We start from the raw sequence: 110,526 nt of genomic DNA on the forward strand, positions 1-110,526 counted from the left end.
TGTAGTCCCAGCTACTCCGGAGGCCGAGGCAGGAGAATCACTTGGACCTGGGAGGCGGAGGTTGCAGTGAGCCCAGATCGCATCACTGCACTGCAGCCTGGCTACCGAGCGAGACTCCATCTCAAAAAAAAAAAGAAAAAAAGAAGAGAGGTTTGTTTGGCTCATGATTCTGCAGACTGTACAAGAAGCATGTCACTAGTATCTATGTCTGATAGGGGACTCAGGAAGGTTCTACTCATGTTGAAGGGTGAAGGGGAAGCAGGCATGTCACACGGTGAGAAAGTGAGCTAGAGAGATGCCAGGCTCTTTTAAACAACCAGCCCAGCTCTCACGTGACGTAATAGAACAAGAACTCACTAATTACCAACGGGAAGGCACCAAACCATTGAGGAGGGATTTGTCCTCATTACCCAAACACTTCCCACCGGGCCTCACCTTGAACGCTGGAGATCAAATTTTAACATGGTATTTGGTGGGGACAAACCCTATCAGCAGCTGCTTTTAATATTTAAAAAAATATTTTGAGAGAGGGCCCACAGACCCTCTGAAAGAAGCAGACTGCTCCTGCAGGACCCGGGGGACACCCCAAATACTGTGAGTGCCCCAACTGCGGAAGTGGGAAAGGGAGACCCTCCTTTCCGGAACACACACCCCCTACTGGAGAAGCTGAAGGTCTGCTTCCGGGAGATGCTCCCGACTTCACCTGGAGCTGAGTCAAGTTAGAGAACCGGACCAAGCGAAATACAGGGGCAGAGGAGGCAGCAGGGAGGCCCTGGGAGCTCTTTGAATCCCCAGGTAGCCTATTCCTGCCTGGCACCACTGGGATTCATCAGGAGGGAGGCCAGAGGAGCAGGAGGTAAAACCCTACCGGGAGAAGGACTTCCCTAGCTGAATTTTGTAACAATTTGAGTGGGGCGAGAAGCCTCCTGGCCGGAACTTGGGGGAGGATGCGGATCTGGCTTGCAGACTTCACAGGTGGGGGAAGAACTAAAGCCCTTTTCTTTCACAGGTGGGAGGCGGAAAGCCTCGGGCAAGTTTTCAAGCCCGTCCTCTGTCTGGAAACAGACTCAGAGGTGTTGCAGGGGACACGGTGGGAGTGAGACCAGCCCTTCGGTGTGCGTGGGATCTGGGGGAGGCCTGTGACTGCCGGCTTTCCCCTGCTTCTCTGACAACCTGCATGACTCAGCAGAGGCAGCCATAATCCTGGAGAGCCCCGGTTTAAGATCTCCAGGTGAAGTAGATTTTTATTGTAAGTAACTCCTGTACTTTTTAAGTTGTGAGACATGCATTCAAGGTTGAATTCTGAAATCATGTCTGAATTAACTTCACTGGAGTCTTCTGTTGCCCTTATAGAGTAGGGAATTCTCATAGTTCTGCTAGTAATTGTTTTTTGAGGGGGCAGGTGTGGTCTAACAAGGAAAGGCTAGAGAGCAATTAGGACCAAGGGAAAGACCTTGGGCCATGGAAGGTTGAGTTCTCTGAAAGTTTTAAAAATATAAATATGTATTTTTACTCTAGAGATGCGGTCTCACTAAGTTGTCCAGGCTGGTCTCAAGTAATCCTCCTGCCTTAGCCTCCCAAAGTTCTGGGATTACAGGAATGAGCCACCACACCTGGCCTCACCTCAGAACGTTTTGAAAATTTTAGTTTTGTCTGTTTGCTTGTTCAATCATTCTGCATGACTGGATATGGTGAGGATCATGTAATTTGGGGGACAGAGGAAGAACTCTTGGATTTTTTTGGATGACTTTACTGGTGCGATGAGTTCCCTGGTCACTTGACAGGGCAAGTAGAATTCCTCAGGAGGGGAAAATTTGTTCTAAGAGAACAAACAGTTGCAGCTGTGGGCTTCTTACGTGGAAAAGCTTCTAGTCAATAAGTGAACATAAAAACAATGGCCAGGGCATATTAATAACACTGACTTAGGAAGTTGAATAAAATATCTTTGCCAATAGAGAAAGAGTCCTGCTAGAGGTGGCTCTCTTCCTCGTTCTACCTTTATAACTTTTCCAGGATTCTGTTGTTGGCAGATATTCCAAGTAAGGAGTGAAGTTTCCCCACAAATGATGATGAAGGCATTGAGTCAGTATTTTCCCATGATGAAAAATTTTGTGAAGACTGAACTTCAGGTCAGGGACGAAGGAGAGCCCAAGTAGCCTTCTCAGTGTCTTCAAAGCCTATCTTTGGACTTTTTGGTGGGTAAAACATCCACCTTGTTTTCAATTAGCCTTTTCATCTTCAGGGGCCTTTAACTGAGATATTTTAATGTCCTCAAATAGAGGATAAATTGGCAAACTGAGTAGGTTTAATATCTGGTCTGATTACAGTGGGACTGGGACAGATTTATAAACTGCTACTTAGCATACTTATCAGCTGAGCTTCCCCTTGCCTTAGGGGTCTATTGCCCATATAAGCTTCTATCTTGAGTATGGCCAGCTCTTGTAATAATAAGGCCTCTAGGAGGTTACCCACATTTCCCATTTTAAACTAGTAGTCACAAATTCCCTGGCTTTCCACAACAGGTCAAAGTCATGTAATACCCTAAAAACATATCTGTTATCTGTGTTGATGTTAACTCTTTGATTCTTAGCTAAAGTGTAGGTTCTTGTGAGAGCCACAAATTATTCTATCTGATATAATTTGCACTGGGTAAAGCCTCATATGTTATGGGACTGTGGATATATGCAATGGCATATTCAGCCTGGAAACCTCTTTCTGAAGTCAGAGGTATGAACTATCAACAAAGAAAATGAGATCTGGATCTATAAGAGGTACTTCAGAAAGATCAGGACGGGGAAAGGTTAGAGCTTAGGTGGCTGAAATACAGTCATGGTGGTTGTACTTCAGTTGGGAGAGAAATGGTAACAAGGTTAAGATTTTGGTAATGGTGAATAGTAATGTGAGAAGGAGCAAACAAAAGGATCTCATAAGAGGTAAGGTTAGAGGTTGAAAAACGTTGGGGGTTCGCAGTCAGGACAAAGATGTGAACCACTTGGGCACAGAAGTGTGCGAAGTATGACCTAGCACAAAATCAACTGTGGCTTGAATCAAATTTGCTGTTGCCATGACAACTCAGAAGCAAGGAAGGAAGGCTTGAGCTATAGGGCCTAGCAAGAAGGTAAAATATCCAATGGGCCTCAGGCTCCTTTTGTATTTCTGAGACAGGACATCTAAAGTATGTTCTCTCTCATGAATGAATAGGCAGAAGGGCAAGGAGTAGTTGGGGAGTCCCAAGCTGGGGGAAGAGGAAAGGGAGGTTTTTAAAAGGATCCAATACTGTTATAGAGGTTAATTCTCGTTCTAGGGGTTCAGACAAGGAATCCACATTCTACAATAGCCAACCAGTCTGAGAAAGTCCAGGAGTTGTCTCATTGTTTTAGATAAAGTGTAATTAAGGATGCTTTTCATACATCTGGAGACAAAGTTTTTCCCTTACAGGAGATGTCATGTTTTAGAGAGTGAAACTGAAAATAGGAAAACTAAGGATAGTGAAATTATATTTTGTCTCTTGAAAACAATGTCCCTTTTAAGTCAGATCATCCAAAAGGTATCGAGTATCTGCCAATAAATTATCAAATGTACTGGAGCAAAGAAGGTGGACATCTACGTATTGCATGACGATGCAATTACAAAGGAAAACCAAATCCTTTAAATTTGCATTTTTAAAAATATTAAACATTTAGGTTCAGGGGTACATATGCAGGTTTGTTACGTAGGTAAATTTTGTGTCATAGAGGTTTGGTGTACAGATTATTTTGTCACCCAGGTGATAAGCAGGTTTCTTGATAGGTAGTTTGTTTTGATCCCCACTCTCCTCCCACCCTCCACCCTCAAGTACGCCTCAGTGTCTGTTGTTCCCTTCCTTGTGTCCAGTTATAAGTTAAAACACGTAGTCTTTAGTTTTCTGTTCCTGCATTAGTTCGCTTAGGATAATGGCCTCCAGCCCCATCCATGTTGCTGCAAAGGACATGACCTTTTTTTTAATGGCTATGTAGTATTCCATGATGTATACGTACCACATTTTCTTTATCCAGTCTACCATTGATGGACATTTAGGTTGATTCCATGTCTTTACTGTTACGAATAGTGCTAGGTGAACATATGTGTCCACGTGTCTTTGGGGCAAAACAATTTATGTTCCTTTGGGTATATACCCAATAATGGGATTTCTGGGCTAAATGGTAGTCCTGTTTTAAGTACTTTGAGAAAATGCCAAACTGTTTTCCCTAGTGGCTGAACTAATTTACGCTCCCACCAGCAGTATATAAGCATTTCCTTTTCTGTGCAACTTCTCCAGCGGCTGTTATTTTTTGCGGTTTTATTAATAGCCGTTCTGACTGGTATGAGATGGTACCTCAGTGTGGTTTTGATTTGCATTTGTCTGATGATTAGTGATGTTGAACTTTTTTTCATACGCCTTTTGGCCCTATGTATGTCTTCTTTTGAAAAGTGTCTGCTCATGTCCTTTGTCCACTTTTTAATGGAGTTGTTTTTTGCGTGTTAATTTGTTTAAGTTCTTTATAGAGTCTGGATATTAGACTTTTGCCAGATGCATAGTTTGCTAGGCCGTATGTTTACTGGGTTAATAGTTTGTGGGGTTTTTTTCTGTATAGAAGCGCTTTAGTTTAATTAGGTCAGTTTGTTAATTTTTGTTTTTGTTGCAATTGCTTTTGGTTTCTTCATCATGAAATCTCTGCCAGGTCGTATGTCCAGAATGGTATTTTTTAGGTTATTTTCCAGGATTTTTATGGTTTTAGGTTTTACATTTAAGTATTTAATCCATCTTGAGTTGATTTTTGTATATGATGAAAGGAAGGAGTCCAGTTTCAGTCTTCTGCATATGGCTAGCCAGTTATCTCAGCACCATTTATTGAATATGGAATCCTTTCCTCACTGCTTTTGTTGACTTTGTCAAAGGTCAGATGGTGTTGGTGTGTGACTTTATTTCTTGGCTCTCTATTCTGTTCCATTGGTCTGTGTGTCTGTTTTTGTACCAGAATCATGTTGTTTTGGTTACTGTAGACTCATAATATAGTTTGAAATTAAGTAATGTGATGTCTCCAGCTTTGTACTTTTCGATTAGGGTTACTTTGGCTATTCGGGCTATTTTTTTGTTTCATATGAATTTTAGAATAGTTTTTTGTAATTATGTGAAAAATTTCATTGGTAGTTAGATAGGAATAGCATTAAATCTGTAAATTGCTTTGGGGAATATGGTCATTTTAGCAATATTGATTTTTCCTATCCGTGAGCATGGAATGTTTTTCCATTTGTGTCATCTTGAATTTCTTTCAGTAGCGTTTGTAATTCTCATTATAGAGATGTCTCACTGCCCTGGTTAAGTATATTCCTATGTATTTATTTTTTGTGTGAGGCTGTTGTGAGTGGGATTACATTCTTGATTTGACTCTCAGCTTGAATGTTGTTGGTGTATAAAAATGCTTCTGATTTTCATACATTGATTTTGTATTCTGAAACTTTGCTAAAGTTGTTTATCAGATCTAGGAGCCTTGAGGCAGAGACTATTGGGCTTTCTAGGTATAGAATCATATTATCTGCAAACAGGGATAGTTTGACTTCCTGTCTTCTTATTTGCATGTCTTTTATTTTTTTTCTGTTGCCTGATTGCTCTGGCTAGGACTACCAGAAGTATGTTGAATAGGAGTAGCGAGAGAGGGCATCCTTATCTTTTTCTGGTTCTCAAAAGGAATGCTTCCAACTTTTACCCATTCAGTATGATGTTGGCTGTAGGTTTGCATAGATGGCTCTTATTATTTTGTGTTACGTTCCTTCAGTGCCTAGTTGGTTGAGGTTTTTAACATGAAGGGATGTTGAATTTTATTGAAGAGCCTTTTCTGCATCTATTGAGATAATCGTGTGGTTTTTGTCTTTAGTTCCGTTTATGTGATGAATCACATTTATTGATTTGCATATATTGAACCAACCTTGCATCCCATGGATAAAGCCTACTTGATTGTGGTGGGTTAGCTTTTTGATGTGATGATGAATTTGGATTGCCAGTAATCTGTTGAAAATTTTTGGATCTGTGTTCATCAAGGATGTTGGTCTGAAGTTTTCCTTTTTTGTGTGTCTCTGCCAGGTTTTGGTATCAGAATGAGTCTGCCTTCAAACAATAAGTGAGGGAAGAGTCCCTCCTTCTCAACTTTTTGGAAAAGTTTCAGTAGGTACCAGATCTTCTTTAGACATCTGGTAGAATTTGGCTGTGAATCCATCTGGTCCAGAGCTTTTCCTGGTAGGTAGGGATTTTTTTTTAATTATTACTAATTCAATTTTGGGACAAGGATTTCAATTTCTTACTGGTTCAATATTGGGAGGTTGTATGTTTCTAGAAATTTTATCCATTTCTTGTAGGTTTCTTAGTTTGTGTGCACTGGTGCTTATAATAGTCCGTGAGGGTTCTTTTTCCTTTGTATTTCTTTGGAGTCAGTGGTAAAGTCATTTCTGACATTTCTGATTGTGTTTACTTAGATCTCTCTTCTTCTTTATTCGTCTAGTTAGTGGTCTACCAATCTTATTTATTTTTTCAAGGAAACAATTTATGATTTTGTTCTTTTGTATGGTTTCCCAAGTCTCAACTCAGTTCATCTCTGATTTTGGTTATTTCTTATCTTCTGCTAGCTTTGGGATTGGTTTGCTCTTGTTTTTCTAATTCCTCTAGGTGTGATATTAGGTGGTTAATTTGAGATCTTTCTAGCTTTTTGATGTGAGGATTTAACTTTCTGCTTAATACTGCTTTGGGTATGTTTCAGAGATTCTGATAAGTTCTTTGTTTTTATTAGTTTTGAAGAATTTCTTGATACCTGCCTTAATTTCCTTGTTTACCCAGAAGTCATTCAGGAGCAGGTTGTTTAATTTCCATATAATTGTATGGTTTTGTGCAATCTTCTTTGTATTGATTTCTATTTTTATTGCCCTCTTGTCCTGGAGTGTGATTGGTAAGATTCAGTTTTTCTGAATTTGCTGAAAACCATTTTTATGGCCGATTATGTAGCCAATTTTAGAGTGTGTGCCATGTACAGATAAGAAGAATGTATATTCTATTGTTTTGGGGTGGAGAGTTCTGGAGATGTTGTTAAGTCCATTTGGTCAAGTGTTGAGTTCAGGTCCCAAATATCATTCTTAGTTTTCTGCCTCAGTGATCTGTCTAACACTGTCAGTGGAGGTATCGAAGTCTTCCCCTATTATTGTGTGGTTTTCTAAGTCTCTTTGTAGCTCTCTAAGAACTTGTTTTATGAATCTAGGTATTCCTATGTTGGGTGCATATGTATTTAGGATAGTTAATTCTTCTCGTTAAATTAAATCTTTTACCTTCTTTGTCATTTTTGACTTGTTGGTTTAAAGTCCATTTTGTCTGAAATTAGAATAGCAACCCTGCCTTTTTTGTTTTACATTTGCTTGGTAGATTTTTCTCCATCCCTTTACTTTGAACCTGTGGGTGTCACTGCATGTGAGATGGGTCTCTTGAAGACAGCAAATAGTTGGGTCTAGTTTTTTAACTCGCTACTCTGTGTCTTTTAAGTGGGGCATTTTGCACCTTTATATTCAAGGTTAATATTGATATGTGCAGTTTGATACTGTTATTGTGATATCAGCCGGTTACTATGCAGACTTGATTGTGTAGTTGCTTTATGGTGTCAATGGTCTATGTACTTAATGTGTTTTTTTGTGGTGGCTGGCAACAGTCTTTTGTTTCCATAGTTAGCACTCCCTTGAGGACCTCTTGTAAGGCAGGTCTGGTGGTAATGAATTCCCTTGGCATTTGCTGTCTGAAAAGGATCTTATTTCTCCTTTGCTTATGAAGCTTAGTTTGGCTGGATATGAAATTTCTCGGTTGGAATGTCTTTTCATTAAGAATGCTGAATATATGCCCCCTGTGCCTTCTGGCTTGTAGGGTTTCTGCTGGAAGGACTGCTGTTAAGCTGATGTGGTTCCCTTTGTAGGTGACTTGCTCCTTCTCTCTAGCTGCCTTTAATATTTTTTCTCTCATGTTGACCTTGAAAAATCTGATGACTATGTGTCTTGGGGATGGTTGTCCTGTACAGTATCTCACAGGGGTTCTCTGTATTTTCTGAATTTGAATGTCAGTCTCTCTACCATGGTTGGGGAAATTCTCATGGACAATACCCTCAAATATGTTTACCAAGTTGCTTGCTTTCTCTACCTCTCTTTCAGGGACACCAGTAAGTCATAGATTTTGTCTCTTTACATACTCCTATATTGCTCAGAGGTTTAAAATTTTTTTTATTTAATAAAATAGAGATGGGGTCTCGCTATGTTGCCTAGGCTGGCCTTGAACTCCTGGGCTCAAGTGATCCTTCTACCTTGGCCTCCCAACGTGCTGGGATTACAGGTGTGAGCCACCATGCCCAGCCTTCTTGGAGATCTTGTTTATTCTTTTTTATTCTTTTTTTTATTTTTGTCTGACTGAGTTGATTCAAAGAACTGGTCTTCAAGCCCTGAGATTCTTTCCTCCACTTGGTTTATTCTGCTGTAAATACTTGAAATTGCATTATGCAATTCTTATACAGAGTTTTCAGCTTTATCAGCTCATTTTGGTTCTTTTTTTAAATGGTTATTTCATCTTTCATCTCTTGTATCATTTTATTGGATTCCTTAAATTCAATTGATTGGGTTTTTTGTTTGGTGGTGGTGGTGGTGGTTGTTGTTGTTTTTGGAGACAGAATCTTGCTCTGTCACCCAGGCTGGAGTGCAGTGGTGCAATCTCGGCTCACTGCAACCTCCGCCTCCCACATTCAAGCAATTCTCTGCCTCAGCCTCCCAAGTAGCTGGGATTACAGGCATCTGCCACCATTCCTGGTGTGTGTGTGTGTGTGTGTGTGTGTGTGTGTGTGTGTGTAGTAGAGACAGGGTTTCACTATCTTGGCCAGGCTGGTCTTGTGACCTTGTGATCCACCAACCTCAGCCTCCCAAAGTGCTGGGATTACAGGCCTGAGCTACCGTGCCTGGGCTTGATTGGGTTTTGACTTTCTAATGAATCTCAATGATCTTCATTCCTATCCAGACTCTGAATTCTGTATCTTTCATTTCAGTCATTTCAGCCTAGTTAAGAACCCTTGCCAAAGAACTAGTGTGGTCATTTGAAGGTGAGAAGACATTTTGGCTTTTTGAGTTGCCAAAGTTCTTGAGCTGGTTGATTCTCATTTGTGTGGGCTGATGTTCCTTTGATCTTTGAAGTTGCTTTCCTTTGCATGGGGTTTTTTGAGTTTATATTCTTCGATGCCCTTGAGGGTTTGAGTGTGGTACAACATGGGTTCAGTCAACTGTCTTTGTTTAAAGTATTTCAGGGGGCCAAGCCTCAGTTTATCACTCCTGGTCTGCATGTTCTAACCCTGGGGGGCTAGTATTGGGCTCTAGCTTTGTTCTCTGGCCCTTCGAGGTTAGAAACTTGCTGCAATAAGAGGGGCTAAGGTGTTCCTGGCTCACTGGCCATAACACTCTGCTGGTTGGGTGCTGGCCAAAGTGCTTTGTTGTGGCAGTGGCAGTGGGATCCGTGCTTACATGTGTGTGCCAGCAGCCACAGCAGCACAGTAGGGTGCCTGCACATCAGCAGTGGCAGGGCACCAGTGGGGGTGGGGTGGCAGCATTCATGCATGCACTAGCGCTGGTGGTGATGGCATGGTGGGATATGCATGCGTCAGTGGGAACCAGGCACTAGTGGGGGTGGGGTGGTGGTGTCTATATGCGTGCTTGTGCTGGTGGTGATGGGGTAGCAGGGTGTGCACACATGTGCTGGCAGGGGAGGGGAGGTGAGATCTGCCCACACTCATACTGACAAAGCTGTGAGCATGGGCTGTGGGTGACTGTGTGCTGGAAAAGTGGTGGGAGGAGGCTGCAGTGGGGAGAGGCTGCAAGGTGGTTGATTGCACAACAGTGGAAACTGGCCTGCTGGAGCCAGAGTTAGGCATGGTGAGCAGGTGAAGGAATTATTATGACGGCCCTTGGAAGCACCCTGGTTTGGCATCTGAGTCTGTGCTGCAAGCAGATGCAGCAGGGCTGGAGCCCCAGGAGAGGCTGGTAAACAGGGGCACACTCAGATCAAACTGGTCCCATTCCATGGGCAAGACCTCCCTTCTCTGTCTAGGTCTGGCAGCCACCAAAGGCCAAAGCCACCTAGAGGAGCTTTCTTCCAGCTTCAGTTCAGGGTCTGCGTCTTCCCTCTGTCCACTCTCAATGCCTTCCCTCTGAAGGTCTGCTTGGAGTATGGCAGTCTTCCCTATGGTCTGGTGTCTCAGTGAGTGATGCTCTTCCTGGCTGCATCTAGTCAGCCATCATTGGCTCCTCTCTAAATTTGCATTTAATGTCTGGGAAAAAATAGGCTGTTAATCTTTGAGGCATAATAGTCCAAGTGTACCGCTAATTTCCCCAGGTGTGAAAATGAATAAATTTAAAAGCTGTTGGAACCCCAAAGAACACTTTTAAGCCTTGATAGAGATGTGACTGTGATCTGAGTTATGTATGGTCTCAGCTTCTGTTCTCAGATTATAATCATAGGTTAACTCGTTTTCTTATTTTTCTTGATCTGTTCAATGACTAGAGAGAATTAAATGATGGCAGGGACAAAAGCTTCCTGCCTTCTTAATTAATGACTGTTGTTGTAGATTAACTCCCCTTTATTGTCCTGATTTGCTTAGACAAGATGACAGAAAACCCACGATTATTACAGCCTTTGCAAAAAAAAATGTTAAATGTACTCTTACTCATAAGAAACACTGCATATAACTAATCAGATTTCTGTGACTATCTATGTGCAAACCCTGTATGAATAATGCAACCCTGCTAAAAACTCCTCTGTCTCTGCCTATCTAAACGAAATCTTAACTTCCCTGCTTCGGATTGCTGACTCTATTCCTTTGGAGTTGGGATTTCTGGGTGGGCCATCCTCACATTCTGTGTGTGAATGAACTCTCTTTAAACTAGACTCTGACTCTTTTAATTATTTTAGGTTGACATTTGATAACCTGCAGATGGGACCTGAAGTAAGCCTTCTGCAATCTTCACTGCTTTGCTGACATCTGGAGCTTTGGTACAGCACAAGTGGCTTTTACTTCTTTGACTTCATTGGACCTGGAGAGGGTCTCTGGCCTGGCTTCTCTCAGATTTTGAATCTCTCTGGTTTTGGCTGAGATTCAGACTTTATTGAAGCATCCTGATTCCACGCTCAAGAAAACTGAAATTGAAGCTTTACTTTTAAAAGTAGGAGTTTCATTTGTTATTTCTCTAGAGATTCTGTGGTTTGCAGATTTGTGCTTTCACATTCCTTTGAGGATAAGGTTTTGTTTTATTCCCAAAACTTTTCAGCCTTTTCCCTTGTTCAACTTTGGTGAAGGAGAAAGTGTTTCTCTTTGAAAAGAGGAAGCAAATCTTTGTGGCTCAAATTAAATTTGTGATTTTATATTTTCTAGGTTCTGAAGCTTGGTTCAGCTGACATAGCTAAACTCTTCTTGAGTGACCAGAATTTCCATTTCCACGGTCTTCGGTCACTTAAGAGAACTCAAATTATGGACTATTGTCCCTCCAAAATCAAGTCTTTCTCCCTAAGGAGAGATCCACCTTTAGAAACTCCAGCTGCACTCATGTATGAAACTTATGGTGCCACTTCTTGTCATTATTTAGAAAATGGTTGCACATAACTCATGAAAAACTAAAATTGCAATGGCCAAAGTGGGATACCTCAACTAATTTACCTGTGTGCTCAATAAGAAAAAGCTGGTTCTAGGATAAAACAGAATAGTTAGGAGAGTTCTTTTCAATGGTATTTAAAACATCCAAAAGAGATTTTAATAGAGTTACTTCTTTACAAAAGGAGAATAAAAAGTTACCTAAAACAATTTCCAAATTTAAAAAGACAGCTGAAATTTCTCCTCCTCCTCCCTCACCTCCTCCTTCTCTTTGTCCTTTATTACCTGGGCTACTTTACCTAGAACGACCTCTTCTTTCTCCTCCCCCTGCTTCTGCTCTGGTTCCATCCCTGGAACAGCCAGTGTCTGGTAGGGATTAACCTGCCCTAGTGTATCAGTCACGGTAGAACTTAAAGGTAGAATTAAGGAATTTCCTGATCCTCACTAGGACCCTGTGAGTCCTAGTCTTCTGGTTTTGCCAGAAAAATCGCAATTAAATATTTGAGCTTATGACCCTGGCTCTATTTTAAGATGAATAAAAATTACTTTAAATGGAGAACTAACACAAACTCTTATTAACAGACCTGGAATCACCTTATCTGTAATAAAGTCCACCTTATTACAAGGTCCCATTCCTTGAAGTAAACAAACAATTCAATCTGTAGTTGTCACAAATACTCTAAGAGACTTCTTAGAATTATTTAATACCTACATTTCTTTCTCCCCAAGAGGAAAATGTATTTAGAATTAGATGATAAAACTGAATTATTGGACATACTTTTGTCAACAATCCATATTGACATGGAAGACACTAAATTATTGAGTAGTAAAAAATTATAAAACCCACTAAATGTAGTACCTAATCAATCATGGTTAAAGTCTTCCACTGATTTTGGAAAATTTATCTTGCCTACCCCAATCAAAGTTCAATAGATTCATCAAAACCCCTTCCAAACCTTAAACAATACCCTCTAAGAACTGAAGCCCTAAAAGGTATAAAGCCTATAGTTTCAGATTATTTAAGAATAGGACTTGATTATTCCCTGTAACAGCCAATGTAATACTCCAGTCCTTCCTGTAAGGAAATCAAACGATAGAGGATGGAGGTTTGTACAGAATCTGACAGCAATTAAAAACATAGTCACTCTTTGACATCCAGAAGGGCCAAACTTCCATATGTTGTTGACTGACATCCCAACTGAACCTGAGTTCTTTTCTTTTTACTTTGAGACAGGGCCTTACTCTGTTGCCCAGGCTGGAGTGCAGTGTGATTATAGCTCACTGAGGCCTCAATCTCCTGGGCTCAAGCAGTTCTCCCGCCTCGGCCTCCTGTATAGCTGGGACTACAGGTGCGCACCACAACACTTGGCTACTTTTTGTATATTTTGTAGAGATGGGGTTATCCCCCTTGTTACCCAGGCTGGTCTTGAACTCCTGGGCTCAAGCCATCCACCTGCCTCGGCTTCCCAAATTGCTGGGACTACAGGCATGAGCCACCTCGCCGGCTGAAGCTGAGTTCTTTACTGTAATAGACTTATGTAGTACATTCTTTAATATTTCTGTAGATAAAAATAATCAATTTCTCTTCACCTTCACTTGGGAAGGAAGACAATACACATGAATAGTCATGCCTCAGGGATGAACTGAGAGCCCAGCTTACTTTTCACAAATATTAAAAGCAGATCTCCCAGATATTGACTTCTTGAAAATTCATTTTAATAAAATACACAGGCAATTTACTCCTCTGCTCAGAGGATAAGCAATTATTTCTTAAAAATGGGATTCACTTGTTACAACAATTAGACTCAAAGGGACACAAAGCTTCTAAAGAAAAACACCGCCTGTAATCCCAGCACTTTGGGAGGCCGAGGCGGGTGGATCATGAGGTCAGGAGATCGAGACCATCCTGGCTAACAAGGTGAAACCCCGTCTCTACTAAAAATACAAAAAAAAAATTAGCCGGGCGCGGTGGCGGGCGCCTGTAGTCCCAGCTACTCGGGAGGCTGAGGCAGGAGAATGGCGTGAACCCGGGAAGCGGAGCTTGCAGTGAGCCGAGATTGCGCCACTGCAGTCCGCAGTCCGGCCTGGGCGACAGAGCGAGACTCCGTCTCAAAAAAAAAAAAAAAAAAAAAAAAAAAAAAAAAAAAAAAAAAGAAAAACACCAATCCTGTCAAAAACAAGTGACGTGCTTAGGCCACCTAATATTTAAGGAAGGACTTTCTATTAGTCCATACCGACTGAAAGGAGTTTTAGCTCTTCTGCCATGAAGAACCAAGAAACAGCTGGGAGAGTTCTGGGGGCTGGCAAGACATTTAAAAACTTGGATCCCAAACTTTTCTTTAAAAGCCTGCCCCTTGGCCGGACACAGTGGCTCAGGCATGAGGCCTGTAATCCCAGCACTTTGGGAGGCTGAGGCAGGTGGATCACCTGAGGTCGGGAGTTCGAGACCAGCCTGGCCAACATGGTGAAACCCTGCCTCTACTAAAAATACAAAAAAAATAGCTGAGTGTGGTGGCGGGAGCCTGTAATCCCAGCTACTTGGGAGGCTGGGGCAGGAGAATCGCTTGAACCCGGGAGGCAGAGGTTGCAGTGAGCCAAGGTCGCGCCAGTGCACTCAAGCCTGGGCAAAAAGAATAAGACTCCATCTAAATGAATGAATGAATGAATGCCTGGCCCTTACATGCTTCTTTTAAACAGGACATTCCAGACCCTCTTGTTTGGACAGAAGAAAATCAAGAAATGTCAGAAATGATCAAAAATGACTTTACTAATGCCCAAGCTTTGGTGCATGCAGATTATAATCTTCTATTTTCAGTATTTGTACATGAAAGTGATGGAAAGATTTTAAGGGTCCTGACTAAAAAACATGGAGCCCAAAGAGACCTGTGGGGTATTGTAGCCAACAGTTAGACTCTGTAATAAGAGGATTTCCATCTTCCATGAGAGCCGTAAAGCCCCTGCTTTGTTAGTTGAAGCAACTGACGAAATTCTCATGGTGACAGCCCTTAGTGGTTTTGTTTCTCATTCTTGTGAAAGCATTTGCTAAACTCGCGTCATACTCAATATTATTCAGTTAGTAGACTAGTCTCATACGAAGTTTTCTTTCTTTCAGCTTCTCATATCAACATCTCTAGATGTAATAACCTAAATCCTACAACTCTTCTGTCTCCATTTCCAGATAAAACACTGCACTATTGCATAACCCTAACTGATCACTGATCAACTTCTTTCTCCCAGGACTGACCTCAAAGAGACCCCCCTTACTACTGCCAATGGTGTTTGGTTTACAAATGGATCTTACTTAAAGGATAAATCTGGGACTTACCACTCAGGTTATACAATAGTATCTTTAACTGGGGGGAAAAAAAGAAGGAGGAGAAGAAGAAGAGGAAAGTGTTAAGCTTCTAGGCACCACCTGAGCTCAACAAACAGAATTAATTACATTAGTCAGGACTTGTCAATTGGCAAGAGGAATAACTGCTAATATTAATATAGAGAGTAGATATGTTTTTAGAGTAGCTCATGATTTTGAAACACTATGGAAACACAGGATTTTTAACTTCTTCTGGTCAGTCCTTAAAAAGTGGCCACCTCATTTCATGATTTTTGAAAGCTATATTATTACCACAGTCACTGTTTATAATTAAAATTCCAGGCCATTTCAAATCAGATATCCCAGAAAGCAAAGAAAATTAGCTAGCTGATAAGGTAGCAAAAAGAGTGGCTCTAAACAAAAACACTCTGTATTAACTCTTAAACACCTGAATTTGATATAAAATTAGCTCAATCCAGAGCTCCAAAATCAGAATACAAAATCACACTTTGTGCTTGAATAAACTCCCTTTAAATTAGACTCTGATTCTTTTGATTATTTTAGGTTGACGCAGGTGAAGGCAAATAGATGCTGTGATTCAGGGCAGAGGAATTTACTGGAGAAGGTGGAAACATGAGTCAACCGTGAAGTAATTGGTGTCAGGGAGTATTGAAATGAGGATGGTTTTAGGGTTAGAAACTAAAGGGAATCCAGGCTTCATTAGTTTGTTTATGGCTTGCAGGTATTGGACTATTTAATATTCTTCCCATTAAGCTTTTGAATAGGCTTTATTTATTTTTCTGAGACGGAGTCTCGCTCTGTCGCCCAGGCTGGAATGCAGTGGCACAATCTTAGCTCACTGCAGCCTCCACCTGCTGGGTTCAAGTGATTCTCCTACCTCAGCCTCCCGAGTAGCTGGGACTACAGGCGCACACCACCATGCCCAGCTAATTTTTGTATTTTTAGTAGAGACAGGGTTTCACCATGTTGGCCAGGATGGTCTCGATCTCTTGACTTTGTGATCTGCCTGCCTCGGCCTCCCAAAGTGCTGGAATTACAGGTGTGAGCCACGGTGCCCGGCCAATAGGCTTTATTTTTTAGAACAGCATTTGATTTACAGAAAAATTGAGTATATAGCACAGAGAATTCCCACATATCCCTGTTCCTCTTTACACAGTTTCGCCTATTATTAGCATCTTGCTTTAGTGTTGTTACAGTTCATATACTTTACATTGTTAAATATAGTCTATTTAAAGACTATAGTTTATATTAGTTCACTCTTGGTATTGTATGGTTCTAAGGGTTTTGACAAACTCATAATGATTTCTCCGTTACAAGATCATGCAGAATAGTTTTACCTCCTAACACTGTCTATGTTCTACCTATTCATTCCTCTCCAGCTCTCTCCAAGCCTCTGCCAACTGCTGATCTTTTTACTGTCTCTATAGTTTTGTCTTGTCTAGAATGCCATCAGTGTGAAGTTCCTCCATGTCTTACTTTTTTCTTAAACTCAGTGGCAAGAAGCTCCATGTCTTTTAATTGTGTGATAGCTCATTTTAAAAGTTGCTGAATCGTATTCCATCGAATGACTGTACTACAGTTTATTCACTCACCTATTGAAGGATATCTTGGTTGCTTCCAGTTGTTGACAATTTTGAATAAAACCGCTATAAACATTTATGTGCAGGTTTTTGTGCTGAAATAAGTAGTTAAATATCTAGGAGTACAACTGCTGGATCAGATGGTAAAGCTATATATTTAGTTTGTGGGAAACTTCCAAATTTTCCAAAGCCACTCTGCCATCGTGCATTCCCACCAGCAATAAATGAAAGTTCCTATTGCTCTTCATCCTTGTCAGCATTTGGTATTGACACTGGTATCTATTGTAGTTTGTTTATTTATTTAATTTTTAGTGTTTGAGACAGGGTCTTGCTCTGTTGCTCAGGCTGGAGTGCAGTGGCACAATCATGGCTCACTGCAGCTTCCACCTCCTGGGCTCAAGCAATCCTCCTGCCTCAACCTCCAGAGTAGCTGGACCTACAGACACATGACAACACACATGGAAAATTTTTAAATTTGTTTTGCAGAGATGGGGTCTTGTTGCCCGGGCTTCTTGACCTCCTGGTCTCAAGTAATCCTCCCACCTCGGCCTCCCAAAGTGTTGTGACTACAGGCATGAGCTTCTGCACCTGGCTTCACTGTAGTTTTAATTTGCAATTTCCTAATGGCATATGACTTGAGCATCTTTTCCTATACTCATTTGCCGTATGTCTACCTTCTTTCATGAGATATCTGTTCAGATCTTTTGCCCTTTTTTTTTTGGTTTTTTGTTTTGAGACAGAGTCTCGCTCTGTCGCCGAGGCTGGAGTGCAGTGGCACTGTGTCAGCTCACTGCAACCTGCGTCTCCTGGGTTCAAGCAATTCTCCTGCCTCAGCCTCCTGAATAGCTGGGATTACAGGTGCCCATCACCATGCCCAGCTAGTTTTTATATTTTTAGTAGAGACGGGGTTTCACCATGTTGGCCAGGCTGGTCTTGAACTCCTGACCTCAGGTGATCCGCCCGCCTTGGCCTCCCAAAGTGCTGGGATTACAGGCGTGAGCCACCGTGCACGGCCTCTTTTGCCCATTTTTAAGTTTTTATTCTTAATTGTGACAAAATATACATAAAATTTACCATCTTAATCATTTGTAAGTGTACAGCTCAGTAGTGTTAAATACATTCACATTGTTGGCAGTCATTCTCCAGAACTCTTCGTCTTGCAAAACTGAAACTATTCCCATTAAACAACTCCCTATTCTGCAACTTGCCCTCCTCCCCCTAGTTCCCAGCAACCACCATTTGTTATGGGAAAAAGCCAGAACAGTATAGAAGCAAGTTCCCCCATACTGGGAAGGAGCCAAGACACCAAAGAATGACTTAGATAAGTTCAGTTTGAGGAGTAGATGAGTTTATTGGGACTTACCTACAGGGTACTCCTGGGCAGCAGCAAGGCAGCAGGACAACATGGAGGTCTGCTCTGCCACCTGTCTGCTTTTCATTTATGATCTATTTATTTTTACTTTAAAATAATTTTATTTTTTTGAGACGGAGTCTCGCTCTGTAGCCCAGGCTGGAGTATGGTGGCACTATCTCGGCTCACTGCAAGCTCCGCCTCCCAGGTTCATGCCATTCTCCTGCCTCAGCCTCCCCAGTAGCTGGGATTACAGGCGCCTGCCACCACACCTGGCTAATTTTTTTTGTATTTTTAGTAGAGACGGGGTTTCACCGTGTTAGCCAGGATGGTCTCGATCTCCTGACCTTGTGATCGACCCGCCTTGGCCTCCCAAAGTGCTGGGACTACAGGCGTGAGCCACCACGCCTGGCCAACTTTAAAATAATTTTGTATTAATTTTCGTGGGTGCGTAGTAGATATATACCTACTCATATACCTCATAGTAGGTGTATGGGGTATATGAGATGTTTTGATATTGGCATGTAATACATAATAAACACATCATGGAAAATGAGGTATTCATCCCCTCAAGCATTTATTCTTTGTGTTATAAACAATCCAGTTATGCTCTTAGTTATTTTAAATTTATTTATATATATTTATACATTTATTTAATGTGTAAATATTATTGACTATAGTCACCTTTCTAAGCTGCTTTTTTTTTTTTTTTTTTTTTTTTTTTTGGGAGACGGAGTCTCCTCGCTCTGTCGCCCAGGCTGGAGTACAGTGGCCCGATCTCGGCTCACTGCAAGCTCCGCCTCCCAGGTTCACGCCATTCTCCTGCCTCAGCCTCCCGAGTAGCTGGGACTACAGGCACCCGCCACCTCGCCCAGCTAATTTTTTGTATTTTTAGTAGAGACGGGGTTTCACCGTATTAGCCAGGATGGTCTGGATCTCCTGACCTCGTGATCCGCCCACCTTGGCCTCCCAAAGTGCTGGGATTACAGGCATGAGCCACCGCGCCCGGCCTCTAAGCTGCTTTTAGGCTAATTTTCTGGCTCTTTTCCTACTGTGTGTGCGCAATGGGACTGTTTTCCTTGGTATGCTCTCAGATATACTCTGGGATGTTTCGGTTCTCAGGGATACCTGCTCCTTGGGTGGGCCACTGACTCACTGCCTAGCTTTCAGGGTTCAGGCAGCAGACATAGATCCTTAAGTAATCTGGTGGGTGACTCATCACACTACACTCAGCCATTTCATTTTCTTATAGCAGTGTCTAATCTTAGGTGTTGTACATGGAAAACAAAGGCGTTACAGGAACTGCAAATAGGGATGCGGAACCTTTTGTCAAGGAATCCTTGAATAATAAACAGATCTGAGACCTTCACTTGCTTCAGATTTTGAAGGAAACTGGGATAGTCCATGGAGGGGGAATGGTGGAGTCTATTTCTACTTTTAAGGGCCCTACTTCCCCAATATGTCTGTTGATCCTGTAGCCAAAGAAACTGATGGATGTGAGTGAGCATGTTCTGAGTGAGGGATGCCAAGGGCTTGGGGAATTATGGGGGGAGCAAGGAAACGGGTGATCTATCAGAGCTGTTGGAGGATAAAGGCCAGGGGGAAGGAGTTCCAGAACTTCAGGAATTAGTACGTCGGATAAACAAAAATATTAACATTCCAAATAGAAAGTAAATCCCTGCTAATAGATTAACAGGGATTGTGAAATTTAACAAAAAGCTGTGTTGGGCATGATGGAGTCCAAGAGACACCAAAAGGGGCTTAGAAAGAGGCAAATCATCCACCCCCACTACTGAGGCATTATGGTAAGGAATTGTGAGGGTTAAGGGTAGAGTAGGTGGTTCTAGTATCTATTAGAAAGGTCATAGGGTGCTCACTGACTGGGATTATTATTTCTCCCTGTGTGTTCAAGGGTATCAGGGGGTGCACAAGAGCAGATTCCTCAAAGGGGAGTCACTGGGATGCTGACGTTTTTCTTTTTGGACCTTGAGATAATTACAGGTGCTCCAGACTACTCATGATCGTAGGGATGTCGAGGTGACTTCAAGGCCTTGGGGTGATTCCCCATGAGTTGTTTCAGTTGGAGATCCATGAGTTTGCATTTTTCAGATTATTTAGATGCCTGTACATCTTTTGGGTTTCTGCTAAAACATGGATCTTAAAGAGAGGGGCATTTTGGCAGTGGTACCTTTGGCCAGTTACTTAAGTGGAATTTCATTCTCTCTTGGCTTCCTTCACAGATGATGTATGAAAGCATGAAATTCAAAGAGACAAAGGGAAATTGTGTAAAAAGCAGATCAGCCCTCTGCTTTACTCTTACCTTCTAGGTCCACAAATAGGTATAACTTGAATTAGGACAGGTGGAGAGGAGCATATAATTAATACGATGTTAATTAGTATGAGTAAACTCTCTGAGTTTAGTATGGAGCTCATTAACAAAACTGGTAACTAAAGCAGATGCCGTTTAGAGTTAAACCTGGGTAATCTTTCCAGTTGTTTTCTAAGTGGTATTCATAGACAGAGACTAATTCATCTCTTTGTTGTCGGTACTCTTAAGTCTTTGATGAGTTGATTTTAGTTGAGAAGGCTGTGGAAATAGAATCTGAAAGCTTTTCTCTGATTTCTCCATCTGTGATAGCCCCTAGGTGTTTTGAGATTTAACTGTAGGTCTTCATTAATTTTGGTACTCTCAAACCCTAGGGAGGCATCTCTAGGTCCTATAAGAAGTTTGAATAATTAGTAAAGATCTTAAAGCTCTAGAGAAGATGCCCCTAAGATTGACTAACTTGTGTAAAAAATTTCTCCCTTCATGGCCGGGCACAGTGGCTCATGCCTGTAATCCCAGCACTTTGGAAGGCCGAGGTGGGTGGATCACTTGGGGTCAGGAGTTTGAGACCAGCCTGGCCAACCTGGTGAAACCCTGTCTCTACTAAAAATATAAAAATTAGCCAGGCATGGTGGCATGTACCTGAAATCCCAGCTACTCAGGAGGCTGAGGCACGAGAATTGCTTGAACCTGGGAGGCAGAGTTTGCAGTGAGCCGAGGTCATGCCACTACACTCCAGCCTGGGCAACAGAGCAAGACTCCATCTCCAAAAAAAAAAAAAAAAAAAAAAAAAAAAAAAAAAAAAAAAAAACAAGAAAGAAAATTTCTCCCTTCATTGTATGTAGTTTCATTTTCAAAACTACAGTTTCAAAAGGCCACAACATGACAACCATTACAATTGATGACCCCGAGGTGGTCCATTTTGTGCACTGGTCTTCTTCATCTTTAGTTACAAGCTCAGCTTCCTCTCTAAGTCTTGAGGTATCCTTGTATGTAATGATGATATCATTTGTCGAATGCTTATTAAATTGTATAGACTGTGTTAAGAGCAAGTTTGCACAGTAACCCTTTTAATCCTCAAGTATCTCTATGATGTAGGTTTTAGTATTTTGATTTTATAGATAAGGACATAGAGGCTGTATCCTCAGTAATATGTCATGGGTCACACAGCAAGTTAGGGGCATGGCCAGAATGTGACTGAAGTGTGTTCAGCTCAAAACCCTATGGCCTTAACTACTACACCAGTCTTTCTCCATTATCTCATCCTCTGAGATGCTTCCCATGAGGCAGTCTCAAACTCTTAAGTCCAACTCAAAGAAAATGGCTTATCTGAATATGGTTTAATACTGTTTTGATTTAGAGGATTTTCCTATTGCCTAAAGGCTTTGCAGTGGTGAGAATGGGATGGGAATTCCCAAAGTCACCTGGACAAGTTTAATATTAATTTTTGTGGGTACATAGTAGATATATATACTTATGGGTTACATGAGATATTTTGATAAAGCATGCAATGCGTAATAATCACATCAGAATGGAGTATCCATCTTTGCTAAAGGATAAAGCATTTATCCTTTATGTTACAAAAAATCCAATTATACTCTTTTAGTTATTTTAAAATGTATAATTAAATTATTTTTTACTATAGTCACCCTGTTGTGCTAGCAAATAATAGGTCTTACTCATTCTTTCTTGCCAAGACCAGCTCGGTCGGGGAGACCCTAACCCAGTGGCACTAGAGGAATTAAAGACACACACACAGAAATATAGAGGTGTGGAGTGGGAAATCAGGGGTCTCACAGCCTTCAGAGCTGAGAGCCCCCGAACAGAGATTTACCCACGTATTTATTAACAGCAAACCAGTCATTAGCATTGTTTCTATAGATGTTAAATTAACTAAAAGTATCCCTTATGGGAAACGAAGGGATGGGCCGGATTAAAGGAATAGGTTGGGTTAGTTAACTGCAGCAGGAGCATGTCCCTAAGGCACAGATTGCTCATGCTATTGTGTGTGGCTTAAGAATGCCTTTAAGTGGTTTTCCATCCTGGGCGGGCCAGGTGTTCCTTGCCCTCATTCCAATAAACCCACAACCTTCCAGCTTGGGTGTTAAGGGCCATTATGAACATGTTACAGTGCTGCAGAGATTTTGTTTATGGCCAGTTTTGGGGACAGTTTATGGCCAGATTTTGGGGGGGCCTGCTCCCAACATGTCTCCCTTCTTTGATTTGCAAAGAGATAAAAGCAAAGGCAGCTTTGTCACAGTGAGCTACTTCTCACAGGAGTCAGGATCCACATCTGCACACTATACAAAGACAAACAACATGGATTAAAAGCACAATCATCATTGAAATACAGAGCTTCCAAGTGTTTTTATCCATTCTAATGGGTTACTAGCTGCTAATTTGTCTGCAGCTCCTTTAAGGACTCCAGTTCCTGGCATTAAGGTCAGGTGTGCCTGGGATGCTTTAAATATTTGTTCTTTTAATTTTGCCATATCCAAAAACAAGTTTGTAGAGTGTCCTTCTAGATGCCTTTTTATTCTTTCCCAAATTTTGATCTTATTAAGAACATCTAATAGTTTCCACAAATCCTTATGTTAAGCTTCTAGAGCAGGCCATATCATTTGAGGTTGAGGTGCCACTATACCGCCACGGTTCCAGATAATAGGAACTTTTGCCATACTTCTTATCATTTCTACCATCTGACCGTTTTGTTCAGATCATCTGAACATAGTGTGGCCATGGCACGCAGACTGAGAGGTGCAATTCAAGCTAAACATCCCCTTAGGGTACCAATTAATAATGATTCCATAGGAATCATTGTGCAGCACCTCTGTCTGTTCTGCAAAGCAATCTTCCTAAACAAGTACGTTCATCTTTTTCTAACTGGGTCCAATCCTGTTTACAAAAAGGTTTTTGAGGATGGTATGCCTCAATTATATGAGCAGATTTATTATGGTAAATACTGAGATCAGAAAGCATGTGTAACTGTGTCAGAGTGATTGCATCCAGGCATTATTGCCGGCCAAGATTGATAAATATGCCCAATAAGTATAACTGTTCTCTGTGTCAGCCCCTGTTGAAGGAATACTCATGGCAGTGGTGATAACCGCTATCATAGCTACCATTAAATTATTCATTGTGACTGGTTGTCCCGCTTTCCTCAGGTTTTCTTCCGCCATCTGTGACAGCTTCTTGATCTGTCCCCAGGTGGGTGGCTGTGTTTGACGGGTGTTGCTCGTGACAATTGGGGTCCTCCTCAGCATCAGTCTTGACATGGCTGCAACTGGGGGGTCCTCGGGATCCTCCTGTAATCTGGCTTATGCTAAGGTTTCAGGTGTATTGATGGTATCCAGATCAGCTGTTGATTTTGGCCTGGAGAAACACAAGCATAACCTCTACCCCAGGTTATCTTCTTTTCAGGTAATGCTGTATCTGCGTTTGAGACCAGAGGCATTAACATGGGTTAAATTGTGAGTGTCTAGCATTAGATATTGCATTAGCAACTAGGCGATCAGCCATTTGATTCCCTTCAGTCAAAGATCCTGGAAGAGGTATATGAGCCCTAATGTGAGTGATGTAAAAAGGGTGCATTCTACGTCTAACTGCTGTTTGCAATTGGGTAAATAAAGTCATCAGTTGTGTATCTGTATGAAATCATAACTGAGCATTTTTAATTAACTCTGTTGGAATGAACCACATATGAAGAATCAGAAATCACATTAATAGGCACATCAAAAGCAGTCAATACCTCAATTACCACTACAAGCTCTGCTTTTTGAGCTGAAGTATAGGACGTCTGGAAAACTTTACTTTTTGAGCCAAAATAAGAAGCTTTACCATTACTAGACCCATCTGTAAAAACATTCTCAGCCCCTTCAATTGATTTAAACTTAGTTATTTTGGGGAGAATCCAATTAGTTAATTTCAAAAACTGAAACAGCTTCATTTTAGGAAAATGATTATTGAGAATACCCACAAAGTCAGCTAAATGGGTTTGCCAAGTAAGACTTTTTATAAAAGCTTGCTGTATTTGTGCCTTCGTGAGAGGGACAATAATTTTTCTAGGATCATATCCATGTAATTTAACAATCTGAGTTCTCCTACTCCCTATAGTAGTGATTTGATCTAAATAAGGAGTTAGAGTCCATGAATTAGTATGTGGAAGAAAAAGCCATTTTACTAAGTCCTGTTCTTGGACAATAACACCAGTGGGTGAATGCTGAGTTGAAAAAATTAGCAAATCTAGAGTCTTCTCTGGATCTATTCTATTTATTTGAGCTTTATGGACTTGCTTCTCAATCAGTTGTAACTCTGCCTCTGCCTCGTTTGTTAATTGCCAAGGGCTAGTGAGACTAGGATTTCCTCTAAGGATAGAAAACAGATTACTCATGGCATAGGTAGGAATGCCTAGAGCAGGTCGTATCCAATTAATATCCCCTGGTAATTTTTGAAAATCATTTAATGTTTTTAATTTATCCCTAAGTATGGTTACTTTCTGTGGCACAATGGTAGTGTCATTTACTAAGGTCCCCAAGTAAGAATAAGGAGTAGTAGTCTGAATTTTGTCAGGAGCTATAATTAAACTAACGCAAGAAATCGAATTTTGCAAGTGATCATAACATTGGAGTAATATTTCTCGAGTGGGGCAGCACAAAGTATATCATCCATATAGTGAATAATGTAACACTGTAAAAACTTTTTACGAGTAGGTTCAATTGCTTGCCCCACATATGTCAGGCAAATTGTGGGGCTATTTAACATGCCCCTTTCCAATGAATACGCTTTCCAATGAATACGCTTAGCAGGCTGCAGGTTGTTTACTGCAGGAATTGTAAATGCAAACTGTTCACAGTCTTGCTCAGCTAAAGGGATAGTAAAGAAACAGTCTTTTAAATCTTTGACTATCAAAGGCCAATTTTTTGGAATTATAGCAGGAGAAGGCAATCCTGGCTGTAATGCTCTCATAAGTTGTGTAACTGAATTGATGTCTCTTAAGTCAGTTAACATTCTGCATTTACCTGATTTTTTCTTAATTACGAAAACTGGAGAATTCCAAGGGGAAAATGTTGGAGCTATGTGCCCATTTTCTAATTGTTCAGTAACTAATTTATCTAAAGCCTCCAGTTTCTCTTTACTTAGCGTCCATTGTTCTATCCAAATTGGCTTATCTGTTAACCATTTTAAAGGTATAGGTTCTGGAGGCTTAACAATGGCCGCCATCAAACATTATTTCCTAATTTTTGGCGAGAACTTTGTTTTTCCACTTGAAGCAGTTCTTTCAAACCTTGCAAATTTTTTTCTAGTCCCATACCAGGGACATACCCCATTTCATGCATTGTATGTTGACTTTGAGGGCTATATAATTGTTCTGGAATTAGAACTTGTGCTCCCCATTGTTGTAATAAATCTCTTCCCTATAAATTTACAGGTACAGAAGTTATAATTGGTTGAATAGTCCCAGGTTGTCCATCAGGCCCTTCACAGTGCAAAATATAACTACTTTGATATACTTCAGGGGCTTTACCAACTCCAGCTATGTTAAATTGAGCAGGTTGAATTGGCCATGCAGATGGCCAGCGCTGTAGAGAAATGATTGAAATGTCTGCTCCTGTATCTACCAAACCTTTAAATTTCTTTCCCTGAATAGTTATTTCACAGGTAGGACGTTTATCAGTAATTTGATTTACCCAATAAGCTGCTTTGCCTTGTTTATTTGTGCTTCCAAATCCTCCTATTCGTTTAATTTCACTTTTTCCCATTCCCACATACGGCAAAATCAGGAGCTGTGCTATGCGCTCTCCTGGCTCTGCTCTCCAAGGAACAGAAGTAGATGTAACAATTTGAATTTCCCCATTATAATCTGAATCAATGACTCCTGTATGTATTTGTATGCCTTTTAAACTTACACTAGACCTTCCTAAAAGTAATCCTATCGTCCCTGCTGGCAAGAGTCCACAGACTCCTGCTGGGACCTTTTGCGGGGGTTCCCCAGGCAGAAAGCTCACAGCTTTTGTGCAGCATAAATCTACTGTGGCACTACCAGCTGTGGCGGGGGACAGACATTGTACAGCAGTGAGGGAAAGGCCTGAGCTGGAAATGCCCCGGTTTAGAATGGGGCCCGGGATGGGCCCCTCATGGCATTTCCCGAAATTGGGTTCCCTTCTTTATCAAACTTAGAGTGACACTGATTAGCCCAATGTTTTCCTTTTTTACATTTTGGACATATTTCAGGATCAGCAGTTTTCTTTTTTCCCCTAACTGACGGCCTGACTCACTGATTTTTTCTACATTCTATTTAGTATGACCATGCTTCCCACAGTTAAAACAAGTTCCAGGAAACAGAGTATTTCCTTTATCCACTCTCAGTCCTGCTATTGCCTGTGCTAGCAGAGTAGCTTTATGCAGATTACCTCCAATACCATCACAGGCCTTGATATAATCAACTAAATGTGCTTTCCCTCTGATAGGTCGCAGAGCAGCCTGGCAATTGGGATTAGCATTGTCAAAAGCTAATAACTGCAACACTATGTCCTGAGCAGCCGAATCTGCAATCATCTTTTTAAGAGACTTCTGTAACCGAGCTATAAAATCAATGTATGGTTCTCTTGGTCCCTGTTTTATAGCACTAAAGGAAGGGTATTGTTCCCCACCTGAAGTGATTTTTTCCCAAGCTCTAATGCACACTCCTCTAAGCTGTTCTAAGGCATCATCCTGCATGACCAGTTGTGCATCAAAACCAGCCCAACCACCAACCCCCAAAAGTTGGTGTGCAGTTATATTAATTTGAGGTTGGGCCTGGGCATTGTGAGAAGCCGAATGGAAGCTTCGTCTGCCCACCAAGTTTTAAATTGTAAGAACTGAGCAGGGGTTAGACAAGCTCGAGTAAGAGCATCCCAGTCAGTAGGAATCATCTGACTGGAAACAGCAACATTCTTTAACAGTCCCATTACAAAAGGAGAACCTGGTCCATACTGATTTATAGCTTGTTTAAATTATTTGAGTAATTTAAAAGGAAAAGGCTCAAATGTGGCTATAATATTTCCCTTTTGATTGGGGGTGGGAGGGGTGTATTCTAACAGGGAACTGCCAAGCCTCTAAATCACCCTCTCATCTAGCTTGCTGAATTCCTACCTGAATAGAACTAAAAGCAGTCGCTTGAGGCGCTGCTCAAATAGTCACAGGGGCAACTACTTTTCGCCCCGTGTCCTCCGGAAAAGAAAGATCTGGAGGGTCTTTTTCTTCAAAATAATAATGAGGGGGTGCAGAAGGGTAGGGATGAACCTCTCCTTCCTTTGCTGCTTTAGCTGGTAAATGAACATGCTCTGTAACCTCTTCTGTTACTTCACTATACTCTCCTTCCTCCTCATGATCAGTGTGAAAAAGTTCCAAGATGGAATGAACCAGACCCCACACTTGTCCCATTGTTACCCTTCCAAGCTCCCCTTCTTACTCACCACGGGGATTGCTTTAAGAGTACTCCTGTGTCCTCCAGCTGGTTTTCCATTCCAACTGTTGCTCTGGCGACCCTTCGACCTGGATTTGAGCCCCCACGAATGGACACCACTTGCCGAGACCAGCTCAGTCGGGGAGACCCTAACCCAGCAGCGCTAGAGGAATTAAAGACACACACACAGAACTACAGAGGTGTGAAGTAGGAAATCAGGGGTCTCACAGCCTTCAGAGCTGAGAACCCCGAACAGAGATTTACCCACGTATTTATTAATGGCAAACCAGTCATTAGCATTGTCTCTATAGATATTAAATTAACTAAAAGTATCCCTTATGGGAAAAGGGATGGGCTGAATTAAAGGAATAGGTTGGACTAGTTAACTGCAGCAGGAGCATGTCCTTAAGGCACAGATCACTCATGCTATTGTTTGTGGCTTAAGAACGCCTTTAAGCAGTTTTCCGTCCTGGGCGGGCCAGGTGTTCCTTGCCCTCATTCCCATAAACCCACAACCTTCCAGCTTGGGCGTTAGGGCCATTATGAACATGTTACAGTGCTGCAGAGATTTTGTTTATGGTCAATTTTAGGGACAGTTTATGGCCAGATTTTGGGGGGCCTGCTCCCAACACTTTCTAATTTTTTTGTACCCATTGACCATCTCCATTCCCCACGCCCTACCCACTCCCCCCACCACATTATGCTTCCCAGCCTCTGGTAAGCATCCTTCTACTCTCTACGTCTATGAGTTCAATTGTTTTAATTGTTGGCTCCCACAAATAAGTGAGAGCATTTAGTCTGTCTTTCTGTGCCTGACTGATTTCACTTAACATAATGACCTCCAGTTCCATCCATGTTGTTGCAAATGACGGAATCTTATTTTTTTATGGCTGAATAGCACTCCATTATGTAATTGTACTATATTTTCTTTATTGATTCAGCTGTTGATGAACATTTAGTTTGCTTCCAAATCTTGGCTATTGTGAATAGTGCTGCAAGAAACATGAGAGTACAGATACATCTTCGATATTCTGATTTCCTTTCTTTCGAGTATATACCTAGCAATGGGATTGCTCAATCATATGGTAGCTCTACTTTTAGTGTTTTGATGAACCTCCATAGTGGTTGTATTAATTTACAATCCCACCAACAGTGTACAAGGGTTCCCTTTTCTCCACATCCTCACCAGCATTTGTTATTGCCTGTCTTTTGGATATAAGCCATTTTTAACCTGTGGTAAGATGATTTCTCATTGTAGTTTTGATTTGCATTTCTCTGATCAGTGATGTTGAGCACCTTTTCATTTACCTATTTGACATTTGGATATCTTCTTTTGAGAAATGTCTATTCAGATATTTTGTCTGTTTTAATCAGATTATTAGGTTATTTTCCTATAGAGTTGTCTGAGCTCCTTATGTATTCTTGTTATTAATCCCTTGTCAAATGGGTAGTTTGCAAATATTTTCACCCATTATGTGGGTTGTCTCTTCACTTTGTTGATTGCATCCTTTGCTATACAGAAGTTTGTTTTTTTTTTTAACTTGATGTGATCTCTTTTGTTGATTTTTGCTTCAATTGCCTGTGCTTGTGGGGTATTACTCAAGAAATTTTTGCCCAGACCAATATCCTGGAGATTTCCCCCTATGTTTTCTTGTAGTAGTTTCATAGTTTGAGAACATAGATTTAAATCTTTAGACTTAAGTCTTTAATGCATTTGATTTGATTTTTGTATGTGGCAAGAGATAGGAGTGTAGTTTCATTCTTCTGCATATGGATATCCAGTTTTCCCAGCACCATTTATTGAAGAGACTGTCCTTTCCCTGATGTATGTTCTTAACATCTTTGTCAAAAATGAGTTCACTGTAGATGTGTGGATTTATTTCTGGGTTCTCTATTCTGTTCCACTTGTCTATGTGTCTGTTTTTGTAACTCTACCATGCTGTTTTGGCTACTATAGCTCTGTAGTATAATTTGAAGTAAGGCAATGTGATTCCTCCAGTTTTGTTCTTTTTGCTCAGGATAGCTTTGGCTATTCTGGGCTTGTGTGTGTCTGTGTGTGTGTGTGTGTGTGTGTGTGTGTGTGTGTGTGTGTGTTCCCATATAAACTTTAGGATTGTTTTTTCTATTTCTGTGAAAAATGTCATTGATATTTTGATAGGGATTGCATTGCATCTGTAGATTGCTTTGGGTAGTATGGACATTTAACAATATTGATTCGTCTAATCCATAAACATGGAATATCTTTCCATTTTTTTGTATCCTTTAAAATTTTTTTTTAGGGCCCCATAACTTTGAGTATAGTTTTATTCTGAATAAAGTGAATATATTCTTTTCGTGTGTTTATATGTTTATACAAAAGTAGATGAACAGATGTAGGCACAATTGAAATAAAAGGAAATTCTTTAAAATATTAATATTGTATTATTAATTGATGAGATTATAGGTTATTTGAAACGTCTTTTTTATAGTTTTTGTTATCTTTTTTTATTATACTTTAAGTTTTAGGGTACATGTACACAACGTGCAGGTTTGTTACATATGTATGCATGTGCCATGTTGGTGCACTGCACCCATTAACTCATTTAACATTAAGTATATCTCCTAATGCTATCCCTCCCCCCTCCCCCACCCCACAACAGGCCCCAGTGTGTGATGTTCCCCTTCCTGTGTCCATGTGTTCTCATTGTTCAGTTCCCACCTACGAGTGAGAACATGTGGTGTTTGGTTTTTTGTCCTTGAGATAGTTTGCTGAGAATGATGGTTTCCAGCTTCATCCATGTCCCTACAAAGAACATGAACTCATCATTTTTTATGGCTGCATAGTATTCCATGGTATATATATGCCATATTTTCTTAATCCAGTCTATCATTGTTGGACATTTGGGTTGGTTCCAACTCTTTGCTGTTGTGAATAGTGCCGCCATAAACATACGTGTGCATGTGTCTTTATAGCATCATGATTTCTAATCCTTTGGCTATGTACCCAGTAATGGGATGGCTGGGTCAAATGGTATTTCTAGTTCTAGATCCTTGAGGAATCGCCACACTGACTTGCACAATGGTTGAACTAGTTTACAGTCCCACCAACAGTGTAAAAGTGTTCCTATTTCTCCATATCCTCTCCAGCACCTGTTGTTTCCTGACTTTTTAATGATCACCATTCTTACTGGTGTGAGATGGTATCTCATTGTGGTTTTGATTTGCATTTCTCTGATGACCAGTGATGGCGAGCATTTTTTCATGCATCTTTTGGCTGCATAAATGTCTTCTTTTGAGAAGTGTATGTTCATATCCTTCGCCCACTTTTTGATGGGGTTGTTTTTTTCTTGTAAATTTGTTTGACTTCTTTGTAGATTCTGGATATTAGCCCTTTGTCAGATGAGTAGACTGCAAAAATTTTCTCCCATTCTGTAGGTTGCCTGTTTACTCTGATGGTAGTTTCTTTTGCTGTGCAGAAGCTCTTTAGTTTAATTAGATCCCATTTGTCAATTTTGGCTTTTGTTGCCATTGCTTTTGGTGTTTTAGACATGAAGTCCTTGCCCATGCCTATGTCCTGAATGGTAATGCCTAGGTTTTCTTCTAGGGTTTTTATGGTTTTAGGTCTAACATGTAAGTCTTTAATCCACTTTGAATTGATTTTTGTATAAGGTGTAAGGAAGGGATCCAGTTTCAGCTTTCTACATATGGCTAGCCAGTTTTCCCAGCACCATTTATTAAATAGGGAATCCTTTCCCCATTTCTTGTTTTTGTCAGGTTTGTCAAAGATCAGATGGTTGTAGATATGCGGCAGTATTTCTGAGGGCTCTGTTCTGTTCCATTGGTCTACATCTCTGTTTTGGTACCAGTACCATGCTGTTTTGGTTACTGGAGCCTTGTAGTATAGTTTGAAGTCAGGTAGCGTGATGCCTCCAGCTTTGTTCTTTTGGCTTAGGATTGACTTGGCAATGCTGGCCCTTTTTTGGTTCCATATGGACTTTAAAGTAGTTTTTTCCAATTCAGTGAAGAAAGTCATTGGTAGCTTGATGGGGATGGCACTGAATCTATAATTTACCTTGGGCAGTATGGCCATTTTCACGATATTGATTCTTCCTACCCATGAGCATGGAATCTTCTTCCATTTGTTTGTATCCTCTTTTATTTCATTGAGCAGTGGTTTGAAGTTCTCCTTGAAGAGGTCCTTCACATCCCTTGTAAGTTGGATTCCTAGGTATTTTATTCTCTTTGAAGCAATTGTGAATGGGAGTTAACTCATGATTTGGCTCTCTGTTTGTTATTGGTGTGTAAGAATGCTTGTGATTTTTGCACATTGATTTTGTATCCTGAGACTTTGCTGAAGTTGCCTATCAGCTTAAGGAGATTTTGGGCTGAGACAATGGGGTTTTCTAGATATACAATCATGTCATCTGCAAACAGGGACAATTTGACTTCCTCTTTTCCTAATTGAATACCCTTGATTTCCTTCTCCTGCCTGATTGCCCTGGCCAGAACTTCCAACACTATGTTGAATAGGAGTGGTGAGAGAAGGCATCCCTCTCTCAAGACAGGGCATCCCTGTCTTGTGCCAGTTTTCAAAGGGAATGCTTCCAGTTTTTGCGCATTCAGTATGATATTGGCTGTGGGTTTGTCATAGATACCTTATTATTTTGAGATACTTCCCATCAATACATAATTTATTGAGAGTTTTTGGCATAAAGCCTTGTTGAATTTTGTCAAAGGCCTTTTCTGCATCTATTGAGATAATCATGTGGTTTTTGTCGTTGGTTCTGTTTATATGCTGGATTATGTTTATTAATTTGCGTATATTGAACCAGCCTTGCATCCCAGGGATGAAGCCCACTTGATCATGGTGGATAAGCTTTTTGATGTGCTGCTGGATTTGTTTTGCCAGTATTTTATTGAGGATTTTTGCATTGATGTTCATCAGGGATATTGGTATTAAATTCTCTTTTTTTTTTGTTGTGTCTCTGCCAGGCTTTGGTATCAGGATGATGCTGGCCTCATAAAATGAGTTAGGGAGGATTCCCTCTTTTTCTATTGATTGGAATCGTTTCAGAAGGAATGGTACCAGCTCCTCCTTGTACCTCTGGTAGAATTCGGCTGTGAATCCGTCTGGTCCTGGACTTTTTTTGGTTGGTAAGCTATTAATTATTGCCTCAATTTCAGAGCCTGTTATTGGTCTATTCAGAGATCCAGCTTCTTCCTGGTTTAGTCTTGGGAGGGTGTATGTGTCGAGGAATTTATCCATTTCTTCTAGATTTTCTAGTTTATTTCCGTAGAGGTGATTATAGTAGTCTCTGATGGTAGTTTGTATTTCTGTGGGATCGGTGGTGATATCCCCTTTATCATTTTTTATTGCGTCTATTTGATTCTTCTCTCTTTTCTTCTTTATTAGTCTTGCTAGCTGTCTATCAATTTTATTGATCTTTTCAAAAAAACCAGCTCCTGGATTCATTGATTTTTTGAAGGGTTTTTTGTGTCTCTATCCCTTTCAGTTCTGCTCTGATCTTAGTTATTTCTTGCCTTCTGCTAGCTTTTGAATGTGTTTGCTCTTGCGTCTCTAGTTCTTTTAATTGTGATGTTAGGGTGTCAATTTTTTCTTTAGTTAATTCTTACGTATTATATTTTATTTTTAACTATTGTAAATAGGATTACTTTCTTAATTTCTTTTTCAGATTGTTCGCTGTTGGCATATAGAAATCCTACTGATTTTTGTATGTTGCTTCTGTATCCTCCAATTTTAATAAATTTATCAGTTTTAATTTGGTGGAGTCTAGGTTTTTCCAAATATAAGATCATATCATCTGCAAATAAAGATAATTTGACTTCTTCCTTTCCAATTTGGATGCCCTTCATTTCTTTCTCTTATCTGATTGCTCTAGCTAGGACTTCCAGTACTATGTTGAATAACAGTGATGAAAGTGGGCATATTTGATCCTTGAGCAGTCTTATTGAAAAAGAAAGAAAAAATAAAAAAAGAAAGTGGACTTCGTTGTCTTGTTCCATATTTTAGAGGAAAGGCTTTCAGTTTTCCCCATTCAGTGTGATACTAGCCATAAGTCTGTTGTATATGGCTTTTATTATATTGAGGTATGTTCCTTCTATATCTTGTTTATTGAGGGTTTTTATCATGAAGAGGTGTTAAATTTTATCAAGTGCTTTTTAATCATCAATTGAAATAATCATATGTCTTCTGTCCTTCATTCTGTTGAGATGATATATCACATTGATTGATTTGCATATGTTAAACCATCCTTGCATCCAGGGATAAATCTCACTTGGTCATGATGAATGATCTTTTTAATGTATTGTTGAATTTGGTCTGCTAGTATTTGTTGAGAATTTTTGCATCAATATTCATCAGTGAAATATTGGCCTGTAGTTTTATTTTTTGGTGCGTCTTTGTCTGCTTTTGGTATCAGGATAGATCTAGCCTCATAGAATGAGTTTGCAAGTATTCCCCCCTCCTATACTTTTTGTAATAGTTTGAGTAGGATTGGTATTAATTCTTCTCCAAATGTTTGGTACAATTCAGCAGTGAAGCCATTGGGTCCTGGCTTTTTCTTTGCTGGGAAAATTTTTATTTTTTTATTAACAGTTTCTATCTCATACCTTGTTATTAGTCTGTTCAGGTTTTGGATTTCTTCCTGGTTCAATCTGGGTAGGTTGTACATATGTAGGAATTTATCAATTTCTTCTAGATTTTCCAATTTATTGGCATATAGTTGCTCATAATAGCCACTAATGAGCCTTTGAATTTCTGTGGCATTTGTTCTAATGTCTCATTTTTCATTTCTAATCTTATTTGGCTCCTCTCTCTTTTTTTTCTTATTCTGTCTAAAGATTTGTCAATTTTGTTTATCTTTTCAAAGACCAACTTTTTGTTTCATTGATCTTTTGTGCTACTTTATTTCAAAATCTTTAATTCTGCTCTGATTTTTATTATCTTTTCTTCTACTAATTCTGGGTTTGGTTTGCTCTTGCTTTTCTAGTTCTTTAAGATGCATTGTTAGGTAATTTGTTTGAAGTTTTTTTTTCTTTTTCGATGTAGATGCTTTTAGTTATAAACTTCCCTCTTAGTACTTCTTTTGTTGTATCCCATAGGTTTTGGCATGTTGTGTTTCCATTAACATTTGTTTCAGAAAACTTTTCAATTTCCCCCTTAACCTCTTCATTGACCCACTGGTCATTCAGGAGCATATTAATTTCCATGTATTTGTATAGTTTCTAAAATTTCTCCTTTTATTGATTTCTACTTTTATTTCATTGTAGTCAGAGAAGATGCTTGATATTATTTCAATTTTTTGAATGTTTTAACACTTGCTTTGTGACCTAACATATGATCTATCCTTGAGAATAATTCATGTGCTGAGGAAAAGAATGTGTATTCTGCAGCTGTTGGATGAAATGTTCTGTAAATATTTATGAGGTCCATTTGGTCTATAGTGCACATTAGGTGTGATATTTCTTTATTGATTCTCTGTCTGGAAGATCTCTCCAGTGCCAAAAGTGGGGTGTTGGCGTCTCCAGCTATTATTGGTCTGTCTCTTTAGCTCTGGTAATCTTTCCTTTATATATCTGCGTGTTCCAGTGTTGGATGCATATACATTTGTAATTGTTATCCTCTTGCTGAGTCGATCCCCTTATCATTATATAATGACCTTCTTTGTCTCTTCTTATAGTTTTTGTCTTGAAATCTATTTTGTCTGATGTAAGTGTAGCTACTTCTGCTCCTTTTTAGTTTCCATTGGTATGGAATATCTTTTTACATCATTTTTAGTCTGTATGTGTCTTCCATAAATGAAGTGTGTTTCTTCTAAGCGACAGATCACTGAATCTTCATTTTATGTCTTTTGATTGGAGAGTTTAGTACATTTACATCCAATGTTATTACTGATAAGTAATATTCATGCCATTTTATTATTTGTTTTCTGATTGTTTTGTGGTCTTCTCTTCGTCCTTTCTTCTTGTCTTCCTTTTAGTAAAGGTGATTTTCTCTGGTGGTATGATTTAATTTCTTGCTTTTTACTTTTGTGTCTATTTGTTGTATGTTTGTGATTTGAGTTACCATGAGATTTTCCAGCACTATTTTATAAGCCATTATTTTAAGCTTATCACTGTTATCACAACCTAATAGTGCTTGCATAAACAAGCAAAAAGAAAACTAATAATAACTCTATGCCTTAACTTCATCCCCCACATTTTAACTTTTTGTTGTTTCTATTTATATCTTAATGTACTATGCATCCCTTGAAAATTTCTTTTAGTTATTATTTTCAATTGGTTGATCTTTTGGTCTATTTAGTATAAGACTAGTTTACAAGGCTGGGCGCGGTGGCTCACGCCTGTAATCCCAGCACTTTGGGAAGCCGAGGTGGGTGGATCACGAGGTCAAGAGATCAAGACCATCCTGCCAAGAGATCAAGACCATCCTGGCCAACATGGTGAAACCCCGTCTCTACTAAAAATACAAAAATTAGCTGGGCGTGGTGGCGCATGCCTGTAGTCCCAGCTACTTGGGAGGCTGAGGCAGGAGAATCACTTGAACCTGGAAAAAAAAAAAAAAAAGAGTAGTTTACAAATCACAGTTACAGTGTTTTCATATTCTGTGTTTTTCTGTGTACTTACTATTACCAATGAGTTTTGGACCTTCAGATGATTTCTTATTGCTCATTAATGTCCTTTTCTTTCAAATTGAAGAACTCGTTAGCATTTCTTGTAGATCAGGTCTTGTGTTGATGAAATCATTCAGCTTTTGTCTGTCTGGGGAAGTCTTTATTTCTTCTTCACATTTGAAGGATATTTTCACGATATGTATTATTCTAGAGTAAATGTTTTCTTTTCCTTCAGCACTTTACATATGTCATGCCGCTCTCTCCTGGCCTGTAAGGTTTCCATTGAAAAGTCTGCTGTGAGACCTATTGGAGCTCCATTTTATGTTATTTGCTTCTTTTCTCTTGCTGCTGTTGGAATCTTTCCTTTATGCTTGACCCTTGGTAGTTTGATTATTAAAAGCCTTGAGGTAGTTTTCTTTGGGTTAAATCTGCTTGGTGTTCTATAACCTTCTTGTATTAGGATTTTGATATCTTTCTCTAGGTTTGGGAAGTTTACTGTTATTATCCCTTTAAACTTTTTACTCCTATCTCTTTCTCTACCTCCTCTTTAAGGCCAATAACTCTTAGATTTGCCCCTTTGGGGCTGTTTTCTAGATCTCATAGATGTGCTTCATTCTTTTTTATTATTTTTTCTTTTGTCCCTTCTGATTGTGTATTTTCATTTTTTATTTCTTTATTTTTTTATTTGACTATTTTCAAATAGCCTGTCTTCAAGCTAATTCTTTCTTCTGCTTAGTCTATTCTTCCGTTAAGAGACTCTGATGCACTCTTCAGTATATCAATTACATTTTTCACCCTGAGAATTTCTTGATTCTTTTAAATTATTTCAATCCCTTTGTTAAATGTATCTGATAGGATTCTGAATTCCTTCTCTGTGTTATCTTGAATTTGAGTTTCCTCAACACAGCTACTTGGTCTCTTTAAATCTATTTTCTATCTTTATGCTTTCTTCTTTCTTCCCTGGAAGGATACTATTATGAGCTTTCATACCCTTCGGCTAGTTACTTCTCTCTTTCCTCTTTCCTTTGGGCCCAGGGATGGTGCCAGCTACACTGCTGCCAGCCTCAGGCTCCTGCACTATCCCTTTTTGGTTCCATCACACCCTATCCACCATAAGTTGTTCCTTTGTAAATAAACCCTCCTCTAATTATTCTAATTTAAGTGTTCCAACTGTTTTATATTGAGTCCTTGACTGATATGGGAAAATTGGCAGAATATGAATCTCCTAGTACCATCACTGAGGTGTAGAATACTGAAAGTTATTATGGAAGAGTTCTGAGATCTTAGCAGTATAGAGCATTGCACAGTCTTATTCCTCCATTATGGAGAAGAAGGGGCTATTTGGCATGTATTTTCTGAATTTGGGAGCATATTTTAATATAGCAACTCATGTTTGCTACTGTTTGAATGAAGAAATTTCACTGAGCATTTTTTAATGAGACACTGGTCAAGAGTGCCAAGCCTGAAATAATCATAATGTATTGTGCCTTAGAAGAAGATGCAGGCCATTTTCAACTCATTTTACTTCTCTGCAGCCCTTAAAGGGTAAACAAGAGCATGTCAGGGATTCCTGTGGCTCCATATGAAGGGTCGTGGAGACTAGCAGAAGGGCAGAAACCATCAGACTGCAGTTTCTCCAGGCTAAACAATGGAACATCCAACCTGAAAATGACGTTGGGATAGTGTCCCGATGAAATACGGATTTCATTCTAGAAGGAGTTCTTTTGGTAGCAAAGATAGGCATGAAGCTGAACATTGCTCCAAGAAAACCAAACATTGCTTATAAGAACCATATAATGTTCACACAGGTAGCCAGTAGCAGATGGCAGAGATACATTTGACTACTTACTAAGTGGTTTCTTCATTCTCTCTTTGCTTCCTTCATAGGAGATGTATGAGAATATGAGACTCAAAGAGAGAGAAAAAAGGGAAAGTTCATTTTTAAAAAAAAAGATAAAAAGATAAGCCCTCTCCTTTACTGTAAGCCTCTAGGTTCAAAAACAGGTTTAGCTTGAGTTAGGACAGGTGGAGAGGAACATAGTTTAGGAAAGGAGGCTGGAGGCAAGGAGATGAGTCTAGAATGGACTTTGATATGGAAGCTATAAAAGAAGCAATCTTGAATATTGAAACAAGAGTATACTATTAAACAAGAATGATTGGAAAATTGTGGAGTTGGCCACGAAACTGTTAAGCAAACCGCTACTCAGGAGAAAGGAAGAGTTATTAGAAAAGGAACACAAGTTCATGTTTATACTTCAACTCTTGAGACTCACTGCAATTCCCTTCTGACAGGAATTTTTTTTTGTCTTATATATGGTAGAGTTAATTGTTCTAGAAGCCTACTTCAAGCTAACTTAAGCAACAAAGTGGGATTTATTGGAAAGCCGCTTGGGTGTCTCACAGAACCCAAGGAAGAGAATTGAGCTGGATTTCACAGGACCTGGAAAACCCTCAGAAACTCAATTGTTCTCTCTCTTTCTTCTCTCTCCAGTCAGAACCTTCAGGAAGGGGAGAGTGGCTCATGGGCTGAGTGGATAAACCACAAAATGGGTAATATACTATAGGTGAGTTTTAAGTGACAAATGAAGTCTAAGCTGTTATTGCACTGGTCGGTGACTGAAACTGAAAATGGGAATTAGAGGTTAAGTGGAGGGAATATGTTGCCAAAATGTTAGAAGGATCTTCTTCAAAGAGAAGTTGAGGCTCTAGAGGATAATGGTAGGGCACAGAGTGGAGGTGAAGCTTGTGAGGGGTGGGGGTCAATGGGGAGGATAGGAGAGCATTCCTGATTTTGAGGAGGAAGGATAGAGGGTTTTACTGGTGAATGACGTGAGTAAGTGTCATGACCGCTCGTATTCTCAGGATTCTTCAGTATTGGGAGATGTGACTGCAGTGGACAGGGCAGTGTCAGAGAGACTAGATTTTATAATAGAAGCTTTTAAATTACCTACCCATCACCAACTTATCAGGAGACTGACACTGTCCATCTCCTCCAAAAAAAAAAACTGACCTGCCCGGCACTTTGATGTCCACCAGTTGAGCTTTATGTTTATCAAGAATAGTTGTGTAAACTTCCAAAACTGTTTATGGCAGGCACAGTGGCTCACGCCTGTAATCCCAGCACTTTGGGAGGGTGATGTGGGTAGATGACTTGAGGTCAGGAGTTTGAGACCAGCCTGGCCAACGTGGTGAAACCCCATCTCTACTAAAAATACAAAAAAGAAATTAGCCAGGCGTGGTAGCGGGCGCCTGTAATCCCAGCTACTCAGGAGGCTGAGGCATGAGAATCGCTTGAACCCAGGAGGCGGAGGTGGCAGTGAGCCGAGATCATGCCACTGCACTCCAGCCTGGGTAACAGAGCAAGACTGTCTCAAAAGAAAAAAAAACTGTTTATATCAGTTATATTTGTTATTGTAATGATGAAATTTATAGACAAACTAATGAAATAGGAGTATAAACATACCAGTATTTTTTAAAAATAAGTTGAATATTTTATGACTACATAAACAATAATCTTTTAAAAGTCACTGTCAATTTGATGACTAGGAGTCAGCCATACAACTATAAAAGGTTTTGAGAAAACTGTAAAGATCTAAATAGAGGCTGCATTTAGTTTTTTTCCCCACAAGAACCTTTAGGTTCTAGACATTTATTTCAAATAAATGTCAACTCATCTGGATGTAGCTTATGCAAGAAAGACCTAGAAGAGCTCTTATTATGGACCCCCATTCAATGAAAACACAATGGCCCTTTATTTCTCTTTCAACATGAGGAGGTGGAAGGGCTGTTCAAGCCCTTCTGTTCACGATAGCCCAGGAGGTCCAGGAGAGAGGCGAGCCGTGGGTGAGCAGGAGTGTCTGGGGAGTGTCAACTTTCCATTGAAAAATACCCCTATGATCAAGCCATTTCACTTCCGTGGCAATCTTATTTATGTATTCACCAAAATTGGGTGGGAGCTAGTGTTTAGCTGTCATCGTCCGTAGGCTGCTGTGTTTGGCTCATGGCAGGGTGTGAAACTGGCATCAGGGAGTGTTTGCCAAGTGAATAAGGGTGAGGCTGCCCTTTCCAGAGCCGCCGGGAGAAACTCTGGATACAGAGACCCTAGCCTGGCGCCAGTCCCAGCGTTCCTCCTAGTCGGGGAGGAATCTGTGGGTGGGAGGTGGGGAGCCTGAAACCCAAATACAACAGCCACTCTGGGCTGGGCGTGGTTCCCTGGGAGCTGGGTCTCAGATCCTTTTAAAGCTGATTTCTCCCCGGATCTCCGGGCAAGATGGGCAAGTACACGGTCCGCGTAGCCACCGGGGATTTGCTCCTGGCGGGCTCTCCCAACCTGGTGCAGCTATGGCTGGTGGGCGAGCACGGGGAGGCAGACCTAGGGAAGCAGCTGCCACCGGTGTGGGGAAAGGTGAGCGCGGACTGCGGTGAGAGCTGGGGCCCTGGGACTCAGAGGTGTCACTGGGGGCCGGGGCCATTCGGAGGGTGCTGCTGCCCCACCCATGAGAAACCTGGGAAGCGGGGTAGGGGCTGAGGTCGGGTGCACTTGGTGCGCCTGATAGGAAAAGCGAGAGGAACAGGAGAGATGAGAGGCATTTTCCTGCCCGAGCGGAAGGACAGAGACGCCCGCTGGGGTGGGCACGGCAGGCCCGGGGGGAGGCTGGCGCCCCGCAGTACCAGCTGCTCCTCCTCACCTCCACCTCTCCCCGGCTGTGCTGTGGAGGGGAAACGGAGCCAGGATTCTCTGAAGGTTCACCGACCCCGCCGTCCTCCCTGAAGACCCCAAAACCTGAGCTGTGTACTGTCGCGCAGGAGGCAGAGTTTGAGATCGACGTCCCCCTGCACCTGGGGCGCCTCCTGATGGTGAAGCTGCGCAAACACAACGTGCTGTTGAGTCTCGACTGGTTCTGCAAGTGGATCTCAGTGCAGGGCCCGGGGACCCAAGGCGAGGCCTTTTTCCCCTGCTACCGCTGGGTGCAGGGCCACGGAATTATCTGCCTGCCTGAGGGTACTGGTGAGCTCGGTGGAGAAGGGGCACAGCCCCTGGCAGGCTGGAGGAAGAAGCGGGTGGGGGGAGGCTACTGTAAAAGAGGGAAAATGAGAGATGAGGGAGATGGGGAGAAGTGAAGGGGGAGGGTGGCTGATGGGGAGACCCGAGCGCGGAGGGGTGACCAGGGAGGGCATGTGCTCTTGTCCCTCTCCCCCAGCCCGGACCGTGAGTGATGACCCCCAGAACCTGTTTAAGAAATATCGGGAACAGGAGCTCGAGGAAAGAAGGAAGGTGTACCGTTGAGCCCCAGGAAGTCTTTGATCCCCTACCAGATCCCAAGAAACCTGCCACCTGCCTCCTTACCCCTACCTGTGTGTTCTTCCTCCAGGTGGGGCTCCTGGAAAGATGGGTTAATCCTGCCTATAGCAGGGAATAGGCAACCGGACCTTCCTAGGGACGAGCGATTCCTCGAGGATAAGGATTTAGACTTTAATGTCTCCCTAGCAAAAGGGTGAGTACCAGGTAGAGGCTGGGCACTTGCTTCCTAGGGCACAAGGTGGGATGCTTCCTTGATCTTCTTGCACTCCATTCTTTCCACAGGTTGAAGGACTTGGCCATTAAGGGGACACTGGATTTCATAAATTGTGTGAAAAGGCTGGAAGATTTCAAAAAAATATTCCCACATGGAAAGACTGTCCTGGCTGGTCAGTTTTCACAACCTCCCAAAACCAATATACAGACTTCCAACCCAGGGATTTGAAAAAGGAGGGGGATGGAGGATTAGATCAGTGGGATTAGGAGTTCGGAGCTCAGAGCTCACAGGGTGCTCCCCAATTGATGTTCCTAGAGCGGGTTTATGATTCTTGGAAGAATGATGCCTTCTTTGGGTACCAGTTTCTCAATGGTGCAAACCCCATGCTCCTGAGGTGTTCTTCAAGGCTCCCAGCCTGCCTGGTGCTGCCTCCAGGGATGGAAGACTTGAAGACCCAGCTGGAGAAAGAACTCCAGGTGCTGCTGGGCTTTCTGCCCATCCACCATCCCAGCCATTACCCCCACCTCCCTTCTCCTCCCATCTCCAGCCCCTTCTCTCATCTCCTCCATCTACACCCAAGGTTTCTCAACGTTGGCACTATTAACATTCTGCACCACATAATTCTCTGTTGGCTGGCGGGGGGGGGGGGGGGGGGCTTTCCTGTGGATCGTAGGGTGTTTAGTAGCATTCCTGGCCTCTACCCATTGATGCCAGCAGCATCCCCCCGGTTGTGACAACCAAAAATGTGTCTAGATAGTGCTGAATGTCCTGGGGTTGGGGAGAGGAGGAATTGCCCCTGATTGAGAACATTGATCTACAACATCTCCTCCTGTATCTTCTTTTCTTTCTCCACATTCCTCTCTTCCTTCTTCATTGAACATATATCAGCCTTAGGGAAAAGCGCAAGCTTCTGGAGAGAAATAGCAAGAAAAACTAAACAAAGCCTTGGAGAGCTAAAAGCTGAATCTGTTTTTGGGGGGAGATGGGTAGCTAAAGGAAATATTTTTGCTACATTGGCTAAAGCTGGCAGAAGAGGGGATACGTGAAGAATGCAGTGGCCTTATGTGGTGGAAAACCAGAAACTTCGCTGCAGGGAGCTCCAAGTCTGAAGGAAGACATCAGTCATGAAAACTTTGCATTCAGTTTTTTGGTTCTGCAGAAAGTGATTGGTGTTTAAAGTAAAAAAGACTTGGGTGGGTAGAGGAAGGATCCACCCTGGAAAATGAGAGAAGGGCAGCTCCAGAAACAACTCCAACCCTGTTTTCTATTCCTGCCCCTGGCCCTGTAGGCTGGATCTCTGTTTGAAGTGGATTTCTCCTTGCTGGATGGAGTCAAGCCTAATGTCATCATTTTTAAGCAGCAATGCGTGGCAGCCCCTTTGGTCATGCTGAAGCTTCAGCCTGATGGAGGACTCTTACCCATGGTCATCCAGGTGAGAGGGCCCAGGTATTTTTCTACCAGACACTGATCTCCTTTAGGGACTTAGATACACAAGTTCTCAGCCCCCACTCTCTCTCCTGCTCTAGCTCCAGCCACCTTGACACGGATGTCCCCCACCTCTGCTCTTTCTGCCCTCGCATCCCCCCATGGCCTGGCTCCTGGCCAAGACCTGGGTCCGGAGCTCTGATTTCCAGCTGCAGCAGTTACAGTCACATCTGCTGAGGGGACACTTGATTGCTGAGGTTATTGCTGTGGCTACAATGAGAAGCTTGCCTAGCCTCCATCCTATCTACAAGGTACTTCAGCATCTCTGTCATTCTGTATCTGACTGTCCTTCATATTTCAGACTCCTACAAAGAGTCTAACCTTGTACATTTCAGTCTAGCAGCAATCAATTTATATGTGGAGACACATACACAGATACATACACACACGCGTACACATACACAGTAATATGGAAACACCCAGGACACACACTTACTATGAGTTGGGGGGAGAAGTGAGAATAGGTTTTGCAAAGGAGTTGAAATTTTGGCTGAGGAGGTTTCCAGGTGGGCAAGTGAGGGGTGGAACATTACAGCCACAAAGATCTAAAGAGGCGAGGAAAGAAGGGAACATGGATAATGGCTGAGATTGGGTGAGATTAAAGTGTAGGGCATGAGTTGGGATGAGGAGGAAGAAGAAGTGGGAGGAGATGAGAGAAGAAGCCATGTTACTTAGCGGGGAGAAGAATCAAGAGTTATTTTCTGACCATGTGGGGCTTCCAATGCCTATAAAGACCCATTTGCACATGTCAGGAGGGCAACTGGATATGTGAGTCTGGAGTTCCTAGAAGAGGTGTAGGTTGAAAATACAGATTTTAGAGTCATTAGAAAACAAAAGTATCAAAGTCATTGTACTGGATGAAGTTCTCTAGGGTTTGTAGAGAATTTGACCGAGATATAACTCTAGGGTGAACCAACATTTACAGACTGAGAGAAGGGAGCAGAGTGAGAAAAGAAACAAGAGAAGGAACCTCATTGAGGTAGGAGGAAAATCAAAAAGTGCAATCCATGGCAGCCAGGAAAAGAAAGCGTTTCAAGAGGGACGCGTGATTATCTGTCTCAAGTGCTGCTGAGAGATCAAGAAAGTTACAGAGAAGTGACATTTGGATTTCTCAATATGGAAGTCATTGGTTAATAAATGGACATGCGCCATCTCAGGGAAGTGGAGGAAGCCTGATTCATGGGGGTGAGCAGCAAATGTGAGGTGGGTAAGCAAAGACAACACTGAGTGAAGATTTGCTGTGAAAGGGAAAGCAAGAAACAGGGAGATGGCAAGACAAGGATGTGGGGGTCAAGCACAGGTTTTCTTTAGGGTATCCAATATTGCACATGTTTGTATGACAGAGAGAGGAGAAGGAATATAATTATAGGAGGGTGAAGGCAAAAAGGGATGGGCTCATATGTGGGTACCTGCGAGGATATGGGATTTTTAGAATTCTTCCAAGGACATGAAACTGTGGAAATAAGTGAACTCCTAAAACTTTCACCACGGGATGCTCTGAGAAGACATTTTCCCATCTCTATATTCCCAAATGTTACCCTGACCCACTCCAATTTAACGAGAAGTCTCTCCATTTCATAAAGACCCATCCTCTCCCTTCTTTTCTGTCACTTCCTTTAACATCCTCTTCCCTCATGGATGCTGGGAACTCTCTTATTTGACCATGTCCCATTTCTTTCTTCCATAATCAGCTCCTGATCCCCCACTTCCGCTACACCATGGCGATCAACACGCTGGCCCAGAGTAGTCTTGTCTCCGAATGGGGAATTTTTGACCTGGTATGGAAATGGATGGGTGAAGGGGAGGATGGTTCAATATTGGAAGAATCCTAGGGGTTGTTTCCCTTTCCCATTCCTCCCCCAAGCTCTCCTTCCTCCATGGAAGGCCTCTCCCAAACCTGCCTCATGCCTGAAGAGCTTCCTGCTTAAAAGGGCTAGAGTAGGATCATAGGCCTGGAGTTTCCTGATACTCATCTCCCTCCCTCTGCAACTTGGCATGGCTGTGGGTTATCCTCAGGTGGTGAGCACTGGTAGTGGAAGCCACGTGGACATTCTTCAGAGAGCCATGGCTTGTTTGACCTATCATTCCCTCTGTCCTCCTGATGACCTGGCTGACCGTGGGCTCCTGGATGTGAAATCTTCTTTTTATGGCTAAGATGCCATCAGGCTGTGGGGAATCATCAGCCGGTAGGTGAAGGTGGCACAGAGAGGCAATGAACGGAGGGGCGGGGGACTGTAGGTCCAGAAGGTCCTGCATTGGCCCCTGAGACTGAGTGTCTTCTTCCCAGGGAATAGGTACGTGGAGGGGATGGTTGGGCTTTTCTACAATAGTGACCAAGCCATGAAGGATGATCTAGAGCTGCAGGCCTGGTGCAGAGAGATGACTGAGACTGGACTGCAGAGGGCCCAAGACCAGGGGTGAGACATGGATCCTTCCCCACTGAACCCTGTCAACACCCACTCCTCTGCAAACAATCTGCTTCTTCTCACATCATCATGAGACACCCCACCTGCCCAAGGAAGCTGAGAATTCTCCAGAGTGTGTCCAGAAATGCTAACAAGCACTCCTGATCTCCCCAGCCCTGTTCCTACACAGTGTTCTCTCTCCTCTGCACTAAGAGCTTCCTCTGGAACTAGATACAAAACTTCTCTTAGGTATTTTCCCTCACTCTTCCCTCCCCTCTCCCCATAGCTCAAGGTTCATCCCAAGTGCATTAACCTTTGAGCACACACAAGGTGGGAGTCCTAGGGTGTGCAGGCCAGAACCACAGAAAAGTTCTTTTCTGTATCTCCACATAGCTTTCCCTGCGTGAGACCTATTTCGTGTTCTGGTTTCGAGATCTCTGATTCTCATTTCACCAGGATTCTCATTTCACCAGGTTCCTCATCTCCTTAGAGTCCCGGGCTCAGCTCTGCCACTTTGTCACCATGTGCATCTTCACATGCACAGGTCAGCATGCTTCTAACCACCTGGGCCAGGTAACCTATGTGATCATCCCACAACGGCTCCTGGGATGGAGAAGTGGGGGATCAAATGCCCAGGTCATCAGCCTGCATTTCTCTGGGCTCTCCTCCCTGCAGCTGGACTGGTACTCCTGGATCCCTAATGGCCCATGCACCATGCAGAAGCCCCCGCCCATCTCTAAGGATGTGACAGAGAAGGATATAGTGGACTTACTGCCCAATCTCCACCAGGCACGTATGCAAAAGACCTTCACAAAGTTCCTTGGCAGACGCCAGCCTGTCATGGTGAGAAGCAAATGCCTGGGTCCTGGGAAGGAGGCAGCTCAAAGGAGGGGAAGTATTCTGGGCTGAGAGTCCCAAGGGGCTGAGCCAACTTGTCTTCTGCCTCTCAGCATGAGGAGAAATATTTCTCTGGTCCTGAGCCCCAAGCTGTGCTGAGACAATTCCAGGAGGAACTGGCTTCCATGGACAAGGAGATTGAGGTCCGGAATGCAGTCCTGGACCTGCCCTGTGAGTACCTTTGACCCAGCATGGTAGAGAACAGCGTGACCATCTGAGAGGCCTTGCCCGCCTCAGCTCCAAAGCTCCACCATCCCTGAGTGCCTTTGAGTATTCCGTCCTCCTCACATCCTCTGGTGAACAAATTGTCCCCAAAGCTTTGTGGTCAGGGTATCCAGAGCTGCTCACCACACAACTATGGGGAATACACAGTGATGGTCCCCATTGCATTTGGAAGTGGCATCCCCCAAAGCTGCCCTACCTTAAATGTCCATCCAGTCCTGCACTTCCTCACCCCGATCCCTGCACACCTCCTCATTGCCAAAGGACCTGGCTTAGATACAAGTAAAAATATATGATTAAATAACAAAACGGATTATATGTGTGGTGGTGGAAGGTGGGAGGAGAGACCTTGCTTTGTTTCCTGCCCCTTTATTCAGATTCCAAAGAAGGAAAGAAAAGTTTTCCTGGAATGAAAATTTTTTCTAGCAATCAATGCTTTTTCCAAGGGTATCTTGGAACCTCTCTAAGTTAAATGACAAGTGTTCTGGATGACTGAGTCCACTGGGGCTAAGAAACCTGGCTCTTGACAAGGGTTTTTGGCTTGAGGCCTCTCTGAATCCTCAATAAGCCATCCCTTAGGCTACCTGCAGCAACGCCTCTGGTGCAACTCCCAGCACAGCCCTCCTGCATGATCCCTCCCCAGCTGCATCCCAGCCTTCCTCTCAGTCCTGTCCCAGGACTCTTGATAAACCCTCTTCTCATCATGCTCTATCCTTGCATCCTTAAAACATACCATCTAGCCCACAGTCCTAGATACTGGAGATAAATGGATAAAGAAGGAACTAGTAGGCCAGACTCTATGTTAGAAATTTTAAATATATAATCTCAATTTATCACACCGGGCACAGTGGCTCATGCCCGTAATCCCAGCACTTTGGGAGGCCCAGGGGGGCAGATCATCTGAGGTTGGGAGTTCGAGACCAGCCTGACCGACTTGGTGAAACCCCTTCTCTACTAAAAATACAAAACTAGCCAGGTGTGGTGGCAGGTGCCTGTAATCCCAGCTACTTGGGAGGCTGAGGCAGGAGAATCACTTGAACCCAGGAGGCAGAGGTTGCAGTGAGCCGAGATTGCACCATTGCACTCCAGCCTATACAGCAAAGAGTGAAACTCGGTCTCAAAAAAAAAAAATTTATCCTCACAACTTCTCTGTGAGGTTGGTATCACTATCACCATCTTATAACAGGAAAATGAAGGTTGGAGAGATAAGGGCAGAAATGACCTGGGACCAAAATGCAGCAGAGTCAGATTCCATTTGCTAGAAGGAAGCAAAGCCCAGGATTGTGGTCATAGCAATAACAGTTAAAAGACTGATCATAAAATCTAGAGGCCAATGAAAGCCTCGGATGGATCTGATGTAATGGGAAAAAAAGGAGAGATAAAGATTCTTTGAGTCTTTTAAAGAATCTTATGCATTCAAATTACTTATGTCCCATATATTTTTAAAAGGAACATATACAATACGGTTAATACGGTAGAAATAGACATGTGTGAGCCATCCAGATTCACCTACTGATGCCCTCAACCTTCTAATGTCCCGTCCTGTTCTGTGTATTGCTTCCGTCCATCATATGACTTTTTTCAGTAGATGACGAAAGAATTTTAAGATAGCCACAGACCATAGACTCACAGAATCTGACTTGGTTGCTAGAAGTTTTTGTGGTTGCATGGAATGGTAGCAAGGAGAGTCAGAAGAGAGGGAGGGGATGAGGAAGAGGCAGAGGTCACGCTGAGGTTTTCAGTTGCGGCACAACTGGCGAGAAATACAAAGATTCAGAAGGAAGGTTGTTTAAGTTTGATGTAATACTGTGGTTCTTATGGGAAGAAATTAAACAGGTAATTGGAGAGGCTGAACTGAAAAAAGAAAGGAGGTGAGTTCTGGCTGGGCGCGGTGGCTCACGCCTGTAATCCCAGCACTTTGGAAGGCCAAGGTGGGCGGATCACGAGGTCAGGAGATGGAGACCATCCTGGCTAACATGGTGAAACCCCGTCTCTACTTAAAAAAAATACAAAAAATTAGCCGGGCGTGGTGGCGGGAGGCTGAGGCATGAGAATGGCGTGAACCGGGAGGCGGAGCTTGCAGTGAGCCGAGATCGAGCCACTGCACTCCAGCCTGGGCGACAGAGAGAAACTCCGTCTCAAGAGAAAAAAAAAAAAATGGAGGTGAGTTCTACAGTTTGGATGACTTAGGAGCTGAATTTATGAACAAGGGAAAAAGAAGAGGCAGAGGGCCAAGGTGTCCTTGGCCCTAACAAGAATTAGGGATATAAAAAAGAACATGAGGCCAGGAACGGTGGCTCATGCCTGTAATCCCAGCACTTTGGGAGGCCGACTTAGGTGGATCACCTGAGGTCAGGAGTTCAAGACCAGCCTGACCAACAAGGTGAAACCCCATCTCTACTAAAAGTACAAAAATTAGCTGGGCGTGGTGGCACGTGCCTGTAGTCCCAGCTACTCGGGAGGCTGAGACAGGAGAATTGCTTGAACCCAGGAGTTGGAGGTTGCAGTGAGCCGAGATCGCACCACTGCACTCCAGCCTGGGCGATGGAGCGAAACTTGTCTCAAAAAAAGAAAAAAGAAAATGAAGCCAGGAAGTGAGAATGATCCTAGTTTGAAAGGTAAGAAGAAAAGCTGGATGATGCAGGTCACGGAAGCCCTGTCATCACTTCCTATGACTGGGTTGTCTCCCTGAGCTCTCTCATTTTCTTTTTTCTTTTTTCTTTTTTTCTGAAATGGAGTTTCACTCTTGTTGCCCAGGCTGGAGTGCAGCGGCACGATCTTGGCTTACCGCAACCTCCGCCTCCCAGGTTCAAGCAATTCTCCTGCCTTAGCCTCCCAAATAGCTGAGATTACAGGCATGTGCCACCAAGCCTGGCTAATTTTTGTATTTTTAGTAGGGATGAGGTTTCATCATATTGGTCAGGCTGGTCTCAAACTCCTGACCTCAGGTGACCCACCCGCCTCGGCCTCCCACAGTGCTGGGATTACATACAGGTGTGAGCCACCACACCCAGCGGCTCTCCCATTTTCTAGATGTGTCACCTCACTCCCATTTTCCTCCCCAATCTACTCCCCATCCTCGTGTGTTTCCTCAGCAAGTGTCCCCATCTCTGCACAGCACAGTCATATCCTCAGTCCAGCTTTCAAATTCTCCCACCTCATCTCTCAGGAGGGTCTGATATAACGACTCTTTTACTCAGATAATCTGTTCAGGCACCTGTGCCTATGAGAGGCTTACTGTGATCTCTGAATCTATGTTTGTGGTAATCCTACGTGGACTGCTCACCTCTAGATGTCTTATGAAATCACCTCCCCTTATTTCTACAACAGGCTCAAATTGCCTTCGGGAATCATTAAAGCTCAGTGTTCTGGCTTTGATTGGTCCTTCGCTCCCTAGTCCGCCTGCACTCATGTAGGGTCATGCTATTACAAAACTCCACAGGGTACCATTTATGTTGTATTCCATGTGGAAGGTGTCCTCTGGAGTTTGGCAATATAGCAGCTGTCTGTAAAAATGATATTGAAAGCATCCTGAGTTCTGGAGCTGCGCCGATTCTATTAGGCTGAGAACCCCAGTTTCAAGTTCATCTCTTCATTTTTCTCTCATTCCATTTCACAGCGGCTTAACAGCAGGTCCTTTGTATTCGTTTCTGGCCCATAGAGGGATCTTTATTCAAAATCACAGGGTTGTCTCTAAATTTCTGCTAAGCTAATGAATGGTGTTAGTATGTTCTCTTCTCCAGGGCAGAGGCAGAGTTTTTTTTTTTTTTAATTAGCCAAAAGCAACATTACACAATAAATCACATATCATTGTAGAAGAGAAGAGTTAACTATTATAACTAAAAGATAAAATGCCATGGCATTCAGGCAACGGTGGATTAGAAGTACTTCGAACCTATCAGTTCTGTAAAGCCTAGCTTAAGTCTGTTGGTCTAACTTTCTAACTAGACTTACCTTCCTTTAGAAAATATTTGATGTGCAGAGAGCTAGACTGAGGATCTAGCAGTCACAGATCACCTTAATTCAATCAGGAACTAAGATTATTTGATGCTGGGTTTTAACCCCTTTAAGGCCTGAATTTCCACCCCACCTTTACTGCTAGGGTGCAGCTCTTTGAGGTCCCAACCCAAAGTGGGTGAGAAAGAGACAGAGAGAGAGATACAGGGATGGTCGAGAATCCTTCAAAGACAACATCAGCCACAGATTAAAGAGAAATCTTCAATGTGGAGAAAAATCTCATTACTTTCACATGGGCATCAATAATACAGGTAGCATTTTCTCAAATGAAACATTAGCTGCCAGAGACAATGAATAATCTTGGAAGTGTTGAAAGAAAATACCTGCCAGACTAGAATAAAGACTTTCTACAAATCAGTAAGAAGAAATAGGCAGTTCAATAAAAAATGGACAAAAGGCCTGGCACAGTGGCTCATGCCTGTAATCCCAGCACTTTGGGAGGCCGAGGCAGGCAGATCATGAGGTCAGGAGATCGAGATCATCCTGGCCAACATGGTAAAACCCCGTCCCTACCAAAAAAAAAATAATAATAATTAGCTGGGCATGGTGATGTGTGCCTATAATCCCAGCTGCTCGGGAGGCTGAGGCAGGAAAATCGCTTGAACCCAGGAAGCAGAGGTTGCAGTGAGCCGAGATCGCGCCACTGCACTCCGGCCTGGTGACAGAGCGAGACTCCATCTCAAAAAAGAAAAAAATATACTCAAGACTTAAACATACATTTCTCATGGGGACATCCAAATGTCAGTAAATATACGGAAAGGATTATATTTGATGATTCTATTTGTCAGTTTAATATCACATCAACTTTTATGGTATCTGGAGGAATTGATCCCATTCTGGGTAAGTCTGATGCCCGTATGGCTCAATTCGTTGCTTGTATCTCTGGCTTTGGTTACTGCTCCAGAGAATTGCCTGATTCCATACTGCATGAAGTTTTAAGATATTTGAATACTAGAGAAATTTCCAAACCTAGCAAAAGGGTCCTGTATTATACAAATCTTACAGAAATCTCCAAGGCCTCTCATCACATCTCCAGGAGATCTACATCTGTGTCTCTTATATGTGGCCAAAGAGGCTATCCTTGACTAACTCTGGGTCACTGGGATGCCTATTTTCCCCATACCACCTTATTATTTGGATACTTTACCAGAACGGGTAGGAAGTCTGCTGGTCAGATATAGATCATAGTTATCACAGTCAACAGCAGTCTATGTGGATTCTTGGTGGCATTTGACACAGCCACTTTCACTTTGCTTAAATACTTTTATCTCTTACTTTCTATGACATCATAGTCTCCTGGTTGTCCACTTTCCTTAATGGTTCTCTGCCATGCAGGTACCCATTCCAGGGAGTCCCTGGTTCCCAAAGTCATCCTGATTTTCACTCACAAGCTACCCTTAATATTTAAACAAATAGGCTGGAAACTCTGTCTCTAGGCTTTTGGGAAGGGCCCATAGGAGAATGACTGGGTTTCTCATTAATTGATTAGAAGGTACATTGTTAAGGTAACAGCTGCTGTAACAAATCAGCCCAAATAAATAATGGTTCAAAGACAATAGTTGTTCTTTTGTTTCACTCCTGATAAATTTAAAACAATGGTTCCTAATTGGTGCGTAGTCCTCCTTCACTAAGTTAGGGACTCAGGCTCCCTTCATCTTGTGGCTCTGCATATTTAACATGTGGTCACCATACTTAAGAACATTTAGGTAGCAAAATAAGAGAGAACATAAAAGATGACATGTGTGATATTTTTATGGGACACACACATAGCAATCAGAATCCCTGGCAGGAAACAGTTGGCATAATCAAAGTCAGTGTTTGTTTGTAAATCTCTTTTATTTTCTCTACCATAAAAATTGCTATTGTTATTTTATATTGATATGGATTATTGTTATATTTTTATTGTGAATTATTCCCTCTAGCCTTCAAAAGGCTGGGCGTGGTGGCTCATGCCTGTGATCCCAGCACTATGGGAGGCCGAGGCGGGCAGATCACGAGGTTAAGAGATCGAGACCATCCTGGCCAACACGGTGAAACCCCGTCTCTACTAAAAATACAAAAATTAGCTTGGCATGGTGGCACGTGCCTGTAGTCCCAGTTACTCGGGAGGCTGAGGCAGGAGAATTGCTTCAAACCCGAGAGGCGGAGGTTGCAGTGAGCTGAGATCACGCCACTATACTCCAGCCTGGGCGACAGAGCGAGATTCCATCTCAAAAAAAAAAAAAAAAAAAAACACGTAGCCTTGCTTTCTGCTCTGAATTCTATAATGTCTAATTTTTTTTTTTTTTTGAGATGGAGTCTTGCTCTGTCACCAGGCTGGAGTGCAATGGCATGATCTCGGCTCACTGCAACCTCCGCCTCCCGGGTTCAAGCAAGCAATTCTCCTGCCTCAGCCTCCCAAGTAGCTGGGACTACAGGCGCACACGACCACACCCAGCTAATTTTTGTATTTTTAGTAGAGACGGGTTTTCACCATGTTGACCAGGATGGTCTCGATCTCTTGACCTCGTGATCTGCCTGCTTTGGCCTCCCAAAGTGCTGGGATTACAGGTGTCAGCCACGGTGCCTGGCCTATAATATCTAATTTTAAGATTATGAGTGATACTTTTTTTGTCTGTTATACATTTGCCCATCCTTTTATTTTCAACTTCCAGAATTAGTTTATTTTAAATGTACCTTTTGTGTATAGTAGACAGTTGGGTTTTTCTTTGTAATCTAATATGAAAATATTTTTCTTGTAATACATGCTATGTTCATTTACATCATTTACATCTATTGATATGCTCTATTTTTAAGTTTTTCATGTGATTTTTTATATATATAAATTATAATGTTTTACTCTGTGGCTTCTTATTGCAGTTAGACTATTCAAGAAGGTTTATAATTTTGATCTAGCAATAATCTTTATAGTTTCTATTTGATATAAAGACCTTAATCTCCTCATTTAAAATATTTCTTAGTATGAGCAATGATGAAATTGGCTTGTAGATATTTCCTCCCTCTCATCACCAAATTTTTATTGATATCTTTTAAAAATTTATTCTTAAATGTGTGTGTACTTCTACTACCTGAATTGTCATTATTAAACAGGCAATAGTTGTGTACTAGAGTTCTCTAGAGAGACAGACCCAATAGGATAGAGAGACACACATATAGATTACACACACAGATATATATATAAATATAGATTTATAGATACATATACACACACATACACATATATGAGGGGGGTTATTATGGGAATTGGCTCATGTGATTATGGAAGCTGAGAAGTCCCACAACAGGCCATTGGTGAACTGGAGACTCCGGGATGCTGGTAGTATGGCTTAATCCAAGTCTAAAGGCCTCAGGTCTAGGGAAGCTGATTGTGTAATTCTTGGTGTGAGGCCAAGGTCCTAAGAACCTGTGAAGCTGCTGATGTAAGTCCTGGAATCCAGGCTGGCAAACCTGGAGTTCTGTTGTCTAAGGGAGGAGATGAGTGTATCCCAGCTCTAGAAGACATGTTTGCCCTTTTCTTGATTTATCATAAGTATTTTAAACTCATATGGAAGTGTTTGGATACATGTTTTATTTGCTCCTTAGCAACATATTTCTGGTGAGTTGGTTTTTTTTGTTTGTTTGTTTTTGAGACAGAGTCTCACCTTGTCGCCAGGCTGGAGTGCAGTGGCGTGATCTCGACTCACTACAACCTCCACCTCCTGGGTTCAAGCGATTCTCCTGCCCCAGCCCCCAGAGTAGCTGGGATTACAGGCACCCGCCACCACACCTGGCTAATTTTTTGTATTTTAGTAGAGAGGGGGTTTCACTATGTTGCCCAGGCTGGTCTCGAACTCCTGAGCTCAGGCAGTCCACCCGCCTGGGCCTCCCAAAGTGCTAGGATTACAGGCGTGAGCCACCGCCCCTGGCCTCAAGATTGTTCATCACATGTGCAAAGTCTCTTTACCATGTAAGAAAACATTCACAAATGCTGGGGATTAGGACATGGACATTTTCTACCTACCATGATATCCATCAACTCTGAAAGTGTCCCTGTGCCCTTTTATGACCCCTTCCTATGGTTCCTTCCTCCCTGCATTCTGCACCTATGACCCCAGGCAACCACTGATCTACTTTTTGTCACTATAAATTAGTTTGCATTTCCTCAAATTTTATATAAGTTGAATTATAAAATATGCAGGGTTTTTTATTTGGCTTTTTTCACTCGGCAAAATTATTTTGAGATTTATCTTTGTTGTGACCTGTGTCCACAGTTCACTATTCTTTTCTGTTGAGTAGTGTTCCACTATATGTATATACTGCAACTTAAGAAAAATCTGCCACTTGCTGATGGACATTTGAGTTGTTTCCGGTTTTTGACTCTTGTGATAGTCAAAATATTGACATATATATAAATTATAATACAGCTGCTATGGACATTTGTGAACAAGTCTTTGTATGGGCATATGATTTTATTTCTGTTGGGTAAATATCTATAAGGGAAATAATTTGCTTGGGGATGACTGGTTCACATGGTATATGTGTGCCTAACTTTTGTAGAAACTGCCAAACTGTTTCCCAAAGTGTCTATATCTGTTTACGTTCCTACTAGAGTTCCAGTTACTCATAGGGTGGTGGCCACTGGATTAGTTTTCATCTGCACTTACCAGCAGCAACAGCAGTGGCACCATGGTAAGGTGAATGCTCCTTGGCTGCGGCAGGATGCTAGTGGGTGCTGGGGTACCAGCCTCCATGCAGGCATTCATAGCAGCAAAAGAGGTAGCATGGCTTGGGCGGCACAAGGGTCTTCTGCCAGTGACCATGCATGTGTTTGTGGCGGTGGTGTTAGCATGGAGACAGGGTGGTGTTGGGAGCAGGACTGTGTGTGCAGTTGTGTGTGTGCTCACATCGGTGGTGGTGGCTGCTCAGGGAAGGGGTGGGATTCGCTGTTCTCCATGCCTAGCTTTGTGCCAGTTGCAGTTTTGGCACAGGGCCAGGGCACTGTTGGTAGCAGAGCTGGTGTGTTCCATGCCCACCAACACTGACAGGTATGGTGAGGGGCAGGAGAACGGAGTGTATTCATGCCAGCAGCAGTGGCATGGCAGGGTGTGCACACATGTGCACTGGTGGGGAAGGAAAGGCAAAGTTTGCCTGTAAACACATGCAGTGGCAAAGCAATGTGGGTGGCCACAGGTGAGTGTGTACAGAGAAAGCTGCATGGGGGAGGCTATAGTTAAGGGAGGGCAAGGGTAGCCTGGTGCATATCTGTGAAGGCTGCTCTGCTGGATCCATATATTGGTCAGGCATGGTCCACCAGCACAGGAGCTATGATGTGGGCCCCCAAGGAGGTATCTGGGAGCTGCACTGCAGGCAGGTGCAGCCAGGCTGGGGCTCTGTGAGACGCCAGCAGACCAAGGGATGCTGAGGTCAAACTGGTCCTGTCTCATGGGCAACACCACCCTTCAGAGTTCAGGTCTGACTGTGCCCCTAGGGCTAAAGTGTCCTATGGGAGCAAGTCAAGCCTAGGGACATGGGTTTCCCTGGCTGTACTCCAGTACAGACATTGTTGCACCGAACTCTCTGGGCTCTGCACCAGCAGGATTTCTGCCCCTACCCCTTCTCTAGACATCTCTTCCTGCCAACTCAAGTATATCTGGTGGTTGAGAGCTCTCCTCTTGTTGGGATTCTGGAGGCCCATGGTGAGGGTGGGCTGCTCCTTGCCTGTTAGACTCACCCCTTCCACAGGAATCAGTGGGGGCCAGAATGAGTCCTGGTGTGCAGTATCCCTGTTCAGGGTTCCCAGCTTCCTCCCCTTCAGCCCAGCCTCTGTGCCTTCCCTCTGTCCACTCTCAATGCCTTCCCTCTGAAGATCTGCTAGGAGTGCACCAGTCTTCCTGATGTCTTGGTCCCTCACTGGGAGATGTTTCTACTGGCTGCATCTAGTAGGCCATCTTGGAGCAGCAATTTGCATGTTAAGGCTCAGACTGTTTGTTTGAATGCACACAGAAAAGAAAAAAAGAATGAAAAGAAATTAAAAACACCTACTAGATCTAGGGAAAAGCCTCCAAAGAGCAAATGTAGGAGTCATTGGAATTTGAGAGGGAGTTGAGAAATAGCAAGGTGTAGAAAGTTATTCCAAGAAATAATAGCAGAAAACTTTCTAAACCTAGAGAAAGAAATAAATATACAGGTACAGGAAGTTCAAATATCACCAAATAGATTCAGATCCAAATAAGACCACCCCAAAGCATATAATAATCGCACTCTCAAGGGTCAAGAACAAAGAAATGGCCAGGCGCGGTGGCTCACACCTGTAATCCCAGCACTTTGGGAGGCCAAGGTGGGTGGATCATGAGGTCAGGAGTTCAGGACCAACCTGACCAACATGGTGAAACCCCATCTTTAACTAAAAATACAAAAAAAAAGTTAGCTGGGCATGATGGCACATACCTGTAATCTCAGCTACTCAGGAGGCTGAGGCAGAAGAACTGCTTCAACCCAGGAGGTGGAGGTTGCAGTGAGCCGAGATCGAGACTCCATCTCAAAAAAAAAAAAAAAAAAAAAAGAACAAAGAAAGGATCCTAAAAGCAACAAGAGAAAAGAAGACAATAACATGATAACATGTAAAGGAGCTCTGATTTGTCTGGCAACAGACTTTTCATCAGAAGCCATACAGGCCAAGGCAGAATGGGAAACATATTCAAAATGCAAAGAAAAAAACTTTTTTTTTTTTTTTTTTTTTTGAGACAGAGTCTCACTTTGTCACCCAGACTGGAGTGCAGTGGCACAATCATGGCTCACTGCAGCCTCTATTTTCCTGAAGCCCAAGTGCTCCTCCCACTTCAGCCTCCCGAGTAGTTGGGACTACGGGTATGAGCTACCAAGCCTGGTTAATTTTCAATTTTTATAGAGACAAGGTCTCCCAATGTTGCCCAAGCTGGTCTTGAACTCCTGAACTTAAGTTTTCCTCCTGCCTTGGCTTTCCAAAGTGCTGGGATTACAAGTATGAGCCACCACAACTGGCAGGAAAAAAACTTTCAGTCATGAATACTATATCCAAGAAACTATCCATGAAACATGAAAGAGATAAAGACTTTCCCAGACAAATGAAACTGACAAGGTTGATCATCAGCGGATCTATCCTATAAGAAACGCTAGAGGGAGCTCTTCATTCTGAAAGAAAAGGATCCTAACATGTAACAAGAAAACATCTAAATGTATAAAACTCACTGGTAAAAGCAAGTACATAGACAAATAGACAAATACTCTAATACTGCAATAGTGATGTGTAAGCTACTCCTGTCTCTAGTTTGAAAATTAAGAGATAGGCATTATAAAAAATGTGAGTTGAGACAATGAAAAGTCAAAATGTAGGGAGATGGAGTTAAAGTGTAAAGTTTTCTTCAGTTTTTCTCCTTTTCTTTGTGACTAAAGTTAATTTTCATCTTAAATGACAACTGGTTAAGTTTAAAATAATGTGTTATAAGATGTTTTCTGTAAGCCTTACAATAGCCACAAAGCAAACACCTATAATAGCTACACTAAAAATAAAAAGCAAGGAAATTAAAACATACTACCAGAGAAAATCACTTAAGCACAAAGGTAGACAGTAAAAAAGAAAGTAAGGGAGAGAGGAGTTGCAAAATGACCAGAAAACAACTATGTAATATCAATAGTAAGTTCTTACCTATCAATAATAACATTAAATTGACTAAATTTCCAAATTAAAGACAGAGTGGCTGAATGGATTAAAAAAAAAACAAGATCCAACTATATTTTGCCTACAAGAAACTCACTTCATAAAGATGCACATAGGCTGAAACTAAAGGAATAGAAAAAGATATTCTATGCAAGTGGAAACCAAAAAGGAGTAAGAGAAGTTACACTTAGATAAAATAAACTTCAAGTCAAAAACTGTAAAAAGACACAAAGAAGGTGGATTAGGCCATTTTTGCATTGCTATAGAGAAATACTTGAGGCTGGATAATTTATGAAGAAAAGAGAGTTAACTGGTACACAGTTCTGCAGGCTTCACATCAAACCCCACAGACTGGTACATCCCAAGCAGAAAAAATGAACATAAATCTATAACTAGACACATCAGAGTGAAACTTCAGAACACCGCAGATCAAAAGATAATCTGGAATACAGGCAAAAAGGAAGGAAAGATCACCTACAAAGGAACCAGAATTAGCACAACAACAAAACTCCCAACAACAACGGAAGCCAGAAAATAACAGAATCAGGTCTTCGGTGTATTGAAAAAAATTATTGGTCAACCAAGAAATGTGAACTCAGCAGAACTCTAAAAAAAATGGTTTCAATCATTTTTTAATGAGAAAATTTACTTCTAAAGAAAGACCTGCCTCACAAAAACTTTTGGTAATGTGCTCAGAAAGAAAAGGAAAAATAATACTATAAAAGTTATCTGAGATGCCAAGAACGTGGTAATATGTAAAGAAACCAAAAGCAACAGTGTCAGGTTGAAACAAGCATGCTTTATAATTTGTAGTATTTTTTTAAAGGCAGATATGCTGGTTCCTCTCTGCCACTGAATGTAACAATGAAGACCTGGGCAGAATGCGTGAAGCAGCAGTATCACGGGGGTTGGAGTGAAAGCAGAAGGAAAACTAGTAATCAGCTTACTAGATTTTCCCTGCAGAACTCCTAGACTGACTTCAAGGCAGCCTAAAACCTAGAGGTGCAAGTCAGCATGGACAGATCAAGCTTTAGGGAAAGCCCTCAGTTCTGGGATAAGGGAGTGATAAAGGGGTCTCCTGGAAATGACAACAGCAGCGGGGGCCGATAAGCACGTGCAGTCTGAAGAAGGGGAATCTTCCTCTCCAATCAGAAGAAGTGTGGTCCCAAGAGCGCGGGGAACACCTCCGTGGATTTTTTTTCCTCTCTCTTTCCTCTTATCACTTGACCCCGAATGAGGGCACAGATGCAAGAAGTGTACAGCAAGGTAGGCTAAATTAGGCCCTAAATTTCTGGCTGAAGGACCAAAAAGGAAAATGCCAGGAAACTGAAAAGCACAGAGGAGATCACAGGGAGAGAGGAGCTCAGGAAGGAAACCCCAAAATATTGTTTATAAGCTCAGGGGCTCATTCCTAAACTGCACAAACAGAGATTAGATCACGGACCAAACTACTAAAGACTGAGAGCTGAATTCAGAGATAGGGTCCCATCCAGGTTCCTAACTGGGTGGCACATGCATGGGCTAGATCCAAATAGCATTGCAAAGGCCTGGAAAACAGAACTAGAATTGAAACCACCGCGGAAGACTCATTCGAACTCGTGGGCTGAACTCAACCAGGTCAATGCTTCAGAAAAATACCAGCATTCTCCACAGGACATAAACAAGATTGTCTCATAACATACCATTCAAAATATTAGGATACAATCCAAAATTGCTCATCATAAGAAGACAGGAAAATCTCAGTTCACATGGGAAGAGACATAGATGACTATGAAGAGAAGTTATAAAATACTCCAAGTCGGGGCAAACACTGTTGAAAAGGTAGAAGACCTCAGGAACTAAATAGAAAAATATAAAGGAGAACCAAATGAACATTTCAGAACTGAAAAATGCAATAAGGTTTTTTAACTGTTTCTGTCAAGATGGCGGATGAGAGGCATTGCTGGCACGCCTCTCCCACGTGGAAGGACAAAATAGTGTAGAGACATTCACTTTGTGAACTTTTTTCAAGAGGCGATGCAGTCATTGAACAGGAAAACCCAGGGACGCTTTGAAGGACGCAGGAGGCTGCAGTCTACACTGTGAGTCAGGTGAAGGACTGTGAGTCCCAGAGTGTGAGAGGGGAAGAGTTTTTGCCTCTGGGATACACACCCCCACCAGGGACCCTGAAAGTACAGGACACGGAGGAAGGCCCTAACCCCACCCAGCAAAGGGACCAACTCGGGGAGGGTGGCGGAATATAAAAATAGGAGCAGTGGCAGAAGACACTTGCGTGCACTCCCAAATCCCAACACAGGAGGGCAGCCGTTCCTTACTGTTCCTCACAGGGGACCCCCGTGGAGGACAGGCAAAAAGTTTAGACGGCGGTCGCAGGTTGAACGAAGCTCCCGAGGGGTTTCATGATATATATACATAACCTTGGGTGGGGACCAACTCCCTTGGCCAGGGCCAGGCGTGGGAGAGTGAAAAGTGGGCTGCGAGTGCAGGGGGCCGTGAGTGCGGAAGCCGCGGGTGCAGGAACCTCGGGTGCCGGCTTTGCAGGACAGGGAAGGGTGTGGCGTGAAAACCACAATTGCGATCTCCCGTGGGGAAAGCTTATAACTGTGGCAAGTTCCGATTACAGACTGGCTGGAATTCAGCTCGCCGCTGCCAGTGGAAGCTGTGGTAGTAGATCTGCCTCACTGAGTGCATGGGAATTGGGGGCTCACCGCTGCCTGCTACTCCCCACTCTGCACAAACTCTTCTGCGCAGCGGGGGCAGAAGAACATCAACCCAGTGGCCTGAGACCCACTCCATCCCCCAACATTCACAGGAGCTGCTGCTTGCCCTGCACACGGAGAATCAGAGCACAAACCTGACCGACGCAGCCCCCATCTCGCTTTGCCCCGCCACTTGCCCTGGTAGCTTAACACAAAGGACAGAATCTCTTGAGAGCTCTGTGGCCCTGACTATTGCCTGTGAAACCAGAGTATTCCTCCCTCCACGCCCCCACCACCACGCCCCTCCCCCCCCCCCCCCCCCACACACCCACCTACCGCAGCCGGTGTTCATTTGCAAGCACCACCTCCTGGCTGGAGGCCAACCAGCACAGTCCATTACAGCATCTCCTGGTAGAATAACATTGCACCCAGGAAGAAGGAGGCTCTATGATCTCAGCTATTACCACTGCCTGCATCACTCCGGCTAACCAGGAGGTCCTGAGTCCACATGACCAGCTCATTACTACTATAACTAGCATTCAAGAAAGCCAACATACTATGGCTACCAATAACCAAGGAATTTCAGAGTCTACGTCACTCCCCTGCTACCCCCAGTAGAGCTGGTGTTGCTACCCACTTCTGGGAAACTGGCATTCACAACTGGCATTTCCCAACACCAGCCTGGAGGGTGGCAACGTCACTGGGCAGCTAGACCCAGAGGAGCAACAACATTCACAGTAGCGTGGCTCACAGGGACTCCCACTCATAGGGAAAGGGGGAGTGCGCCCCATCAAGGGAAGACCCTGTGGGACCAAAGAATCGGGATGGCAGGCCTTGAGCATCAGATCCTTCCGCTGGTGGAAAGCTTCCTTGAGCAGAGGCGCAGCTGAAGTGCTAGGCTCAGCGGGGAAAGCCTTCAGCTCTATCGCAACAGTCAGACAGCTTTGGTGCATGGGAAGGATCTTGGAGAAGAGGCAGTCTTTCCCCCCTTGTTCACCACCATATGCACAGTTGGGACTTCTCCCACAGGAGCTCGACATGGATGCAACTATAGACGGCCATTCTGGAACACATCAAGGCGACTGCATCCCCACAAGAGGAGCACCCTCCAGGATCAGGCTTGCACAAGAAACAGTCACAATTCCTCTCTATTTGGAACACCAACACCTACAGATGAAAAGAGGTGCCTGTCTGATCTGAATAGCCAGAGCGCTGGGACAGGAGCATATCTAAGAAGTGGAAAACGTCCCTGCTGACCTTGCAGGGGAGCTAAGGTGGCTCCAACCCTTCTCCCTGATAAGACCTCACTGTGACTCACCGAGGGCTCCTCCAGCCACCTCTGTCAAGCCTGGGTCTTCATTTACCCACTTGCTTTACCCACAACCGATTCCTACTCAGGGACACCTCTTCTACTGGCCTGAAACCTGAACCATCAAACCAGTAAATAAAATACTGGGGGAAAATAAATAAATAAAAAGTGCATGAGATGGGAGAAGGAGATAAGCTTTAAGAAACCTCTACCATTCCAACCCCCTAGGAGATAATGGAATGGAAAACCAAACACTGTATGTTCTCACTTATAAGTGAGAGCTAAGCTAGGAATACGCAAAGGCATACAGAGTGATATAACGGACTTTAGAGATTCAGAAGGAGATTCAGGAGGGTGGGAAGAGGACCAAGGGAACAAAATCTATGCATTAGGTACAATGTACACCATTCAGGTGACGGGTGCACCAAAATCTCAGACTTCACCGCTATATAATTCATCCATGTCACCAAAAACCACCTGTACCCCATTAATAAATTAATAATAAAATAAATTTTTAAAAAAAGTTTTAGCTCACTGAGTGAGCTTGCAGCAGAATGGAGACAGCAAAGGAAACAGTCAGTGAATTTGAAGATAGCTCAATAGAAACTATGCAATTTGAATGACATCAAGAAAAAATTGTTTAAGTAAATAGAGTCTCAAGGACATGAAGGACAAAACCAAAAGGTCTAACATTCATGTCATCAGAGTCAAAGAAAGATAAGAGTGTGTGGTGCACAAAAAAAATAAATAACGACTTCCAATTTTTCAAATTTCATAAAAGATATAACTTACAGCTTCGAAAATCTCAACAAATCACCAACAGGATAAAACAAACAAATCCTCATCCAGATAATCACAATCAAACTAGTGAAAACTAAAGCCAAAGAAAAAAATCTTGAAAGCAAGCAGAGAAAAGCAATGTATTTCCCATAGAGAAATAATAATTTGAATGACTGCAGGGTTCTCATCAAAAACAATGGAGGCCAGAAGATTCATCTGACAAAGCACTAATATCCAGAATCTACAACAAACTCAAACGAATTAGCAAGAAAACAACAATCCCATCAAAAAGTGGGCTAAGGACATGAATAGACAACAATTCTCAAGATATACAAAATGACCAACATATGAAAAATGCTCAACATCACTAATCAGGAAAACACAAATCAAAACCACAATGTGATACCACCTTACTCCTGCAAGAATGGCCATCATCAAAAAAATCAAAACATAATAGACGTTGGCACGGATGTAGTGAACAGGGAACACTTCTACACTGCTGGTGGGAATGTAAACTAGTACAACCACTATGGAAAACAGTGTGGAGATTCACAGAGAACTAAAAGTAGAACTACCATTCGATCCAGCAATCCCACTACTGGGCATCTACCCAGAGGAAAAGAAGTCATTATACAAAAAAGGTACTTGCACACACATGTTTATAGCAGCACAATTCGCAATTGCGAAACTGTGGAACCAACCAAAATGCCCATCAATCAACAAGTGGATAAAGAAACTGTGATATGCATATACACATACATACGATGGAATACTACTCAGCCATAAAAAGCAACGAGTTAATGGCAGCAACCTGGATGCAACTGGAGACTATTATTCTAAGTGAAGTAACTCAGGAATGGAAAACCAAATATCCTATATTCTCACTCATAAGTGGGAGCTAAGCTATGAGGATGCAAAGGCATAAGAATGACACAATAGAATTTGGGGACTCAGGGGGAAAGGGCGGGAAGAGGGTGAAGGATTAAAGAACACAAATTGGGTGCAGTGTTTACTGCTCAGGTAATGGGTGCACCAAAATCTCATAAATCACCACTAAAGAACTTACTCAGGTAACCAAACACCACCTGTTCCCCAATAACCTGTGGAAAGAAAATTTTTTTAAAAAAAGAAAGTAGAATAATATTTTTAAAGTGCTGAAAGAAAAGAGCTATCAACTCAGAATTCTATATCCAGAAAAAAATATCTTTGAGAAATGAAGGTGAAATGATGACATTCTCAGATGAAAAGAAGAAAAAAAAACTAAGACAATCAATTTCCAGCATATGTAATCTAAAAGAATTGCTTAAGAAATTTCTTCAGACAGAAGGGAAGTGATGTGAGAAGGAAACCTGGAACACGGGGAATCAAGCGAGAACAACAGAAACATTAAATATCTGGGTAAATATAACAGACTATCCCTCTCCTAATGAGTTCTTTAAAATATATTTGATGGTTAGAAGCAAATATTTTAACATGACTAAAAGATTTTTAATATACACAGATGTGATTAATGGGCTGACCATCTGAGTTCATCTGCTCTCAGCCAAAAAAATAACCACGGCTTCTCCCTCTGCTCAGCATGTCTTTTCTCTACCATGAGGTTCTACTTCTTTGTAACTTCTGTTCCCCATGGCCATCTTGGCCCCTCTGGCTTCTCTCCGTCTTTGTTCCTATTGCTAACTGCCTGATCCTCTCTGTATTTTCCAGATCAACACACACACACACACACACCCATAGTGAGAAACTGACCCTGCTCTTTTGTCTGGGGAGTGGTCCCATCCAAGTACACCTCTGACTGTGGATGGGGCAGATTTCCTTATAAGGGGATGGCAGGTATTATGATCGCCATGTAGAATTCAGATGCATTAAACATTTTGTTATTCTGAGAACCATGCCACACATTTACACCCCTCTAAGCCTTGATATGGTCTATTCCTTCTTCCTGGGATTTCTTTTCCTCTTTGCCTAGAAAACTTGTACATATCCTTAAAAATCCAACACGAGGGCTCAGTCACTCCTCCTTTCTCTTCAGTCCCCATTGCCCTTACATCCAACCTCTATTCAAGTATTTAATATGCTCTTTGGACACTGGTTGTCTATACATTTGTCGCCCCAACCAGACAGCTTGCTCCCAAAAGGAGGCATCAGGAGATTCTCATTACTATATTCCTACTGCCCATTAACCGTTATATTCATTCATGTCTTGTCATCCATTCAACAAATATTAATTGAATGTCCACTGTGTGTCAGCCTCTGTATGAGGCACTGGAATGCAAACGTGAACAAGTCAGAGTCCCTGCCCCCTCGGAGATTAGCGTGGACCACACTGTGTCTGGCACATAGTGAATGTTCAGTAAGTTATTTTTAAGTTGGATCGTACTTGCTTATAGTTCTCTACCAAGGAGCCCTTTGACCTTTCTCAGACATCAGAGCTTTCACAGATGAAAAGGAGTGGAAAGTTAAGTGGGCCATGATTCCCAAAAGCACCTCAGACTTGGTTATCAAAAACCAAGCAACTCTTCTAGTCCTTATGTGTCCCACATCTCAGCAAATACACACACATCATATACCTAGTTACCCCAGCCAAGAACCAGGGAGTAACAATGACCAATCTTTCCTTCTCTTCTGCTCTCTCTCACACAGTCTACTCTTTCTCTTTCTCTTCCTGTCATCACCAATTAAACAATGGAGTCCTGACCGCTCCACTTCCTTCGCATGTCTTCCACCCTGCCCGTCTCCATTCCTGCTTCCCCTGCTTGCTGCAGGCCTTTATTATCTCTCCCCAGCACACCAAAGACGTCTCCTCATGGGTCTCCTGTTTTCTGTGCAACCACATCACTCATCTCTTCCTGACCCAAAATTCATGAATTTCCCTGAAATTTCATCAGCTCCCTGCAACTCTTGCTGTCTGTTTGCCCAGAATGCCTACCCTCTCCCCAACTGTCCTTCATTCCCATCAACCCGGTAGATATCTACACAGATTTAAAGACTCAGCTCAAGTTGCCTCCCTGAGAAGCCTTTTCTATCTCCTCGAGGTGAACCTATCCCTCCCTGCTTTGTGCCCCCATAATACCCCACACGGGATTCTTTCTCCATTGTAACACACTGTTGCATTTACTTTTTATGTCTTTGTTTCCCCCCACTAGACTAGGAACTCCTTGAGGGAAAACAAAATCTCTATGTTCTCAATGCCTGGTGCATAGTATATGCTCAATAAATACTTTTCTGAATGAATCCAGTAAACAAAATACTTCCCTGTCTTTGGCCTTTGTGAAACAAGCAGCTAGACCTTCCAGGACGGGCTTCTTTGAGCCTCTACAAGAGTCAAATTAAGTAAGTAATTCACTGGGTTGTCTGCCTTTGTAGATCTGAGGAGGCCAAACTCCACCTAATTTTCCCTACCCTGAGGCCCATCTGGTTCTCACCCAACAACTTCATGAGCACATCCAGATGGTCCCTCTAACATGAGCACTGCCAATGACATGTAGGACAGTCTCACACAATCTCATACTCGTATCCCTCTTCTGCGATCTTAATCCCCAAACCCAATTTTGCCTCTCCTTTAACCCTGTGTCCCCACCACAGTTTTATCCTTCATCCATTCCTATAACATGTCCCCTGTTTATTCCCCAAACTTTATCTTCTTGCCTTCAAACCTTCAACCTATGCATAAGCATAATCATTCTACATAAAAGCTATTGAGACTAGGCATGGTGGCACATGCCTGTAATCCTAGCACTTTGGGAGGACAAAGCAGGAGGAATGCTTGGGGCCAGAAGTTCAAGACCAGCTTGGGCAACATAGCCAGACCCCCATCTCTATGAAAAGTTAAAAAAAAAAAATGGTAGCCAGGTGTGGTGGCCTGCACCTGTAGTCCTAGCTACCTGGGAGACTGGGGCTGGAGGATCCCTTGACCCAAGGAATTCAAGGCTGTGGTGAACTATGATCATGCCACTGCATTCCAGCCTAGGTGACAGAGAGAGACCCTGTCTCTCAATATATAAATAATTTTTTCAAAAAGTTATTGAACATCTATGATGTCCAGATCCTGTGCCAGGCACTGAAGATAAATAGAGAAATAGAAGGTAAATAGAGATAGGTAGAGTCTCTGCACAGGGGAAACTCAGGGAGGCCAAAGAGATAATATATAATATGTAAATACCAACCCAGTCTATCAATAAGCATTGGCCTCAGGTTTTGGAAGGGTCAGTTCCATGGACTGTGGAGGTGGTCAAAAAATGCTTTGTGTGTGTGTGTGTGTGTGTGTGTGTGTGAAGATGGGGTCCCACTATGTTGTCCAGGCTAGTCTCAACTCCAGGGCTCAAGCAATCCTCCCACCTCAGACTCCCAGAGTGCTGGGATTACAAATATGAGCCACCACGCCCAGCTAAAAGAATGCTTCTTGAAAGAGACAGGGCTTGACTGGGATTTGAGCTGGGAAAAAAGTTCTTCAACAAGTTCAAAAAAAAGGAGATCAAAATTTCAGATTGAGTTAGTGGCTCAAGGAAAGACCCAGGAGTCAGCAAATGCAGTGTTTTAAGAGACCAATAACTAAATGATTTGGGCTGGAGTGGAACACGGGCGTGGGAAGAGCAGGAGGTGAGTCTAGGAAGACAGTTTGGTGGTAGACGGTGGGAGGTATAATTACCAGGATTAGAAATTGGGACAGTGGCAGGTAAGCAAGAAGGTGAGGAATTCTGTGTTCAGGAGGAAGAGGATTAACACGTAAATAGCATTTTATAAAGGTTCATGTGGCAGCTGTAAGGAGATGGGTTGGAGTGGGGACAGATTCATGGTAGGAAGTCTATCATGATCTAGGTGGTAAAATAGACTGAAACTATGGGATGGAGGAGAAAGATATTACAGGAGAAGAACCAGTTAGAGCTGGATGTTAATGAGAAAAGTCAAGGATAAGGCCAATGTTTTGAGCCCATGACTTTGGGTATACACAAATGCCAGTGATAAAAAATGGAAAGCTTAAAGAAGGAAACTGAGACAAATGACTGACTTTGGTCGTCGACAAATCTTTATGAGCAGTGGTGGGTATGAGATAAAGGAAGAGATGTCCAGCAAGTAATGGCAAATCCAGACTTGGAACTTTTGAGAGAAGTCAGATATTGAAGAGGAGATGAGGGAGCCACCTGCGTGGAAGAGGAGACCTGCAAGAGCAAAGGATGTGGAGGGAAGAGCAGGACTGAGCCTTGAGATCCGCCTTTTCAGGAGGAGGAAGGGGGCCAGGCGCCGTGGCTCATGCCTGTAATCCCAGCACTTTGGGAGGCCGAGGCGGATGGATCACCTGAGGTCAGGAGTTCGAGACCAGCCTGGCCAACATGGTGAAACTCCATCTCTACTAAAAATACAAAAATTGGCTGGGCACGGTGGCTCACGCCTATAATCCCAGCACTTTGGGAGGCCAAGGCAGGTGGATCATGAGGTTAGGGGTTTGAGACCAGCCTGACCAACATGGTGAAACCCCATCTCCACTGAAAATACAAAAAAATTAGCTGGGCGTGGTGGCGGGTGCCTGTAATCCCACCTACTCAGGAGGCTGAGGCAGGAGAATTGCTTGAACCCGGGAGGCAGAGGTTGCAGTGAGCCAAGATCGCACCACTGCACTCCAGCCTGGGCAAAGGAGCAAGACTCTGTCTCAAAAAAAAAAAAAAATACAAAAATTAGCCAGGTGTGGTGGTGCACGCCTGTAGTCCCAGCTACTCGGAGGCTGAAGCACAAGAATCGCTTGAACCTGGGAGGCAGAGGTTGCAGTGAGCCGAGATCACACCACTGCACTCCAGTCTGGTGACAGAGTGAGACTTTGTCTCAATCAGAAAAAAAAAAAAAGAGAGAAGGAAGGGGAAAGAATAGAGAGCCCACCTGGAGGTTAGGAGGAGAACCAGCACAGGGACGAAGCAGCCAGTGGCAGAGAGAGGTTCGAGGCTTAGGAGGTTGGTGTTGCCTGGTATCCTGTAAGTTTGTATTCTTATGGTTTGTATGCACAGGAAGAAAGCATGTGAAGAAATACACCAGATTGTTAGGAGCAGTTAAAAAACAAAAAGCAAACAAAAAAGTGGTGAAAAGGAGCTGAGGATGTTCCCTTCTATTGTCCATGAATTTTTACAATTAGTAGTGATTATTTTAATAATTATCCCCACTGCCACGCCAGCCAAAAAGCAGTGGTGACAAGTCACTTTGCTCTCCCACATCTCTCTCTCTCTCTCTCCAGCCATGCCTCTTCCCTCCTTCTCAGCACCCCGTCTCTCCCCCAGCACACCCCTAATCTTTCCACTCCAGGCTTTAAACTCTTTGACATAGTTTCCTCCAAGTGTTGGTCAGCTACTCTTTGTGGGGAGAAGAGTAAACTGTCCCAGGGGCCAACATAAAAAGAGAGCTTGTTTCTGCCTCTAATGTTTTGTTCATGGTGGTTCCCGTACCTGTTACTTTCCCTCCACTTATTGTTTCCAGCATTTTTTTTTTTTTTTTTTTTTGAGACAGAGACTCACTGTGTCGCCAGGCTGGAGTGCAGTAGCGCGATCTCGGCTCACTGTAACCTCCACCTCCTGGGTTCAAGCGATTCTTCTTCTCAGCCTCACAAGTAGCTGAAACTACAGGCACATGCTACCACACCCATTTAATTTTTGCCTGTAGTCCTGGCAACTCAGGAGGCTGAAGTGGGAGGATCGCTTGAGCCTAGGAGGTGGAGGTTGTAGTGAGCTGAAATTGTGCCTGTGCACTCCAGCCTGGGTGACAGAGTGAGACCCTGTCTCAAAAATAAAAATAGTAACATACAAGAGTGGTTTCTTAGTTATGACAATTGACCAGTCATGTGAGATGAGAACATCAGGAGAAGCAAACTGGGGGAGGGGAATACAAGAACTCTCTGTTGTCTTCATTAATTCTCTGTGCGTCTAAAATTATTCCAAAATAAAAAGTTTATTGAGAAAATACATTAGCAACATGGAAAATGCTTATGATATAATATTAAATGAAAAAAAGGATGACAGGTATCTGCTCAGGGTAAAAAAGAAGATAAATGGGGAGAGAAGGAGGAAGTGAGAGTTGGCTTCCTCCTACCTGTCCCACCTCGTCTCAACTCCCTGATTCCATTCTTGCTGATGCAGCCGCCCAAAGGAGTATCTGCCACTTTATTTCCTGCCAGTTCAAATCCCATCCCATCAGCTCTCATTAAGAAACCCTTTCCGGCCGGGCATGATGGCTCATACCTGTAATCCCAGCACTTTGGGAGGCCAAGGCGGACGGATCACCTGAGGGCGGATCACCTGAGGAGTTCGAGAGCAGGCTGGCCAACATGGTGAAACCCCGTCTCTACTAAAAATACAAAAATTAGCCGGGCATGGTGGCGGGCACCTGTAATCCCAGCTACTCAAGAGGTGAGGCAAGAGAATCACTTGAGCCCAGGGGGCAGAAGTTGCAGTGAGCCAAGATCAAGCCATTGCACTCCAGCCTGGGTGACAGAGCAAGACTCTCTCTCAAAAAAAAAAAAAAAAAAAAAAAAAAAAAAAAGAATAAGAAGGAATAGAAAGGAAGGCAGAGTACTGATGACATCTGATCCAGCCACACCTTAATCCTATTGACCTCAGACTTAGCTCTATGAGCCAATAAATCCCCTTCCTACTTTATTTTTGAAATTGTAAATTGATAATTTATAATTAAATTTATGGGATACAAAGTGATGTTACAATTTATGAATACAATGTGGAATAACTAAATCAAGCTGGTTAACATATCCAGTACCTCAAATACTTAACATTTTTGTGGTGAGAACATTTGAAATTTACTCTCTTGGCAATTTTGAAATGTACAATACTCTATTATTAACTATATTCACCATGCTGTGCAATAGAACTCAAAAGTATTTTTAAAATCCTCCTGTCTGACTAAAATCTGATGCCCTTTGATCACCATCTCTCCCTTCCCCACAACCCCCAGCCTCTGTAACCACAATTCTACCTTCTGCTTCTGTGGGTTTTAGATTCCACATATATGTGAGAACCTGCAGTACTTGCTTTCCTGAACCTGACTTAATTCACTTAGCATAATATTCTCTAATTCCATCTATGTTGTCACAAATGTCAGAATGTCTTTCTTTTCTGTTGTTGTTCTTGTTTTTTTTGTTTGTTTGTTTTTTGAGACTGAGTCTCACTCTGTCACCCAGGCTGGAGTGCAGTGGTGCGAGCTCGGCTCACTGCAACCTCCACCTCCCCGGTTCAAGTGATTCTCCTGCCTCAGCCTCCTGAGTAGCTGGGATTACAGGCACCCACCACCATGCCCAGCTAATTTTTATATTTTTAGTAGAGACGGGGTTTCACCATGTTGGCCAGGCTGGTCTCGAACTCCTGACCTCAACTGATCCATCCATCTCGGCCTCCCAAACTGCCAGGATTACAGGTGTGAGCCACCATGCCTGGCCGAGAATGTCTTTCTTTTTTAAGGCTTCATAGTATTCCTTTCTGTAAGTATGCAACATTGTCTTTATCCACTCATTTGTTGATGCACAGTTAAGTTGATTCTGTAACTTGCTATTGTGAATAGTGCTGCAATGAACATGGGGTATAGACATCTCTTCAACAAACTGATTTTAAACCTTTTTGGTAAATACCCAGAAGTGGGATTTCAAGATCATATGGCAATTTTATGTTTAGTTTTTTGAAGAACCTCCATACTGTTTTCCATATTGACTATACTAATTTATATTCCCACCAACATTGTACAATTGTTCCCTTTTCTCCACATTCTTGACAACATTTATCTTTCATATTTTTGATAAAAGCCATTCTGACCAGTATGAGATGATGTCTCATTATGGCTTTAATTTGCATTTCCCTAATGATTAGCAATATCGAGTATTTTTCATTATATCTGTTAGCCATTTATATGTATTCTTTTGAGAAATGTCTTTATCTCTGGAATGCAAGGAGGGTTCAACATATGCAAGTCAATAAATGATATGCCACATTAACAGAATAAATGACAAAAATCATATGATTATCTCATCAGAAGCAGAAAAAAATTGACAAAATTCAACATCCCTTAACCATAAAAACAATCACCAAATTAGGTATACAAGAAAGGTAGCTCAACAATAAAAGCTATCCAGAGATGCTGACAGCTAACAGTGACTCAGCAGTGAATAACTGAAAGCCTTTCCCCCAAGATCTGGAACAAGACAACAATGCCCACTCAACATGGAATTGGAAGTTCTAGACAGAGCAATTAAGCAAGAAAAAGAAATTGGCAATAGATTTAACCAAGGAGACAAAAGACTTATACAACGAAAACTATAAGGTGTTGATGAAATAAACTGAATAAGACACAAATAAATGGAAAGATATTTCATGTTCATGGTTCAGAAGAACTAATATTACTAAAATGTTATACTACCCAAAGTGATCTACAAATTCAATGCAATCCCTATGAATATCCCAACATCACTTTTCATAGAAATAAAAAAAAAATCCAAAACTTCATATGGGGCTGGACATGGTGGCTTACACCTGGAATCTCAGCACTTCGGGAGGCCGAGGTGGGAGGATCACCTGAGATCAGGAGTTCGAGACCAACCTAGCCAACATGGTAAAACCCCATCTCTGCTAAAAATACAAAAATCAGCCAGGCATGGTGGCACTCACCTGTAATCCCAGCTACTTGGGAGGCTGAGGGACGAGAATCACTTGAAGCTGGGAGGCGGAGGTTGCAGTGAGCCTTGATTGCACCACTTGCACTCCAGTTTGGGCCATAGAGTGAGACTCCATCTCAAAAAACAAAACAAAACAAAAATTCATATGGACAACAAAAACCTCAAACAACCAAGGCAATCATGAACAAAAAGGACAAAGCTGGAGGTATCACACCACCAGATTTCAAAGTATACTACAAATCTATAGCAATCAAAACAACATGGTATTGGAAAAAAAAAAAAAAAAAAAGACAGACACATTGACTAATGGAGTGGAATAGAGAGCTTGGAAATTAACCTACTACTATACAGTCAATTGATTTTCAACAAAGGTACCAGAATACGCAATAGGAAGAGGACAGTCCCTTCAATAAATAGTGTTGGGAAAATGAAATTTCCACCTGCAGAACAATAAAATTGGACCCTTATCTCACACCATATATAGAACTAAAAATCAAATTAAAATGAATTAAAGATTCAAACGTAATACCAGAAACTCTAAACTTACTGGAAGAAAACACAGGGAGGAAAAACTACATGACACTCTCTGGGCAACGGTTTTTTGGATGTGACCCCAAAAGCACAGGCAACAAAAGCAAAAATAGACAAATCAGATTACATCAAACTAAAAAGCTTCTGCATAGCCAATGAAACAACCAACAGCATGCAGAAACAACTCACAGATTGGGAGAAAACAGCTGCAAGCCATACATCTGACAAGGGATTAATATCCAAAATACAGAAGGAGCTCCAACAACTCAATATTAAGAAAACAAGAAACCCAATTAGAAAATGAGCAAGGGACCTGAATACACATTTCCACTAAAGTTTTTAAGACATAAACATACTTTGGCATAAACACTGTATTATATGCAATTACTTTTTGTAAATAATTTTTGTAAAGCCATCAGATATATATCCAAATGATTTTTCACCTGAGTGTAAGACAGGAAAATGTTTAAATTAATACATAAATCAAATCATCTGCACTGGCATTGTTAACCTAGAAGAAAGTGGCTGCATAGAGAATAGTAAAAGCAAGGATATTTAGTCCATACTTTCAAATGGGGCTTGATGATTTGAAACAACAAAGTTGTTCACTGGCAGAATTTCCCACCAAGTCTGTATAAATTATGTGCTATTTGATAAAAGATAGCCTGAATGAAGCTAATTTTTTTATCTTCAGTATTTGCTTTAAGAGAAAAATCCTGAAGCTTGTAGGGATTTCTAATGCCAAAAAAGATGATGAAATGGGAGAGTATATTTAGCAATCATGGTGACTAAGCTCATGGTAACTGGCATATGTAAAATTTTAGTTTGCATTCCAATTACTTAAACTGAGATGTTCTTGATCAGTTGAACATACTGTGAGTAGACGATCTCTTTCTCAGAGAAACAAGATGGAGAGATCTTCAGAGAATGGCCCCACTGAAGCTCATTGGTAAATGAGCTTTCTCCAGATTTTGTTGATTTCCTGAGTTTTTCCATAATTCCTCAGTTCCCTGGCCATTTTCTGATAGACCATGGTCTTCCTATTGCCCTTTCTTATTCCTCAAAGTTTGGCAAATTTTTCTTCATTTTTTGATACAAACTGGAAACTGCCTTTGGTTTTATCTACTTACTGAATGCAGATGCCATCTTGGGATTATACTGAGATTTGTGAAGTTATTCAAACAGTCAGAGAAGCTTCCCGCCTTGTCCTCCCTGTTGCTGGAAAACAGCAGACTGCACCAGCTGGCTTTCAGTTATGTTCCACAAAGATCAATGAATGGTTCCTTCAAAATAGAAGTCTGCAGCATTATTTATTAAAGTTCTCCAATTATAAATAGATTCCTCTGTAAGCAACATTCCATAGCAGTTGGAATCTCCTCTGACATGGGTACAATCACTGATGAAAACCAGGTAAGTTTTGAAGATCTCCAGTTGAATGTTGCCTCAGTACCTCAAAAGCATCTTCAAATGCTTGAGCCAGCTTGTCTCGTTCACACAAGTTATGCTTCACTAATAAACTGATGATTCTGTCCATCAGTGCCCAATCTAGCATGTACTTGTAGATGTGGAGATAATCTTCCCTCCTCTGAAACACACATCTGCACTCCCCACCACCCACTTTAATTTTGTTAAAGCAGTTTTGAGTTGGGTTTCTGTCATCTGCAAAGGAAAAAGTCCTGAGTCATTTATACCTAAGAATCAGATAATTTAAGTAACAGGCTCTAACATATGAAAATAGCTGAGATAGTGTGGGGTGCAAAACAGAGAGGAGATAATTATTCCCATCCCTAAATAATATTTGAAAAGTTTTGTTATACAGTAGAAATGCAACTGGCTATCCAATGATTTGTTAAATCTTTGGACTCAGCCCCAAGAAAAATAGCAAGATATTGAACATTACTTGTGGCCTCAAATAATATTATATGAGAAAAGCAGAAGTTCAGTCCAAGCTATACTATCTAAAAGCAGAGAGGGAATAATGAAACTTCATTTTTTAGAAAAATCTTTATACCCATACCTTGCAATCCTTGAGGACTGGGAGTCAGAATTTGAAAAGGCCAAATTCTGCATCCTAAGCTAAAATTTGTGAAGACAAAAGCAAAGAGATAAAGAAATACCATACTAAAATATTGGGAAAGAAATTGAAAGGGACACAACAAAATGAAAAGATATTCCAGATTCACGAACTGAAATACTTAATATTGGTTAAATTATAATACTACTCAAAGCAATTTACAGATTAAATGCAATCCAATTACATTCTCTACAGAAATAGAAAAAAATCTTAAGACATATATGGAACCACAAAAGACCCCAAATAACCAAAGCAATCTGAGCAAAAGGAACAAAGCTGGAGGCATTACACTACCTGACTTCAAATTTTACTACAAAGCTATAGTAACCAAATCAGTATGACACTGGCATAAAAACAGACAGAATAGACCAATGGGACAGAATAGAGAACGCAGATGTAAATCCACACATTTACGGCCAGCTCATCTTCAACAAAGGTACCAAGAACATATAATGGGGGGAAGGATAGGCTTTTCAATAAATGGTGCCAAGAAAACTAGATAACTATATGCAGAAGAATGAAACTGGATCCTTCTCTCTTACCATATACAAAAAGCAAATCAAAATTGATTAAAGATTAAATCTAAATCCTCAAACCATGAAACTACTAGAAGAAAACATTGAGGAATCACTCCAGGACATTGGTCTGGGTGAAGATTTTTTTATGTCAGATCTCAAAAGCATAGGCAAACAAAGTAAAAATAGACAAATGGGATTATTTCAAGCTAAAAACTTCTGCATAGCAAAGGAAATAATCAATAAAGTGAAGAGAAAACCCACAGAATGGCAGAAAATATAACTAACCACCTGAGACGGGGTTAATAACCAGAAGGTATGGGGAGCTCAAACAACTCAATAGCAAAAACAAACAAACAAACAAAAACAACATAATCCAATTTAAAAATGGGCAATAGATCTGAGTAGACATTTCTCAAAAGAAGCCATACAAATGGCCAACAGGCATATAAAAAATATTCAACATCACAAATTATTAGAGAAATGCAAATCAATGAGATATCATCTCGCCCCAGTTAAAATGGCTTTTATCAAGAAGACAGGCAATAACGCAGGCTAGCGAGGATGTGGAAGAAAGGGAACCCTTGTACACTGTTGGTGGGAATGGAAATTAGTACAGCTACTACACAGAATAGCTTGGAGGTTCCTCAAAAAACTAAAAATTGTGCTACCATATGATCCAGGAATCCCACTCCTGGGTATATCTCCAAAAGAAAGGAAATGAATATATCAAAGAGCTATCTGCACGCCCATGTTTATTGCAGCACTATTCACAATAGCCAAAATATGGAATCGATCTAAGTGCCCATCAACGAATGAATGGCTAAAGAAAACGTGGTATATATACACAATGGAATATTATTCATCTGTAAAAAGGAATAAAATCCTGTCATTTGCAGCAACATAAATAAAACTAGAAGTCATTATGTTAAGTGACACAAAGAGACAAATACTACGTGTTCTCACTCATATGTGGAAGCTAAGAAAAAGTGGATCTCATGAAGGTAGAGAGTAGATTGGTGGTTACCAGAAGCCAGCAAGGGTAGCAGAAGTAGGGGATTCAAAGAAGTTGATAAATCAATACAAATATAAAGTTGAGAGAAGAAATAAGCTCCAGTGTTCAACAGATGAGTAGGGTGACTATAGTTTACAAAAACATACTGTACATTTCAAATTAGAAGAGAAAAATTCAAACATTTCTAGGATAAAGACAAATATTAAGGTGATGGATATCCCAAGTACACTGATGTGATGTATACAAATTATATGAATGTATTAAGTTATCATGTGTGCCCTGAAACTATGTAACTTATTATCCATCAATTTTTTAAATTGTTGAAAAAATGATTAAATGAATAAATAAAATATTGGGTCTTGGATGAGCCAGAAAATTTGGGAAGTCTGATTCTCTCTCAAATATTATATTCTAGGTATTCTTTGCCAGACAAAAGCATCATATCCCTTATAAAAATGCATCCAGTAGGTTATAATCTTGGGGGAAATGCCACATTATTTAGCTTCATTTTCCCCTTCAAGTCTTTCACATTGTTCAAAGCAGACAGCAAAGTGAAAGCATTATTTTGGGAGATGGGGAAAAGCCAGAATAGATTATTGGCAAGAAATAGAAACCACAAGATGAGGATCAAGAGTCAAGGTCCAGGTTTAGACAAGATCTCTGGATGTGGTTATTATGCCACAGAATCATCAAATGTCAACTGAGGTTTTAAATACTGCTTAAAAATGCCAAGCCTGGAAATAGGTGCCTGTAATTCTTCAGTCCTTCAGTAAATACCCAGGCTATTAAAGTAGGTAATTCCCAGGAATGAAATCCTCCTTGCACCTCTCTTAGGGGTGGCCATGGAGGACACAAAACACAGATATTTATCTTTGGAAGAAGGAGGTAGAACTGTTTTTGAAAATATATATAAAGTATAGTTGTGTTTGGAGAAGCAGAGGCATTTTTGAAACTATATGTATAATTAGAATGGTATGTGAATATATATACAACCAAAGACAAAGGGGTAAAATGGGGTAAAAATCTACTATTATTCACTATACGGCACTCATTCTCAACTACCTTCTCAGATCTAAACTCTACTTTTCTGTAGAGAACCCCTTCCCTGTGGTTAGGACAGGGCCAACACTGACTTGCCACCATGACGACATCAGTGGGTACATGACCTAGACTCAGCAAATTATGCTACCCATAACATCGGCTACCATGATCATTTAAGATCTGGACATGAAATCTAAACTAGGTTCTCCCTGGACATTTTCTGAAAGGTATTAGAGAGTGGGTGTAGTGGCTCACACCTGTAATTCCAACATTTTGGGAGGCTGAGGTGGGAGGATTGCTTGAGCCCAGGAGTTCAAGACCAGACTGGGCAACATAGGGAGACCTTGTCTCTATGAAAAACAAAAAAATTAGCTGGAGGCCGAGGCGGACGGATCATGAGGTCAGGAGATCGAGACCATCCTGGCTAATATGGTGAAACCCGTCTCTACTAAAAATACAAAAAAGTTAGCTGGGCATGGTGGTGGGCGCCTGTAATCCTAGCTACTCGGTAGGCTGAGGCAGGAGAATGGTGTGAACCCGGGAGGCGGAGCTTACAGTGAGCTGAGATCTCGCCACTGCACTCCAGCCTGGGTGACAGAGCGAGACTCCATCTTAAAAAAAAAAAAAAAAAAAAAAAAATTAGCCAGGCATGGTGATGCACACCTGCAGTCCCAGCTACTCAGGAGGCTGAGGTGGGTGGATCACTTGAGCCTGGGTGGTCAAGGCTGTGGTGAGCTGTGATTGCACCACTATACTCCAGCCTGGGCAACAGAGCAAGACCCTGTCTCTAAATAAATAAATAAATAAATATAAAAGTAATTTTTTATTATACATTAAGTTCTGGGATATATGTGGAGAACGTGCAGGTTTGTTAACATAGGTATACACGTCCCATGGTGGTTTGCTGCACCCATCAACCCGTCATCTACGTTAGATATTTCTCCTAATGTTATTCCTTTAAAATGGAAGGTATTAGGAAGATTTCTTTCCACTGTCGGTCAGGAATGAGATGGATGTGGTGCTACTGAAGGTCGCCTTGCCACTCTGTAGTAAAAGAAACCTCTGCAACGAATTTGAGGAAATCACAGCTGACAGATGTAAAGAGGACACAGAGCCCTCCTCACATTGTTAGAATTCCTGGAACTAAACAAATCACTCCTTTTACCTTCCAGCTGTGTAAGCCTCCTCCTCAAAAAAAAGAAAATCATTTTTTGTGTAAGCTAGTGTTTTCTGCAATTTAAAGCTTTAAAAATCCAACTCAACAACAAAACACAACCCAATTTAAAAAGGGACAAAAGACTTGAATAGACATTTCTCTGAAGATATATAAATGGCCAAAAAGCACACAAAAAGATATTCAATGTCATTAGTCATTAGAGAAAGGCAAGTCAAAAGCACAATGAGATATACCATTTTACACCCACTAGGATAGCCATTTCTTAAAAATAGAGAATAAATGTTGGTAAAGCTGTGGAGAAATTGGAACCTTCATACATTGCTGGTGGGGATGAAAAATGGTACAACCACTGTGGAAAACAGTTTGGTGATTCTTCAATAAACACAGAATTATCACATGACCTAGCAATTCCACTCCTAAATATGTACCCAAGAGAAGTAAAAGCAGGTGTTCAAATAAAAACGTTTCCATTTGTTTACAAAATGTTATACACCAGTGAACACAGCAGCTCTATTCACAATAGCCAAAAGGTTAAAACAATCTAACTGTCCACCAACAGATGAATAAAAAAAATGTGTTTTGATACCATAAAGTTAAATGTTCTTCATCCATAAAAAGGAATGAACGAAAAATACAACATGGATGACCCTCAAAAACACTATGCTAAGCTGGCCGGGTGCAGTGGCTCATGCCTGTAATCCCAGCACTTTGGGAGGATGAGGTGGGCAGATCATGAGGTCAGGAGTTCGAGACCAGCCTGACCAACATGGTGGAACCTCATCTCTACTAAAAATACAAAAATTACCTGGGCATGGTGGCGCACGCCTGTAGTCCCAGCTACTTGGGAGGCTGAGGCAGGAGAATCACTTGAACCCAGGAGGCGGAGGTTGCAGTGAGCTGAGATCGTGCCACTGCACTCCAGCCTGGGAGACAGAGTGAGGATCTGTCTCAAAAACAAACAAACAAACAAACAAACAAAATTATGCTAAATAAAGGAAGCCAGACACCGAAGACCACATATTGAATGATTCCATTTATAAGAAATGTCCAGAATAGGCAAATCCATAGAGACAGAAAGCAGATTAGTGGTTGCCAAGTGCTGAGAAGAGAGAGAAATGGAGAGTGACTGCTTAGTTAGCATTTCTGTTTAGGGTGATTTTTTAAAGTTCTGGACCGAGATAGAGGTGATGGCTGCATAACATGGGTGAACAGGCTTAATGCCACTGAATTGTACACTTTAAAATTGTTAAAACTTCACCGTGATTTTAAAAATGTTAAGGTCCCTGACTAATTTAAGCCCACTCTGCACCGTGTAGTCAGGAACTAGGACTTAGAGCTGGCATAGAGTGGGAATTTGTCAAATAATCACCATCATTTTGGATTCTTAATGAGTTGCCAACTGTCCTAAGTATTACTATTTTACATATTGTAATGAATGCTTTGTGAAACAAAAGCTTTTGTGGTTGTTGCTGTTGATTACAAATTTTATCTCTTTTTTTAACTTTTATTTTAGGTTCAGGGTACACATGCAGGTTTGTTGTACAGGTAAATTGAGTATCATGGGGGTTTGGTGTACAAACTGTTTTGTCACCCAGCTGATAAGCATAGTACCCAATAGGTAGTTTTTGATCCTTAGCCTCCTCCCACTCTCCACCCTCACAAAGGCCTCAGTGTCTACTGTTCCCTTCTTTGTGTCCATGTGTACTCAATGTTTAGGTCCTACTTCTAAGTGAGAACATGCAGTATTTGGTTTCCTGTTCCTGCATTAGTTCACTTAAGATAATGGCCCCCAGCTCCTTCCATGTTGCTGCAAAGAACATGATCTTGTTCTTTTTTATGGATGCACAGTATTCCACGATGTATATGTGCCACCTTTTCTTTATCTGGTGTATTGATGATGGGCATTTAGGTTGATTCCGTGTCTTTGCTATTGTGAGTAGTGCTGCAATGAACATATGAGTGCGTGTGTCTTTATGGTAGAACAATTTATTTTCCTTTGGGTATTGGTATGGTTTGGCTGTGTCTCCACCCAAATCTCATCTTGAATTGTAGCTCTCATAATCCCCATGTATCATGGGAGGAACCCAGTGAAAGGTAATTGAATCATGGGGGCGGGTTCTTCCCAAGCTGTTCTCATGATAGTGAATAAGTCTCACAAGATATGATGGTTTTATAAAGGGCAGTTCCCCTATACACACTCTCTTGCTTGCTGCCATGTAAGATGTGCCTTTGCTCCTCTCCACCTTCCGCCATGATTGTGAGGCCTCCCTGGCCATGTGGAACTGTGAGTCCATTAAACCTCTTTTTCTTTATAAATTACCCAGTCTTGCATATGTCCTTATAGCAGTGTGGTCTACTGCAGGTATATACCCAATAAGGAGATTACTGGGTCAAATGGTAGTTCTGTTTGAAGCTCTTTGAGAAGGCTCCACAATGCTTTGCACAATGACTGAACTAATTTACATTTCCACCAACAGTGAATAAGCATTCCCTTTTCTCTGCAATCTCACCAGCATGTTTGTTGTTGTTGTTGTTGTTGTTGTTGTTGTTTGAGACGGAGTCTCGCTGTGTCGCCCAGGCTGGAGTGCAGTGGCGCGATCTCGGCTCACTGCAAACTCTGACTCTCAGGTTCATGCCATTCTCCTGCCTCAGCCTCCCGAGTAGCTGGGACTACAGGCGCCCGCCACCACGCCCAGCTAATTTTTTTTGTATTTTTAGTAGAGATGGGGTTTCACCGTGTTAGCCAGGATGGTCTCGATCTCCTGACCTCATGATCCACCCGTCTCGGCCTCCCAAAGTGCTGGGATTACAGGCATGAGCCACCACGCCCGGCCAGCATCTGTTATTTTTCAGCTTTTTAATAATACCTATTCTGACTGGTGTGAGAGGATGGGACATTTAGAGGAAAAATCAGCCTTTCTTGTTTCTTCCCTCACAGTCAGTATTAATAAAGACTAATCCCTTTAGACTATCACAAGAAGATACTGCAGAGGAAAGATGAAGCTTCTTTTAACTAAGGGGTCACGGCCGTTATAATTTGAGCATCAAAAGACTGGATGAAAACAGATGTGGCCAGAGTTCTAGTTCTTGTTTTGGAGGACTAGACGGTATCAGATTAACCCCTCTGCCAAAATTATTTATAAACTCTGGGCAAAATATAACAAACAGGTCTTTGAAGGGACTGGAGATAAACCTTAGCAGGCAGAAACTGAGCAGGGAACAGACAGTCCTCAAAATGAAGGAAGCACGTGAGATGAGCTCCACATTTACCAAGATTTTTCTCCTGAGGGACTTCCCAGCTTGCTGCTGCTGCACACAGCGGAAGAGATCTCAAACAGAAAGAAGCAATTTTAGGGGATGTGGAGCTAGAGATTCGATTTGGGGCTCCCAGAGAAGCTGGAAATTGAGGAGGAAATCCCCAGAAAAGGGGGACCTATGGAAGGAAAATAATTGATAGAACAAGTAGATGAAAAATCAGTAAGAACATAGATTTGAACACAATTAACAGACTTGATCAAGTGGACATTCACACAACACAGCACCCAACACTGCATACCACACACTCTTTTCGAGAACTCACAGGACCTTTACAAAGTGAATCACGCTGGACGATAAAGTAAGTCTCAACAAAATTAGGAGATTGCAATCAGGCAAGACATGCTATGGCTAGTATGAGCAAACAAGCCAGACATCAATAGAAATGACCTGTTTTGAAGATGGCATGGTATTAACACAGGGATTGACAAGTAGAACAATTGGAATAGAAGAATGGACAGCCCAGAAACAGGCATATATGGACACTTCATTTTTGACAGAGGTGGTGTTACCAGCTGAGGGTAGTTGTCCAGGTTCTTGGCGTTTTGAACAAAGAACTGGACAAAATGGACAAAGCAAGGCAGCAAGAGCAGAGATTTGTTTTAAATGAAAGTACACTCCACAGGGTGGGGGTGGCTCATGCAAGCAGCTCAAGATTCTTGGTTACAGAATTTTCTGGGGTTTCAATTCCCTCTAGGAGTTTCCCATTGTCCCCCGACCAGTCTGATTGGTTGCAGGAGGGGACCAATCAGAGGTACTTTCATTTTTCAACCGCCAGGCAGAAAAAGGAGGGGCAGCAACTGTCGCGCAGAAAAAGGGGGTGTTGAAGAGTAGCCTCTGATATCCAGTGAGCATGAACCGGCCTTAGGTTTCCTGCCTCCAGACCCTATTCTCCTGCCTCATTTCCCCCCCTGAGAGACAGGATCCCCGTAAGTCTTTATGTGAGACAGAGGGACTGATGGTCTTTTTTCTGTAACTGCGTCACACTGACTTGACTGACAGTCCCTGCCTATTGGAATCACAGAACTCTCACCCTGCTCTGTCTAGTGGAGACAGGGTAGTTTCTTGATGGCCAGGGGTGGTGAATTCATTTGGAACTGGCTGGAAACCTTACTGCACAATCATCTCCAGGCAAGAGGAAATGAATGGTTAAAAGATTTCATGGGAACTTCAGGAGGTGGACACCTATGCTGTCAGGAATGTTTGTTATAGAAATGAATTAAAAGATTCTACTTAATTACTATGAAGGAAGTGATTCCAACTGTTTGAAAGAAGGTAATTAATCTGCAAAAAAAAAAAAAAAAAAAAAAACATGGCTACTATTATCCAGCCTACAGTAACTATGCAACAAAAACACCAAGGAACGTTGGTAGGCATTTCTCTTTTGGCTGTCTTCTAAACAGGTACTTCAGGGCTGCCACAGGTTCACAGGTGCAGTGGCTGATGGGAACTTCAGGTTCCAGGTCCGGGGCTTCAGGTATCACAGACTTGATCCTTGAAAGGTGTATCCAACTATCTAATCCCAGTACTTTGACCGCAGAAGGCGTGGCCAGTATCACTGAAAACGGTGCCTTCCATTGGGGTTGTAATTGTTGAGGAGGTGACCCCTCCGTCCATGCTTTAACAAGCACCTTATCTGCTGGCCTGATTTGAGGTGGCTGGTTAGCTTCCAGTACCGGAAGCCTTTGAGTTCCAAACTTCTGTATAAACCTGCTGACATTGTCCTAGGTTAACTAGGTATTTTACTAAACCAGCTGTTTCTGAATCAGTAATTACATCATCAGTTAAGAATAGCCTTCTGTAATCCCAGCACTTTGGGAGGCCAAGGCGGGCAGATCACCTGAGGTTAGGAGTTCAAGACCAGCCTGACCAACGTGGAGAAACCCCATCTCTACTAAAAATACAAAATTAGCCGGGCATGGTGGTTCATGCCTGTAATTCCAGCTACTCGGGAGGCCGAGGCAGGAGAATCGCTTGAACCCGGAAGGCAGAGGTTGCAGTGAGCCAAGATCAAGGCATTGTACTCCAGCCTGGGCAACAAGAGCGAAAATTCCATGTCCAAAAAAACAAGGCCGGGCACAGTGGCTCAGGCCTGTAATCCCAGCACTTTGGGAGGCCGAGGCGGGCAGATCACAAGGTCAGGAGATCGAGACCATCCTGGCTAACACGGTGAAACCCCGTCTCTACTAAAAATACAAAATATTAGCTGGGCGTGCTGGCGGGCGCCTGTAGTCCCAGCTACTCGGGAGGCTGAGGCAGGAGAATGGCGTGAACCCGGGAGGCGGAGCTTGCAGTGAGCCAAGATCGTGCCACTGCACTCCAGCCTAGGCGATAGAGAGAGACTCCGTCTCAAAAAAAAAAAAAAAAACACACACACACACACATAAAAACAAACTAATAGCCTTCGTATAGGCTTATATTAAATTTTGCTCTAGGGGTATTACAGATTTTTAAGAGAGCTATGGGCAGTAAGCTGACCCAAGCTTCTGATGTTTCCTGATCGAACTTAGCTAACGATCCTTTTAGAGGTTGATTAGCCCTTTCTACTTTCCCAGAGGATTGAGGCCTCCATGCTGAATGTAAATAGTATTTGATTCTGAGAGCCTTAGCAACTACTTGAGTTATCTGGGAGATAAAGTATGGGCCGTTATCACTTTGGAGACGCTGAAGTAACCCAAACTGGGGGATTATTTCTTTTAAGAGAACCTTATAACCACAGTAGCCTTCTCTGATCTGGTAGGATAAGCTTCGACCCAACCAGTAAAGATATCTATTAGCACTAACAAAAACTTATAACCTCTGCCAGCTGGCATATGTGTGAAGTCTAATCGCCCATCTTTTCCTGGGTATGTTCTATCAGCGTCCTCTAATACAACTCCCCTCTGGACTGGTTCTATTACAGGAGGCATTCTGTTTCCTGGGCTGTTCAGTGCACACAGTGAGCAGGTTTGACAGACATGCTTAACCACAGAAGCTAAGTTAGGCTCAATGAAGAGCCTGTTAACCACGGCCAGGGTGGCTTCTCTCCCCATATGCAAAGAGTCATGCAGAGTTTTTCTAATTCTCCATCAGGCTGCTTGAGGGAGATGTGGTTTTGATGCCATGTACCACCAGCATCCTGGGTTTTGTCCCCCTTGCTCCTTTATTAACTGTTCTTCCTGTGGTGTGTATTCAGGCTCCATTGGGGAATCACAGAAAAGAAGTAGAGCTGGAATCTGTTGGGATTGCACCCTGAGAACTACAGCTTTCGCTTCTCTATCAGCCTTTCTGTTTCCTTGTGCTATAAGGGTTAAGGCCCTTTGATGCTCCCTGCAATGAATTACAGCTACAGCCTTTGGCAGGTGTATTGCTTCCAAAAGCTGCAGAATTTCAGGCCTATGCTTTACAGGGGAGTGTTTGCTAGTTAGCAGCCCTCTTCCTTTCCAGATTGTAGCATGAGCATGGCAAGGGTTACCTGGTCCGGTGGAACCTCCCTTACTTCATCATCACTTACTGCCTTAGTTATTCCCTTTCTCATTCCTCCAAGGAGAGCCTCAAGAAATTTAGCCCAGTTTTTCGTTCCCACGAGAGCATTAGAGTCTCAATTAGGATCAGTTGTGGGGACTGTGTCTGGGCCCAGGTGATTGCCCTGAGGGTTTTGGGCAAATAAATCGTCTGCTTCCCAGTGGGCAGCCTCAAAAGATTCATTCCTTTTCAAAGGGGGTGCAAGAGGTTGCTAGAATGAATTGAACATTTCTCTGTGAGAGATCGAAGGCTGAGGTCAAAGTTTGGAACCCATCTGCTAATTTCCTGGGATTCTTAGAAGAGCTTCCTAGCTTTCCCTGACACCGTTGTATATCAGTTATAGAGAAGGTGGCCTGCACTAGGACTGGCCCCTCGGCTCCTGCTACTTCCTGAAGGGGTAGCAGGGCTGGAGGGAGAGTGGAATGTAGTGTCCCCTCCGAGCGTGAGGGGGACCTAGTAGGGTGTCCAGGGTTTGGGTTTTAGCCTCAGGAGCACTTGGCAAGGGGCTACGTGGGGGCGGTTATGTTCACCCTGAGAGACAGGTGGCCCTTATAAAAGGGGGTCATCTATACTATCTAGTCCTGTCTTTGGACTTTCTTTGCGGAGATGATTAGGTTTTGGCGTAGGGCCGTGAAGGCCTGTACATATGGTATTTCTGACCATTTGCCCTGCCAGGAAACAGCTGCTGCAAGACTGAAAAGAAAAGGACTCAGGTCCCTCACCCAAACCGGGTGGTGGTGATCAGGCGCTTCCACACGGAACCCTTTCAGTTTCCCTGGAGAGTGGCCCCAACCACAAACCTGCGGTTGCCTCCATGCCTAGGCACTGTCCACCGAGAGTCCCGAGTTGGAAAGGAAAAGAGAGAGAAAGAGGACAAAAAGGAAAATAAATCCCAAACGTTGGGCTTACCTCCTGGCTGGCTCACCAAAATACGTTACCAGCTGAAGGGTAGTTGGCCAGGTTCTTGGCGTTTTGAACTGAGAATTGGACAAAACACACAAAGCAAGGCAGGGAAAGCAGAGATTTACTCCAACAGAGGACAGTGGGCTCAAGCAAGCAGCTCCAAAGCCTGTTACTGAATTTTCTGAGGTTTAAATACCCTCTAGAGGGTTCCCATTGGCCCCCGACCAGTCTGATTGGTTGCAGGAGGGGACCAATCAGAGGTACTTTCATTTTTCAACTGCCTCGCAGAAAAAAGGAGGGGTTGAAAAGGGATGAATCGGGCTTGGGTTCCGAACCTAAGCCCAATTCAACCCCTCCTTTCCCTCATAAGCAGCATGAATCAGCCTTAGCTTCCCTGCCTCCAGACCCTATTCTCCTGCCTCAGTGGTAGTGTAGATCAGGCGAGGAAGTAGAAATTCTAATAGACAGTGGTGGGACAGGGAAGTGTCCATATGGAAAAAAATGGACCTTTATATCATACGTAAATAAATTTCAAGTAGATTAAAGGTCTAAACATAAAAGGCAAAATTAAGCAATGCATATAGAAGTGTAAAACTATAAACATTTGCAAGGAAGTGATTGTCACACGTTTGGAGAGTGGTTACTTCCGGGAAGAGGAAGAGGTTTGTTGCAGGTAGGGGATGGAGTGGGGAAAGGGACTCTGTCCATATTCTAACTCTTGGACTGGGTTGTAGCTATCTGGGTACTTTTTAATTTGCTTTAAATTATTTTTTAAATTGTATATAAATATGGTGGCCTTTTGTGTATTCTATACAGTCCACACTAAAAATGGTTAAGAAAAAAAGCATGACGTATTTAAAGATAACCACCACCGTAAGTCAAATCACTGAGTAACTTAAAGCTCACAAGTAATATTTAAGAGTACCCAGAAACTTGTTCTCCTCCTAGAAAATATATACAGTCAAAAAAAACAAGAGCCCTCAAAAGTGTTAGTCCAAACTGCACCATTATGTAAGTCTCCCGCCATTTCACAGACCTTGGTCAAAGTGGAACATTCCACGGGGGTTCGGACCGTGAGAAACAGCCTGCCTCTTATCTTATTCTGCTAGGAGAAAATGCAAGGAACACCACACTCCACCAGAACAAGGGCCAAACCGCCTGATCAAAGGAACATCTTATCAATATCCTATCAGGCAGCAAGCCATACTGCCCAGGCCCCTCCCGCCCATACCTATAAATACCCCAGCCTGTAAGCAGTGGGCACTGACACTAAGCTGGTCCCCCACCTCTATAAGTTTATCCTGGACATAAATGCCTGCATTTGCTGTTGAGCCATTTTCTCTCTCTCTCTCTCTCTCTCTCTCTCTCTCTCACTCTCTCTCTCTTTTTTTTTTTTTTTTTTTTTTTTTGAGATGTAGTTTCCCTCTTATTGCCCAGGCTGGAGTGCAGTGGCACAATCTCAGCTCACCACAACCTCCGTTTCCCCGGTTCAAGCGATTCTCCTGCCTCAGCCTCCTGAGTAGCTGGGATTACAGGCAGGCGCCACAATGCCCGGCTAATTTTGTATTTTTAGTAGAAATGGAGTCTCTCCATGTTGATCAGGCTGGTCTCGAACTCCCCACCTCAGGTGATCCGCCCGCCTTGGCCTCCCAAAGTGCTGGGATTACAGGCGTGAGCCACTGTGCCCAGCCAAGTTGTTATTATCTAAGGACCTGAAATCAATAGAAAGGAATTGTCTGGGTTAAGATAAGGGGTTGTGGAGACCAAGATTCTGAGGTGGGAGGCAGGACTTGACTCCAGAGGTGGGGCTAGGACACTAGACCAGTTGAAGGCTAGCTAAAAACAGGTCGGGGTGCGGGGTGGGGTGGGGGGCAGAAGCACCTTCTCATAAGACACACCCACCAGTGTGCCAAGTCAGTTGACCATTGCCATGGCAACACCTGGAGGTTACTGCCCCTTTCCATGGCAACGACCTGACAACTGGGAAGCTATCACCCTCATTCTAGAAATTTCTGCATAACTCCTTTAATTTGCATATAATTAGAAGTGGGTATGAGTGCAGACCTGCCTCTGAGCTGCTACTCTGGGCACACTGCCTATGCGGTAACCCTGGTCTGCAAGGAGGAGGACCTCCGCTGCTGCTGGTACACTGGTGCTTCAATACCAACCTGGCCAACATGGTGAAACCTCGTCTCTACTAAAAGTACAAAAATTAGCCAGGCATGGTGTGTGCCTGTAATCCCAGCTAATCAGGAGGCTGCGGCAGGAGAATCACTTGAACCCGGGAGGCGGAGGTTGCAGTGAGCCCAGATAGTGCCATTGCACTCCAGCCTGGGTGACAAAGTGAGGCTCTGTCTCAAAAAAATAAATAAATAAAAAAGATAACATAACTCTTTCAACCAATTTCCAGTCAGAAAATCTTTCAATCCACCTATGACCTGGAAGCTGCTGCCTTGAGTTGTCCCACCTTTTCAGGCTGAATTGACGCACACCTGACACGTATTGATTGGTATCTGTGTAACTTCTGTCACCCTAAAACGTATAAAATCAAGCTGTGGCCCGAGCACCTTGGGCCCATGTTCACAGGACCTCCTGGGGCTGTGTCGTGGGCCTTGGTCACTCATTTCACTCAGAATAAACCTTTTTAACTATGTTACACTTTAGCCCTTTTTGTCGACAGCCTCCTGTCACTTTCCCTTGAGAAGACGCTGTTTTCGAGAATACTCCCAGTACCTGCCTTTCTTGTGCCAACTAAGAACACTCCTATTCATCATAACCTGCATTCTCACGGAGGGTCGCTTGTTACTCACCAGGCAAACAAACCCTGGCTTTCCAGGTAACAGTCGGCCCTCTGTATCCACAGATTCCACCTCTGCCATTATAGAGGGCTAAGTATATGTAAAACCTGTCATTTAGAGCCATGTGATTTAAAGAAAAATATCTCACTCATGGATTTGATGGGTACTGATATGCACTTGGCTATAAGCTATTGGTGTATCCACAAGCTCATTGGAACAGAAACCCAACTATTACAACAGACCCTGAAATTTTGTGAGCTCTCAAAAATTTCTGCTCAAAAAATAGATTCTCACTTTCTGCTTAATTTTTCCGTAAATCTAAAATTTCTCTTAAAATGAAGTCTATTAATTGAAAAAATATATACTCTGGAAATGGGCAATGTTGTCTTTAAGAAAAACTTGTAGTCGGTGTGTTTGTTGTTAAGCAGTTACAAAATTTAAGTTATAGCATTTCTGATTTCGATTCTTAGAAACAAAACTAGATTTGTTTTGCTTTAGAAAGAATGTAAGGAAAGCTAATTTGTGAAGTAAGTACTTCCTAAAATGAAGATGAATTCCTGTTTAGATAAACCAGGAGAGGAAGTTAAACTGAGTGAGTGTGGGAAGAAAAAAAAAAAGATTCCTTTGAGAGATGCGCCTTTTGAGCATAATTGAAAGTGACTGAGATGTACAATAACGAGGGAACCAGGCAATAATTCATTAATGGAGCAGCAGCATTACTCTAAACAAATATTTGCTTTTACATAATTAACCAAACTAAAATGATCTGAATGGAAAAGTAGTTTACAGTAACCAAAACAGCATGGTACTGGTACCAAAACAGAGATATAGATCAATGGAACAGAACAGAGCCCTCAGAAATAACGCCGCATATCTACAACTATCTGATCTTTGACAAACCTGAGAAAAACAAGCAATGGGGAAAGGATTCCCTATTTAATAAATGGTGCTGGGAAAACTGGCTAGCCATATGTAGAAAGCTGAAACTGGATCCCTTCCTTACACCTCATACAAAAATCAATTCAAGATGGATTAAAGACTTAAACGTTAGACTTAAAACCATAAAAACCCTAGAAGAAAACCTAGGCAATACCATTCAGGACATAGGCATGGGCAAGGACTTCATGTCTAAAACACCAAAAGCAATGGCAACAAAAGACAAAATTGACAAATGGGATCTAATTAAATTAAAGAGCTTCTGTACAGCAAAAGAAACTACCATCAGAGTGATGAACAGGCAACCTACAAAATGGGAGAAAATTTTCGCAACCTACTCATCTGACAAAGGGCTAATATCCAGAATCTACAATGAACTCAAACAAATTTACAAAAAAAAAACAAACAACCCCATCAAAAAGTGGGCAAAGGACATGAACAGACACTTCTCAAAAGAAGACATTTATGCAGCCAAAAAACACATGAAAAAATGCTCATCATCACTGGCCATCAGAGAAATGCAAATCAAAACCACAATGAGATACCATCTCACACCAGTTAGAATGGCAATCATTAAAAAGTCAGGAAACAACAGGTGCTGGAGAGAATGTGGAGAAATAGGAACACTTTTACACTGTTGGTGGGACTGTAAACTAGTTCAACCATTGTGGAAGTCAGTGTGGCGATTCCTCAGAGATCTAGAACTAGAAATACCATTCGACCCAGCCATCCCATTACTGGGTATATACCCAAAGGACTGTAAATCATGCTGCTATAAAGACACATGCACACGTACGTTTATTGCGGCACTATTCACAATAGCAAAGACTTGGAACCAACCCAAATGTCCAACAATGATAGACTGGATTAAGAAAATGTGGCACATATACACCATGGAATACTATGCAGCCATAAAAAATGATGAGTTCATGTCCTTTGTAGGGACATGGATGAAATTGGAAATCATCATTCTCAGTAAACTATCACAAGAACAAAAAACCAAACACCACATATTCTCGCTCATAGGTGGGAACTGAACAATGAGATCACATGGACACAGGAAGGGGAACATCACACTCTGGGGACTGTTGTGGGGTGGGGGGAGGGGGGAGGGATAGCACTGGGAGATATACCTAATGCTAGATGACGAGTTAGTGGGTGCAGCGCACCAGCATGGCACATGTATACATATGTAACTAACCTGCACAATGTGCACAGGTACCCTAAAACTTAAAGGATAATAATAAAAGAAAAAAAAAAAGAAAAGTAGTTTGGAGTATTAACTATGTACATGATTACTCTCAAGCAGATTACAGGCATAAATGGCGGTTGTATTTCACATAACTGCACATCAATAGCTTTCAAAAGAATCTCAACCCTCCACTGACCACAGTTCAGACAGATTTTCCATTTAGATGCCTGTTTGATGCCTCAAGGCCTTAGACATTGCCAGAAATGACAAATGACAGTTGTCCTGGATATTTCTAGGAACACCAGCTATTATGCTCAGAATGTTATAATAACTCTTCTATTTATTACCTACAGCTAAAAATCTAATGATGGTTATTTTATAGTGTCTCTGGAAATTGGAAAGGTAATCATGACCTCGAACTTCTACAAACAGAGTGGGGGGAGACTTAAAAGAAAAGGGCTTGAATTATATAATTAATAAATATCAATTTTTAAGCATAAAAGCCATTGGGTTTTTTATTATTTTGGTAGTGTTAGGTACATAGCTATAAGAAGGTATCCCAAGCCCGTTTTCTCCTCCCAGTCCTGTGTCCTAAAGTTTTCCTGATGTGTCAATAGAGTGTCACTATAGCCCTGTGAATTAGTAGATATCGCTCTAATGAGATATTTACGCAGGATGAAGTTGGGAGAAAGTAAAGGAATGCCTAAGCCAGAGATCTCTGCCAAGATTCACACCAGCACCTTTCAAAACTTTGCAGCCTATGAAGAGCCAAATATTGCATAATCCAGATCATGTTTTCCAATATTGTCAATGGAAAATCCTAAAGTAAGAGATTCTCAGAATCAGAGATACTACTTCAACCCAGATTCTTGTCTCAGTGCAGGTCGTAAAGACAAACAGGCTTGACTCTGACTTGGTACTTTCTTCTAAGTTCCTAAGCTATAACATAAATATGCAATACTAGAAGGTCATAATTATTCACAATAAAATGTCAATGCATTTATTTATTAATATGCTTCATTTCAGACAGAATTAACAATCTTATTCTTCTAACATATAGCACTTAGTGAGCCCAATGAATAAACTCTTGAGAGAACCTTAATCAGACTCTGACTAAATACATGTTTTGGCAGATGTCTTAGTCCATTTTCTGCTGCTATAATGGACTGTCACCAACTTGGTAATTTATAAAGAATAGCAGTGGCTGCTGGGTGCAGTGGCTCATGCCTGTAATCCCAGCACTTTGGGAGGCCGAGGTGGGTGGATCACGAGGTCAGGAGATCAAGACTATCCTGTCTAACATGGTGAAACCCCATCTCTACTAAAAGTACAAAAAATTAGCCGGGCATGGTGGCGGGTGCCTGTAGTCCCAGCTACCGGGAGGCTGAGGCAGGAGAATGGCGTGAACCCAGGAGGTGGAGCTTGCAGTGAGCCCAGATCATGCCACTGTGCTCCATCCTGGGCAACAGTGCAAGACTCCATCTCAAAATATATAAATAAATTTAATTTAATTTAAAAAGAATAGCAATTTATTTGACTCACAGTTCTGGAGGCTAGAAAGCCTAAGAACATGGTGTCAGAATCTGGCAAGGACCTTCTTGCTGCATCAACCCATGGCAGAAGGGCAAGCAAGCACACAAAACAGAGACAGAAAATGGAGACCTAACTCCCACGACAGCTAAGCCACTCCCATGATAACGTCAATCTATTCACAAGGGCCAAGCCCTCATGACCTAATTACCCTTTAAAGGTCCCATCTCTTAATACTATCATGATGGCAATTAAATTTCAATAAGGGTTTTGGAGGAGACATTCAAACCATAGCAGCAGGTATGAGCAGGTTTAAGTCAGAAGTCCATTGCTAGCTATGACTTACTGACGGGAGCCATTGAAACAGTTAAACACCTAGGAAACTACCTTCTTTTGACTCTTCAAGACATTTTGTACCAGATTATATTGGATTATACGTAGGGTGGAAGCAGGTTTTCGCATGCCCTCACTTACAGTACATATTTCCTATGTTAGGCTCTTCTGTGAAAACTTCTTGTTAATTTTTCAAATCTGATACTTACTGAGTACCTCTACATTTTTGCACTTCTCATTTCCAGTAATCCATTTTATCTCTGATTATTTCTGTTTGTCTTGGTTACTGCAGTTTTATTGTAACCTTGCAGTCTATTTGATCTTTTCACTAATATTTCCTAGTCTTTTTTACTCATTTTCTATGAATTCTAACTCATGCTTCAGCTACTTTGGTACCCCTTTAAATTCTTCAGTTTCTAATGAGCTTTCCAAAATTCCTAAGGATAGCTAAGTAATTAAACGTTGAAAAAAGTGCCTTTAATTGTTATAAACAATCACTGTTATGTCACCTATTAAATGTAAACATTTCCATAAGTACCAGTGTAGTTTTTTCTTGATCACTGGAGACTTGCCCATTTGTGAGCTAGAGTGATCACGTGAAAACCTCAACAACTAAACCATTTCCCATTTTACGATTTTGTTTTTTGTGAAATTTTTTTAAATTATTAGATTATAAACTATATCAGACATACCAAAAAGTATAAGCATTTTATATGAAGAAATTTCATAAGAGTAGTCTCTTGTTACTCTTTTTATCATCTTACACTGAATGACCTTCTTATTTTTTCTATTTAAAAGGTTTGGGAGCCAAATGCTTTTGTGGGGGTATTAAATAAAATGTATCGGAGGCCATTGGTTTTGACTGAGCTCCTATACTAAGTCCAACAGACCAAACCAAAATGGAGTCACTCATGCTACAGGCCCACATCATCAAGACAAAACTAAGTTGTTTATCTGACCTTCCAAGAAATCAGGAGAGTGAGACATAATAGCCAAATCCCCAAACAACCCAATTTTAGCTGGTATAATAAGGAAGTCCACTCTGCTTTAATCTTTACGAGGAAAGTAACTCTGAAACAACCAGTCTACCTTTTATTTTCTATTTCTGCTTTCCTCAGCCATTTTCTGCCTACCACCACCTCTGCTCAGCAACTCAGAGCACTCATTCTATTTTGTAGGATGAGGTGTTACCTTACTCTAGAATGGCAAATAAAAACCAATTAAGGTCTCTAAATTTGTTGTAATTTTGTCTTTTGTCTTTTGATGGGGGTTAGCCACTTTTGTATCCTCTGATAATATTTTATTGTATACAACTTGTACACCTGTACACCATTCTCCTTCATTTGTTTACAAATATGGCAATTTTTTCTTCATGTCAAAAGTATCTACATCCATTGTAAAAAAAAATTTAGGTAATTTGGATGAACAGAAAAGAAGAAAAATAATATAAAAACCATACAAAATTCTACCACCTTGAGATGTTTCTTTTTTGTATATTTCCTTTTGTGTAACCAGGGAGGAGGCCTACACTGCTTATTTCTCCTTATAAAGGAATTTCCACTCATATAACTCCTGTTGCTAATGCTGCCTTATTTTGTGCCACGTGGCCCCATTCCACAAGTCACACAAATCACACTGACGATGAAAACCCTACCTATATTAGTCAAGGTTTAGTCAAGAAAACAGACACCACCCTAGACTTTTCAAACCAAATAAAGAGGAACGTTAATAAGGAAATTGGTTACACAGGAAATGGAAAAGCTGAGAAGCCAAACACAGGATGAGATGATGAGGCCACTGAGAGGTCGGCAACAGCCAAAAGCAACTGCCACCCTGGAACTAAAGGGTCAACGGGATGAGGTAGTTTCATCAGAGCACAGAAGTTGAGGCCAAACAGAAAGAGCCAGAACTAAGGAGAGGGTATTTCCCCCGCAGGAGCTGGAACCACAGAGAGAGCGTTTGGTTGGGAGGAATTGGAGACACACAAGAAAAGCTGTCACGGAAAACAGAGAAATAGGGGGCAATATCCTAGGCTTTCCCCTCCTCCCACCCTCCAGTCATCTGCTATCATCTTTCTGTGGCCAAACTTACCCAAAAGACTTCAGGCAAAGGAAATGATGGGAGGTGGGGTGGGATGGGAGCAAAGCACAGGCAACTGGCCAACAATTGTCTAAGAGTAGCCCCTGAAGTGACTGGCCACACATCACCTATGGCGTAGTCTTGCTAAAAATGTTTAAGCTGAATCTAATCATGAGGAAACAATCAGGCAAATCCATATTGAAAGACATTGTACTAAACAACCAGCCTAGACTCTCCAAAATGTCAATGTCCTAAAAGACAAAAGAGGACAGAGAACTTATCTAAATTAAATAACATTAGGGAGGCTCACGCCTGTAATCCCAACACTTTGGGAGGCAGAGGCAGGAGGATCACTTGAGCCCAGGAATTCAAGACCAGCCCGGGCAACATAGTGAGACCCCATCTCTATATACAAGAAAAATCAAAAAATGAGGCGGGAGGATCACTTGAACCCAGGAGGTCAAGGCTGCAATGAGCCATGATCAAGCCACTGCATTCCTATCTGGGCAAGGGAGTGAGATCCTCCTGTCTTTCAAAAAAACAGAATATTAGGGGGACATGGCAACTAATTTTGATGTGTGATCACAGATTAAGTATTGGATCAAAAAAGAATGGTATATAAAGGACACGACGGGGCAATTGTGGAAATATGAATATAGTTAGTACACTAGATGATAGTTGTATAGAAATGTTAAATTTCTTGAGTGTGGTAATTTGGTTGTGGTTATGTAAGAGAATGCCCTTGTTCTCAGCAGATATATGCTAAAGTATTTAAAGGTAAAATGTCATGATGTCTTCAACCAACTCCATATATATATGCTTGGAGAAAGAATGTGTGATCAAACAAATGTGGCCAACGTTAAAACTGGTGAATCTAAGTGAAGCGTCTATAGGCATTCATGGTACTGTTCTTACAACTATCCCAAAGGCATTTTTTTTTTTTTCAGATGGAGTCTTACTCTGTTGCCCAGGCTAGAGTACAGTGGCACGATCTCGGCTCATTGCAACTTCTACCCGCAGGGTTCAAGCGATTCTCCTGCCTCAGCCTCCCAAGTAGCTGGGATTACAGGCACCTGACACTGCACCCGGCTAATTTTTGTATTTTTAGTAGAGACGGGGTTTCACCATGTTGGCCAGGCTGGTCTTGAACTCCTGACCTCGTGATCCACCCGCCTTGGCCTCCCAAAGTGTTGGGATTACAGGCATGAGCCACTGGGCCCAGACCCTAAGGCTTTTCAAAATAAAAACTCAGGAAAAAAAAAAAAATAGGATGGCCTCTGACCTCCGACCACTGACACGAGGTAAAGAGATGAATTAAACCAACTGTTCTTAGGAATTTAAACCTAAACAAAAAGAATTTGCTACTTAGCAATAAAGTTGGAGGTGACAGAAAAACATGTGGAGTTCGGCTATAGCAAATTAAAATTACGTACACACCAAAATTATGAGGTGGAAGAAAAGATATGGCAAATTGTTTGCAAAAATAGTTGCCACAGATGCTTCTCATCTAGTAAGCAATTCTCCCATCATGAGATGAAATCTATGTCTCCCTGCGTTCTAGACTGGTCTTGTGACTTACTTTGACCAACAGAATGCAGAGGTGACACGGTGCCAGTTCTTGACCACGAAGAGGCTTGACATCTTGCACTTTCCTTCTCTTGGAGCCCTGAGCCACTGCATAAAGAAGACCAACTGCCCAGGAAACAACAGATGCTGGAGAGGATGTGGAGAAACAGGAACACTTTTACACTGTTGGTGGGAGTGTAATTAGTTCAATCATTGTGGAAGACAATGTGGCAATTCCTTAAGGATCCAGAACCAGAAATACCATTTGACTCAGCAATCCCATTACTGGGTATATACCCCAAAGGATTATAAATCATTCTACTATAAAGACACATGCACACCTATGTCTATTGCAGCACTAGTCACAATAGTAATGACTTGGAACCAACCCAAATGTCCATCAATGATAGACTGGATAAAGAAAATGTGGCACATATACACCATGGAATAGTATGCAGCCATAAAAAAGGATGATTTCATGTCCTTTGCAGGGACATGGATGGAGCTAGAAACCATCATTCTCAGCAAAGTAACACAGGAACAGAAAACCAAACACCGCATGTTCTCACTCATAACGGGGAGCTGAACAATGAGAACACATGGACACAGGGAGGGGAACATCACACACTGGGGCCTGTTGGGGGGTGGGGGGCTAGGGGAGGGATAGCATTAGGAGAAATACCTAATGTAGGTGACCGGTTGATGGGTGCAGCAAACCACCATGGCACGTGTATACCTATGTAACAAAACTGCACGTTCTGCACATGTACCCCAGAACTTAAAGTATAATAAAAAAATAATAAGAAGAAGACCGACTGCCTGCTGGAGAGATTGGTCTGGCCAGTCTTTTGCTGTTCTAGACACCTCTGCTGAGCCACACAGGTGAGTGAAACCACCCGGACCCTCCAGCCCCAGGCAAGGCGGCCCAGCCAACACCACATGAAACAAAACCAAGCTGTTCCTGTCAATCCCTTCCCAAAGTTCAGCATTGTAAACCAACAAATAAGTAGTGGTTGGTTTTTTTGTTTGTTTGTTTCTGTTTTCTTTTTTGGAGTCTCACTCTGTCGCCCAGGCTGGAGTGCAGTGGCGCGATCTCGGCTCACTTTGCAAGCTCCGCCTCCCAGGTTCACGCCATTCTCCTGCCTCAGCCTCCCGGTAGCTGGGACTACAGGCGCCTGCCACCACGCCCGGCTAATTTTTTGTATTTTTAGTAGAGACGGGGTCTCACCGTGTTAGCCAGGATGGTCTCGATCTCCTGACCTCGTGATCCGCCCGCCTCAGCGCCTCCCAAAGTGCTGAGATTACAGGCGTGAGCCACCGCACCCGGCCGGTTGTTATTTTAAGACAATACATTTTGGGGAGATTCGTTATACAGACAATCCCCAACCCACGATGGTTCAACTTGGTGTTTTTCAACTTTAGGATGGTGCAAAAGCAATACACATTCAGCAGAAACTGTACCTCAAATACCCATACAACCATTCTGTTTTTCACTTTCAGCATAATATTCAATAAATTACATGAGATAGGCAACACTTTATTATAAAATGGGCTGTGCGTTAGATCATTTTGCCAACTTGAGGCTAATGTAAGTGTTCTGAGCACATTTAAGGTAGGCTAGGCTAAGCTACCTTAGACTAGGTTAGGTGTATTACATGCATTTTTGACTTAACGATATTTTCAACTTACAATGGGTTTATCAGGATACAGCCCCATCATAAACAGAGGAGTGTCTGTAGAGCTAATAGAGAACAGAGCAGACAGACACACAGAGATGCCTGTAGGAAATGCTAAGTTTTACTATTCCGGTTCCTTCCGTGCGTAGGCTCAAAACAACTCCTACTCTTTTTGAGATACAGCAAAAAAAGAGCCAGAGAAAAAAAATGTCTCTTCCTGGCTGCTCTGCCTATGGAGTAGCCATTCTTTTATTCCTTCACTTTCTTAATAAATTTGCTTTCACTTTAAAAAAAATAAAATGTAGGGCCGGGCGCAGTGGCTCACGCCTGTAATCTCAGCACTTTGGGAAGCCAAGGCGGGCGGATCACGAGGTCAAGAGATGGAGACCATTCTGGCCAACACGGTGAAACCCCCAGCTCTACTAAAAACACAAAAATTAGCCAGGCGTGGTGACAGGCGCCTGTAATCCCAGCTACTTGGGAGGCTGAGGCAGGAGAATTGCTTGAACCTGGGAGGCAGAGGTTGCAGTGAGCCAAGATCGCGCCATTGCACTCCAGCCTGGGTGACAGAGCAAGACTCCGTCTCAAAAAAATAAATTAAATAAATAAATTGTCCCTTCTTATCCTTTCTCTTTGCAGGTATTTTTGTTATCCAAAGATTCAGAATAAATATCTCTTATTTCTAATTGTTTCATTGACTTCCCCTTTTATTGAGTAACAGCACCTGATTTTTTTTTGAGACAGAGTCTCGCTCTGATGCCCAGGCTGGAGTGCAGTGGCGTGATCTTGCCTCACTGCAAGCTCTGCCTCCCGGGTTCAAGCAATTTTCCTGCCTCAGCCTCCTGGGTAGCTGGGGACTACAGGTGCCCACCACCAAGCCCGGCTAATTTTTTGTATTTTTAGTAGAGAGGGGGTTTCACCATGTTAGCCAGGATGGTCTCGATCTCCTGACCTCGTGATCCGCCCTCCTTGGCCTCCCAAAGTGCCGGGATTATAGGCATGAGCCACCGCGCCCGGCCAGCACCTGATTTTTTAAATGGTTTGTTGTAAAATGCATCATACAAATAGAAGGATGGATAAAATTTGCTCGACAGAAATATTTAAAAGTAATGGCAAACGCCACAATTACTTTTGCACCAACCTAATATAATAATAAGGTAAATAATCATCTACCCAGTTTAAGGTATAAAACATAACCAGTCCTTTAGAAGCCTCTGCTTATCCCTCCCAAATTGTGGTCTCTTCTCCATCCGCAGTGATAACCACGATGATGACTTATGTTAATCATTCTCCTGTTTCCTTTACAGTTTTCCACCAATATATACATCCCTAAACAACATGACTTAGTTTTGAAACACTGAGCAGCAAGCACCAATCTAGAAGAATAAGGAAAGGGTGATGTTACCACTGTTTGAGGAAGGCTCAGGAGGAGAAGATAAACTGAACAGCCTCTCGGTCATTGTCTGGCTTCAGCTTCCCTAAGCATTTATAAGAGCTTTTTATGGGAAAATCATTGAGTAAGATGATGAGTAACACTGGGAATCACTGGGCTCAGCACAGGTGAGACATACGGTAACGCTGGAGAATGGGCCGAGTTTTAGATGTTTGGCCAGGATATAGTCAGAAGGAGATGGCTGTTGTGTATATTCTGCTCATCACGACTTCTCCTCCACTTCCCAGAAGAGGTCAAGGCAGAACATTTCTGGATGACACCCACAGTAGATCAAGCATCAGAGCACTCGAGGAATGAGCAGGAACTTTATCAGCATGTGGTCAAAATAAAGAAAGTACAAAGGAAAAATCTGGGCCAGACTCTGGGTATTGAGTCCTTGATTTAAAAGTTAGCATGATGGCAGTGGGGATGGTGGTGATGGAAGCCCTCAGTGTGTCTCTCCCTGGAGTCCTGGTGTCCCACTTCTTCAGGCTGGACTTGTTTCCTTCTGCACCTAGTGCATAACTGTCATTCTGGACTCTCCCATCACCCTTACCCTAGAGTCCCTTCACCACTCTCCTGTGTTTGATTCCTACCTGTTGTGTCCCATATGTTCTTTCTTGGCTTGTCCTCTCATTCAAGAAGCACAGCCTCCAGTAGCCCCTTAAGAAAGAACGCATGGGAAGTAAATCTTGCATATCTGAAAATGCCCTTATTTTACACTCATATTTGATTGATAATTTAGCTGGGTGCAGAATTCTAGGCTGGGAATAGTTTTTCTTAAGAATTTTGAAAAGCATTGCTCTGGTGTCTCTTGCCTCTACCATTGTTTATTGAAGCCGGCAAAGCCAAAGCTGATTCCCGATCCTTTATATTTGATCTTCGTATGTACCCTCTCCCTTGCTCTCTAAGCTTTTAAGATCTCTTGGACTTTGTTCTGAAACTCCATGATAACGTGCCTTGACAGGTCTTTTTTCATCCGTTTCTCTGGGCACTTGAAGAACCCTTTCAATCTGGAAACTCATGTCCTTCTTGAGTTTTGAGTAAACTTTTCTGTATGGTTTTATTGATGACTGCCTCTCCTACATATTCTTTTTCTCTCTTGAGCACCAATTATTCAAATATTGAACACACCGGTTTTTTTTTGTTTTTTTTTTTTTTTTGAGACAGAGTCTCCCTCTGTCGCCCAGGCTAGAGTGCAGTGGCGCGATCTCGGCTCACTGCCAGCTCCGCCTCCCAGGTTCACACCATTCTCCTGCCTCAGCCTCCCGAGTAGCTGGGACCACAGGTGCCCGCCACCACGCCCAGCTAATTTTTTTTGTATTTTTAGTAGAGACAGGGTTTCACCATGTTAGCCAGGATGGTCTCGATCTCCTAACCTCGTGATCCGCCCGTCTCGGCCTTCCAAAGTGCTGGGATTACAGGCGTGAGCCACCGCACCCGGCCTGAACACGCCAGTCTTAATCTCTAATCTTCTGTATCTTTTCTCTTCTATTGTTCATCTCCGTGTCTTCTTGGGCGATTTCCTCAAGTTTATCGTCCAACTCTTCTGTTACATTTTTCAGGTCTACTCTCTTGCTTTAATTTTTAAGGGCCCTTTTTTCTTCTCTTAAAATTATCAGGATCTTATTCTGTTCTTATAACATGGGTGCAATCTATTCTGTACCTTTCCAAGTATATTAATAGTAGACTTTTAAAGTTTTTGTATGCTTGTTTATTCTATGGGGTTGTTTTGTTTTTCTTTACTTTTGTTTTGGGCTTCATAGTCAATGTCTGAAGCAGCATCTGATTCTTCTTTGAAGAACTGCTGCCTCCCATATTCTCAATCCATGTGAGTGAATGCATCATTTGCTAATTCTTTCAACTTAAATAATAAACTTGCTTTAGTTTGGATGTTTGTCTCCTTCAAATCCCATATTGAAATTTGATCCCTAATGTTGAAGGTCGGGCCCAGTGGGAGGTATGTGGGTCATGGGGGTGGGTCCCTCATCAATAAATTAGTGCCTTCGCTCAAGGGTAAGTTCTTCCTCTGTTCATTACCGGGAGAACTGATTGTTAAAAAGAGCCTGGCACCGCCTCCACACCTTGCTTCCTCTCTCGCCATGTGATCTCCACACACGCTGGCTCCCCTTCACTTTCCACCATTAGTAGAAGCAGCCTGAGGCCCTCACCTGATGCAGATGCCAGTGCCATGCTTCTTGTAAAGCCAAAGACCCATAAGCCAAATTGGCCTCTTTTCTTTAGAAATTACCCAGCCTCAGGTATTCCTTTATAGCAATGCTAAATGGACTAAGACAATAATTAACCTGCCTGAGCTTCAGTTTCTTCATCCATAAAATGAGGATGGACACAGAATCTGTTTCACTAGGATTGCCAAGAGAATTTAGTGAAATAATACAGAGGACACAGATTATGTGTTCTTTTCTGGCTTAGGAAGGTTAAATTGCTCAAAGTTACACATCAAATCATGGGACTCAGACTCATAATCTGACACATAATCAATATTCAATAAATTTCAGCTATCATTATTATGACATAGTTCAAATGGGACTCACACCTCCTCTCAGTTAAAGAGAGGAGTACATGAGCCAGACCTGGCCAATGAGATTCAGCCCTAGGATTTTTGCTAGAATGATTTGAAAGGAAATTCTCTTGTCCTGTTAGGTTATCAAGTTGGTAAAGCACAATCCCAGAGCTGCTGGTAGCTCTCTTTAACAATGCTTTTAGAGGGTCTATCTGAAAGTAAAGCCAAACCAAGAGACGGAAACAGATTACTGATGATGAGGCTGGATGCAGCCTTACCTGAAGGCACTGTGGCCCTGGACTTTCCAGTATTATGAATCAATATCTTCCTTTTCTTTCTCTTAAGCCATTTTTAGTTGAGTTTTCATTACTTGCAACAGAAAGAATCCCTTGTAATACAAAAAAATACTGTTTTGAAACTGTGTATTTCACTGAATGTAACATTATCATATGTTCATGTTATTAAAATTATTCTTCAACATTATTTTGTGTCTGGTATTTTATTTTATGAAGTCAGTATTAGTGGACAGATACATTGTTATTAATGTTTCAATATTATAAATAACACTGAAATGAATATCCTCATAGCTAAATTTTTGTGAATATCATGATTGCTTCCTGAAAATAAATTCCTAGAGGTGGAACTTCTGGATTAAAAGTTGCATGGAATATTAAGAGTTTTGTTATATATAGTAAAATTGACCCCTTGAAAGGTGGTACCAATTTGGTTTCACACCAGAAACATATAAGAATGCCTATTTTCTCCATCCATTGCCTATAGTTGGTAGTATTTCTCTTAAAATCTCTGCCAAGTTAGTAACCTCTGCACAAAAATGGTACCTCATTTTACTTCATATTTATGTATTGAGTTATCTACCATGCACATATTTTTCATTAATTTGTGCTAGATTCAGTTGGTTACTGTTTTATTTAGGAATCCTGCATCTATATTCTGAAATTGGTTCTTCTGGTACTCTTATGTGCTCAGGGTTTTTTCTAGTTTTATACAATAAATTTTAAACACAGAAGTTTGAAGATGGAAAACCTGGGTTCGAGTCTGAATTCCACAATACGATGTGGAAGCTTGGGCAATTCAATCTTCCTTACCCTGAAGAAGAATAACGCAATGGCAAGTGAGCCACTAAACCCCCGCAGAACCTGGAAAGGCTCGGCCCTGGGAGGTTCAATGTGGAAAGGTGAGCCATAGAGCAACAATCAAGGGGGTGCCTAACAGTGTGTCATAGAGGATCAACCACCAAATCCCCTCCTACCCCACACACACAGGTGAAAAAACTGTTGTGTATACTCACCGTGGTCGTGGTTACATGAATCTATACAGGTGTTAAAATGTGTAGAACTGTATACCAAAAAGCTAATTTTACTGTATGATAATTTTAAAATAAAAAAATTTGAAGGCCAGGTGCGGTGGCTCACGCCTGTAATCCCAGCACTTTGGGAAGCCAAGGCAGGTGGATCACGAGGTCAGGAGATCGAGACCATCCTGGCCAACACGGTGAAATCCCATCTGTACTAAAAATACAAAAAATTAGCTGGGCGTGGTGGTGGGCACCTGTAGTCCCAGCTACCTGGGAGGCTGAGGCAGGAGAATGGCGTGAACCCGGGAGGCGGAGCTTGCAGTGAGCTGAGATTGTGCCACTGCACTCCAGCGTGAGACTCCAGCTCAAAAAAAAAAAAAAAAAAAAATTTAAGAGACATAAAAGGATACCAAAGGAAGGCTAGGGAACTGTTAGATTTTAATAGAGACAAGAGACCAAATACAGTATGTGGCCCTGGATTTGAACCTGGATTCAAGGCACCTAATTTGATTGACTGATTGATTGATTGATTGATGGATTGATACAGAGTCGCTCTGTCGCCCAGGATGGAGTGCAAATGGCGCACTCTCTGCTCACTGCAACCTCCGCCTCCCGGGTTCAAGCGATTCTCCTGCCTCAGCCTCACGAGTAGCTGGGACTACAAGTGCACGCCAACACGACCGGCTAATTTTTGTATTTTTAGTACAGATGGGGTTTCACTATGTTGACCAGGCTGGATGCAAACTCCTGGCCCTCAAGTGATCCACCTGCCTGGGCCTCCCAAAGGGCTGGGATCACAGGTGTGAGCCACCACACCTGGCCCAAAGTAACTAATTTTAAAAAGACATTTTTAAACATAAGTGAAAATATAAATGCATAATAACTATTAAATAATATCATGGTATTATATATTATGATATGATAAATGATATGGTAGTTATGTATGAAGGCTATGTATTTTTAAAGTCCTTATCAGTTAGAGACATATACTAAAATATTCAAAGGTGAAATGACATGATGTCTGGGATTTGCTTTTAAATACTCCAGAATATATATATATATAGTAAATATATGGTGTGTAACAGAATAAGAGTGGGATTTTTGTCTCTTTGTTTACTGCTGTGTCTTCAATTTCTAGAAGTTTGGGAGTTTGTGGTAGATACTTAGCAAATATTAGTTGAATGAATTAGTTGAATGAACTCCTCTTATTGCCTGTCTCACAAACTGTGACGGTACATACCTCTACGGATGTCTCTATCTCTTAGCTCAACTATCACTCCTGACTTCTCCCATGTACAGTACTGCAACTGCGCATTGATGAATCCATGTCTAAAATCCTGCTCAGATAGAAAGAAAAGTCTTCGCTGGTAAAGTTCAATAAGCAGAGTCATCACGAGTTTTCCATTTTCTTTTATAGTTTTCACTGTACATATGAGCCCATGGTAATCTGGCCCCTGACTAACTTTCCAATTACATACTCCCACTGTCTCCTTCCATGAAACCTACATCCAAGTCCCACAAAAAACTTAACTGTCCATCACAAGCACCTTGATATATTAAATTTCTCTGCCTTTGTACCTGGAGTTCCCTCTGTTTAGGATGCGATTTTCTCTTCATACATCTAGTAGTGAGTTCTGTTCATTCTTCAAAATTCAGTCCAGGAGTGAAATCAGTAACATGGCAGAATAGGATGTTCCAGCTCTCATCCCCCCATAGAAACACCAGTTAAGGCAGGCAGTGACAGATGAGAATCATTATGTGGGAGGCCTGGAGTCTGGCTGAGGTTCCAGCACCCCACTGGAGCAAATCAACCCAAGAGTGGAAGCATCGAAAAGGGTAAGAAGTGCAGTTCCACTTTACCTGCATCAGCCCTCCCCCAAGGAGGCACAGCTTGTGCTGAGAGAAGCTCCTTTGGCTTTCAATCTCTCCACAGGGGAAGGTAAAAGCATAGTCAACACCTGGCTTCCCCAGACTTGAATAACATTGCCCAGGAGGCTCACTTCTGTCTCCCTGCCCAGAATACAGATGATCAGCATGAAGAACACTGAATACAGAATACAGATGATGAGCATGAAGAACACTGAATACAGAATACAGATGATCAGCAAGAAGAACATTGCCCGGGAGGCTCACTTCTGTCTCCCTGCCCAGAATACAGATGATCAGCATGACTGATCATCTAGGAACAGGGAGAAGGGAATGGACTGCACAGCAACCAGCATGTGGTTTCAACAACCAACCACAGATTCTGCCACTTAGCTCACAGACTCCAGCAGGAGACTTGCCCACAAATCCCACCAGATGACTCACGTGAGGACCCTCCACCCAACGAGTCTATGCAACCTGCATGCCCCACCCCACCATGTATGGGGCCCAACACACCACTGTGCATGGCCCACATTAAATGCTGCAGAGAGAACATGAACATTAACAACAGGCATGGATCTTAGCAGCTGGCTCAACTCTGCTGGACTTATGGGAAAACATCAAGCAAACTAATATAAATATTATAGAAATCCCAAAAGGACCAGAGAAAGAGAAAGGGAAAGAAAGCTTATTGAAGGACATGAACAGACACTTCTCAAAAGAAGATATTTATGCAGCCAAAAAACACATGAAAAAATGCTCACCATCACTGGCCATCAGAGAAATGCAAATCAAAACCACAATGAGATACCATCTCACATCAGTTAGAATGGCAATCATTAAAAAGTCAGGAAACAACAGGTGCTGGAGAGGATGTGGAGAAATAGGAACACTTTTACACTGTTGGTGGGACTGTAAACTATTTCAACCACTGTGGAAGTCAGTGTGGCGATTCCTCAGGGATCTAGAACTAGAAATACCATTTGACCCAGCCATCCCATTACTGGGTATATACCCAAAGGACTATAAATCATGCTGCTATGAAGACACATGCACACGTATGTTTATGGCGGCACTATTCACAATAGCAAAGACTTGGAACCAACCCAAATGTCCAACAATGATAGACTGGATTAAGAAAATGGCACATATACACCACGGAATACTATGCAGCCATAAAAAATGATGAGTTCATGTCCTTTGTAGGGACATGGATGAAATTGGAAATCATCATTCTCAGTAAACTATCGCAAGAACAAAAAACCAAACACCGCATATTCTCACTCATAGGTGGGAATTGAACAATGAGAACACATGGACACAGGAAGGGGAACATCACACTCTGGGGACTGTTGTGGGTTGGGGGGAGGGGGGAGGGATAGCATTGGGAGATATACCTAATGCTAGATGACGAGTTAGTGGGTGCAGCGCACCAGCATGGCACATGTATACATATGTAACTAACCCGCACATTGTGCACATGTACCCTAAAACTTAAAGTATAATAATAATAAATAAATAAATAAATAAATAAATAAAATATAATGACAGAAAACTTTCCAAATCTGTAAAGAGAAAAAAAAAACACTCAGATCCATTAAGCCCAAAGAATTCCATATACATTGAGAATAAAGAGGTCTTCACCAAGACACATTATAATCAAATAGTCAAAAATCAAAGACAAAGAAAGAATTTTCTTCCTTTTGTTTTGTTTTAATTATTTTTTATCTCCTCAAATTCCTTTTACCAGAGAATTTTTAAAGCAGCAAAAGAAAAACAACTCAACACATACAAAGAAACCTCCACAAGATTATCAGTGGGTTTCTCACCAAAAACCCTGCAGACCAAGATAGAGTGGAATGATATACTCAAAGTGCTGGAAGAAAAAAAACTGCCAACCAAAAACATACTCAGCAAAGCCATCTTTCAAAAAGGAAAGAAAGATAAAGACCTTCCCAGACAAACCAAAACTGAGGAAGTTCATCACCCCTGGACTTGCCTTACAAGAAATATGAAAGGGAGACCTTCAAGTTGAAATGAAAGGAATATGTATCAGCAACATGAAAACATACACTCACTGATAAAGGTAAGTATATAGTCAAACTCACAATTCTCTAATACCATGATGATGGTATATAGTTCGATACACAATATAAAAAGCTGTAAATTGTGATATAAATAATATAAAATGTGGGGGGAGGAGTAAAAGTATATAGTCTTTGTATGTAATAAAAATTAAGTTGTTATCAGCTTAAAATAGACTATTACAACTACAAGATGTTTTATGTAAGCCTCGTGGTAATCACAAAAAAAATCCTGTAGTAGATACACAAAAGATAAAAAGAAAAGAATCAAAGCATACCACCACAAACAATAATAATAATAAAGCCACAAAGGAAGACAACGAGAGAGGAAGAAAGGAACTACAATTAACAAAATAGCAATAGTAAGTCCTTACCTATCAATTATTACTTTAAATGTATATAGACTAAATTCTCTCATTAAGAGGCATACAGTGGATAAACGGAATTTTTTTTTTTTTTTTTTTTGAGATGGAGTCTCGCTGTCTCACCCAGGCTGGAGTGCAGTGGCCTGATCTCAGCTCACTGCAACCTCCACCTCCCAGGTTCAAGCAATTCTCTGCCTCAGCCTCCCGAGTAGCTGGGATTACAGGCACCCACCACCATGCCCAGCTAATTTTTGTATTTTTAGTAGAGATGGGGTTTCACCATCTTGGCCAGGCTGGTGTTGAACTCCTGACCTGGTGATCCACCTGCCTTGGCCTCCCAAAGTGCTGGGATTACAGGCCTGAGCCACTGCACCGGGTCAATAAATGGACTTTTAAAAATAAGACCCAACTATATACTGTCTACAAGAGACTCACTTTAGATTTAAGGACACAAATAGCCTGAAAGTGAATGGATGAAAAACACATCCCATAAAAATGATAACCAAAGAGAGCAAAGGTGGCTATACTTACATGTGACAAAATAGACTTCAGGTCAAAAACTGTCATAAGAGACAAAGAAGGTCATTATATATACTAACAAAAGGGTCAATTCATCAGGAAGACATAAAACAGCAATACATAATAGAAGAAATCAATACCCCCACTCAACAATGGTTGGATCATCCAGACAGAAAATAAATAAGGAAACAGTGGAATTAAACACTAGATACCAAACAGATCCAATGAACATATACGTGACATTCTATCCAACAGAAGCAAAATACACATTCTTCTTAAGCCCACATGGAACATTCTCCAGGATAGATCACATGTTAAGCAACAAAATAAGTCTTAACAAATTTACGAAGATTGAAATCATATGAAATATCTTTTCCAATCACAATGAAATGAAACTAGGAATAATAGGAGGAAAATTGGAAAACTCACAAATATGCAGAAATTAAGCAACACACTCCTGAAAAACCAATGGGTCAAAGAAGAAATTAAAAGAAGAGACAAAAATATCTTGAGACAAACAAACAAACAAACAAAAACCAAAATGGGATGTATGGGATGCAGCAAAAGCAGTTATTGGAGGGAAGTTTATAGCAACAAATGATTACGTTAATAAAAGAAAAGTTCTCACATAAACAACCTAAAGTTACACCCCAAAGAAATACAAAAATAAGAACAAAGCCCAAAGTTAGCAAAAGGAATAATAAAATTTAGACCAGAAATAAATGAAATAGAGACTAGAAAAATAATAAAGAGAAATCAATGAAACAAAGAGTTGGGTTTTTGAAAAACACAAAATTGACAAACCTTTAGCTAAACTAAGAAAGAGATGAGATATAAATAAAATTATATATGAAGGATGAGTCATTCCAACTGATACCATGAAAATACAAAGGATCAGAAGAGGTTACTGTGAGCAATTATACACCAACAAATTGGGTAGCATAAAAAAATGGATAAATTCTCAGAACTTACAACCTACAAAAACTAAGTCAGGAGAAATACAAAATCTGAACAGAGCACTAACAAAGACTAGATGGCTTCACTGGTGAATTCTACAAACCTTTAAAAAGAATTAATGCCAATCTTTCTCAGTTTTTTCCAAAAATTAAAGAGGAGGGAACACTTCTAAACTGTTTCTACAAGACCAGCATTACCCTGATCCCAAAGCCAGATAAGAACACTACAAGAAAAGAAAAATACGAGACAATATCCCTGATAAACACAAATGCAAGAATCCTCAACAAAATACTAGCAAACAAAATTCAACAATCC

The 110,526-nt window shown here is 42.0% G+C and overlaps 3 long non-coding RNA genes and 2 pseudogenes across 5 annotated transcripts, besides 4 other annotated features; 2 read left to right on the forward strand and 3 right to left on the reverse strand.

The window, feature by feature from the left end:
* Positions 1–371: 371 nt before the first annotated feature.
* On the forward strand, positions 372–47,145 carry ALOX12P2 (arachidonate 12-lipoxygenase pseudogene 2; annotated as a pseudogene). 2 transcript variants are annotated; one of them, NR_002710.2, is made up of 14 exons: positions 372–856; positions 1,010–1,231; positions 38,799–38,871; positions 41,114–41,309; positions 41,680–41,802; positions 41,892–41,995; positions 42,139–42,299; positions 43,112–43,255; positions 43,350–43,559; positions 45,325–45,494; positions 45,596–45,725; positions 46,187–46,286; positions 46,389–46,556; positions 46,664–47,145. The product of NR_002710.2 is annotated as an arachidonate 12-lipoxygenase pseudogene 2, transcript variant 1 (transcript). The 2 variants fall into 2 exon arrangements; NR_120453.1 differs by lacking the exons at positions 372–856; positions 1,010–1,231; positions 38,799–38,871 and adding exons at positions 40,573–40,712; positions 45,000–45,086.
* Positions 574–1,773: an enhancer, noted in NCBI's record as "MED14-independent group 3 enhancer chr17:6757097-6758296 (GRCh37/hg19 assembly coordinates)". NCBI's record gives its function as "activates an origin of replication core promoter dependent on BRD2, BRD4, P300/CBP and CDK7 cofactors, and independent of MED14, by STARR-seq in HCT116 cells {active_cell/tissue: HCT116}" and the evidence as "EXISTENCE:reporter gene assay evidence [ECO:0000049][PMID:35650434]".
* LOC124903907 (uncharacterized) lies at positions 22,016–33,773 on the reverse strand. Its single transcript, XR_007065596.1, has 2 exons — positions 27,706–33,773; positions 22,016–23,683 (listed from the first exon to the last, which is right to left on the reverse strand). It is a non-coding gene; the product is annotated as an uncharacterized LOC124903907 (long non-coding RNA).
* Positions 40,036–41,742, reverse strand: LOC124903908 (uncharacterized). The gene is made up of 2 exons (XR_007065597.1): positions 41,661–41,742; positions 40,036–41,352 (listed from the first exon to the last, which is right to left on the reverse strand). It is a non-coding gene; the product is annotated as an uncharacterized LOC124903908 (long non-coding RNA).
* Positions 40,476–40,977: an enhancer, noted in NCBI's record as "H3K4me1 hESC enhancer chr17:6796999-6797500 (GRCh37/hg19 assembly coordinates)". NCBI's record gives its function as "activates a minimal SCP1, AML or CMV promoter by ChIP-STARR-seq in naive H9 embryonic stem cells {active_cell/tissue: H9 hESC(naive)}" and the evidence as "EXISTENCE:reporter gene assay evidence [ECO:0000049][PMID:30033119]".
* Positions 40,978–41,477: an enhancer, noted in NCBI's record as "H3K4me1 hESC enhancer chr17:6797501-6798000 (GRCh37/hg19 assembly coordinates)". NCBI's record gives its function as "activates a minimal SCP1, AML or CMV promoter by ChIP-STARR-seq in naive H9 embryonic stem cells {active_cell/tissue: H9 hESC(naive)}" and the evidence as "EXISTENCE:reporter gene assay evidence [ECO:0000049][PMID:30033119]".
* Positions 61,091–61,660: an enhancer, noted in NCBI's record as "H3K4me1 hESC enhancer chr17:6817614-6818183 (GRCh37/hg19 assembly coordinates)". NCBI's record gives its function as "activates a minimal SCP1, AML or CMV promoter by ChIP-STARR-seq in primed H9 embryonic stem cells {active_cell/tissue: H9 hESC(primed)}" and the evidence as "EXISTENCE:reporter gene assay evidence [ECO:0000049][PMID:30033119]".
* SPICP3 (Spi-C transcription factor pseudogene 3) lies at positions 74,213–75,058 on the reverse strand (annotated as a pseudogene).
* LOC124903906 (uncharacterized) lies at positions 88,430–103,588 on the forward strand. Its single transcript, XR_007065595.1, has 2 exons — positions 88,430–98,355; positions 100,457–103,588. It is a non-coding gene; the product is annotated as an uncharacterized LOC124903906 (long non-coding RNA).
* Positions 103,589–110,526: the final 6,938 nt, after the last annotated feature.

Source organism: Homo sapiens, chromosome 17, assembly GCF_000001405.40.
Source record: "Homo sapiens chromosome 17, GRCh38.p14 Primary Assembly".
NCBI classification, from domain to species: domain Eukaryota; kingdom Metazoa; phylum Chordata; class Mammalia; order Primates; family Hominidae; genus Homo; species Homo sapiens.